This window comes from Microchirus variegatus (genome assembly GCF_963457635.1).
Source record: "Microchirus variegatus genome assembly, chromosome: 16".
Lineage (NCBI taxonomy): Eukaryota > Metazoa > Chordata > Actinopteri > Pleuronectiformes > Soleidae > Microchirus > Microchirus variegatus.
In genome coordinates, this window is record NC_139817.1 from 16,028,155 (window position 1) to 16,172,333 (window position 144,179).

A 144,179-nucleotide genomic window follows, 5' to 3' on the forward strand; every position below is an offset into this window, starting at 1 on the left:
TCGGTGACCGACAACGTCTCTTTGTTCTCGAGCTATTAATCCCTCGCCGTGCACCGGAGGCCACAGACTCACATTTTCCTCCTCACTTCATTTCTGAGCTGAAACAAAGCCAGAGCAAAAAAAAAAAAAAGTTGGCAGATGTGAAGAATGAGAGTGGGCAGCGGGAAGATGAAAAAAATAAAATAAGTGCTCATATTTCTTAACCCGGTGACAACAATTTGAGAATTGTTGTTACCGCAGAAGAATTGATGTTCATTATCTCAACGTGTTCATTACAGACGAGTATTTGTATTGAAGCTAAATGAATAAATGATGGATTGTTATTGTTGTTCCAGAGGTGGATAAGCATTTACACTTATTTGTGCCTTCAACACGGAATGATGTATTGACATTTTATAGTCACAGTGTAGTCATGACTCAGAGAAGGAGTGGGATTTTCTGACTCAAAGTCACCTTAGGCTGTTAACTTTTGTCTTGCATCTCTCCCTTCAACTTCCCTCAGTGTGTGGGCCTTACATCCATCCATCCATCCATCATCTGTCAGGTCACTGGAGCCGATCCCAGCTGACCCTGGACAGGGCGCTAGTCCATCATAGGGCAACCCACTGCATGTTTACCAACATTTTGGGAGTATGATAGAGCCCACAAAAAACTTCACGGCCTCCTCTGATCTCATACTGTCCACCTTTATTTCACAAAACACATCCAAAATGGACTCTTGTCTTTGCTGCAAGAACACCTGGTTGGAATAAGGGCCTTTCGGACATGAAGTTTGCATGTTCTCACTGTGTGTGTGTGTGGGGGGGGGGGGGTTTGGGGTGTTCTGTGGGTTCCCCGGTTTCCTCCCACAGTCCAAAGACATGCAGATTTGGGGATTAGGAAAATTGGACACTCTAAATTCACAGTAGGTGTATAAGTGTGAGAGTGGATGGTTGTTTGTCTCCATATGACTTGGATTTTCAGGTGAGATGACCCAGGATGGAGTTTCTGGAGTCAGAGATGAGTTAAAGTTGAAAAGCTTTATTGGAAACAAAGCTCAGATCTTAAGGAGAACTGAGAGAGACAATGCCAAACATGAACAAGGAGATGTGTTTACAGTTGGGCGTCCTCTGTCAGTCTGCCTGTGAATGCCTGAGTAATTTTGTTTAAAAGGTTGTCAGAGAAAAGGGGGGGGGGGGGGGAGAGATGTCAAGTTAAGATGTCTGGCACCTTCCTCTGCTGATACATAGAGTCGACCCTGGGGAGGACTGCATAGTTGAGATATTAGTCCTTTGTCCAAAGTTAGGTTATGTACAACACAGATATAATGAGGCGCACTCTGTAGACAAATGATGGGTGCCAGGGTTACTTTGTGATTGTTCAGTTACTGAGTTGTTAGGTTTGTGGTTAGGAATGTAAGTTGCTAATTTAAAGAACTCCAAATTATAAAAAAAAATGTATAGTACAGTCTGGACAAATATGGAATGTAAATGTGAACACAGTCGCTGCAAACCCAATTTCCCCATCAATCAACTGAGTCAACTCACTGGCTCAGTGGGATGAACAAACAGATTTCAGAGTTGCTGGTGGTTCAGCACCATGGAGAGCTCCACCATGTGAGAATGCCAGAGACGAGCTGTCGTCGTTCAGAGACGGTTTTGGAACTGGACTGAGACATATTGTCCCTGTGTGACTGCAGGGAGAGTCACTCTGGCTGTTTTCACACGTCTGTCTGTTGAACGCTGAAATGTTGTTATCCCTCGGTGACAGGGTTTAGTTGAGCAATATTATCTGCCAGGGGGACAATCTGTCAAAGTCAGGAGGAAAAGTTGGCAAAGGAAAAAACCTGTGAAACAATCCCAGATAACTGAGAGGCTCACTGCCAGGATATTAGTGAGGGAGAAAACCGGAGAGAGAGCGAGAGAGAGAGAGGGAGAGAAGCAAAAAGTGAGGTCAACTCTTTAGAGGCCAGGGGTGAAGGGGAAGAGATGTGAGGGCAATGAAGTGAGATACAGAGAAAATACAGTGAACATTTTACTCCATGTTTATTTGTATTCAAGCAATTCTATAATTTTTAACCCATTTGAAGTCGTCTCACTTTACTAGCACAATGTTGCTTTTGCCTGTCTTGACATAAAATGCATCACTTCCTGTGTGCAGCGTAGAAATCTAAACACTGCTTTACTGAGAAACACAGAGAACTGATCTGGTCTTAATCAGTCTTAATCTCATTTGACATTTGATTCAATTGAAAAGTTACAAACTACACTTTTCAATAATCCCTCTGTTAGTGCTGCAGTTAGGGTTCTACATTAAGATTTGTGAAGCCACATGTAGGGCTTTTTTAAAACACTGCATTAGGAGAACATGCTTTAGGGTCTGTTCAGGCTGTTAAACTAAATCCGGGGGAAGTGAAATTAACATATTTTTCTGGATTTCCTCATCATTTCTCTTCATTGTTTTTCACTACTAGATGAAGTGCGTTCTGCGGTAAAACTGAGCTTGACGTTCAATACAAAATGTTGTACTATTTCACACACTTAAAGAACAAAACTAATGTGATTTGATGTTCTTACAAAGCTATCATCACCTGAAAACCATCATATTTAATATTTGACTGTCATCATCCTGTTGTTAAGCCTCAAAGCTGCTACATAGCTGTTTGTACAGGATTTACACAATCTGAATACAAATAAAAAAAATAAAAATCACTACTGATAACAATAATGAATGAAAAATAATAATCAATAAGTAAGGTTGAATTAAACTTTCATCTATAATCATCTGCGTTTTCCCGGGGGCTTCACTTGCCTTTAGGTCCCAACATGACTGAGTGCAAACACTAATTTTATTCACTTTGCGTCCCACGGTGAAGAAAGATCCAAAACATTGATTTCACACTTTCTGAGGGCCAGTAAAAGTTTTCAGCTGAGTCATTTTCCCCGGTTCAACCTTGATTTGTCTTTGAACAACCTGCAGTTAAAGCTCCTTAGGGTAAGGAAATGCACATAACAAGTTCTCTCTCTCACACACACACACACGCACGCACGCTCTCTTAAAAGCTTTAAACCAATCCACGCATAACATTTGAGACAGTTGGAAAGTCATCACATTCTCAGATACCATTTCATGGTCCCATGATTTAATTTCTATTTTTATTCATAAGTGTAATTTACTCACCACTCGTTTGCACACACACTCTCACCTAAAAGTCCCTCAGTGCAGACTGCAGCACTTAAAAAACTATTTCGTGTCACTGTCTGTCAAAGCCGTGAACAGGAGAGCAGCTCCATAGCAGCCACTTTATTAGATACACCCTGTTCGAGCGCTCGCTAATGCAAATATGTGATTAGACGATCGCACGACAGCAACTCGGTGCATTTATGTCACGAGGCGTCAGTTATGTTAGTCTTTTTTGTTTGTTTAGTCTGTTTGTTAGTTGGTTTAGAGATATGTTAAGTTCATGTCACCTTTTTGGTGTTGGGTTTGATTTTCACTTCCCCTTTTATTTTGGTAATGTTCATGTCTTCCTGTTTCGTTGTCACCTTGTCCTCCTTGACACACCTACGCTAATTCCCTCATGCACTTCACCTGGTGATCCTTAAGCAATCACTCACACCTGCCCTTGATTCCCTCTTCCCCATATAGTGTTCCCAGTCCCTCAGTCATGTCACGTGTCAGTACGTTGTTCATGCCAACCGAACGCCTGTCTAAGTCAAGTCTGTCAATATCTTCTAGCCATAGTGTTACGCTTTTTGTTGTTTCTTTCTTTATCTAGCAATAGTGTTACGCTTTTTGTTGTTCCTTTTTTACCTAGCCATAGTGTTACGCTTTTTGTTGTTCCTTTTTTACCTAAGCCATATTGTTACGCTTTTTGTTGTTCCTTTTTTATCTAGCCATAGTGCTACGCCTTTTGTTATTCATCTAGCCATAGTGCTACGCCTTTTGTTATTCATCTAGCCATAGTGTTGCGCCTTTTGTTCCTTTTTTATCTAGCCATAGTGTTACGCTTTTTGTTCCTTTTTTACCTAGCCATAGTGTTACGCTTTTTGTTGTTCCTTTTTTACCTAAGCCATATTGTTACGCTTTTTGTTGTTCCTTTTTTTATCTAGCCATAGTGCTACGCTTTTTGTTATTTATCTAGCCATAGTGCTACGCTTTTGTTTTGAATTCTAGAGACTTTAATAAAGACTCTTAAAACCTTCCAGCATGCCTCCAGTCTCGAGCATTTGTGTCCAGCAGTGTTCTGCCTTCCTAACAATTTAGGCATCGAGACGTGGTCATGACGTCCTGCTATATGTATGTATGTGTGGACATGCTGAACGGTATCATCTTTAAAATTCTTAGTTGTAGTATTAAGTACTTTATAGCTAACGGAGAAATGTCAGCACTCTATTTGGAACTTTGGGAGGTGCAGCAAATTTTGAATGGCTTGTATTATAGTTAAATTGATCATATTTTGATAATAGGTTAATCATTTTGAAGCTTTTTTAATTAATTATGAAGTTTTAGCTTCTTAAATGTTTTTGGACAAATGAAGAACGCCATCCAGAATTTGACAACCACTAATCGACATTTGTTAACGTTTTCTGACATTTATGGACCAAACGATTAATCGAGAAAATAATCGATTAATCGTTAGTTGCAGCTCTATTAGTCAACGACTAATTGAAACGCAGAAGTGGCTGAAGTTATGCTAACATGAAACAAATGGTCCAGAGTTTGAGGACATTTCACACTCGACTCAACCAAGACTATTTGTTAGCTGAACCTCGTGCATCATAAACATTTGAATCACTTTGGAACAGTAGTCTCAGACACACGGACAATATTTTGTGGCCCCCCACTTGATATCAAAGTTTAATGTAAGTGCGGCCCGCACTGGCGATAAGGAAGAGCGGCGCAAGAGGGAGAGAAAAAAAGCTGCACACACACACACACATCTATATCAAAAAGTCTCAGCTGTTGTCAAGTTACTATTGCAGCCTATATGTTTTCGCTCAAACGTGCGTCCACACATCCTCAGTGGCTGCGCTGGTCCACCACACCTGTAGAACTGCAGTCTCTCCACCCGCAGGTGCCAGGGAGAAGATATCAGTCAACACTCGCTGCAACACTCTTCGAGGATAAGACTGTGACTGTGGGATTGTGGTAATGTGGCGAAGACAGGAGCCAAGCGCGCCCTAAAACGCCCTATTTTTCCTCCCGTTTCCCTGGTAACCACCTTTCGTGGTCATGTTGTGATGACGCACGCAAAAACTGCGGCCAGCACGCGCCTGTCTATACCCGCATAGAGTCTGTCCAAGATCAGTTTGGACACAAATAAAACCATTCCAACAAGATCTGAGTACACAGTGGAACAGCACCTATTAAATGCTGGAAAATCTCTTCGCGCAAAAAGCGAAACTTGGCTGCAGCGCAGAGCAGATTATGAACTCCCCGTGACAGAACTCTCTTTTCTCTCTTTGAGCAGTTAACTAAAGAGATCAGCTCATCTGATGCATCTGTTATTCCCTTAATTACAGCGTTAAAGCGTCTTCTAGATTGAGATCGGGGTGAAAACAATGAAAAGTGCGCTCTTGAGAATCTGTCAACACGTTTTACTAAGATCTACTCTGATCTCCTGTATTTCATTACTTGATCCTCGTCATAAAGATCATTATGTATGTGTCATATATGGATGTGTGGATAAAACTGAACAAAGAGAAATTATCTGCGTTGACACGAGAGCGCGCTTGGAGCTGCGCACAATGCAGGAGAGAGGAGCAGAGTCAGCAGGGGCGGTGCGGAGAAAAAAAAGGCCCGAACCAGATGAGGGGCACCCTCTATAATTGCAATGCCTTGACTTTAGTGATGTCAGTACACACAGTCCCAGCCATAACAACAAAATTAGATTAAAATACAATGTTACAGAATTGGCCTAACAATTCATTTGGTTTTTTTTAGTAGCTAGCCTGTAACTGTATGTGCGGATGGTGTTTAAACCAAGAACATAACATTGTTTTTTGTGCAATTCCTACTCTGACTAGTCGTTACAGTAGTCAGTGACTAATCAACTATCAAAATAGTCAGTTGTAGCCCAAGTTGATTCATAACTCTCTGTATGTGTGTGTTGTTGGCTTTGTGAGTTTGTTATTCAAACTGTACATACTGTATCCAAGAAATAGAACAGATAAGATTTATCTTATCTGACCAAGCATATCATATTTTTATGCTTCATTACAACTTCAAAATTACATAGTTGTTTTTTGTAAACACAGATTTTCAGACGCTTGGTTTTTCTCCTAGTTCCTTACCTTATGTAGCTACAGCACTTAGCCCATAACTCTCAACTTAACTTTCAAGATTTCAATCTGTGTACATCAGTCCAAATTTAAGCAAGATTGGATAAAAGCCTGAAAATGACTGCAGTGGAAGTCATTAGGAATGTCGCACTAATACTGACATACTGACTGCTCAGTGCGTATGTGTGTTTTTTTTCTTACTGTAAGTTTATATGTGTGTATATATATAGACAGAGAGAGAGAGTAAACAGCCAGGAGCTCTACTCCATTATCCTCAGTCAGTCCCTAACAAGCTCAGAGACCCTGTACAACCCAGAAGCTGCCATTTATTGTCATCTAAGCACACACACACACACTATCTAATGTACCGAAGCACACCCATACATCTCGCTGTGAACACATGCACCTTTTCCCACTGACATTCTCCGTCCTACAGACACACACACACGCATACACCTCTGCAGTCATCTCAGTTGACGGGCTCATCAATTTTTTAATCTGCATTGTTCTTAGGACAGCAATTACTGGCCGTCCCTCTTGTCACATTGCCCAATAAAAAATTGGTCACACAGGGTGAATAGCTTGTTATTGCGGTAATTATGCACAGCGGTTATAATTCTCCTGTCACCACTCGACCGCACTCCCCCCGTCTGTGCATCATCTTCCTCCTTCACACTCGCACTATATCTGTTCTCCTTTTTTTCTGGTTGTTATCAGCAGCTCGACCAGATCTGTACCCGGAAACCCGATTTTTTGCGTGTGAAAGTACAGCTACTTCCTGTTGACGCTGTTGTTTTTATGACATTTTTTTGCATAAAAGTAAAATAAAGACATGTTTTTTTGCCAGCTTCACTTTTAAAATAGGAAAGACATGTATTTGTTTGATAAGATAAAGTACTAAAAGAAAAAATAACATAAAAAATCTGAAAAATTTGATATAAAATCCCAGAAACTCCCGAAAATTTGTTATCACAGGAAGTTTCTGGTACAGATCAGGGAGTGATAGTAAAGTGGTATGCAAAAGTTTGGGCACCCCTGTAAATGTTCATGATTTTCCTTTATAAATCATTGGTTCTTTGGATAAGAGATTTCAGTTAAATATATCATATAGGAGACAAACACAGTGATATTTGAGAAGTGAAATGAAGTTTATATGATTTACAGAAAGTGTGCGAGAATTATTTCAACAAATGTAGGCACCCTTGTCATTTGTGTCCAGCCATGGCAAAAGCGGTCACAAGTCTACTTCGGGACTTTTGGAGTTGTTTACAGATTCTGAAAGTGTGATTTCTAAGCTTTCCAACAATGTCAATCACATGTAAATCTGATACTTTTTGAAGAAGATGTGGCCATTGGAATGTAGGCACTCCTCAAACTGCTTTAGGGAGAAATTCAGCCTGTAAGATTTCGACCTTCTTGAGGAGCCAGGCCAAATGTAGTTCATGTCAATGTAGTGTTATTTGCAGTTTAAAGTACTTCAGTGGACTGATAAGAATCAGAATTTACCTTACTGATCCCCAGAGGGAAATTCTTCTATTACAAAAAGCACTTGAATAAAAATGAGAAACAAGAAAGGTGAAAGATAGATACATACTTCAAATATCAAATAAAATATATCTAAGTGTGTGAAGGAGAGTTCAATATTTTCCAGACCATGGACTATATTATCATCTTCAATACCAGTTCCTCCCCCACAATGTGGCTGTACCCACTCTGTCCATCACACATCACAGTTGATATGCGGCTAAATGTACAGGATGGGAAGACTGTCAACAGGGGGAAGAACTCCTGGGTTGCGCAGTAGCTGAAACTCGATAGGCTCTGCATCACTGTGAGTTTGAGCAAGCACCACACCTGGGGCCTCATGTACAAAGACTTGCGTGGATTTCCTCCTAAATCTTGTCGTACGCCGAAACCCAGAAACTGTCGTACGCACAAATAAATTCAGATGTATCAAAGTGTGCGTACGCATGGATCCAAGCACGTTTCCTTTGTACATCCCAAATCAACGTGGAATTGAGCGCACCTGCAGTGGTGCCAAACTCCTCCCTGTCCACGCCCCTATTTAAATATGCAAATTTATTTAAATAGGCCCCGAGATTCACCTCTCCGATAAAATAACGCAATGAAAGGTAAGAAGAGGAATTTTACGGAGGCTGAGCTAGAGGTTCTAGTGAGTGAAGTGGAGACGCGCAGACACATTTTGTTTGGCACCCTGTCCACCGGGATCAATATGGCCAAAAAAAGGCGTGAGTGGGATCGTGTTTGTGAGGCTGTTAATGGAGTGGGCTCAGAGCAGCGCACACACACAGAAATAAAAAAAATGGTCTGATCTGAAGGTGGAGGTGAAGAGGAGGGCTTCTGCTCACCGCCGAAGCGTGACCGCAACAGGCGGGGGGCAGGAGTGGAGGAACTCTCCTCATTTGACAGGAGAGTAGCCTTCTTAATGGGTGACACAGCTCTCACCGGAGTGGTGGGAGCGCATGAAGGAGACACGGATCATCCTCAAGGTAAATATGCTGCACTCATGAATGTTGTAATTATACAGGTCATACAATTAGCTGCTCAATATACACATCGCTTGTGCGTAAAAGATGCCAGGATATTAAACACTTTGACTCATGTTTCTTTATTTTTATTATTTCTCAATAGATGATAAGCCAGGAGAGGGCACAGACTCCTCCGCTGTCCCCGGCGTCTCCACCGCCTCTGACGGCTCCGTTGTCCCCGGCGTCTCCACCGCCTCTGTCGGCTCCGCTGTCCCCGGAGTCTCCACCGCCTCTGTCGGCTCCGCTGTCCCCGGCGTCTCCACCGACTCCACGCCAGCTGCTGACGTCCGCCCGACTGGCCGTGTCCTCACTCGAGCTGTGCTGGAGTCGCAGGAGGACATCGTTAGAGCCATCGGTGGAATAAACGAGCGTCTTGATAGACTCATTAATGTTCTAAGTGACATTAGCAGTGCAATAAATACACTTGTTAACAAGTAAATTCTGTCCTTGCCTCTTTACATGTTTGAAATAACATTCTGCCGGGCCCGTATGGCTTCACGGGATGGGTTGAAGTTGACGGGTCCGGCATCCGGTTCCTCCGGCGGGGGGATGTTTTGCTCTGGCAGTGGTATGCCATGGCGGTGTGCCACGTTGTGGAGGACGCCACAGGCCATCACAATGTGGCACACCTTCTCAGGTCGGTACAGCAGCACTCCCCCCGACCTGTCCAGGCAGCGCCACCGTCCCTTCAGCAGCCCGATTGCCCTCTCCACGACTGCTCGAGTGCGGGAATGAAGGTCATTATACGACCTCTCTTGATCGGTGCTAGGGTTCGTAAGCGGGGTCATCAGCCACGTTCTTAGGGGGTAGCCACGGTCCCCTGGGGTCTTTAAGCACGCCTTTACTGACATGAATACTGAACACAGGGAGACAATCGGGGGCTTGTTAGAAAGCTCTGTAGCTCTAATTTCACCAGCAGAAAATTAAGAAAACCAAAATTGATATATGAATGCGCACATGCCCAAATGTGCATGTCGCTGGTTTACATACGAGACAATAAAAGAAACCATTTACTCACCCAGAAGCCACCCATCACGCACTGTTCCAGCCGCCAGCCTGTTTCCAACCATGCTGTTAGTCAGAATGAATGAGTCATGTGTTGAACCAGGCCACCTTGCCACGATGTTTGTTAGCTGCATTTGCGCATCACATATGATTTGAACATTTATGGAATGAAAGTGTTTCCTATTAACGTAAACAAATTCATCCTGTGATGGCGCTTTTATAGCAATGTGTGTACAGTCAATAGCTCCGATGACATTAGGGAAACCGGCTCGTGCTGCAAATTGCGCTTTAATGTTGGCCTGTTTAACAGCATTGTATGGGAATTTGATGTACCTGGGTGACATTCGGATGATTCCGTCCCACACAGCTGGCATGGCTCGGCTAAGGGTTGACTGGCACACTCCTGACCAGTTGGCCAGCTCCCGCTGGAATGCCCCTGTTGCCAGGAACCCCAGCATGGTCAGCACTTGTGTGGACACTGACAACCCCTGGCTCCTTGCCGTGTTGCGCTCTAGGGCCGGCCGAAGCTCTGCGCACAACTCCAGTAACACTGGCCTGGGTAAGCGAAATCGGCTTATGAGCCAATGATCTTCATTTGCAAGCAAATCCTCCCGTTCCTTAAACACTCGCTCACGTCGGATTGCACCGTTTGCAAGGTCCTCTAACAAGGCTAACGCTGCCATTGTTAATACCATTTTCATCACATTGAGCCTGCTTTTATATCCACACATAATTGCAAACACGTGGGTGTGTTAATTGTTCATAAGTGTGTGTCTGATGTGCGCATCACTCTGATGACAACTTGTTTTCACATTATTAACAGTTTCACAGCATCACCACTTAGTGTCGCCAAAGGAACAATAGCTGGAGAAACGGGCGTACGCCAGCCATGAAGTTGGCGTGAGCACCGCACATTTCCACGATCATTTCACGTTTCATACATCTGAACGTGAGCGTGAACGTGAGCGTGGAAAAGGACGTACGCCACGGTTTTGTGCGTACGCAACCTTCGTACATGAGGCCCCTCAAAGCTGTGACAGAATAGAAGCACACAACAGGATATTTAAAACATGGCTCACTATTCACATGGAACACTATTATGTCCATTCATGATTTTTTTATTTCTAAAAGGCAGAAGTTTGAATATAAATACCTAAAGTGCTGATAACTCTTGATCTGTGGGAGCTTTCGAAAGTAGGGACTCAGATGTGTCTGCCAGTCGATGGCCTTTACTATCACTCTGCCATCTGCCGTTCCAACAAGCTGCGGAATATTGAGGCGACTTTCAGGAGAGCTGTGTTCCACTACCTGTTGACAGCAAGAACCACAATGAAAATAATTATTTTACTTTTCCAAAAAAATCACATTTTACACATTACATATTGCAGTCTAATAAAATTAACTAACCTGAGCTATGTCTGCCAAAGTATTGACTCTGGTCCTCATGAATGCTTGCTTGATTAGTCCAAAGCGAGAGGGGCACATTTGGTGTGGCCAACAATCAGGAAGTGGATGTTCACCTAAAAAGACAAATATTATGTTTATGTTCATTCTAATGGCTGATAGTGTTACTGGTCAATATAAGCATTTGGCTATTGTATAGAAATCAATTTTTACACATACCAAGAGCCTTAGCCGACCTCATGTATAGACGCCACACTGAGGCCTTGGACACATGGGTTGGCAGCAACTTCACATGCCAATCCTTATGCCCAGGATTCTGGAAAAAAAAAAAAATACTTGTTTCAGATCATGGTTCATGTTAACAGGCACTTTATCACTGAATCAGTATAGATTGATCAGAAGTATTGCTTGAATGATGTGTGAATGCCACACCTTTATGTGCATGAATCACACGTGTAATTAACACGTTCATCACACATTGTGTTAATCACATGTGTGATTCATGCATGCAATGCAATGTAAGGTTTCGAACACAGGAGTTTCGTCTCAAAGTATATGAATTATCAAACTGAACCTGCGGGTGTACAAAATCTCAAAGAGGGCCGTGACATGCTCCCCTTACGACTTATAATACGCTCATCTGACCGAAAAGTTTCGAAGTGCATATTATTTTTAACATGCCAATAGTGAGCTAGCCAATCTCCAGTATAGCTAATAACCGTTATGGCAACATAACGTTCTGAAACGCACCAGAAGTGTGTTATCCACACGTTATTCTTGCACAGCAGAGGTCATATGCTCCCGTACATATCATCAGATGATGACCGAACACAAGTTTCATCATTCTCATTGTAATAATACAGTGCAGAGCCAGCGAGCTAGCAAGCATAGCTAATAACAATGTAGCCAAACCGCGTTATGAAACGCACAGTGGATTATTAAAAGACAGCGTCCCTATGTCCTGTATGTGACTTTGAATGAACACCAACATAACATAGATCAACAACGTTAATGAAAACTCACCCCATAAGAAACTGAAAGGTATTCCGGCAGACTTCAGAGCCTCCGATCAGATAAGAGTTCCGGGCGTGCTTCCTTTTAGTCGCAGTTTTACGTCTGTTCGCCTTCAAATGTCCAATTAGATAGGAGATAGCGCGGTGCTGGCGTCACGTCATCATCTCAGACAACTACTCTGTCTGTCCTGCTCTCTTTCAGCCGCTGAATAATCTATCTGTTTGTTGTTTTTGTGACGATAAAGTCTGCTAACACGTTAGCATAAAGATCGCTAGCTTAAAATGCTAACAGTCCACACACCAGCAGTCTCTGTGCTTTCTCTGTCCTTGTGAAGAAGCTCAGCCACACAGCTGACTTATTCTCCGGTTTTCTTTGCCTTCCTTTGTCAAACAAAGCTTTGATGATGACTGCTTTGATGATAATCACGCTCTGGGATCGTCAGCTGATTGGCTCAAAAAGCAACAAAGGCTCTGGAATGTGAGATCACCACACCCAAACTAGGAGCGATTCACAGCGATAAAACAACCTTAATTCAAACACAAAGTTTATGGTTTTAAGACCCACAATACTGTGATTTGAAGCATGTCGTGGCTTCTTCAAAACTTAAACTCGTGTAATTTTGAAAAAAACGGAAATCCCTAATTTTGGAAAAAAAACAACTTTTCCTGTTTTTTCTTGTTTTGCGCTTTGCCGACTTGTTCCCGCTTGGTCCGTGGCGGGTCACATTTTATTGATTTCAATACCTTTAGCTCTGATTATTGGAACTCAAAATTGGTTTGGTAACCTCAGTGACCCTTGACCTTCATACACAGGTGAATCCAATCATGAGAAAGGGTATTTAAGGAGGTCAATTGTAAGTGTTTCTCCTCTTTGCATCTTTTCTGAAGAGTGGCAACATGGGAGACTCAAAACAACTCTCAAATGACCTGAAAACAATGATTGTTCAACATCATGGTTAGGGGAAGGATACAGAAAGCTTTCTCAGAGATGTAAGCTCTCAGTTTCAACTGTGAGGAACATTGTGAGGAATTTGAAGACCACAGGCACAGTTCTAGTTAAGGCCCGAAGTGGCAGACCAAGAAAAATCTCAGATAAGCAGAGGTGAACGATGGTGAGAAGAGTCACAGTCAACCCACAGACCAGCCCCAAAGACCTACAACATCATCTTGCTGCAGATGGTGTCACTGTGCATCTTTCAACTATTCAGCGCACTTTACACAAGGAGATGCTGTATGGAAGAGTAATGCAGAAAAAGCTTTTTCTCTGCACCCGACACAAACAGTGTCGCTTGAGATATGCTAAAGCACATTTGCACAAGCCAGCTTCATTTTGGAATAAGGTGCTGTGGACTGATGAAACTATGTATAATATAGTTATTTGGGCAAAACAAGGGGCATTATGCATGGCGGAAAAAGAACACAGCATTCCATGAAAAACACTTGCTACCTACCGTAAAATTTGGTGGCGGTTCCATCATGCTGTGGGGCTGTGCGGCCAGTGCATGGACTGGGAATCTTGTTAAAGTTGAGGGTCGCATGGATCCCACTCAATATCAGCAGATTCTGGAGAACAATGTCCAGGAATCAGTGACATACTTGAAGTTGTGTCGGAGCTGGATCTTTCAACAAGACAACGACCCTAAACACTGCTCAAAATCTACTAAGGGGAGGAAGAGGAACAATTTCAATGTTCTGGAATGGCCATCTCAGTCCCCAGACCTGAATAAATGTGTGGTTTGATTTAAAGCGGACTGTCCATGCTGGCAAACCATCAAACCTGACTGATCTGGAGATGTTTTGTACAGAAGAATGGTCCAAAATACCTTCCGCCAGAATCCAGACTCTAATTGGAAGTTATAGGAAGCGTTTGGAGCAGGGGTTCTCAAAGTTTTGATACCTGAGGGCCAATTAAGGAACCCAACATTGGACTGAGGGCCGCCAAAGGAAAAAAAAACAGAAAGAAATCCCATTTGTAATAATTTTAATGACCAGATTGCAGTTCTACGGTTTACACTTATTGGTCTGTATCCAGTAATGTCCAGTAAACATTTAACAAGCTTAATAGCACCTGGATTAAAACTATCAACTGCAATTCATTGCGGGCCACCAGAAATGTTTCTGCGGGCCGCCATTGGATCGCAGGCCGCACTTTGAGAACCAATGGTTTAGAGGCTGTTATTTCTGCAAATGGAGGATGCACAAAATGTTTCCTAAACTTATGCGCATGCCTAATTTTGTTTAAATAATTGTTGCACACTTTCTGTCAATCATATAAACTTTATTCCACTTCTCAAATATCACTGTGTTTGTCTCCTTTATGATATATTTAACCTCTTCTTCACGGTTGCCCCTGGTACCGGGGCAGCATCACACGCAGCGACAAAAGCGTCATAAAACCATATCTAACTTTAACAAACACAGACATGCTGCATACCCACAGAAAGGTCAGAAACTCAGCTAAAAGCTCATATAAACCATTCTTATGTTCATGAAACACAGTTAAAACACAGACGGATCAAACCAGCAGGAGCGTCAGAGTGATTATGTAAACAAAAAAATCCACATATTCCAGCGGTACCATTTTTATTACTCTACGACCAAGATTCACGGATCCAGCCCCAAAATAAGTGCAAAACAACAACTGACTTTCAAGGAATACAAACAGAAATGTTGTCTTACCTTTGCTGTTTATCAAAACGAGTTATTTCCACAGGAACAAAACCACTTCTAATGAAGAACTACACTTTCCAGCATGCTTTTGGGACTATTCCCGGTCTGATTGATCATTCCAGGGCGACATTAGATCGTTCTGATTAGAGAAGGGCAAATGTCCGCACAAATGCGTCATATGCATTTATGTCCTTTTGACTCACTAATGAAGTGATTCACACGCATTTGGAGACCGGGGTCTGATTCTACCGGTTTAGAGGTTTAAAACGAGCTGTCAATCACCCAAATTGACCAAGGTAAGCCAGAGCTATGGCGCTGCGTAACTGAAGACGTGGCAGAGCCACAGAGTTGTTATTACGCACCGCACAGGAAGCATCGATTTACAGCGAGTTATCATACTTTTTTTTTTTTTTTAAAACAAGTTCTTTTTAGACCAATAGTGACATGTAAATGAAATTAAATTGGTTTTAATAATTTGGTACCTAAGAAATCTCAAATGGCACAGATGGTGCCAAACTGAGCCAAAAGAGAGAACGCCTAGGCAGCTCTTTACTAAAACCTCTGTCACCTCCTTTGCTTCACTTCAGCAGCATCAGACTGCAGACTTTGCAGGTGATATTTGCTTTAAAATGCAATATTTTTTTAGGCGAGAGAAAAAAATCCTTCATTTATGCTGTGTTCCATGTGCATTTACTCTGACACAGTGGCATCTACAGTGAAACTTACACCTCTGGTGGAATCTCACAAGTGTTATCTTTATTTTGATGCCAAGATAATCCACATAGAGCTTGTAACTGCAGAGATTTACTCTATTTAGTTTTGTCATGTAATTTTCGAGCAGGGACTCCAGAAAGAGGGTCAGGGAAGAAGAGGTTAACTGAAATTTTTTATCCAAATAACCAATGAATTATAAAGGAAAATCATGAATATTTACAGGGGTGTCCAAACTTTTGCATACCACTGTATGTTTTTAGCAGCTCTGTAAACAGTTTGCTTTAATTTATTTGTATTTGTAATTTTTTTCTTAAATTATCCAGTTTTAGCATAGAATTCTTGATTTGTCTTCCATTATTTTTCAATCATTGGTCTCTTATTTTGCAGTTTTTTCCCTTTTATACATTTTCACACGTTGACCTTCTGTATTACAATGGAATATTTTTACGTATACCATGAAATAATCAACTGCAAATTTAAGTCTCTAGTGTAACATGCATATAAATTGTTAATGATTTATTAAAAATATGTTATATGTCACTGTAAGAAGGCTTTCCCATACCAATATGCAATATTAAGTATTAATGCAATGGGAAAACCCATATGTAAAAAAGTCAAAGTCATATGTATATAGTTTTAGGTTTGTGTGTTTTTTGATGAACTTTTCTTTTTGAGCACTAAAGAAAACTGCATTATTTGATCAAATTTTAACCTTTCCATGTGTTGGATCCTGCATTCAGTCCACCTTTTACTTCATGATACAGGTATCACACAAACCTCTGTGGCTAAGAGGTCAGGAAAACGAGTTTACGAGTATTTGCTGCAGTCTAGCAGCTGCTGTAATGGAAAAAAACAGGATTTAATAGCTGGAGACTCATAAAAATGCAACTCTTATTTGTTTCCAATCTTGTTTGTTCATTTGTTGGAAAATACAAAACCCAATGGTTCAAACTGAAGCCACATCACCATGAAGCTTCAGCTTCAAAAACGTAGAAACTGAAAAACCGAGTATTTACTTCTGGCTTTGCTCAATAACATCTGTCTTCTTGACTTTAACCAGCCCAAACAAGTTAGCCTCCCCTGTTATTATTGCTGAGATGTTCGCTCTAACTGCTGAGGTGCCCTAAGTGCTCACTTTATCAGAGCTGTCACTTGCGATTGAATTTTTTTGTCAAAAAAAGAAGAAAAATCAGACCCTTGAATGCAGTACATGGAGAGAGAGCTACAGTATATCAGCGCTGTGGACAGGTAAGTGTTTCTCCATCTTGTTCTCCAATCGCATGTCAGTCGTTGTAGCGAGAGGAGGAAAATTACCAGTGAGATTGGAAAGTGTGTTTGAGATCGTGGACATTTTTCCCCTTGCTGAGTTGGATTGTTATTACATCACATGGGATCCAGAGGTTTGTGCAGTAAGCACAGTGTGACACTGTCAGCTGTCCAAAACAAGCAAAGAATAGTCACAAATAGGGTTTTTAGTCATTCTTTTTCAGATTTATCAGAGCTTTTTCAAGCACTTTTCAAATCACACAAATTTTGTAAAGGGTTCAAATTTGCAAATATAAAAATGTATGTATGAAGGAATGTATGCATTAAAGCTCACTTTATGGATTCATTTTGAATCCACTCAAGCTGATGGATAATTTACTTGTCATACTTATATAGCGTCATATTTATTTGGACAGTTACAGCCTTGGTCCATAATTTTTAAGCATTAGTATAAAGTATTAAGACTATTTTATCTTTGGAGTTTTCATGGTACAACATCAGTCCTGTCAAGATGAGCCCAATGAGGAAAAAAGTCAGTTGTGTGAGGTTGAATGAAACCACAATTTGAAAAAAAAAAAAAAAAAAAAGCTTTTATTGATTTACCAAAGAAACTTTTTTAATTTAACTGCTTCTCTGTGATTCAGGCCGCAGTTTGATAATAGTATTACTTTAAAAATTTCAATTCCACAACTGCATTCATTATTTCAGCAGCCTGCTAAATGTTTTGGATCAGTGGTGCCAAACTTTCGGCCCTAACTTGAGTTTGAGACCCTTGTTTCATATCATACCTCTACTATAAGAACAGTTTTGGACAAAGCCCATGAAGACCCATTTTCTCATGGTTGTCTGGGCAAACACGCCATAAATCAAAGGCGCCCTGGCTGCTGCAGTGACCCGGGCTTTCTTCACCTTACACTCAGTCAGGTCGTCCTTGTGAACCGTGGCATGGGTGCTTCCCCGTCGGGCTGACAGATTGGTAGAGACCTGATAGGGCCGTGGGCTGGCTGTGCAGGCTGCTGCTAACCGGCTGCACTCTGACTGTGTGGTGTCGGTAACCTACAGCTGTCAGGCTGTTGGATGTAGCCCAGCTGCTGATTCACTGATTGGCTTGTTCTCACCTTGAGAGAATTAATGGCTGCTCGGGAGATGAAAACGAAGCATGTGACCCTGAAAAACTTTACAAGTGACCTCTATTGGCAGGGGAGCATATGGATATATGTGCTATATATATATATATAGCACATGATACATGATGCATAAAAAAAAGTGGGTTTTTCGTATTTTCAGCATTTATTAGAGGGATTAGAGCGAAATTCTTCACTTTCATGCTAATCATTTTTAGTTATTTGCATTTATCTGGTAACAGTCTGGTGGTTTTTTCACCTTTTCCTGTATAGTTATCACAAAATCTTTGTATTGTGATATTATTGGTATCATAGACCATGTATCGTATTGTGAGGTACCCTGTGATTCCCATCACCAGTGTCCAGTGGATTGATCACTAATCAAGTTCTAGATTAAAGTAATAAACACAGCGCAACAGCAGTGACAACAGGAAGTAACACTATATGTTGTTGGAGCATGTTAGCTCATGTTTGGCCACCGTTACAGTGTCCTTCGTTTATATTTAAACTGAATATTTATTTGAGTTTGAGACCCTTGTTTTACATCATAGCTCTGCTATAAGAAAACAATTTGGAAGATCCATGTTCTCTGAATGTTGTTTTCGTTGTTATCGCAACAGCCTCACGTCACGTACCTGAAAAACTTTAATTTCTTCCACTCTCCCACTTGTCTTTTTGTTTGCTCATGCTTTGAACTTGTATATGCAGAGCCATTGCTTATCGTTTACTTGTTCAGGTTCCTCTTGAATCACGCGTCTATTCGGGCTGGTGGAAAAATGGCGAACAAGACGCCTAATCATACAACAATTATAAACAAACATACTCAGGGTCAAGTATATTCACTTCCTGCCATTAAACACCCTGCAGAAAATGATGATTAATGTAAAATTCAGATTCAGAATGATTTTTCAACCCAAAGGCAAAAATATTAGAGAAATGCTGGTTTGCATGACTGAATCTATCCACCAAACTATTTGGAAAATTTACATAATCACAGTTAGTGATCCCCTGAATGTTCTGACTGACCTGTCTACAAATTACAGCTTCTGTTCACAGGTACTAGAATTAAATTGTCCAGCCTTGTAGCAGTGTTTGAATATGTAATGAAGCTACTTCTCGGTGCAGCTCAACTCTTCTTTATAAAATACATTTTCCAATTAAAACAAGTACATTTGTCTTTCAAACTGTGTGTTTTCTACTCATGGTGATCCAAGCAGTACTGCTAGAGCACGCCATGCTACATAAAGCTTGATGCTGCGTAGGTTTGCGGGTTAAATCGCAGTAAACAATGTTAGAGGAGGCACTTTGAAGTTAGGGCTGGATGAAGGACCGATTGGGGTCAATGTGAACAAATTAGTGGCTGTAATTAAAGTTGGAGCAGCAGTTTGGGCCAGCAGAGTGTGATTAATACTCTGCTTGTGCCGTTATCTTCACTGGAGCCAACTGGAAAGAATATACAGTCTCATTCTAGCTACTGTGTGCAAACTTATGATCACACTGGGACACAATCTCCCAAGCCTACGGCTCCCGGGCCTGTGCTAATCACAAATGTCCTGTCACTGTCTTTGTTACTGCAGTTGGCTTCCTCCGCCCTGTCTGGTTTATGGTTGACTTTTCCGCTTGTCTGCCCATATTCTCTGTCCTCCTCCTGCTCTGTTCTCCTATTTAGCTCAGCCATGTAAAAACCATAAGAAATCAGCCTTGTCCGTCTTTTATTATCCCGTTGCATGGGTCCTCCTGTCTTGACTTCCCTATAATAATGAGGGTCAACACAACATTTAATTAATATTACAGTATGTGCTTCTTTGTACTTGCAGAACCATCGTGGTTAGAGGCCATCAAAGAGTCTTCTCGTTTCCTTGGTGAAGTCAATCAGGAAGCAAGAATATATTGCACAGCCACTAGAGGGCAACTCTTCAAATCACAATTCTGGACTTCAGATTATGGGTAACATCACAACCACAACTTGATTGCATAAGTTATTTCAACATGTTATACAGTTATACAAATAACTTTCTAATTAGATTAGATTAGATTAGACATTATTTATCCCACACTGGGGAAATGCACCTGTTATAGCTGTAAAGGGGTCAGAGGTCAGAGGAGTGACAAATACAAAAAAAAGTAAATGTATAAAGAAAACTACAACATAGGTAAAGAATTAGCCATAACATAAGATACAATTAAGGTACAAAAGTAGAATAGAATTGGCAACAAAATAATACATAAAACATCAAAATACAACATAATTAAAATGTTCGCACTGTATGACTGTATGGGATAATAATCCAGCGGAATAGTATCTGCTATAATATCTGTTTTGGTTTACACATAAAATTATTTGCATTAGGCCTGAGAACGCATTTCGAGTGAAACTGCTAGGGACTGTTAGGTTTGTGAATTAAAATATCGATATTTGCTGGTGTATCGATTATCATATCATATAGCCCGGGGAAGGACGATTATGTATCACCAAATCAATAGAGTACACAGAGAGTAGTGATATAATGATCAGGTTTTTCTAAAACCAAAATTTGACCTTTGTCATGCATCATCCCATCTCTATATCTTCATATTTCCCACTGCCTTTAAATATATATTTATATCAAAAACAACTAAATGTCATAAGAATAATCATATTTGTGTCTGATCTATGATGAATTTCTCTACAGCTTTACCCGTTTTGGAACGTTGGCGCAAAAACAACATCCGCTCAGACAGAAGTCGCTCTCATTTGCGTTTATAAGCCACTGACATTTGCAGCCGCTGCCGGAGGAAGTGGAAACATGTCCTCGCTATCGGAATCAATCACGGCTAACTGGAGACGTAATGTCATACGGTTTGCACCCGCTCGTTTCCCTGCGGTTGAATGTGGAAAGTATCACCAGTAAATTACAGCGTTGAATAAAAAATAAAAAATAAAAAAAAAAGGTATGTATCCTCTTGACTGTCGACCTAGAGATCGGAGTCTTTTACATAATTTACAGCTTCATGAGGAGTAATGGCTGGAGGTCACCTGTCGCACAGGTGTGGTTGTGTCTCAGCACCGATGCAGACGGAAGGAAACAGACTCAGACTGTGCGAGTGTGAAATGCATTTACAGTGGCAGAGGTATAAATAGAGCGCGACGGCCAGAGAAGGAGAATGTGTTTCCCACGCGGCTGTTTTTTTCCTCTTTTGTTGCTGTGTTCGGATCGATAAGCGGTTTACATCGCTGCACATTCCTCACTTTGTTAATTACAGCAGCAACAACAACAAGGAACATTTACATTTATTCTTGTTTAAAAGGATTTTGGCAGATTTATGTGTGGGGGGGGAGACAACTTTTCCTAATGACTTTTAAGCCTTTAGCACTGAGAAGAACACTTTGTTGGTGACATACTTTGGCTTCATCAAGACATTTTGTTTTGTGAACTTAAAGACTCCACCTGAAGTCTTTGTTAATACACGGTTAAAAACGTAAACTTTGAAACTATCAAACTATCATCAATGGAAGCAAAAACAGGACTGACATTTGCCAACAAATCAAGGGAAATTTTGGGGAAAAAATATTGTGTGCATCACAGATTGTCATTGATGTTCCAATCAAACGCTCCAGCTCCGGAGTAATTAAAGACACATTATGGTTACAAAACTGTGCACGTTCCACAATTTCCCAAACTTTCTTTATTTGAAGTTAGTTTGGGGAGGTGAGTATTACTGTTTGATCAAAAGCTCATTTTTAATGACTTCTTTTCAGCTTGAAGTTGGTGAGTTCTAATCTAAATCGTGACTTCAGACTTGTCGCTAAACATTTTATTTGACTTCACTAACGCTGTTTTTTCTTTAAATCTCCTTCCTGGTAAAAGAATGTTGCATTATTGACAAACTGTGTTTTAAACACAACAATTGTAATGATCATGGATAGAACCACAAATACTGTTACGAAATATTCTCATGAACATTTTTTAACTGTGATTAATACTGAACATTAGGGTTCCCATGGGTCCTTGGAATCCTTGAAGGTTTGTGAAGTAGAAGAAAGAAGTTGATATTTAGGTAAATCTCCCTTGTTTGCTACAACGCCCCCTACTGTTTCATGCCTTGCATTGCTCTCTCTGAGATTCCATGGAGAGCAATGAGCGAGTAAAGTTAAAAGCAAGATAGAGAGCAAATGACGATGTGATGCCTGGGAAATTAAGACAAATTCCAACATCTCTGTTTCACTGAAAGACAAATTTACAAAGACTGACTTTGAACCAAGAGCCCAAGGACGCTCACTTTGTCCAGATGCAGTGAGCGTGCTGCAAATCAATAAAAGTGGACGCCATCATGGGCGAAGTCGCCCTCCCATTTTAAGGACACATTCCCTGTCTTGAATTTGATGGGAAATGGTCCTTGAAAAGTCCTTATATCTTTTATATCTGATACCTAATTTGACAAAAACTTTCTAAATAGAAGTGATGACCATTTCTGCTTTATATTGCATGGCCCTTTCAGCTGTCTTTTAAAGCCTTAAATCAGGGACAGAAGGATAGGTTGTTGTTGAATTAGTGTCATTGATTTCAAAATATCTGATGGAGGAAAGAGACAAAAATAATAAGACCTCTCATCTCTCAAGATCTTAACGTTTCTCTGGATGAGACCAGAGGGACATATTTAGGGACATATATATGCATGTTTATGTTGTTCTAGTATTATATAAATATTATAATAAGGCAGCCATTTCTACAGTTTTTATGAGGTGGAGTTGGGGGAGTCATCTGTGCTGATCCACGGCAGCAGCTAAAATCCATCTGCTCACAAATTCTCGTGGTGGCTGTGAAGCCTCTACATCACGGCCCTGTGGGGCTATTGATTATATCTGTGCAACAACTATTAGATAGATATATCGATATAACAGCTGCTGAGTGAGCACAAGGAGGAAGGAGGAATTCATGTTTCATTAATTGATTAATTGGTTTGTGGGTGGGTTTGTTCAAGGTATTTGTCTTGCCTTTTTTGGACAGGACAGTGGAGCATGAAAGACGCTCAGTAATGAACCACAGCTGGACCTGAACCTGGATCAGTTTTAAGAGTTTCTCTCTGATTCTTCCGCCTCTTAAATGTGAGTATTTTCTAATTTCTCTTCTCCAAATAACAAAGAAATCATTCAAACTGTCTAATTTTCACCTGTCAACAACAACAATGCTGCTAATGAAGTTTTATCAGATTCCTTGTCCTCAAAGTCCTCAGTGCTGCGTTGTCCACCACTGTTCTTGCATTTATAAGTCTCTTACTGCCCTCTGTTGTCTGTGTGTGACTCGAGCAGGTCCACACCCTTTTTTTTTTTTTACACAGTTTAAGTGATAACACTGCCTCTGGGGGTGTGTCTTGTTTTCAAAGTGTTTTTTATTCTTTTCTTTGTCGCACCAGAGAAGTCGGCCCATGCCATGAAAACAGTCGTTTCTCTTTGTTCGTTCTCATTACAAAAGCGACTCCAGGACCCAACTGTGAAAGTTTTTCAGGCTTGTTTTTGAAGTCTGCTGCTGGTCTGATTTAAAAAAAAAAATAAAGAAATACAGAAATACAGGGCTTCAAGGCAGAAGCAGAGTCATGGTTGTTGTGAGGGGAAAACTCTGTCAGAAGAGAGTGATGCATGCTCCAAAGTTTGAATTTTAACAGTTAATCTAGATCAACAGACAGCTGTTACACCCTCTGTTTTCTCTGCGGTTTTTAGAAAGTTTGTGCGACAGCAGAACAAGTGCAGTGGCGATGTTTTAAACATGTTTTGGTCACATTTATTTTCTCTTTCTTTCTTTTCTTGAAGCTCGCTCGAGAGCCTCCCCGTGGCAAGAGGAGAGGGGTCCACCCTGTTTACTGCCATTATTCCAGCACTGCGTGGTTGTGGAGGCTAACTGTGAAACTGTTTGTTTGAAGCAACACATTGGGTTTGAGAGGTTTTTTTTCCAAATAAAAACATAGACAAGTGAATCAGGGAAAGATTTAATTTCAAGTTTGTTTTTTTTAAGGGAAAAATATACACATTTTGCCAGTTTGAAAGTTGAATCTTGATGTATGTGTTTGCTAATTTAACAGCAATTGATAATGCAGTCGAGTTGTGGTGGAATTACACTGTAATTTAATCCCGAGACCTGAGATAAACAGCCTCACACAAAACACTAACATTTTGTTTTGTATTGTTGGGTTTCCAGCATATTATCTATGATCAGTTACCCAAAAAAGTCTCTTTTCAAAAACGTGATACAAGACAGCTGGAGATGATGGATTCATTGAGGAATCATTTGGAATCATATCATTTTATAAGGTCGCATTTCATGTTTGTTGCCACAATTCTACTGTTTTTCATCTTTTAAAGTGAAAGGAGGATTTAGAATGGTTGGGGTTGCATGTTGTGACCCAAGGCTCAGGTTCCTTCACCCCTGCTGGTTTTTATAACATAATGTGGCACAAAAATTCTAAAGAAGTGGTGTCCTCACTTCCTTCTTTGTACCAGACGTCATGTTGTGTTATTCCTGTTTCAGTTCACGTCCATCATGTTCATTTTAGTATGTACAGCAGCTGGTGAGACAGATTAGCGACGGAAAAGCTCACTCACGCCTCCGTTTAATTGGAGTCTACTGAGCTGTTTGCTGTGTCTGCATTTATATCACATTCACTGGTCGAAGGAGAGGTGAAGAAACAGAAGAGTGATAGATTAAAATTGCTGTTGGCATGATGTGTCAGTGCCTCAGAGAACCAATCAAATCTTTATATAACTTAAATACAGATGTTCAAAAGGTCAGTGATGTGTTTGTCTTCCAGGGTTTTTCTAACTGGGTTGGCTTGATGGGAAAATCCTTTGCTACTTTCTGTGGCTGGTCCATTTAAGGTATGACTTTTTGGTCAAATTTTGGACGACATACTATAGTAAAACTTTTTGGTCAAATTTTGGAGGACATACTAATGTATGACTTTTTGGTCAAATTTGGGATGACATACAAATGTATGACTTTTTGTCAAATTTTGGATAACAATCTATTGTATGACTTTTTTGTAAAATTTTGGACAAGATACTAATGTACGACTTTTTGGTCAAATTTTGGGCAACATACTAATGTATGACTTTTTGGTCAAATTTTGGGCAACATACTAATGTATGACTTTTTGGTCAAATTTTGGACGAAATACTAATGTATGACTTTTTCGGTCAAGTTATGGACAACATACTTTTGGGTCAAATTTTGGACGACAATAATGACTTTTTGGTCAAATTTTGGATAACATAGTATAGTATGACTTCTTGGTCAAAATTTGGATAACATAGTATAGTATGAATTCTTGGTCAAATTTTGGACAGCATACTAATGTATGACTTTTTGGTAACATTTTGGACGACATAGTATAGTATGACTTTTTGGTAAAATTTTGGACAACAGTATAGTATGACTTTTTGGTCAAATTTTGGACGACATACTATAGTATGACTTTTTGGTCAAATTTTGGACGACATAGTATAGTATGACTTTTTGGTAGAATTTTGGACGACATACTATAGTAAGACTTTTTGGTCAAATTTTGGACGACACTAATTTATGACTTTTTGGTCAAATTTTGGGCAACATAGTATAGTATGACTTTTTGGTCAAATTTTGGGCAACATAGTATAGTATGACTTTTTGGTCAAATTTTGGACGACATGGTATAGTATGACTTTTTCGTAAAATTTTGGACGACATAGTATAGTAAAACTTTTTGGTCAAATTTTGGAGGACATACTAATGTATGACTTTTTGGTCAAATTTTGGATGACATACTAAAGTATGACTTTTTGGTCAAATTTTGGACGACATACTTTAGTATGACTTTTTTGTCAAATTTTGGACAAGATACTAATTTATGACTTTTTGGTCAAATTTTGGACGACAAAGTATAGTAAAACTTTTTGGTCAAATTTTGGACGACATACTATAGTAAAACTTTTTGGTCAAATTTTGGAGGACATACTATAGTATGACTTTTTGGTCAAATTTTGGACGACATACTTTAGTATGACTTTTTTGTCAAATTTTGGACAAGATACTAATTTATGACTTTTTGGTCAAATTTTGGACGACAAAGTATAGTAAAACTTTTTGGTCAAATTTTGGACGACATACTATAGTAAAACTTTTTGGTCAAATTTTGGAGGACATACTATAGTATGACTTTTTGGTCAAATTTTGGATGACATACTAAAGTATGACTTTTTGGTCAAATTTTGGACGACATACTTTAGTATGACTTTTTTGTCAAATTTTGGACAAGATACTAATTTATGACTTTTTGGTCAAATTTTGGACGACAAAGTATAGTATGACTCTTTGGTCAAATTTTGGATGACATACTATAGTATGACTTTTTGGTCAAATTTTGGATGACATACAAATGTATGACTTTTTTGTCAAATTTTGGACGACATAGTATAGTATGACTTTTTGGTAGAATTTTGGATGACATAGTATACTATGACTTTTTGGTCCAATTTTGGACAACATAGTAATGTCTGACTTTTTGGTCAAATTTTGGACAGCATACTAATGTATGACTTTTTGGTCAAATTTTGGAAGACAGTATAGTATGACTTTTTGGTCAAATTTTGGACGACAAAGTATAGTATGACTTTTTGGTAGAATTTTGGACGACATCGTATAGTATGACTTTTTGGTAAAATTTTGGACGACAGTATAGTATGACTTTTTGGTAAAAATTTTGGACGACATAGTATAGTATAGTATGACCTTTTGGTCAAATTTTGGACAGCATACTAATGTATGACTTTTTGGTCAAATTTTGGACGAAATACTTATGTATGACTTTTTGGCAAAAATTTTGGATGACAGTATAGTATGACTTTTTGGTCAAATTTTGGACGACATAGTATAGTATGACTTTTTGGTAGAATTTTGGACGACATACTATAGTAAGACTTTTTGGTCAAATTTTGGACGACATACTAATTTATGACTTTTTGGTCAAATTTGGGACGACATACAAATGTATGACTTTTTGTCAAATTTTGGACAACAATCTATTGTATGACTTTTTTGTCAAATTTTGGACAAGATACTAATGTATGACTTTTTGGTCAAATTTTGGGCAACATAGTATAGTATGACTTTTTGGTCAAATTTTGGACAACATAGTATAGTCTGACTTTTTGGTCAAATTTTGGACAGCATACTAATGTATGACTTTTTGGTCAAATTTTGGAAGACAGTATAGTATGACTTTTTGGTCAAATTTTGGACGACAAAGTATAGTATGACTTTTTGGTAGAATTTTGGACGACATCGTATAGTATGACTTTTTGGTAAAATTTTGGACGACAGTATATTATGACTTTTTGGTAAAAAATTTGGACGACATAGTATAGTATAGTATGACTTTTTGGTCAAATTTTGGACAGCATACTAATGTATGACTTTTTGGTAAAAATTTTGGACGACATACTTTAGTATGACTTTTTTGTCAAATTTTGGACAAGATACTAATTTATGACTTTTTGGTCAAATTTTGGACGACAAAGTATAGTATGACTCTTTGGTCAAATTTTGGATGACATACTATAGTATGACTTTTTGGTCAAATTTTGGATGACATACAAATGTATGACTTTTTTGTCAAATTTTGGACGATAATCTATAGTATGACTTTTTGGTAGAATTTTGGATGACATAGTATACTATGACTTTTTGGTCCAATTTTGGACAACATAGTAATGTCTGACTTTTTGGTCAAATTTTGGACAGCATACTAATGTATGACTTTTTGGTCAAATTTTGGAAGACAGTATAGTATGACTTTTTGGTCAAATTTTGGACGACAAAGTATAGTATGACTTTTTGGTAGAATTTTGGACGACATCGTATAGTATGACTTTTTGGTAAAATTTTGGACGACAGTATAGTATGACTTTTTGGTAAAAATTTTGGACGACATAGTATAGTATAGTATGACCTTTTGGTCAAATTTTGGACAGCATACTAATGTATGACTTTTTGGTCAAATTTTGGACGAAATACTTATGTATGACTTTTTGGCAAAAATTTTGGATGACAGTATAGTATGACTTTTTGGTCAAATTTTGGACGACATAGTATAGTATGACTTTTTGGTAGAATTTTGGACGACATACTATAGTAAGACTTTTTGGTCAAATTTTGGACGACATACTAATTTATGACTTTTTGGTCAAATTTGGGACGACATACAAATGTATGACTTTTTGTCAAATTTTGGACAACAATCTATTGTATGACTTTTTTGTCAAATTTTGGACAAGATACTAATGTATGACTTTTTGGTCAAATTTTGGGCAACATAGTATAGTATGACTTTTTGGTCAAATTTTGGACAACATAGTATAGTCTGACTTTTTGGTCAAATTTTGGACAGCATACTAATGTATGACTTTTTGGTCAAATTTTGGAAGACAGTATAGTATGACTTTTTGGTCAAATTTTGGACGACAAAGTATAGTATGACTTTTTGGTAGAATTTTGGACGACATCGTATAGTATGACTTTTTGGTAAAATTTTGGACGACAGTATAGTATGACTTTTTGGTAAAAAATTTGGACGACAGTATAGTATAGTATGACTTTTTGGTCAAATTTTGGACAGCATACTAATGTATGACTTTTTGGTAAAAATTTTGGACGACAGTATAGTATGACTTTTTGGTCAAATTTTGGATGACATACTATAGTATGACTTTTTGGTCAAATTTTGGACGACATAGTATAGTATGACTTTTTGGTAGAATTTTGGACGACATACTATAGTAAGACTTTTTGGTCAAATTTTGGACGACATACTAATTTATGACTTTTTGGTCAAATTTGGGACGACATACAAATGTATGACTTTTGTCAAATTTTGGACAACAATCTATTGTATGACTTTTTTGTCAAATTTTGGACAAGATACTAAAGTATGACTTTTTGGTCAAATTTTGGGCAACATAGTATAGTATGACTTTTTGGTCAAATTTTGGGCAACATAGTATAGTATGACTTTTTGGTCAAATTTTGGACGACATGGTATAGTATGACTTTTTCGTATAATTTTGGACGACATAGTATAGTATGACTTTTTGGTCAAATTTTGGATGACATACTATAGTATGACTTTTTGGTCAAATTTTGGACGACATACTTTAGTATGACTTTTTTTGTCAAATTTTGGACAAGATATACTAATTTATGACTTTTTGGTCAAATTTTGGACAACAAAGTATAGTATGACTTTTTGGTCAAATTTTGGACGACATAGTATAGTATGACTCTTTGGTCAAATTTTGGATGACATACTATAGTATGACTTTTTGGTCAAATTTTGGATGACATACAAATGTATGACTTTTTTGTCAAATTTTGGACGACAGTATAGTTTGACTTTTTGGTCAAATTTTGGACAACATACTAATGTATGACTTTTTGGTCAAATTTTGGAAGACAGTATAGTATGACTTTTTGGTCAAATTTTGGACGACAAAGTATAGTATGACTTTTTGGTAGAATTTTGGACGACAGTATAGTATGACTTTTTGGTAAAATTTTGGACGACAGTATAGTATGACTTTTTGGTAAAAATTTTGGACGACATAGTATAGTATAGTATGACTTTTTGGTCAAATTTTGGACAGCATACTAATGTATGACTTTTTGGTCAAATTTTGGACGAAATACTTATGTATGACTTTTTGGTAAAAATTTTGGACGACATAGTATAGTATGACTTTTCGGTAAAATTTTGGACGACATAGTATAATTTGACTTTTTGGTCAAATTTTGGATGACATACTATAGTATGACTTTTTGGTCAAATTTTGGACGACATACTTTAGTATGACTTTTTTGTCAAATTTTGGACAATAATCTATAGTATGACTTTTTGGTCAAATTTTGGACAACATACTAATGTATTACTTGTGGGTCGAATTTTGGACGACATACAAATGTATGACTTTTTGGTCAAATTTTGGACGACACAAATGTATGACTTTTTTTGTCAAATTTTGGACAACAAATCTATTGTATGACTTTTTTGTCAAATTTTGGACAAGAATCTATTGTATGACTTTTTTTATCAAATTTTTGGCGACATAGTATAGTATGAATTTTTTATCAAATTTTGTGTGACATAGTATAGTATGACTTTTTGGTCAAATTTTGGACGACATACTAATGTATGACTTTTGGGTCAAATTTTGGACGACAGTATAGTTTGACTTTTTGGTCCAATTTTGGACAACATAGTATAGTCTGACTTTTTGGTCAAATTTTGGACAGCATACTAATGTATGACTACTTGGTCAAATTTTGGAAGACAGTTTAGTATGACTTTTTGGTCAAATTTTGGACATCAAAGTATAGTATGACTTTTTGGTAGAATTTTGGACGACAGTATAGTATGACTTTTTGGTAAAATTTTGGACGACAGTATAGTATGACTTTTTGGTAAAAATTTTGGACGACATAGTATAGTATAGTATGACTTTTTGGTCAAATTTTGGACAGCATACTAATGTATGACTTTTTGGTCAAATTTTGGACGAAATACTTATGTATGACTTTTTGGTAAAAATTTTGGACGACATAGTATAGTATGACTTTTCGGTAAAATTTTGGACGACATGGTATAGTATGACTTTTTGGTAAAATTTTGGATGACATAGTATGGTATGACTCTTTGGTCAAATTTTGGACGACATAGTATAATATGACTTTTTGGTCAAATTTTGGATGACATACTATAGTATGACTTTTTGGTCAAATTTTGGACGACATACTTTAGTATGACTTTTTTGTCAAATTTTGGACAATAATCTATTGTATGACTTTTTGGTCAAATTTTGGACAGCATACTAATGTATGACTTTTTGGTCAAATTTTGGATGACATACTATAGTATGACTTTTTGGTCAAATTTTGGACGACATACTAATGTATTACTTTTGGGTCGAATTTTGGACGACATACAAATGTATGACTTTTTGGTCAAATTTTGGACGACATACAAATGTATGACTTTTTTGTCAAATTTTGGACAACAAATCTATTGTATGACTTTTTTGTCAAATTTTGGACAAGATACTATTGTATGACTTTTTTTATCAAATTTTTGGCGACATAGTATAGTATGAATTTTTTATCAAATTTTGTGTGACATAGTATAGTATGACTTTTTGGTCAAATTTTGGACGACATACTAATGTATGACTTTTGGGTCAAATTTTGGACGACAATAATGACTTTTTGGTCAAATTTTGGATGACATAGTATACTATGACTTTTTGGTCAAATTTTGGACGACATAGTACACTATGACTTTTTGGTCAAATTTTGGACGACATAGTATAGTATGACTTTTTGGTAGAATTTTGGACGACATAGTATAGTATCACTTTTTGGTAGAATTTTGGACGACAGTATAGTATGACTTTTTGGTAAAATTTTGGACGACATACTATAGTATGACTTTTTGGTCAAATTTTGGACGACATACTATAGTATGACTTTTTGGTCAAATTTTGAACAACATACTAATGTATGACTTTTTGGTCAAATTTTGGGCAACATACTAATGTATGACTTTTTGGTCAAATTTTGGGCAACATACTAATGTATGACTTTTTGGTCAAATTTTGGACGACATAGTATAGTATGACTCTTTGGTCAAATTTTGGATGACATACTATAGTATGACTTTTTGGTCAAATTTTGGATGACATACAAATGTATGACTTTTTTGTCAAATTTTGGACGACAGTATAGTTTGACTTTTTGGTCCAATTTTGGACAACATAGTATAGTCTGACTTTTTGGTCAAATTTTGGACAGCATACTAATGTATGACTACTTGGTCAAATTTTGGAAGACAGTTTAGTATGACTTTTTGGTCAAATTTTGGACATCAAAGTATAGTATGACTTTTTGGTAGAATTTTGGACGACAGTATAGTATGACTTTTTGGTAAAATTTTGGACGACAGTATAGTATGACTTTTTGGTAAAAATTTTGGACGACATAGTATAGTATAGTATGACTTTTTGGTCAAATTTTGGACAGCATACTAATGTATGACTTTTTGGTCAAATTTTGGACGAAATACTTATGTATGACTTTTTGGTAAAAATTTTGGACGACATAGTATAGTATGACTTTTCGGTAAAATTTTGGACGACATGGTATAGTATGACTTTTTGGTAAAATTTTGGATGACATAGTATGGTATGACTCTTTGGTCAAATTTTGGACGACATAGTATAATATGACTTTTTGGTCAAATTTTGGATGACATACTATAGTATGACTTTTTGGTCAAATTTTGGACAATAATCTATAGGATGACTTTTTGGTCAAATTTTGGACGACATACTAATGTATTACTTGTGGGTCGAATTTTGGACGACATACAAATGTATGACTTTTTGGTCAAATTTTGGACGACACAAATGTATGACTTTTTTGTCAAATTTTGGACAACAAATCTATTGTATGACTTTTTTGTCAAATTTTGGACAAGAATCTATTGTATGACTTTTTTTATCAAATTTTTGGCGACATAGTATAGTATGAATTTTTTATCAAATTTTGTGTGACATAGTATAGTATGACTTTTTGGTCAAATTTTGGACGACATACTAATGTATGACTTTTGGGTCAAATTTTGGACGACAGTATAGTTTGACTTTTTGGTCCAATTTTGGACAACATAGTATAGTCTGACTTTTTGGTCAAATTTTGGACAGCATACTAATGTATGACTTTTTGGTCAAATTTTGGAAGACAGTTTAGTATGACTTTTTGGTCAAATTTTGGACATCAAAGTATAGTATGACTTTTTGGTAGAATTTTGGACGACAGTATAGTATGACTTTTTGGTAAAATTTTGGACGACAGTATAGTATGACTTTTTGGTAAAAATTTTGGACGACATAGTATAGTATAGTATGACTTTTTGGTCAAATTTTGGACAGCATACTAATGTATGACTTTTTGGTCAAATTTTGGACGAAATACTTATGTATGACTTTTTGGTAAAAATTTTGGACGACAGTATAGTATGACTTTTCGGTAAAATTTTGGACGACATGGTATAGTATGACTTTTTGGTAAAATTTTGGATGACATAGTATGGTATGACTCTTTGGTCAAATTTTGGACGACATAGTATAATATGACTTTTTGGTAAAATTTTGGATGACATACTATAGTATGACTTTTTGGTCAAATTTTGGACGACATACTTTAGTATGACTTTTTTGTCAAATTTTGGACAATAATCTATTGTATGACTTTTTGGTCAAATTTTGGACAGCATACTAATGTATGACTTTTTGGTCAAATTTTGGATGACATACTATAGTATGACTTTTTGGTCAAATTTTGGACGACATACTAATGTATTACTTTTGGGTCGAATTTTGGACGACATACAAATGTATGACTTTTTGGTCAAATTTTGGACGACATACAAATGTATGACTTTTTTGTCAAATTTTGGACAACAAATCTATTGTATGACTTTTTTGTCAAATTTTGGACAAGATACTATTGTATGACTTTTTTTATCAAATTTTTGGCGACATAGTATAGTATGAATTTTTTATCAAATTTTGTGTGACATAGTATAGTATGACTTTTTGGTCAAATTTTGGACGACATACTAATGTATGACTTTTGGGTCAAATTTTGGGCGACAATAATGACTTTTTGGTCAAATTTTGGATGACATAGTATACTATGACTTTTTGGTCAAATTTTGGACGACATAGTACACTATGACTTTTTGGTCAAATTTTGGACGACATAGTATAGTATGACTTTTTGGTAGAATTTTGGACGACATAGTATAGTATCACTTTTTGGTAGAATTTTGGACGACAGTATAGTATGACTTTTTGGTAAAATTTTGGACGACATACTATAGTATGACTTTTTGGTCAAATTTTGGACGACATACTATAGTATGACTTTTTGGTCAAATTTTGAACAACATACTAATGTATGACTTTTTGGTCAAATTTTGGGCAACATACTAATGTATGACTTTTTGGTCAAATTTTGGACGAAATACTTATGTATGACTTTTTGGTAAAAATTTTGAACAAGATAGCATATTATGATTTTTTGGTCAAATGTTGGACAGCATACTAATCTATGACTTTTTGGTCAAATTTTGGAGGAAATACTAATGTATGACTTTTTGGTCAAATTTTGGACGACATTCTTATGTATGACTTTTTGGTCAAATTTTGGACGACATACTTATGTATGACTTTTTGGTCAAATTTTGGCCAACATACTTATGTATGACTTTTTGGTCAAATTTTGGACGACAATAATTACTTTTTGCTAAAATTTTGGACAACATAGTATAGTATGACTTTTTGGTCAAATTTTTTGACCGCATACTAATGTATGACTTTAGTCAAATTTTGGATAACATACTAATGTATGACTTTTTGGTACAAATTTTGGAAGACAAGGTATAGTACGACTTTTTGGTCAAACTTTTTGACCACATACTAATGTATGACTTTTGGGTCAAATTTTGGACGACAATAATGACTTTTTGGTCAAATTTTGGATGACATAGTATACTATGACTTTTGGTCAAATTTTGGACAACATAGTATAGTATGACTTTTTGGTATAATTTTGGACGACATAGTATAGTATGACTTTTTGGTAGAATTTTGGACGACATAGTATAGTATGACTTTTTGGTCAAATTTTGGGCAACATACTAATGTATGACTTTTTGGTCAAATTTTGGACGACAAAGTATAGTATGACTTTTTGGTCAAACTTTTTGACCACATACAAATGTATGTCTTTTTTGTCAAATTTTGGACGACATAGTATAGTATGACTTTTTGGTCAAATTTTGGATGACATACTAATGTATGACTTTTTTGTCAAATTTTGGACAACAATCTATTGTATGACTTCTTTGTCAAATTTTGGACAACATCGTATAGAATGACTTTTTGGTCAAATTTTGGACGACATAGTTTAGTATGACTTTTTGGTCAAATTTCGGACGGCATAGTATAGTATGACTTTTTTGATCAAATTTTGGAAGACATACTAATGTATGACTTTTTGGACAAATTATGGACAACATACTATAGTGTGATTTTTTTTTGTCAAATTTTGGACCACATACTAATGTGTGACTTTTCGGTCAATTTTTGCACCGAAAGTATGGAATTTGGAGTAATATCCAGGTCTGGAAAAGTATGGAAAAGGGGAAAAAAGTATGGAAAAATGTTTGTGTTGTTTCCAGACTATTATCTCACTTTCTAAAATTAAATACATTACAAATCAAAACAAGTTACTAACCCAACATCGCCTACCTGTAGATGATATCAAACTAATCAAGCTGGCTGTAGAATGGTGTCGAGTTACCATGGTTACTGTTACTGACTGCGATACTAATTTATTTATTATTTTCCATACACGGCGTCGAGCCAGACTCCTATTGTCGGCCGTGACAGTGTCATAGATCAATGCAAGTTTTCCGAAGGCTGGCTTCATGAAAAATGAGTGAAGGATTTTAAAACCATTAATTTACATAATAAGCATCGAACAATTGTTATTCAGATGTTTAATATTGACCGAAAAATTCTCAGAGAATCCTGGAAATTTGAGTCTGGATTAGTATGGAATTTTGAAATGAAAAATGTGTAGGAACCCTGACTATAAACAAAAAGTCATATTACACTGACAACACACCAGTACCTGGTTAGAAGGTGATTGTGTGTTTACTGTGGAGCAGTGACGTCACATTAGCAGCAGGTGTCATCACCTGTGTTTGGATCACTCAGGTCGGATGTTAACAGCAGTTGTGAACAAAGCAACAGAACAGAAATGCTTCACTGATGCACACATTTCTGTCCTCGCTCCTCCTCTTCTTGCTTCCGTCTCCTCCATGGCCTTCAAATCAGTGTAGCTTTGTGCAGGAGCACCTGCAATTAGTGTCCTCATTGAACAAATCCAAAATGTCAACTGAAATTGTTGTCAGAATTTGTCTTCAAAATGTAGGAGATGGTTACAAAATAATGCACAGAAGAATAAGGCAATAACAATAATCAAGAGAACAGGAAAACCCTCAGTCAGTCGACCATTGTACAGTTATATGATTAACAGACAGACACAACTTCTGTACAGACTGAAAACAATCTTCAAATTTAGTTGTTTTTATATTCATTTAGTGGTTTACATATTTTGCAAACTGTAGTAAAACAATAGAATCCAACATATGGTGCACTGTGGACATACAGATTTTCACTTCTATTTTTTCTTTTTACAGCACTTTTGGCGTCATAAGCTGCACTGGAACAACAATCCTCTACCACAACAGAGCTGGAAAAGACAAGCGGCAAGAATTTGGCCTGAGCAAAGCTCTGTCTGCTGCCAGTGAGCAGACACAAGGGGACAATTCACAAACACACATTCCTTCGCTGTCTCTGTGGAGATGGAAATATACTTTATATCTTGAACACACACAACACACACAAAGGAGTGATGAAATAGATGAGAAGAGGAGCCACAGTGAGAGGAGAGGACGACTGGGTAAACAGTGACCTGAATGCATGAGGTCTGTCACAGTATATAGAAAAGGACACAGAGAGAGAGTGAGCTCATACTCTGGAAACTTTACCAACACATGGATGTTTAACCACACATGAGAACTAACATGTACATACTGAAAGGCCCAGTCCCATTTCTCATTCCACCAACACCTCCATCTTGGAACTGATGCCGTGTTCCCTACCATTGCTTGTGTTGTTGTTACCTGCTTCTTGGATAAAACCAAAGGGACACAATAAAGGAAATACTTACCTTTCGGGATGGTTCTTATCGTACTCTCCGCCATCTTTCAGGTCATCTCCATTCGGGAACTCAAAATGATCTCATAAGTTTCCACTGGAAATCACATTGGGAACTCATATTTACCATAATTCCGATGGCACTTCCTGTGTGGCTACTTCCTGTTACTTGCTACTGTTTATGACTGTTGTGGTTGCCACCCTCCATAAAACAAAAGAAACAACCCTGACCTCTAACTTGCATTTACTTTGTAAAAGAAACTACAAACAAAATATAAAGTTTTATTACTGACAGGAAGTGGTCTGCATCAACAGGAAGTAGACTATAGTTTCAATAGAGTTGGTTACTCTGGACACTGAAGCGTGTCCCTGAAAAATCATTATTCGTAAAGTTAATTATCCCTTTGACTTCACCCTAGGCCTGAGTATTAAAAGCAAGCGGTGAAATGGTAAAAAAAAAAGTGAATAAACTTGCTCTTCTTGTAGACTCTGACGTCTGATTTCCTCGCTCTGGGAGATGTGTTCACTCAAAGAGAAAAGAGTTTTAGTTGAGGTTAAATTCTGAGCTCTCCCAAACTTTTTAAGCAACACTACCATCTGCTGTTTTTGTCGTGAGTAATCATATCAAGAGTTACCATGGCATTTGTAGGAAGTAAAATTTAGAGGATATTTCGAAAGTCTTAACGGTGTGTTTTTTCTTACCTTGTAAAATGAGGTTGTCTCTGATGATGAACTGTTTTTGCAATTTAAGTTGTAGTAATAAATGGAAAAAAAATTACAATCAAGTTGAATTTTATATTTATTTTTTTATGTTTTAATCATTTCAAACCCTGACAAATGTGTTTTTCATGTTCAAAAAAACCCTCAGCATGAATAGAAATGTTAATTCTTTCAAGATATTAAACTTTACACAATCCCCCTGTCTGTGCAGCGGGTCGTTAATAATTCAAGACTTCTTTGTATTCAAAACATTTAGAGGGAACAAAGGCTTACGTTTGAATCACAAATGTGTAAAAAAGCTTTTTGTGGTTGAAGGCTCTGCCAAAGTAGGAGCAAGGGAGAAAGGGAAAAAAAAAGAAAAATCCTTTGCTCATTATCAAACCATAACATGGAGGAGAGGATCAATTTCATAATTAGTGCGAGGAGCCCAGTATCAGCTTTGTGCACACAGAGAAGAAACAATGGGCTGAGATTCACTTGAGTGGAAAAAAATAAGTGTGAATACGTTTCAGGCCTTTGTTGGCAAAAATATCTGTGCAAGACAAAAGAGAATCATGAATCATTACACACCCTGACGTCACACTGATGATTAAAAGTGATCATTTGAGTTTCTCATTCTTTACCAATTCACTTCATTCCTTCTTCTTCTCCTCCTTTTTCCTGCTTCTCTCTGGTTTTGTAATGCTCGTCAGGCAAGTTTCTAAGCTTCTCCGCGGCCTAAAAAAAACAAACATATACACACACAAACATGGCAACCTTGAGCTTTCATACAGCTCTGAAGACAAACACGGTGACAAAGAGAGGATTCATTGCAATCGCAGATTTGCATTATAATTAGTGAGCAGGGAAAGGTCAACTTTGTCTGTCATTTTGAGGAAACTTGTGCACGAGAAGTGAATCTCCACTCTTGTAATGTTTGTTCATTCTTTTATTTTAAGTCCCATTATATTATCTATTAAAGGTGAAGGAAGTAGTTTATAGTGACATCTAGAGGAGAGGCTGACATTTACAACAACAACATCCTCGTCGTCTTTCTCCTTGTCAGCAGATGAGGTTCGTGAGGCGAGGGAGAGGGAGAGCTACCGCGGCCGTAGCAGACGAAACGGAGAGAGTGGAGGCAGGACTTCCACTACAAGTAAAGCGACGCTCGATTTGTTCTCTCGTGTTTGTCCTACAGGCTCCCGTAGAAACATGGCGTCTCGCTGCTAACAGTGGCTATGCAACAGCGGCCCGCGACCATGTTATTTTACATGACTTTTTGAAACACTACGAAAATAAAAGAAAAACTATTATACAGCGACTAGACAATGCAGGAGCACATAATATGTATAAAAAAGTGGATTTTGGGTCATATAAACCCATAAATACTACACAGTGTCCCTTTAAAGTGTTTTATTATCATTCTACAGGGTTTTTTCCCCATTTGTGAAGAACTTTCAGTTTTCTACAACTTCACAAATAATGCCTTTACCTTGATCATCTCTGAGTAAAAAAACACTTCTTTACAACACAACAGTGGGGGTTGAAATACTCATGTTGTATGTCTGCTACATGACTGGAAATACGCGCGTGACCTCATGTTTAAATGACTCCCGATTGTTAAAACGAGTCTCTAAAGTAACACAGTTTTTCGTGCTGCACCGGAGTCCAGGCACCGTTTACTAGTTAGCTGCGTTAGCTCCAATAGCACCGTTAGAGTGCCTACGGTCGAACTGGAGCGGTCTGATTATTAACCGAAAAGAGCAGCGCTACAAATAACCAGCGTACCTGTGTACTGCATGTGTGCATCTGTTTTTAAAGTTTAGCGTTACTTTAGAGACTCATTTTAACAATCGGAAGTCACGTAAACATGACGTCACACGTGTCTTTCGTCATGGGAACGCGTCATACATTAAAGCTCACATAGAGTGGTCCTGTTGCACATATATGTTAGTTATGGAGGTCTACTTACATGCATTAACTTGTTTTTATGGACAAAAACCTCCTAGTTGCTGTAAACGAGCTTTTCTGACGGTGTTTCCCAGCCGCGAGACGTGAGACTCAAATCTCTCAACCCGGAAGTGACATAATCAGTACACCTGCTCTCAGAAGCACAGCTCCCCCCTCTGGAACGGTGGATGCACTGCTACTCATTATCAAAACATTGTTTGAACAGTGTTTAAAAATAGCTTCTTCACAACTCCCCGCCGCAGTCCCTTTTATGACTTTGACCCGGAGTCTGACCCAGAGTCAGAAGACACTGTCGCTCGTGAAACACCTCCACAACGGACTCCTCTTCTTCTGCGGTTCAATGTACGCAACCAGATGTGCCCGGACTAGTGCCCGGAGTAGGACGATCGGCTGTTCCGGAGAACCAGTGTTTACGCAACTATAACGGGATTTTCAGAGATCTCGCTGAGCCCGAGATTACAATAAAACACAGCGTTCTCAGCAGTGACTGAACTGTTTGTTTAGAACCTTCAGGGCTTCATAGACAAGGTAATGACGCAGATACACACTAAAAGGTCCGCTTTAACGCCGTTAATGGCCCAGCACTGGTTATGTGTGATGTTACTCACCTGTTCAGGAGTGAGGTCTCTCTGCTCCTGGGCGAGCATCTCGTACCCGACCATGAACTTCTTCACCGAGGCCGAGCGCAGCAGAGGAGGGTGGTAGTGAGCGTGCAGCTGCCAGTGGGAGTTCTCTTCCTGTAAGTGGGGGCCAGTGGGGGCTCCTGATAAAGACGGCAAAGACATGAGAGTTCAGTTGAGGATTGGAGCGAGTGGAGAGGAGAGAAAAACTCTGTATGTTCACGTGCTGAAATTCACAGATGTAGTAAACTTTAAATTACTGATCATGTTTACAGCGAGAAATACACTTTTACCTGAAAGTCTGCAGATGATGTTTATGCTGTGATCAAATGAGGAAGATCATAGTGCACAGAACTCTTTAAATCAAATATGTATTTAGGGAAGTGGTGTGAAACTGTGGAATTCTACGGTGGCCCTGAGGTGCAAAACACAAACGCAAATCAAAAACACAAACACAAATCAAAAACACAAACGCAAATCAAAAAACGGAAACACAAATCACACAACACAAACACAAAAGCAGAAAACACGAAAACATTAACTCATAACACAAACACAAAAGCAGAAAACACAAAAACATTAACTCACAACGCGAATTCAAAAGCAGAAAACACGAAAACATTAACTCACAACGCGAACACAAAAGCAGAAAACACGAAAACATTAACTGACAACGCAAACACAAAAGCAGATCGACCTATTTACCTGGTGTTTAACTGACCTTTATTTCTTTTTGTCTTGTCTTATTTCAACCTATATTCCGTCTGCTTAAAATAGAATTTGATCTTTTTAACAGTATTCCTGTATTAGTTTTACCACTGATGTGATTCCTTATTTTTACCCAATTACAATTTTCTTCTATTGCTTTACATCATTGGTTCTCAAAGTGCGGCCCGGGGGCCAATGGCGGCCTGCAGAATCATTACTGGCGGCCCGCAATGAATTACAGTTGATAGTTTTAATCCAGGAGCTACTAAGCTTGTTAAATGTTTATTGGACATTACTGGATACAGACCAATAAGTGTAAACCAGGTAAATACTGGGTATTTACCTGGTTTGTATATGGTGAATTTTAGTGTATTATTGGGTTATAAGCTGGTAATAAGCAGGTAGCTACAGCCCCCAATTACTAGCTATTTACCCAGTAAAAAAATGGAAATGTGTTACTTGGTATTAACCTGTAATTAGAAGGTAAGAACAATGGCCAAAATACTGGGTAACTACCCAGTAAATTATAAAGCGTTATTATATTAACGCTTATATTACTTAACGCTAAACTGTAGAAGTGCAATCTGGTCATTAAAATTAGTACAAATGGGATTTCTTTCTGGGTTTTTTTCCTTTGGCGGTCCTCAGTCCAATGTTGGGTTCCTAAATTGGCTGTCAGGTATCTTACTTTAACTCTAACTTTGAGAACCCCTATTTTACATGAACAATTTGCTTTGATTACACAAATCTCTTACTTAATATAGTTATTAAAATGCCTTTTTTTTGCTTCCTGACCTTAAATGAAGGTAAATAGCTGACCCCCTGCTATGAGACATCTGTCTTAAAACCAAATAAATGAATTAAAGGAAAGAAAATTACTGCATTTACAGTGAAATATCATCTTTAGAGATGGTTTCCAGAGGCTGATTAGACACAGACGGAGCTGACGGGGAGTTCGACACAAAGGAAACTAATGAATAAGAAGAGAGAGAAGAAAAGAAGAGGACGAACAAAGACGAGACTAATGACTCGAAACAAGGATGGAAGCTCCTATTAGGAGACAATTATGTCCTTCTAAATTGTCTTTGGGTCTATTTGTTCGCACTGCACACACGTGGTCACATGAGTGTGCACCTAATTTCCGTGAATTTGCATAAAAAGGTACAGAGAGCTGTTGCAGGTGTAAAAACGCTCAGGGATGAATCATGACAAGCATTAAAGCAGGTATAGCTTTCCTCTAATCCCTGATTTCCCAGGTGACTCCAACACCATCCAACCACGTCTCACTCTCCTCTCCAACATTAATAAGCCTGGACCTAAAAAAAAAAAGATGGCTGCTTCTAAATGTGCCAAAATAAGGCAGCAACACAGATGGGGAGATAAAGATACTCATTATGTGAGCCAGGTCTGTCTGTGTGTGTGTATGTGTGTGTGTTAGCACTCTATTTTCCCTAAATCCCAAAAGCTAAAGTTCAAAAACCACTTTTAATCTTTAGCAGATCCCTTTAGGAGTTGGAGAAGCTTTGCATTAGAATATTTGACTGTTGCCTTAATGATCATATAGCATATTATGTTACAGGAACACGTTACACACACACACACACACACACACACACACACACACACACACACACACACACACACACACACACACACACACACACACACACACACACACACACACACACACACACACGTTGTTCCAATCGCTCCAACACAAATGCCAAAGATCACAGAACATAAAAAACAACAACAAAGCTGCAGAAACGTTTGCACCATACTGTATACTCTAACTCCACGTCGTCAGAGAATTGTCAAACAGCTTTGGTTCGTCAATATTTGGACACATTTCCCACAGTGGTGAGAAGTGATTCCATTCTAATTAGAATTTTTAACACTGCAGATGGCATATTAAAATAATTGATCCATTGAAGGAGCAGTTTATTTCTGAAGCCTCTCTCCTCTTCCTTCCTCCTACTTCCCTCTCATAAGTCTGCCTGGTTAAAAAAAGAGAACTGGACATGAACAAATATACGAGCAGGTCTTGGATTTTAATGTTTACGACATTAATCAGACAACAACTTTATAGATTTAAATGTAAGATGATCACAATAAAGGTTTTGCCAGTTTCCACACCAGAGATTTGCCATGCGATGGAATAAAAAGCTCAAGGTTAACCAGTGACCGTCTCCTCTCATGCACTTTTGTCCTTTACAGTTTGGGAGGGAGTGAATCATCGCTGCTTTTTACAGAATCTATCTTTCATGCTGTCTGGCTGCTGAGTGTCAGAAGACTGACGCTGCAACAAGTCACTGACCCGGGCAGTGAGCTCAAAAGAGGATATAAATGTGGTTCTGAGATATCGGACAATAGATCTGTAGACGAATTGTTGGACCACACAACTATTTGATCACTTACCAACTCATAATCAGGACTGTTACAACGATTTAACCCTCAAAAGAATCCTTACTTACTCTCTTCTCCGATGCCTGTTCCCTGGTACATTTGTTTATTATACATTTTAACTGTGTGTTGTCAGTAATTCTGCGATTTTTATTATAATGAGTCCATTTCTCTTGAGTTAATTGTGTGTGATGTCTCGACTAATTGTTTGTTTCGCGTTACCTGCCTTAGGACGACGGATGTAATGAAGCAACTGCTCTAATTCCAACATATTTACGTTGATGCTTTGTGCCGATTTGTTGATTAACGTGCACTTGTTCTAATGCAGTAAAACTTAATAAATATGTCAGAAAATTCCACTTCCATTATCACATTTCCATATTTTACTTCTCAGTCTTCCCCAGGCTGGTGTGCAGTCAGCGAGCAGAGAGGTTTCCTCTCTGCAGGATAGAGCTCCTGCTGCTGCCTCCACCGTCGTCTCGCATCACCTCTTTCCCCAGTGTTGTGTCAGGGGCTTAACTTGCAAACTTTTAGCTTCTACAAGGATCACTCTGACCACTCAGCCATAGTGACACTGCCCTCTATGCTGTCACACACCACATCACTGCACTCTTCTAACCTTTATTCCACTACCAGGTGTTTCTCTGACACTGTGCACAAAATCTTGGCGTCTCAGTGCAGAGATACAACACGAGGAAGTGCATCTGTGATGCCTCAGTTTAACAAGATGGATGTGGAGTTACAGTCCAGTTCTGTGTGTTTTGATGCATGCTGCGTCTCCGCAGCTGCCAATTTAAGTTTGCCTCGCTCACACACAGAAACAATTGCGTTACTGTTATTATTTTTTGATGAATACGTTTATACGTTTTAGATCTGTTCATTAGCTGGGATACTGCAGATGTTGAATATTTTAAGATGTTTATTTGCCATTTTGTGCACAAACAGTGAGTTAAGATTTTATATATGAATTTATATCAGAATTTATATATGTACGTATATATATGTACATACATATATATATATATATATACACACACACATATATATATATATATATATATACACACATACATATATATATATATATATATATATATATATATATATATATATATATATATACACACATACATATATATATATATATATATATAAATAAATGAGTCTCTAAAGCAGGGGTCACCAAACTTTTTCAATTACATACACATTAGTTGCTGGTTATTTGTAGCGCTGCTCTTTTCCTTTAATAAACTGACAGCTCCAGTTCGACTGTAGGCGCGCTAACTGACACTAAATGAGCTAACGCAGCTAACTGGTAAATGGTGCCCGGACTCCGGTGCCGTGGCACAAAAAAGCTGCGTTACTTTAGAGACTCATTTTAACAATCAGGAGTCACATAAACATGACGTCACGCCGCATATTTTCCCGGTCAGTTGTCATGGAAACGCATCATGCGTTAACATTAATGGCATTAGCGGCGTTAACGGCCCAGCATAAATATATTTATAATAAAACAACAACATGATATCTAAATATCATGTTGTTGTTTTTTTTAAATCCTGACATGAAACTGATATAGTTTCGACAGGAAGCAAAACAAATCAGTTTACAATGAGTTAATGTGAATTCATATAACAATATGACGGTGAACCAAGCAAGCTAAATGGAACTCAGCCGTCATTATGGACACCTGTGATGTTCCTACTGTGACCTGTCAACATGGCTGCTGTGCAAAAAAGGTCCCATTCATAACTGCCACATCCTCCCTGTTGTGAGTCAACTTGCTCGAGCACAGATTACGTGGATGTTGTTGTCTGATTTCTATGTAAATGCGTCTGTCTCTCTGCATGTTCTGTCACAATGAAATGGTAAATTTGGCCTCTGATAGCAAAGGTGATAAGCGCCTCGTCTTCTGCGACATTGTTTTCACGCTCGCTGCTCATTCACGTTACTGCTCGTTTTCCTCTGACCTGCGCTGTTTTTCTGTGATGTCAGTGGAAGACGAGCGACACAGAAAAACAGCCACAGGATCAAGAAACGCGAGACACTAAATCTGAAATTAGTTAATATTGAGGATTAGAGAAACTGTGGAAAACTTTGAAAGTAGCAAACCCTAATAAAATGCATGTTAATGCATCAACATAGTAAAAGGCCTGTTGTAAAAGTGTCTTCTCTCACTGTGTTAAATCACTATAATACAATCTTGCCCTTTAAGATCATAACTCCTCTGCAAAAAATGCTGTGGTTTCAAAAGAAAAAAACGCTGACAAAGGAAATGTTCACATCCATATGAACCGCTCTGATATAAAGGATCTCATTACAATCACTATTTTACATATTTCTTTTAACCTATTTATGTCATTGTAGCAGTAAAAACGTGTGTATATAACAGTTGTGAGAGTGAGAGTGATGACAGCTCATTGGTCACTTGCTAAGATACAAGAAGAGTAAGCAATATGAGGTTGGAAAGTTAATATAACATCTAAAATGTACAGTAAATTCAGATTTTTCTTTGCTACGGTAAAGGTTCAGGGTGTAAAACTCAGTGACATCTAATGGTGAGTCGGCAGATATGCAGACGTTCACTCACCCCTCCATTTGACAAATCAAATCATTGGCTTATAGCTTTTATTCTGAAAATAGCGCTGTTAATGTTGTAAAAGGTGTCTGACTTCCGTCAACACGCATCGTGAGTAAAAATATACACAATTATTTATAGTTGTTTATAGTTGTAAATTCAAAAAGTTCATTCAAAATTTCATGTTTCAAGTGCAATACATTCTATTTGTTTCCAGTTCAAGTGAATGAGTCATCGTTTTAAATAATCATGATTTCAATTGCGACCCAAATTATCGTGATTATTAGTCCATTGTTTTCCATAATCAAGCAACCCTACAAGAAAGAACGTCATTTGTTTGTGTAGAAAACGTATGCTTTAAAACAAATGGTGGCATTTTACTAAAAGGCGTATTCTGAAGCCATGAAAACCTTTTATTTTAAGAATGGGACAATTTCTTCCAATACATCCTCCTAAATTTTACACCGGCCCTTTAAATGACAGTATAAAAGTCTGTCATTATAAAATAAGCACTCTCTACCTGTGTAAACTCTCAGTATACGCTGATGTGAGTAAGTGACATCAAAGCTGAGTTTCTCCTTTGTCATTTTAGAGCAGAATCTATTGTGGAGGACAGAGATGCTGTAGAGTCCACACAGCAACCAAAGCTCACAGCTTTTTTATTCTCTTACTGTGACATTAGATTATCACCACTCATGAATTAATGCCATGTTGCAGCATGATGTCGACTCATGTTAAATTGGATCAGAGGGAGGGAAAAAGACTGAGAGCTCACAGACTGCAGAGACAAGAGGCTGCTGGTGTGAGATGTGAGGAGAAGCACACGCTGCATGTGAAATGATATTGATCTTGTGTTGCAGAGAGCGTAATGCAGAGTGAAAATTGTCTTGAAGGAGAAAGAAGGGGGACGACGACGTAAAGGACAGAGGGACGGGGACACGAGGAGAAGAAGGTGTGGGGAGAATAGAGGTCGAGTTGTTCTGTAGATGATGATTAATGCTGATTTTGTTTTTTTACAAAATATGGTAACAAATAATACAGAAACTTGATTAACTTGCAGTAACCAGATGAAAAAAAAAATGTTTTAGTGGGTTTGCAACATTTCTAAGAAAGTCTGAGAACAAAAATGCATAATTTGTAATAATTTGCCAAAGAATAAATCGTATTTGGAAGATGCTGATTATTAAAAAATGTCAGATATTTGCTAATTGTGAAGACTTGAACTAGAGAGGAAGAAGAGTCAGAATGTTGGACAGAGAGAAGCTGGAGGTGGTATTTTACTTGTTGCTTAGGGACATACTGTAAGTAGAAGATATTTTGTGTATTAAATTTTACAAGCCATCATAAAAAATCTTTCCTCTTTATACACTCGACTTTTCCCGTCGAGGTGGAGGATTTTAAATGGAAAATCATGACTGATCTTTGCAGATTACACAGTCACATTCGAGGACACTGCCTTCAGATTCCTGTCAGCACAGCTCACTCACATAGTTCACTGACCATCTTGGCACTTTTTATGCTACTTGGTCTGGACACGCTCTCTTGGATTTATTATTCACACAACGTCAAAGTCGGCACTGCACACACTGGTGCCCTTAGTAAGTCACCTGTCAAGCCAGTCATTATTATTAGCTCTTGTTTTTGTTGGCTTTTTACTTAGAACAGAGCATTTAGGCTGCTTTTTTTTCATTACTACATTATGTTTAAATGTACAGTATATACAGAGGCTATAAAAATATGCAATATATATATATGTTTTATATCCTTTTTTTTTAGCACAACTGAATTTAAAATAAAAATCATTTTCTCCAACTATATAAACAAAAATAAAATTAAAACGCACAATTATTGCTACATTATACCACTACCAAAAAATTAATCATAACTTTGACTCAACAACACATAAGAAGACGGGAAAAAAACACATTTTGTAGTCAGACAGTAGTCACACTTCTTTTAAAGTGTCTTATATACATATATATATATATATATACATATGTATAGTACCTCTCCCGTATGTTATCCTCCATTTTCAAATCTCCCCACTATAAATTCACACTGTACACACACACATACCACCACACAGTTAGTTAGTTTTGTCCAGCCTGCCTTGTTAGTACTGCCGTATATTTTCCTTCACTTTATCATTATCTTGTCTTGATGCACGATTTCCTTTTTAAAAAAAGGATTCATATCCAGTTTTACTGTATATGTGAATGTTTGTCAGTTTGTATAGCAGCACAAAGATTTTTCCTTCCTTACTCTGTCACTCTACAGAAATTAAGATATGTTTTGTCCTTTATTGGACAGGACAGTGAAATATGGAAGAGGGAAGTCACACAGGAAAGCACCACGGGTGGAATTCAACCTGGGTCACTGTAAACGGGCTCTTTGCCCAGGAATGACTTTGAATACGTTATCACCTTAACTTTCCTTTCAACCCTCTCGCCCTCCCACTGCGAGACTTACCGTGCCAGCCCATGGAGTAAGGGAAAGAGACTTCAAAGAGATTGTCGTATTTGGTCAGCAGTCGCTTCATGATGTCAGCCAGACCTGGCAAACAGAGACAGGGACGCAGATGAAGTGAGGCCAAATAATTGATGAATAAGATAAATCGAACATGCAGACGAGGCCTGGAGGAAGAGAGACGATGTTTGTGGTTCATAATGAATGTCGTGAGGAAGAGGAGCTGCAAGTAAGAGGGGAAAAAGTGAAATAACTAAAAGTGGAAAAATATCTGATATGAAACTTTTATTCTTCTTTAGGGGGAAATTAAATATGAAGGAAACATCTGAATACACGATGAACAAGTCAGGAAAAACCTGTGCTGTAGTGGTTACATCAAAGTTTAAGTATACACAAAATATTAGTCATCAATAAATCATCCACCTCATGCTATTGAATCTTTAATTCTACAAGTCATGTGATATATACTGCACGAGCAAATTGGTCCAATGTCATTTTATAGATGAGATCATATATTATTATATTATACATTATATTATATTATATATTTGAATAATTCACACAATAAACAGTGTAATAAGTCTGGTATGACAACATGAGTCATGTGACAAGAGGAAAATGGCTATAATTATATATTATTTGCTATAATTTATAGAAATGCGGTGAAACAAATAATTTCATGACATATTTTTGTCATCACTGGGGAATTTGCATAAAGGAATCATCAGCAAATGTGAGCGTGACAGAGAAGGACAAAAACAAGGAGCCATTTTCAGTCACATTAATAATAGTTAGGTATGTTAATAATAATAATAATAATAATAATAATAATAATAATAAAAAAACAAGGATTATCAGATGTAATTTACAGATATTTATGTCTATTTTGGGATAATAACAGCTCTAGTTACTAGGTAATTTCTGAACTGAAAAAAATAGTGTTGTCAACTATGTTTTACAGTAATTACCAGCAAAAGTACTTTATTTTTTACCTTCCTTGCAACTCATTTGCCAGATATTTGCTAATATCAGGGGTGTGATTGGCAAAACACAAAAAAAATGTAAATGCTCTTTCACTCACAGGGACTTTCATCTTGGCAGAGATGGCCTCAGTGCCACAATTTCCATCTCGAAGTGAAAGTGGTTGTCAAAGAAACACTGCTAGAGATGTCTTTTCAGTGTTTAATGAAATATACTGTGTAGTTTTAGAATCAATCTGTCAATTATTTTCTCGATTAATCAAATATCTTTTTGTCCATAAAATAAAGTTAAAATGTTGATCAGTGTTTATCAAAACTGGAACCTAGTTTAAATTATTTTTTTTGTCAAATGGAGCAAAGAAACCAGACAATATTCACATTTTAGAAAAATCACAAGGCTTGTATTAATTGTAAAAAAAAAAAAAACCTCTCTAAAATCGATTAATTAATTGTTGCAGCCCTACTGGTTACCTAAATGTTTCACGGATATTACATGATAATAAAAAAAATCATAAAACATGATTTATAATATATAGTGCTGGGAACTATACGGCGTTAACGTTAACGCATGACACGTTTCCATGGCAACTGCCTGGAAAAAGACGCATGTGATGTCATGTTTACGTAACTCCTGATTGTTAAAATGATTCTCTAAAGCAGGGGTCACCAACGTGGTGCCCGCGGGCACCTGGTAGCCCGCAGGCAGCCAATACGGTGCCCGCGGGCTCACTTCACTTCACCTCACTTGCATGTATCCGTATGATCGCTCAGTAAAATATCTTTGATATTGTTTATAAAAACTGGTAATCGTTAGCAGTAAGCACTGGAATGAATGTGTATGCAGTTGAATGCATAATATTAATCATTTAAATGGTCAACAAAAAAAAATGTTAACGTGGAAGCCCTCCATATTATTTTTTACCCTTAAGGTAGCTCTCATCTCAAAAAGGTTGGTGACCCCTGCTCTAAAGTAACAGTAACGCTAAACCTTAAAAACAGAGGCACACATACGCAATACACAGGTACGCTGGTTATTTGTAGCGCTGCTCTTTTCCTTTAATAAACAGACCGCTGTAGGCGCGCTAAATGACGCAAGGAGCTAATGCAGCTAACGTAGCTAAATGGTAAACGGTACCTGGACTCCAGTGCCGCGGCACTACAAACTCATTTTAACAATCGGGAGGCATGTAAACATGACGTTACACGCATTTCGTCATGGAAACTCGTCATGAGTTATAACGTGCCCAGCACGGAAACGGAAAAATTGCACCCCTGTAATATGCTAAAAGCAACACATTGATATAATTGGAATACAACAAGAACTGTTAAAATAGAAATCAACATAAATCGTTCTTCCTTTTTAATTCCCTGGTGTTTTGTAAAATCCTACTGACAAATTGTGACAGTGTAACTGGATACAAAAGTCCTGATATAGAGAAGAAGAAAAACATCTTTTTTGGAGAGGGACCAACTTCTGTTAATAGTAATTAACTGATTACTCTGACTCAGACTCAGTGTGAATACATTAATCTGTTATTCTAGCACCTGCAGGAAAACGACAGGTATAAATTGTGGATTCACAGTTTGATACGGTGTCAAGTATTGAATGAGAGACGACAGACATCATCCTCTCTGGGCTTCACTGATGGCGGGAGCTGATTTCAATTTCTTATTTAATTATGTTGCCTCTCTCCTGTTCAGTGTGGAAATAGCAAACTACTAAATTAAGATTTATTTACATTTAATATTAGTATTACAATTTCACAAAGTGACAAGACTAATGTTATATCTTTTAGCCAACACTTTGATTCATAGACATTTGTATTTCTACTTGTGTTTCTTTTTCTTACGTCATCCTATTCACCCATCAAACTGCCTATGAAAGGAAGGATAGACTGGGTACTAATAGTTAGAGTGTATTGTCTTTACTTTTTTGGTTTTATTTGCGTACTTTGTCACAAAAAATCATTACATGCTCATTCTGCAGCCAAACCTCTCCCCAACTCCCATGATCCCACACTGCTCCTTAACGTCATCAAACTAAGTCTTTTCTAAAGTCCTTGGTTCATTTGCAGATATATAGTATTTGCCCTTGAGGGGAAAATGGTGAGTTATCTTAACCAGAACACACTGATCCCATGAGAATCAATTTTCCGCAATGTCAAAATCAAACATCATCCATTAAGAACACACACATCGATTCACTTCAACTTGCATGAGAAGGTGACGGTGGAAAGAAGGGGATTAAGCTGAGCAAACCTCATATTAGACATTAATTTACTGGATAAATTTAAACTTTCTCGCTCACAGAGGGTTTAAAATAAACGTTTCCCTCGTCTGGGAAACTTGACTGAACACAGAGGGTGACGCACACATACGTACACACATAGCTGGGGATCAAACCTGCAGGCTCCCAACTGAGCTGCTGACTTGCCGTAGACGTCTCGTAAATTGTCTCATTGTTCTCTCAGTCACTCTCTCTGTCAAAACACACACACACACACACACACTCACCCTCCTTCTCATCTGCTGTCAGGTCACTGATTCTGAGGATGTGTCGTCTTGGTAACAGCAGTGTCTGGTAGGGCCACGTTGCCCAATATGGAACCACTGCCAGCCAATCAGAGCTCTCCACCACCACACGCTCCTAAGAGGAGAGACAAAATTCTGAATGCATTTTAATGTTTTGAGGTGGAAGGCACTGTCTGTATATATACAGAACAAGCCTTAACAACAACAAGAGTTATGATCTCTAGTTGCTTCAGTTTGGTCACATAGTGCTTTTACAGAGGCAAGAACAGGTTCCTCCCTCCAGGCTCGAGTTCTGTCTGGAACCCCGGCGCTCGCAGGGAAAGCTGGGTCTGTTTTCACACCAGTCGAGCAGTGCCAGAGTTCAAATCACATAAATATACGACCATGAATGGAAGAAAACACAACGTGGCAGATCACAGTGAGCTTCTGTGAGGGTTTGCTTCCCCTGGAATTTAAGGTTGTTGCCCATGACGTCACTAATCACTTTCTCTCTTACGACAGAGACAACTGCATGTTCTCTGTTTATGTTTAATAGCTCTGTTTTTCTGGGGTGCTCTTTCATGCCTGTATTTCGTTCCGATTCAGTGATTAATATGTTACTGCTGTTGCACTTTAACCTTAGGCCGATTAATTTTCAGACAATTTTGTGATTCAGAAATATGTGGGGGAAAAAAAAGCCCATTAGAATCGATCTCAGGGAGAAACATTCCCAGTTTGGAACAAGAAGCTCAGTATGAAAGCACCCATAATGAAGTGAACTCAGAACACAGGATTCGAGGAAATGAGCAGGGAAAAAGAGGGACTTGAATTAATATTAATATTTAACAACAACACACACACAAAAAAAGCCTTTGATAAGATTAATACTTGAAAACCAGGATGGAGAGACTAGTTTGAAGTGGAGGATGTCCATGAAACACACACAGCTCACAGAAATTCTGGAGAGGTTTTATTCAATTAGTTGAGAAAGTTTTGGTTTCAAAGTCAAGTGCGTCACCTGGGAGCTGAACTCCAATTCAAACTCCTCCAGACACCTCTGTGTGCCAATTTACGGTTCTAACCTTAGGTCAGACCGACAGAGGCGAAAAGAGATGAGCATGTACGCACACCAGAACAGGAACTAAAGTTGGTAAAGTCGCTCCTGCAACCCACACACACACACACGCACGCAAGCACACACGCACTTCTGCTTCCACTTTGATTTTATAAAATCCCCACAAGCAGCTGTCGAGGAGACTGTAAGTGTCAACTCTGCTCTTCTCAGAACCTTAATGCCATTCTCTCTGTCTCACACGCACGCACACACACACACACACACACACACACACACACACACAGGTGATACAAACAGGTATCGGCTTCTTCCCTGAATGAATCTGTTGTAGTATTTTTTTGGCCTGTCTCCACTTGTCTTCCTCCCTCTTCTCCTCTGCTTCTGTCCTACTTTGTACTCACAAACCCTCTTTGGTTAATTTTATATTGTCTCATCAAGCTAATTCTCCCTTTCCAGCTCTCCCCAAAGAGGAGTGAAACACTTTTTTTTCTTTCAGTCGCACAAAAGAACGGGCTTTGATTCAGAAGAAAGGGAGCAGGCTTCCTCTTCAGATCAATGTGACGTGTGTGAAGTGGCTAATTAAAAAAAATGTGTCTGTTATTTCTCGTGGCAAAAAGAGAACAAAAAAAAGTTTTGGTTAAAAAAAAAAAAGGCCAAATGATGTGGAAGATTGTTATGTTACTTTATGCTGTAGGTAGGGGACGTCTATCACCCCCTTGTGCAATTTCGAGTAATTACCAAATCCTGCCAGCATTTCTACATGACATATGCCTTGGTCCATGTTGTGTATTATTGCCATGCTGTACCGTATGTTGCGATGCGTGCAGCTCAATACACCAGTAGAGCAGGGGGTATTTTTGTTAGTTTATTTGTTCTTTTTTACTCTTTTTTAATGAGCACTGTTGTGAGGAAACACAGAGGAGGCTCGTGCTGCTACTTCAGGCTAAAACTCTGACATTCTGACTTTGACAAACAGGTATAAAACACAAAATGCACTCAGCTTTGGTCTTATTTTTGTCCAACAGCTCACAACACTTTCACATTAATGATTTATTGTCACTGCTAACTTTGCTGCTGTCAACAAACACACAGCACAATTCTCTCCGTGTGTCGCACGCACGCACGCACACACGCACGCATGTGCACAGCTATTCTTCTTAAGAATCACTGTATTGACTTCCATTCATTTGGACAGTCTAAACCAGGGGTCACCAACGTGGTGCACGCGGGCACCTGGTAGCCCGCAGGCAGCCAATACGGTGCCCGCGGGCTCACTTCACTTCACCTCACTTGCATGTATCCGTATGATCGCTCAGTAAAATATCTTTGATATTGTTTATAAAAACTGGTTATCGTTAGGAGTAAGCACTGGAATGAATGTGTATGCAGTTGAATGCATAATATTAATCATTTAAATGGTAAACAAAAAAAAAATGTTAATGTGGTAGCCCTCCATATTATTCTTTACCCTTAAGGTAGCTCTCTGTCTCAAAAAGGTTGGTGACCCCTGGTCTAAACAATGCATTAGCCTAAACTTAAAGCTCCCATAGAGTGGTCCTATCGCACATAATGTGAGTGATGGAGGTCTACTTACATTGTTTTTACTTGTTTTTATGGTCAAAAACCTCCTAGTTGCTGGAAATGAGCCAATAGAAATCTCTATATATAAATATATATATATATAAATAAGTCTCACTGTTCTTTCAGCAACAGAGACAAAAACAAGTTCTGGCTCTGTCAAGTTTAATAGAAAGTTCATCCATCTGCTCAATAATAATAAGACTTCTTCCAGCGTACTAATCATGCTCAGACCCTGTCTGCATTACTGCGCGCACACGCACACACACACAAACACACACACAGGTTGAAGATGCACGCCGCAGCGTTATGCTAATAAGCATCACTGCTGTCCAATCACACGGTTCACTGACCAAGAAACAGGCAGAGGATGCTGATGAAGGGAGAACAACATGAAGGGAGGAAAGAAAGTAGGAAAGAAAGAAAGAAAGATTAAAGATTATATTATTCATTCATCCACTGTCTACTGCTTTATCCTCCACATGAGGGTTGTGAGGAGCTGGAGCTGGAGCTGATCCCAGCAGACATAAGGCTCAAGGCGGAGTTCACCCTGGACACATTCACTCTCACATTCACGTGTCCAAATAACCTCTGTGTGTTTTTGGACTGTGGGAGGAAACTGGAGAACCCAGAGAACACACAGGAAGAACATGTGAACTCCAAACAGACAGGAAACTAAACTGTTAGCCTTACCAGTGATGACTCATGTTCCTTAAGTCAAAATAGTATTTTGTAACATAAACTGGGTTCACATGGTGGTGTAGTGGCTACCACTGTTGCCTCACAGGAAAATTACTAGATTTCGAAACCTGCTCCGACTAAGGCTGTGTAGGCAGGTGTTTTGGGAAATGTAGAAACCAACTTACGGAGACTGAATTACAACTTTCTAGGTGTGAAATCGACTTTAATCATAATTTTGGTTATATGATGTGTATTTACGTGTGTGTGTTTGCTTCAACCTTGCTCTCAGCCTCTTGTTTGGCGTACTGCAGCAGCATCGGCTCTCCGTGTTTCTGATAGTACACTCTCTGACAGCGATCCGCCAGAGCTGGCTCATTGGGCAGGAAGCTGCTGGCCCACACCTATGACATCACAGAAAACAGGACAAAAAAATAGGTTGGTTTAAACTTCAATTGACACAAGTTTGTTTTGCCATGGAAGGAATGTGGAGCAGCTTCTGAGAACAATGGAAGGGGAACTAAACAAACTGAAGAAGTGGTTTGATGTAAATAAATTATCTTTAAATTTAAGTAAAACCAAATTTATAATATTAAAGTCTCAGTAAAGATTGATGGTGTGAAGATTCAAAGAGTGTTTGAATATAAGTTTTTTGGAGTTTTAATTGACCACAAATTAACCTGGAAATTCACATTGATCATGTCAAAAAGAAAATGTCCAAAACAATCGCTATAGTTTGTAGATCCAAAGAACTTTTAAATAAAAAATCACAGTACCTGTTATATTGTTCCCTTATAATTCCATACATGACATATTGTGTGGAAGTGTGGGGAAACACTTATAAAACCAATCTCAAGCCCATTTTCCTACTACAAAAAAGAATAATACGTATAATTATGGGAGCAGAGTATCTGGAGCCAACCAATGCTTTATTTATACATTTAAATACATTACAATTCTGGGATATAGTCAATCTTCAAACTTTAGTGATTATATACAAAGCACATCATAATCTCCTCCCAAGATGTTCTCAGAGGCTGTTCGAAATTCATGAGAGTAAATATGAACTAAGAAACACAGGTATGTTTAAAAAGACATGGGGAAGAACTAAAAGTAAAGAAAACTGTGTTTCTGTGAAAGGTGTCAAACTGTGGAATTGCTGTGATAAGGATTTAAGAATGTGTAGCTCAATCTATGTTTTCAAAAAAATGTTTAAATATAAAACGATAAACAGTTATAAAGATATTTAGTAATTATGTTGGTAGCCTATATTAACATTAAAATAGCACCACAATAGACCCCATATTACTATATAATTAAGTATTATTATTGTTGTATAATATAGTGCAATACATTTATCTTTGTTTCCTTTTTTATATATTTATTTTCTTATTTGTGTATTATCATTCACCGGATGTGATATTTTTTGAATAAAATTCAGGATACAGCAAAGGATAGGCTATAATAAGCCCTCGGCTTCAGTCTACTCCTTTTTCTGACATTTTTATTTACCATTATTTGTGAAATGAACATGTAAATGTCTCAATGTATATTAGTCCGAAATAAACCATTCATTCATTCAATTCCAAATGTCTGTACCTTTAATCATATTATAGATAAATGTTAGACACATTCCAAATTTCAAAACTTTAATTTTTTGGGGGGATTTAGTCATTTCAGATGGATGAGTCAGTTTTTCCGCTGGCAGTCACCATTTTCAATTATTTCACGACAGTGTGAAAACCCAACTCACAGACAGTAAAACTTAATTGCGATAGGTAATTCATCACAGTAAACAACATCAGCTGCAGTATCATGCGCAAGCAATAAAAACGCTCCTGCCCGCGATGTGTTCTGCAGGACATCACCACAGCATTTATCTGTCAAAAGTGGAAATCATATATCATATGATAAATTGTCTGTTTTCTCCTTTAATAAGGTCAATGTGCTTCTGTGTTGAATACAAACATTATTTTGGTCTTACTGGGACATTTTTTTTAGTCATGTTGACGTTTATGCTTTTCATAAAAGTAAAAAAAGATGCCTATCATTGTTATTATTATTATTATTATTATTATTATTATTGAACTCTGGGAAACAGGACATTCTGTCTCCATTTTCTGTTCTTCACTCACAAAACCACTCTGTTCCCTAAGCAACTGCATTTTCCAAAGTTTCCAGACTCTCATTGACCTGATTTAAAGTCTAATCTGATTTGGAATAATATAATAATACATATTGTTATTAAAAAACATGTTCCAATGATTGTGACAGTGTGGTTTCTTGAATGTCTACTGGTATAAAAAAGGTTCAAAACCAGCACAATGCACTCACATCCTGGTTACTATTAGCAAATTAAAGGTTGGGATAAGAACCTTATATCCCATGGATATGATGTTTGCATGCACAACAGATAATTGAAATCACTTCAAAGACCAGATTATGACAATAAAAATAAGTCAAAAAACATTCAATCCATCAGGCGCCCTTGGAGTTTCCAGTCGTTTACTCAGTAAACAGCAGAATGTGCAGTCAAGCAGCCGTTTTCCTCCCTTCAGCCAGATTGTCTACATCACTTTGTAAACGCACACACAAATGCACAGCGTGATTAATAACTCCACTGCAAAAAGATTTACACATTTAAAACAGCTGTTTCTCGAAATCCAACTGAGACAAACACATTGTTCGCTCTTCGCTCTCATCAACCACCAGCTGCTAGTTTGTACCAGACAGAAGTCACACACACAAACGCGAGGAAAGATGGTTTAAAACTGTGATTGAGGAGGTAAACATCTCCGGAAATCATAAATAAATCTCTGGCGCCCTAAAAACAGATGATGTAGAATAATGCTTTTCAGAGTTAAGGCTGCAAAATTAGCTTTGCTAATGTTCTTCTGCGCTGTTTTAGAAAGCTTTTTATGGATCACAGTAAATGTCACGACAGACATTAAAATAATTAGACTTCATTGTATTTTAAATAAGAAAAGAACTCACTCTGGCTTTGACTACGAGGTCCAACATAATGCACGCTGTATATTCGTGGTCTGAGAGAGAGACTTTCAACTGTTGATTACGGAGGACTAAATCTGCACAGAAGTGTTAATAAAAAGAGCTCTTTACTTTGCTCCACACATCCACAGTATAGTTTCACAGAGAGTAAATTATTTATGCCTGGCGAGAGAACTTTTCTTTTAATAATCAGAGGTGTTTTCTGCTGCTTTTAGCTGCACTGCTTCGGGCTGCATGGTAAATTGCCGTTTGATTAAATACCCAGAATTCAGTGCAAGAATCACACTGTCAATGACTGTTATAAATGACTATATTTTTCGCGTTGCAAGGGGAAGGGTAAAAGAAAATGAAAAAAAGGTTGACGAGGGTCATCTTAAAGATCAGTAACTTTGGCTTTTTTCATATTTTCATTATTTCGCAGCAGGTTCTTTAATTCTAATAATATTATTAAGGCTGCAAAAATGAATCATTAAATTGATGAATCAATTACTAAATTAATCACCAACTATCCCGAAAATAAATGAATGGAAGAGTAGTTTAAATAATTAAACCAAGTTTCAGCTTCTTAAATGTGAATATTTTAAAAACCAAAATGAAACAGTCTCAATGATTTCTTTGTTATATGGGGCAAAGAAACCAAAACATTTCAAAAACAAAACAGTCAAAAAGAAGCGACAAAACAGTCAAAGCGAATTATCAACTATCAAGATAGTTCAGTGATGGATTAATAATTGATGGCTAATTATGTGTTCTCCAACACACTTGGAAGAGAAGACTTTAACACAATGAACCTTTAAGAAACACTTTCTGTGCACTTCTCAGTATTAACAGCTGGGTTACTTGCATTAAAATATGATATTTCAACTTACACCAAAAAAACACAAGTGGTTCAAGTGAGATCACAGTTGACAGAAGCAGCGCTGCCTCCAGAACAGGATTAACATTTTCTGTTTGTTGTTCCTCAAACTTTTTTAGATCTATTTGCATTGCATGATTTGGCCTGAAGGGTTTTTTTTTTCTGGCCGCACTCTCACACACTCACTCTCTCTCACGCACGCACACGAAATTTGAGGTCTTCAGAAAGTAGAAAGTATAAAAGCAGCTCCAAAGCTTGGATACAGGATCAAGTGTGACTTCTGTGAAACCATGAAAATAACAACAAAACAAAACTTGTAAAAGGAACAGTGCCTGGTTGTATGTGTACATTTTAAAACAAAATAAAGGGATTTCAAAACATAAAGCTGATGTGTTTGACTTCACAGAAGCTGTATGTTCCTTTACATTGAATCAACAGATTAAAAGCAGCTTTGAAAAGTGAAACAGGAAACAGGTTTGTCACATATTCTGTGATTATGAAGCCTCACACTGCCCTCTGCTGCTTATATATATAGTACTGTATAATCCATGTGGAGAGTCCCACTTTCTTTTATTTCCAGTTAAGCAATGTGTTCTTAAAAGGAATAGTTCAACAGTTTATGAATAAGATATAGCCTGTGATAAGTGAGCTTTGTTTGTTTGTTCAAAAAGGTTTTGTTTTTTTGTTTTTTGTGCTGCCTTCAGAATGAATGAGACTATTTTCTGATTCCCTCTAAAGCCAATAGTGGTTTTCATCAGTCTGACATGTTTGTGTATTACATTAGTGGATTGTCACACAGTAATGTCCTCATCTCAGTCTAGTATCTCCATAAAAAGTGCTAGGAGTGAACGACTTCTATAACTGAGCATAAAAGCCAGTCTTATTGTGTTTCTTCTTTGCTGCATGGACAGTTGAATTATTATTTTGATATTCAGCATATCACATTGGTCTGTCTGCCACTGCTTTTCTCTCTCTTCTGTTACGCTCTTTCTCAACATCTCACAGTGAGAAGAGAGTCTGACAGGAAACGTCTCCGTCTATCTGAGTTGTTAGTTTTGCTTGAATTACCTCGACGAATAGACTGAAAATGAAAAGACATGAAAGCAGCGAGGCAGCAATCCAGGTGTGACAATGTATGAAAAAGCAATAAAGGAGGGAAATAACAGACACACACAGAACACGCACTGACACAAACTGTGACACAGTCGCTCAACTTCATCGTCTTAGTGAATCAGAAAAGCTTTCTCTTGAGGTGCAAAACTGTGGATATGTGATAAAAGCATTTGTTGTTGTTGTTGTTTTTTGTCTTTATGCTGCATCTTAAAAGCAGCAGCACCGAGTGAAGGACATTTCTTTTATCCTTGTAGCAGGAAAAAGAATGAGAGAGTTTACACATTTAGCCAAGAGCTTGCATGTGAGGAGTTAGTTAGTTAGTCTGAGTTTGTCACCTGGCAGTGAGGATGTGGATTGGAGCAACCCATCATGGCTCCTTTATTCTCAAAGATCTACAGAAACAGAAAATAAGAGGGTTGGTTAGTTTTCTCTGGCTCAAGCAACATTTAAATAAAATATGAATAATAATTTTAAATCAAAACCCATATGCTATAGGGCTGCAGCATTAAACAAGTATTTCATTCTAAATACAATAACCAGGGTTCCCTTGGGTGTTTGAAAGATTGTACATTTGAGAAAAAAGAATTCCAAGGCCCTTGAAAGTTTTTGAAAATTTGCCCTTAATAAACATGGAAACATTGAAAGTGCTTGAATTTTGTGCAAGGAAGAAGTTACGTTGATACTTAATGTACGTAGACTAGGCCTACGCATAACTAACTTAGAACCCTGAATAACTTTTCTGAACTTGTTATCATCAGCTTTCATGGACAATAAAGATGATTAAAGCACCAACATCTATCGCCCCTGTATATAAACTACAAGATATGTCTGAATGTCCCCATATTGTGTTGACCTATAAACAGATAAATATTTAGACACAATACAATGTTTACAGGTGGGATTCCTGCACATATTATGGGTAATCTACAGTACACAGCACAGGTTGGTTAATGTGATCATGTCAAAAACTAACAAAATAAAATATGAATTTTGGATCAGTTGCGCAGCCATAGTGCAATGATTTATTCATTATTGCTCAGACTGTTTCTTGGCTCCTCACATGAACATGTACTTTACATCAGCTTCTAACCTCAGAATCCATAAAAAAAAACCCATCTTAAGATCCTCGGCACACGAAGGAGAGGAAGTGATCAATATTCGATGGAGAGGTAATATTTAAATGCGGCTCGTATTAATGTTGACATCTTACTTATACTTTCCTCGCTGCTGCTACAGTTTGGCTTTGTGAGTTTGCCCCTGAGCGATCATTAAAATTTCATCTAATGCAATACAAGACACGTTAAAGTGAAAAATCGGAAAGAGCAGAAAACCACATCATCAGTCCGAGGTGAAGAGTTTATTTTTTATTCCTGATGCAATGTTACAAGCATCCACCGCTGAGAAAAATCAAATCAGTAATACAGTGTGTTACCTGAACCCAGGGGTACGTTGAGCCAAGTTCCTCAACAAGCTCTGTCCACTTGTCGATCACCTTGACAACCTCGTCTTTTTTCATGAGAGGGAGGGTGACATCAGACCAGGGATGGAAACACATGACCTTACTGTAAAAGAGGAGTAGGAGAAACAGAAGGCAGCATGAGAAAGGTTAGATATGGGCAGGTATCCTGAAACCTAAGGTTTATATTAGTTTAGGTTACCAACATAGCAAAAGCATACTATGTAAGGCTTTCCATGCTTAATGACAAAAGACAGAAATAGTCTTTTATCATGGAATTGAATCTATCAAACACATGCGATTAACACTCCAGAGTTCGATGCACATATGCTGCATAATGAGTCTATTCAATCCATTATTCAGTTGTTTTCTGGTGGTTTGTTCAGGAATATCTTTAAAAATTAAACAGCTTCACTTCAGGCAAAAGACTCTGGGGGCTGTCATATTTATTATTAGTATACACTCCTGTGTGTTGTGCATGAAAGTGAACATGTAAGGCTTATTCAAGCAGCTATGACTTGGATGCCAAAGTCAATATCTTAAAATCACTTTTTACACAGGTAAAGCTCCCTTACTCCCTGCTCAGCACAAGTACTGAGATAAATTTGATTATACTGGATTTTAGTGTTTGAAATCACATCATATTTCCAGCATCTGAGGATGTTCTTACTGAATAGTGTGGAGACATCCCCCTCTGCTGGTGGCACATGAGAAACACATCTACTGTACAATAATATATAATACATGACTGAGGTTCAGCGGGCTGATTAACAAAATGAGTGGATTATGATGGTGATGATTATCACAATTAAATGAGATCTGAATGAACCCAAGCAAGGTAATTGCACTAATCTGTTAATTTATAATTAATCGTAAAATTTGAATGCATTTTGTTGTATCACTCGATAAATTCTAACTTTCTAAACATGTATTCATTTATAATAATGTGTTTGCACAGTAAATGTGCTGATTCAAAGAGACAGCTGACTTCACATGAACCTAATTTTCTGTTTGTCGTCAAGCTTTACGCTTACCAAACACCCCTGGCAGCTTTAGACTGGAATAAAGGATGTTGACATGAACCTGTAGAACACAACAGACCAGAACATACAAGGAGTTTAAAATATGATGATGATGATGATGATGATGACGATGATGATAATGATGTGTAAATGTACAGTCTCATTATGCGCCACAATGTAATAACACTCACCTGGATCCGGAGCGTGAGGCTGGAGAGCAGGGAAGTCGTTTTCAAAAACAAAAGTGCTGTCATACTCTGGATTTACCTGGAGGGACATAACATGCATTAACAGAAAAACAAGTGTAGCTGTCAAAACATGAATAGAATACCTGTCATTCTCTTTATCATGTAGGCTCAAAGATCTATCTGGTCTTACCTCTCCATTTGCGCGTGTGTTTCCAGGACAGAGCGGGTTGTGGGGGTCAAATCTGGGAATGTGCTCCTCCTGGGTTTTTTCAACCTGACCCGCCCAGGGTCTCTTCATGCGGTGGGCCGACACCAGGACCCAGCTGTCCCGCAGAGGGTTGTAACGCAAGTGCTGGTGTTCTGTGGTTTACATAGAAAAAGATAAGACAAGATAGTAAAACATAAAACATGGATGTTTTTATAAAGTGCCTCCTGTTGTTGAAGGGGATCGTTCATGCAAAGTTTCTTAAGTAATGAACCGTTATTAACCACACACAAAGCACTGAAACTTGAACAAATGAGTGAAGCACAGGATGAATGTTTGCTGTTGCTGCACAAGCAGAAATTCAAAACAGTGAAGGCAACAGGAACTACAGTCACAAGGTTGCACAGCTGTGTGTGTACAGTGAACACATCACTATCAGTGCAGTCTGCCAAATCATCATTACATGATATCACTGAGCAAAAACAACCCGACATCAAAAATATACTTATACCAGCACACCTATAAAAACAAATAATGCAGTCCTAAACAAAACTCAATTGAAAAGAGTGCCAATTAGACACCGACTCTCGTATTAAACAACGCTGCTTCACGGTAGAATATAGCCACGGACATTTTATGAATTGCTTTGACCTACCAGTAAAGTCGGCAGGCAAACGATTCACGAAGCATCGCTGTGATTCGCAACATTACTCACTGTAATCATTTGCTCGCAAGTGCGATACATTTTGATATGACCTAATGGAACAGTAATTCTAGAAGCTGTCAATATCGAAGGAATGAGCCCCGGAGAAGTTCAACAGTAATGGGTCTCACTTATTAGTCTGCTCGTGTGTAGTTCAGCAAAGTGAAGTTAAACTGTTAGGTTTTAAATGGGGTCTGGATTTCTGCTGTTACTCTTATTGAAATAAATTAAGCTCTTTACGTTTGCTATATCGACAGCATGCCTACCTTTAGGGTCGAAACGGGCTTCTTCGGTGCCGCTCATATTAATTGTGAGAGTTGTCACCTTTACGTTAAATCACTGAACTCGCTGTAAGTCTTTGTAAACTTCAGGGAGCAACTTCATTATTGCCCATTGGTTTTGTCAACAGTAGCCTACTTCCGGTTGTTAGACACGCGGGGGGGGAACGTGCTGTTTGGGACAAATATACGTGCGGATAAAATCCTACAAATGCCCAAAACACTTCGCGCAAACTCCACCACAAGTCAAGACGCCACAGCAATCAATAAATACCCCATTATACTAAAAAAATATCCGAAGTGACGTATTTTAATGTATAATTAAAAGCTATTTCAAAAAAGCACCAAACGGGGTTTTACAGTATGCTGGCAACCCGAGAGTTACTCTGCTCTCGCACAGAACTCGGCTGCTGATTGGTGCAGCGGAGACGCCCCGCCCAGAGCCGAGCAGGAAGAGCCTGTCAGGCGGAATCCACGCCTCCTGAGCTGATAGTGTGTTTGAATCTTGTCCTCTTGTGTATGTAGTGAAACCTGCTGCGTCTGTTACACTGTCTGTACGCGCCGTCTCAGTCATGTCGGTGTTAAAATGCATTTTTAAACTGTTCGTGTTCGCCTCAGTCGCCGCCGTGGCCACGCTGCTACTGCAGCAATGGATGTCCACCAAGCAGTACGTTTTCAACAAAGACGACGTCGCGAAGTTGGCCAAACAGTACGCAGGTGAGGCTGGTTGTTGTATGTGTATAAACGTCACTCACATGTTTAAGATCTATTCCCCTCCCTGACCTCTTCAGTGACTGTAAACATGTGCTCCACAGGACAGGGCCATGAGCAGGCCTTCTCCAAAGTGGTGGTGGAGCTCAGGAGGAGGTGACTATTTATATCTCCTTTCACTCATAACCTTTATCTTAAGCGCCTTATCACGCATCAACTGATTTGTGTACTTCAACTTCAGCTTCAGAAAAGATATGCAAAATAAAGGCTGTACAGAGGTCAAAAGATAACTCTTCATTAATCTTCTACCACTTCATCCTCCACGAGGGTCCCAGCTGACATTGGGCAAAAGGTGGGGTACACCCTGGACCAAATACATCCACTCTCACACCAATGGTCAATTTAGTGTAATCAAATCTGCATGTTTTTGGACTTTGAGAGAAAACCCACTCACACACCGGTAGAACATAGTTCCGTAGTTTTGTTTTGTTTTTCCGTTATAGTTACTGAACCCGTCTTTCAGCCCGTGTCTTTAATCATGTTCTGTCATGTTCAGACATTTGAAACCACTGGCAGATTTGCAGCAGGGCCTTGTTTTGAGTCGAAATCAAAATGGCAAATTATAAAGATGGCCATTTAATGTTCCAGGTAAATCAAGAAGAGTAATGTCACCTTTAGGTTCTCATTCTTAAAGTGAATATTTTGATGGTAACTCATGGTAACACCCAAGCTTGACTTAAATAGTGAAATTAAATCAGTCAACACGTCTGTTAGAAATTGTTTCTTAATCATTTCTATTCTATCACAGGGATTAGGAGAGGAGGATTAAAATCAAAAGAGGTGGCGTTTCTCTGTTAATCTAACAGATCCAGGGTGAACTTTGTTATTATTCAAAGTTAAGTACAACAACAAAAGTTTTCAAACTGGTGCTGCAACTTTAATCCCTTATTTGGAAATGGAAATTACAAACAAGCCAATAAAATCTGTAGTCAGGGAGTGGAGATAATTATTCCTCATTCTCCCTGAGGCAGTAAATTTTTTTTTAGTAGATGATATGACTGTTTGAAGATGATGTTGTGTGTTTTTTTTTTTTAAAAGATGGGATAATTGAGTGTAAATGACACAGGTATCCAGGCCATATCCTGCCTGACGAGGACCTGCAGTGGGTGTTTGTGAATGCTGGAGGCTGGATGGGCTCCATGTGTCTGCTCCACGCTTCGCTCACAGAGTACGTGCTGCTATTTGGTACTGCAGTGGACACAGGAGGACACTCGGGTGAGGAGGGAGGGGGTTAAAGTCTGGGGGTTTTATAAATAATTTTTATGGCAAAAATGGACAAAAACTTGTTTAAATTTTGTAAAACAAGAATGTTTGCATACTTAACTTGGACATATTTTCACACAATGTCCATAAAACAAAACATTTTATTCACTGTGCGCTCCTTGTTTCTCGCAGGTCGTTACTGGGCTGAGATTTCTGACACCATCATCTCCGGCACCTTCAGACAGTGGAAGGAGGGCACGACAAAGAGTGAAATATACTATCCTGGTAATATGCTAGCACATTTTATTCTTAAATATCATATATTGTATCTGAATATTGGTCTATTAATTAATAAATATCAAGATAAATGCATCTTAATGACAGAAACAAGAAATGCGGGGTACTGAATAAACATGTTTGATGCAATAACATATACAAACTCCTTTAAAATCACAAAAGTTCAGTACCTAGCCCAACATTCAGACGATACCACAAAAGTAGCCTTAATTGCAGTTAATACAACAATATTGGAGCGTGATATCCAGTCCCACAAACATGGAGTGTATTCCTTTCTTTTCCCTTAATGGCAAGGCAAGGCAAGTTTATTTGTATAGCACCATTCTTACACAAGGCAATTCATAGTGCTTTACAGGCAGGAAATACATTTGAAATTAAAACACAATCAATTAAAAAATCAAGTAAAGAAATTAAAAACATTTAAAACATCAAACAATTTAAAATCAAGCAGAAATGAGTGTAATATAAAATCATTTGAAATTTAAGCACAATAAATTCAAAAATCAATTATGAAATTAAAACAATTTAAAACATTAAACAATTTAAGATCAACAATTTAAAACATTTAACAACTTAAAATCATGCACAAAAAAATGCAATTTAAAATCATTATTTTAAAATAATTAAAATCATTAAAAAGGAAAGTTAAAGTGGTTAAAATTGGTAATATTAGAAAGCTGCAGTAAACAATAATGTTTTTAACCCTGATTTAAACAAGCTGACAGTTTGTGCACGCCTCAGGTGTTCAGGGAGCTTGTTCCACAGGTGAGGACCATAGAAGCTAAATGCAGCTTCACCCTGCTTGGTTCTGACCCTGGGGACGCTGAGTAAACCTGTCCCTGATGACCTGAGGGGTCTGGACGCTTCATAATCAATGAGCAGCTCTGACATGTATTTAGGCCCAAGACCATTCAGCGACTTGTAGACTAGTAGCAGGATTTTAAACTCGATCCTTTGACTCAGCCAGTGCAATGATTTAAGGACAGGTGTGATATGGTCCATTTTCTTACTGTTGGTCAGGACTCTGGCAGCAGCATTCTGGATAAGCTGCAGCTGCTTGGTTGATTTTTTACTAAGACCTGTGAAGACACCATTACAATAATCTAACATACTAAGAATAAATGCATGAACAAGTTTTTCCATGTCTTGTTGAGACAGAAATCCTTTGATTCGTGCAATGTTTTTGAGATGATAATAGGCTGATTTAGTGATGGTCTTTATGTGGCTGTTAAAGTTCAGGTCTGAGTCCATAACTAAACCAAGATTTCTGGCTTTGTCAGTGGTTTTTAGTGTCATTGAGTCAAGTTGGTCACTGACCTCAAGCCTCGCATTTTTGGGACCAAAAACAATAACTTCTGTCTTTTCTGCATTGAGCTGGAGAAAATTCTGGCCCATCCACTGATTGACTTGTTGGATACACTCACTCAGCAACTGTAATGGACCGTAATCATGTGGTGACACTGTAATATAGAGTTGTGTGTCATCAGCATATGAATGGTATGAGATGTTATGATATTCCATGATCTGGGCCAGTGGGAGCATGTAGATGTTGAACAAGAGTGGCCCAAGAATGGAGCCTTGAGGGACCCCACATGTCATCTTTGTTCGCTCAGATTCACAATTTCCCAGTGAGACAAAGAAGTCACGATCTTCTAAGTAAGATTTGAGCCAATTTAGCGACGTACCAGAAATTCCGACCCACTTCTCCAGTCTTTGGAGCAGCATGTTGTGATCAACAGTGTCGAATGCAGCACTGAGATCCAGTAACACCAACACTGAAGTTTTTGATGCATCATTATTAAGACGTATGTCATTTAAGACCTTAATAAGTGCAGTTTCAGTGCTGTGGTGTGGTCGAAAACCTGACTGGAAAGCATTAAAGAGATTGTTTTGGGTCATGAAAGAGTGAATTTTTGATAAACAACTCGCTCAATGATCTTGGACAAAAATGCAAGGTTTGATATGGGTCTGTAGTTACTTATTAAAGAGGCATCCAGATTAGGCTTTTTCAAAAGAGGTTTGATCACTGCAGTTTTCAGGGCCTTGGGAAATTGTCCTGATAGAACCTGGGGCAACACAATTAAAGACATCTTTCAGCAAGCTTGTAGGCAGCACATCAAGACAGCAGGTCGTGGATTTTAGATTCTGAACCGTTTCTGTCAGAGATGTGTGGTCTACGAGCTGAAATGTTTCTAGGTTTCTAGAAGGCTGAGGAGGAACCAGTGACATAACCAAGTTGCCTGCGAAAGAGCCACATGCTGTTTGTCTTATCCCCTGAATTTTATCTGTAAAAAAAGCTGCAAAGTCATTGCATGACTTGTTGGACAGCAGTTCTGGAGGGACAGATACTGTAGGGTTTGTCAGTCTGTCGACTACAGTGAATAAAGTGCGGGCATTGGTGTTATTTCTGATAATCTCAGAGAAAAAAGACTGCCTTGCCCTTTTCAATTATTGGTTATAGATGTGAAGGCTATCTTTATAGATGTCATAATGAACCTGGAGTTTGGTTTTCCGCCATCTGCGTTCAGCCTGCCTACACTCTCTTTTTTGAGCTTTCACCTGAGTGGCGTTCCTCCATGGTGACTTTTTTCTACCAGAGATAGCTTTGGTCTTAATCGGAGCAATGGCATCCATAACAGTTACAACATTGGAGCTGAAACTATTCACAAGGTCATCAACAGAGGCTGAGGGCAGAGCTGGTGATGATATAAAAGCCTGAGTGAATAATGTACAGGTGTTATTGTTAACAGACCGCTTTCTTATCACCTCCGCTTCTCCTTTGCTAACACTAGCAGGGATGGTCATTTTACAATGAACACTGTAATGATCAGAAAGAGCAATATCAGTCACCACAACATCAGAAATGTTTAGACCCTTGGAAATAATTAGATCCAATGTATGGCCCTTGTTATGTGTTGGATATGTTACATGCTGTGAGAGTCCAATCAAGAATATTTAAGAGTTCTTTTGCACATCCATCATTCACATTATCAACATGAATGTTAAAATCACCCACTAGAACCACACGGTCAAACACAATGCAGATAATAGACAGTAGTTTGGAAAAATCAAAAAACATTGCATTATATTTTGGAGGCCTGTAAATGGTTAGAAATATTACACGACATGAGTTTCTCGACTGAACAGCAACATATTCAAAGGAGTTGAAATCTCCATACAGCATTTTCTTGCATTGGAAAGTTTCATTAAACAAATTCTTATCCACCCTAGCTTCACTAATGAAACTGAAGTTAGGAGGCGTTGATTCAATAAGGACTGCTGCACTATTTTCTTGGCCTAACCAAGTTTCAGTTAGGAACATAAAATCTAGGTGGTGCTGTATAATGTAATCATTAATTAAAAACTATTTGTTAAATACGATACGATAATGTTAAATCTTGTGTCCCACAGGTGACACTATTGTTCACAGCCCAGGCGAGGCCACGTCAGTGCAGTGGACCGCAGGGACGTGGATGGTTGAATATGGCAGAGGTTTCATCCCGTCCACGCTAGGATTTGCTCTGGCTGACACTCTGTTCAGCACCCAGGACTTTGTCACAATGTTTTACACTGTACGAGTCTACGTGAAGGGAATGCTGCTGGAGGCTGGTACACTACTTACAGAAGCTGGAGTTTTCTGAGGCACCTTTTTTGCACATGGACAGTAACATGGAAGGTTTACTTTGGGATGCTATTCTATCCAGGACGATGCACACATATGTGCTGGATACTTACAAGTTTAGTTTTTTAAAAAATTACCACCATTTCTAGACAATCCAAATTGGCTATAACACCATTGATACCACCATCATCATCATCAAAGTGCTTCCCCCTCATTTACGCCTTTACATCACATTAATGTACTTACTCACCAGAGGAGTCAGCATTCCTCTGATAGCACAAACTGCCTAAATATTCTGTGAGGTCTTCAGAACCTCCCAAAATGATCCATATTGATATAAGAACTGAGACTTAAAAGAAACCTTGCAACCACTTGCCCAAATGCACAGTAGACAAGCCACTATTTTCTTAGTAAATATCTGTTTCCCTTTTATGTACTTGTCAATTCTCTCTCTCAATGTTTGTATCAAGCTTCCCGAAGACCATTTCCTGATCATCACTAACCTGTTTGTACTATATGTAGTATATGTACCAAATATACTGCATAACTGATCATAAATGGGAATTCGCTGCTGAATCTCCACCTGATACAGCGGTTCATTTTCTCTTACCCCAAAAATCCAATTTGATGACCACAGCGACAGCTCAGTGTGTTCTCAGATGGACTGTGGACAAAAACAAAAAGTGCCGGACGTAAAAACCTCAGTGTTCCTTAATTAAAGCTGACGAGCAGATGTGCAATTTACTGTAAGGTAATGATGGAAACTGCAGGAAGAAATAAATATTTCTGATGGAAAATTATACAATTCTGTTGTCGTTTTATTCAGGATCAGTATAAAAGAGCTGGCCGACACTGACCACTGTACTTCAGTACAACATTCACATATCTGTTCTTCACTTGATGTATTTCAAGCTATTTTTACATTTACTCCACTACATTTCCTAAATAAATTGTGTAATTTCCTCGAACTATCTTTGCTACTTGTTACTCCCAAATAAATGGCACCTGCTTTATTTTCACAGACACAAATACTACTCTGCATGCAACGACAACCACATTCTTACTTTCCAGCAAACAAATCCCAGCATGACGTTCATTATTACTCTTGCTCTGCTAAACAAACGACAACGCATGTGGGTAATTTTTATAAGGTAAACCAAAGGTCAGTAAACTCACAGAATTGAATCCTGCATCCTGTGGAGGCTTTGTGTAAAGTATGGATGAGGTGTGAGTCAGTGAGGAGGTTATTCAATGAAAGGGACAGTAAATGTCAACATGGATGCAAACAATGTGTATTATGTAAAGGTCTGGGTGATAAGAGAAATGTTTGTATTTTATAATCATGCATATACAAACCACTGCTTGTGCAGTACACACACACACTTACACACATGGTGATGTCCCTGCCCGTCTATCCATCTGTGTATGTGTTGTGTTGCCACATTATCCCAGGTATAGATTTAATGTCAGTCTAACAAAGTGGCCTGACCTCACTGCTCCCCTTCTCTTTAAGCCCTTTAAAGGAGATGTATTCAGAATCGAAGGCGTGTGACCGGTGCTGAAATACCAACCTTTCCCGTGCGGCGGACGCACCTTAATGGGACAGACGATGGCCTCATTGACTAATCTACTCACTTCTTCCAGGGTGAAAATGGCCTCCCGCCACATGTTGGGACTGTATAATTGAACACACACAAAGAGAGACACACAAACAATAAAGGATGTAACTAGAAAATATAACACAGAACAGAAAAACAAACATGATTCATGTCTAAAAAGTCACATAACATAAGAAAACTCCCAGCAAAGGTAGTTACTGCTCTCTGGTGTTAAGATTTAGTATCATAAACTGAACAATTCAGTTGAAATCAGCTGAAAAACTTTGGGCTATAATGACTAAAAACAAACAAACAAATAAGCAAATGAAACAAAAACAGAAGAAACAGGAAAACACTGACTCAGGATCCTCAACTATCCCTGTTATCCTCCAGCCCAGTAAGTGGCAGTATACACCTCATTAGAAGAAGAAGAAAAACGGCATATCTGTTTACTAAGTGTAACCATGGCAACTAGAGGACCCGGACCCGAACCACGGAGACCTGTTTGACTTTGAAGTCATGGCATGACTTTAAAGAGAAGAAGGAGGCAACGAGGCAACAATGCAACACTGTGCAAGCAAACCACCGTAAAACAAAAAGTCAAAAGAAGAAGAATAAGGAGACTGAGGAGAAGAAGAAGTGGAGGACTCGCTGCCTCTCGAACCTTCTCGCATCATGATGGAGTTGTCATATCAGTCCATGAAAATCGCTAATCAAGTCCGGGAGGCGGTGAGTGTGTTATATTTACAAAGATGTGTTGCACACAGATCATACAATGTCACCTAAGCCATGACGTCGCTGTGTTTTAGATATCATACTGTGTAGCAAACGACCGCTAAATCACTGCAACGCAGTTAGCATTTAAGCTAACCGGGCTGAGGATACGGAAAGTCATCGGCGTCTAGCTGGTTGCCTAGATACCAAGATATTTGCGGAAATGTGTCGCCCTCTAGTGGCTAAAAACTTAAACTATATTTAAGTTAAACTCCTATTACTTTAATTACATTTTATTGAAATAGAAGTAAAAAAGTATTCAAACTTGCTCAAGTTAAAGTGTTGTTACTTTGATTATATTTTAGTAGAAGTAAGAAAAAACAGGTTTTGAAGTGAAGTATAGTAAAAGCTTCCTGATCGTGTTCTCCACTGTCAACAGGATGACGTGAAGACCGAGATGAGGAAGAAAAGCCTCCTCATCCTCATCCACCACCACCTGCTGGGACAAGGGTCAGTATGTATGTTGGCTTTGTTGATTTTAAATATATTCTCTTCAATAACTCTGTTGTATAATTTCATTACGGTGAGCTACAGAGTTTTCTCTGCCTTCTATCCTGGTAAAATAAAAGCTCAAATAAAAATAACGTGTGTGTGTCTACTTTTTGATGAGTGAGGTAGAAATGTTGTGGTGTTTCACAGTAAATACTTCAGTGACAGGTTAAATAACATTTATGGATGGATACGCCCAGTTTGCAGATGTAACAAAAACGTAAAATCACGTTGACTGGCATCATAAGACAGAGTAGAAATATTTAGTTGTGTAACTGTTTGATCTTTGAAATTGGGTGCATGTCTGTGTGTGTGTGTGTGTGTGTGTGTGTGTGTGTGTGTGTGTGTGTGTGTGTGTGTGTGTGTGTGTGTGTGTGTGGAGCAGCTACATGGACACAGCAGCAGCCTTGGACCAGGAGACGAGTGGGAGTCTCAGGAAGTTTGACGTTTGCGACAACATCGACCTGGAGATGGTGCTGATGGAGTTTGAGAGCTATCAGTATGTCAAATTCCAGAAATATCCCAAGCTCATCAGAAAAACACTGGAACTAGGTATGTGACCACCACTCAGACTCTGAGCAACATACAGTTTAGTTTAGTTTATTAGGATCCACTATTAGCTTCCGGATGTTACATTGTTATAATTAATGTCAGTTAAATTAGGTTAAAAAAATACTGTTATTAAATGTTTTTAATTTTACTTTTTTTTAATGGTCAAGGTGAAAACAGATCCAAAAGTGGTGGAGTGAAGCGGTAAGATTGTGATTTCATGTCCAACATATTAAAGTCATACACAGTCTCACAGTGTCTACAATTACATTTTCAACACACACACAACAATACAAGTTGTGACGAAGTGCAATAATTTCCAATATTCACTCACCTGGTTTCATCTACTGATCTCTTTGTCCCTCAGGAGTCCCTGTTCAGCCTTGAGGCGTCTTCCCAAAATCAATGCACCCCAAAGCTCGCAGTCTGGAAGTGGAACCAAAAAGACAGCCATCAGTGTATTTACAACTTATACAGCTTTAAACACATCATAAAGCTAACATATTTAAGTTCATTACATTACATTAATTTAATTGAACTGCTTTTCATTTTGCAGGAAAACTTCTCATCTGCTCCTCCAGAAATGTCAGACTTTGGTCTCAACGTTACCGCCATCAAAACTGGACCAACAGGGGAGGTCACCATACACAACACGGTATTATTTCTTTTTTTAAAATACATACATATATTTTAAGACTTAAATAATATTTTTTCTTTTCTTTTGGGCTTCAAATCACTCATGGATGAAAACTACACATTTATTCTGAACGACAAACTGAAACTGTGTTCACTTTGTTGTTATGTCGACAGTATATTCACTTAAAAATGACAAAAATAGCAAACTTTCTTAAATATGACTATTTTTCTAAATGCATTAACATACTTGTATTTATTTTAGCTTCAGGAACGTCTGCTGAAGCCCCTCAGTGGCTTATCCGACATGGACGGCGAGATGGCGGAACTGGCTGCAATCATCAGCAGGGTACGACACACCATGCACACACACACATTTAAAGTCTCCATTGTACACAAAAGAAGGACAGAAAACACATGCATGATCAAACACAAACACATACACATTTGTCAGACCACCTGTCATAAATCAAGTTATTGTATTGTTATTTATTTGGCAAATAAACTGAATTCACCATTTTATAACGAAATTTGAGCTGGCAAAATTATTTTTTTCTGTTCAGGAATGCAAGTAAATAACTATAATTGTACATCTTGAATCAAGGAATAATTAATTCTGTTTCTTGTTTGTAAAACAGTAAATTATAAAACTCATGTATAACAATAATACTTGTATTTTAGCATTAAAAATATTATTTCAGATGAAAAAGCTTCTACACACTGATGTGTTACCCATTACAGAAACCTAAAAAAATATTTTGATCATTAGCAATGCTGTTGAGTAGATTTTCTCATAGATGCCAATATTTCAGAAAACATCCTTTAAATGATATCTGTGATACCTAATATGGCCACTAGAGAGCAGTAAAAGCTTTGTTGTGAATGAATTGATCTGTTGTATTAATGAAGGCCCATCTAGGCTCTATCTATTTCCCTTATCTGATGTTTCATTCTAAAGGACACCTATTTAAGCCTAAATGCACAAGGAGAGAGTGTGTGTGTCTGATGTCTCCCACATACATCCCTCACTCTGTGTGTGTGTGTCCTTACCCCTAAAGGACATATATTCGCACAGCCCCAATGTGCGCTGGAAAGACATCATCGGCCTGGAGGATGCCAAGCGATTAGTCAAAGAGGCCGTCGTCTATCCCATTAAGGTGTGGCCGCTGCCCGAGCACGTTGGTATTTCAGCACCGGTCACCCATCTTCGATTCTGAATACATCTCCTTTAAAGGGCTTAAAGAGAAGGAGGGCGACGGGGTCAGGCCAGTTTGTTAGGCTGACATTAAATCTATATCTGGGATAATGTGGCAACGCACATATACACAGATGGATAGACGGTTGAGGAGGTGGAAGCGCACGTGAAATGCCATGAAAAATTCATATTATAGTTCACTAACCGGGCGTTTAAAGCACTTCTGCATAATATACAGATGATTCACGTGCAATTAAAAGGGAAACACATGAGCAACACGCGGGTAAAACACATACATACACATCTATTATCGTCATCGTTATCCCTCAGACGACAGCAAATCAGGACGTCTGCATCCTGTTGACATTTACACACAGAGATGAGGACTGATGCGTCTATCTCCTATTCTGCTGCAGCCCTTTATTGAATAACACCGTCCCCTTCACCTCCTGTCTCCATTATTATTCATTCCCTGCGATATAAGGTCAGTTTGGCCTTTTTGAGTCGGGGCCCTCCTAAAAAAAAAATTCACTCTGATTTGTGGCATGTGGTATTTGCAGCACTGACTCAGCGAGCTCTACATTAGGTAAATCAGGCTGTTTTGCACACAGCTCAGCAAGAACACAGAAATGTATGTTACTGCTGCCAAAAAGGTGACAATGAGTTCAATAAATTCCTTTCATTCTGACATTAGTTTAGCTTTTATTTCCCTTTTTATATGTCTTATTTGCACGTTTTTGCCTTCTCTTTCTGACACTTTTTTCCTCCACTGTCTTGACAGTATCCTCAGCTGTTCACAGGCATCCGCTCTCCATGGAAGGGCCTGCTGCTCTACGGGCCCCCAGGTGAGACCTCCAGTGCGGTATGGCTTTGTCAGGGTCTCTGATAGAGAGAAAACATGTTATTGTTGTTGTCTGCAGCAGCATTTTAAACAGATACTGCAATCATAACTAAGGAGCTTCAAATGTGGTGCGTTCCATTTACAATGGAAGTCAGATCTGGAAGAGGTATAACCTCCGAATTGACTCAAAAAACATGGATCCAAACGTTAGTTTTGATATGGAACAATAAATAGTTCACAATACAAGCATATTTATGATGCAAAATAAATGTATTAATTGATAAATATAAACAGAAATAACTGAAAAAAAATGAACAGTACTTTGTACAATTCACTTAATGTGAAACAAGACAGACATGCAATTAACAGTTAAAGTAGCAGAATCAGCTATTTTTTTTAAACTCAATATTTGAGACCTTTTTGAGAGGAACCATTGTTTGTGAAGCCAGTATATCAATTGAATATGTTTTCTGTATCTCTGATGAAGCACCATGTCTTAATACACTACATTTCTTTCATAATGTACCTTTAATTAGTGGTTAAAATGTAGAATTGTGAGCATGTGGTTCATATACACACACACAGGTACAGGTAAGACCCTGCTGGCCAAGGCTGTGGCTACAGAGTGCAAGACGACTTTTTTCAACATCTCAGCCTCAAGCATCGTCAGCAAGTGGAGGGGAGATTCTGAGAAACTGGTCAGGGTACGTGAGACATACATATTAATAAAAAAAAAATAATAATAATGCAATGTCATGAAACATACTTTGTGTGTATGTTTCTGTGCAGGTATTGTTTCTGCTGGCCAGATACCACGCCCCATCCACCATCTTCCTAGACGAGCTGGAGTCAGTGATAGGACAGAGAGGAGCCGGCATGGGGTGAGCTTTGACCACAAAGTGCGCTAAATGTAGCTGTGGCTGAAGGTTTGGGCGTCTTCAACACTACTAAAAAGTGTTTCTGACCCCATCGTTAACTCTGCGCTCATGTCGCTGTAAAGAGCTTTGAATTATTCATGTGCAGTCGATGCAAGAGTGGACTGATTCTTGTTTCTTTCAGAAAAGAACACGAGAGCAGTTACAGGATGAAGACTGAGCTACTGATACAGATGGACGGACTGGTGAAATCAGAGGACGTGGTGTTTGTCCTGGCTGCCTCCAACCGGCCGTGGTAAATACTGGCATCGACACATGACACTATTATAATTTTGTAAATAAAATCAACTAAAGACTTTTCCAATAAAATATCTTTAAACTCATCCTTGAATTAGAGTATAGTGGGCATTATTTTGATGATAAGGCTCCATCTTGTCCTAAATCTATAACACAATAAACAGAGCTCATGTTTGACTTAATAAAATCATACTCGGATAAACCGCATAGATTTTTTTTGCCTTAATTGTTCTGCTCTTTAATATATCTGTGTTGTCAACACATTAGTGAAGAAATAACTTGTTTTTAAACTTCCTACTGATTTATGTCCCTTTCTTTTCAGTGAAACAGTAATAGATGTCATTATCATCTTAAACATCCAATTTGAAGCCACTGAGAATCAACATTAAAAATAAATTGCGTGAAGAAGCAAGTTGGTGATAATAATGACACTTCTTGCATCCTAGAACAGGAACTTAGATTTTTTTTTTAATAATTGACGGTAGTTTGTTAAAAATAAAGTGGAATAATTGCATTTTAGGGAAAATGGTTTGTCAGGTTTGTGCTCCTCCTCCAGGGAACTGGACCACGCCATGCTGCGGAGGTTAGAGAAGAGGATTCTCGTGGGTCTTCCCACCACAGGAGCTCGACAGGCCATGATCTCTCACTGGCTGCCTCCACTGAACTCCACACAAGGAGTGGAGCTACAGACAGAGCTGGACTATGAAACCCTGGCAAAGGTAAGATCTTTAGAAATGATGCTTGTTTTCTTGAACTAGTTTACCTTGAAAAGAGAAAATCATGATACAGTGTTTTTTTTCTTTGTTTCAGAATACGGACGGTTACTCTGGCTCTGACATCCAACTCGTGTGTAAAGAAGCTGCCATGAGACCAGTGCGCAAGATCTTCGATCTCCTGGAGTCACATCAGCACGGTGAGAAGACAACAACATACGCAAACGCCAACAGCTCACAGCTAAACGATCAGCGAACCTAAAAAAAATCCAAAACATTACCTCGCTGTCACTGTCTGTCCACAGAGACCACTGCCCTGCCCGCCGTCAAGCTGGACACTGTGACCACGGCAGACTTCTTCGACGTCATCGCACACACCAAACCTTCAGCCCGGAACCTGATGAACAAATACATAGCGTGGGAGAGCGAGTACGAGTCTGTCTGACACAGGAATGAAACACTCAAGAGAGGGCAAACCTTTGCCAAGGCTCCCAGGAAATGTCCTAAAAATCCAGTGTTTACTTTTTGAGTTTTATTGCTCATGAACAGACAAACATGGACAAAAAACATCAAGACTGTCACACGTGTTCTATGAACCACTGATGAAGGAGAAGATGAGGTGTTTAGGATGATGAGGATCCTTTTAAAGCTCCTGTGTGTGGTTAGAGTGTGGTCTTTTTTCCTGTGCAAATAAGTGCATGTTTAAAAGAAAATGGAATGCTCTGCTGTTACTTGTAGCTCATAGCAACTTTTGCAGGATGTGTTCAACAGCAGCTGGGAAGCTATCACAGGTCAGGTGAGGAGGAGGGTTGATTTTACTTTCATCGCCTTCTCTGTATTTACCTGGAAAAATTATGAGAGAAAAACGGAATGACGTTAGTCACATGACAGTGAGATGATTTGTTTCATTTGAGACAGAGAGACAAAATGAAAAGAGTGAAAGGAAGAAAATAAGCTGAAGAAATTAAACTCTTACCAGTTCTGACAAGAATACCCAGCATCCCTGCATCCTGAGCTCCACCGACATCATCTCTTGCATCCTGTAGGAAAACAAAATGTAACACTGCTACTACACCTATAGTCAGATCAACAGTATATGCTGTTTAAACCACTGGTTTGTCCATTAGGAGTCTCACGGCTTCATGTAGAGCTGTAGAACAAACTATTATTTTCATAATTGTTTTGATTCAAAATCGAGTAATTGGTCCGTAAAATGTCAGAAAATGTTGAAAAATGTGAATCTGTGTTTACCAAACCTGGAAATTGTGATGTTCTCAAACTTCTTGTTTTTCCACAAATACAAATAATTCAAGTTTTAATGATTTCTTTCAGCTGAGAAATCAGAAAACTTTCCAACCAATGGATCAGCAAAAATAGTTGATTTATTTACAAATCGATTAATCAAACAATCATTGCAGCCCTACTTCAAATGTCAAGTGTGATAAAATAATAATACACACAGGGGCGGTCCTGGCTAGATTTACTCCCTGGGCGAACCATCCCTTGCCCCCCCCCAAAAAAAATGTACCCCCAAACCCCGCCACCAACACAACAATATATTAATATTTTTTGTATTATTTTATTATATATAATCTTAAATACAACTAGGTAACAAGGACAGAGAAAAAATACAAGATAAATAAATTAAATACAGTATATAAACACCAAAGTAAATTTTTCATCACAGGATCTAATAACAATGCTTAAAATTCCCAGAAGAAAGCTAAAATAAAATAAATAAAATAAAAAAAGATTCCTGCAGTAAACTAGTTCGCATTTTACATGCAAGTTTTGTTTTGCATCATCCTAATACCAACTGAACAGTTCCAGTTATGATAACACACCAGTTTTGTACATAGATAATTAACATAATCTGAATTCAGTGCTCAGACTGTAGCAGATTTTTCCACCTGGGTTTTTCACCCCGTTTACAACAGCATCTACATCATTAACTTTATTACCTTTTGCCAACACCGTCCATTTGCCTGTCAATCAGTCACGTGAGTCACGTAGATGGATGCACAGATTTTTTGTTTTGTTTTAATTTTTCACATAACCCCATTAATTACATGTAGGTTTATGGGTCTATGGTAATTTTAGGAATGAAATACAATTTATTTGGAAGCCGTTTGTGTTGTGTGGCCTGGGATCAGTCTATCCCTCGCCCCCCTCCTCCATGCCAACCTCTGCAGTCGCAAGATGGATTGTTTTTCATTGCCCCAGATTTTGGACTGTCATCTTTTAGGTTTTGATGCTACACCGGCTCGCCAACACACTTGGTAGCTATTCAGCTGTAACTTCACTAACACATGCTGCTACATTTTACACACTGTACCTTAACTCACTGTTAATAAATCATAATTGAAAAAAGAAAGAAAAAAGACTTACATCTCCTATCATGACAGCTTCATCTGGACTACAGCCTAAATCTGACAAAGCCTGTTTGAAGGAAACAACCAGAGAAGAAGTTTTTAATTTAGTAGTTAATAGTTCATTAATATACAGAACAACTTTATAGTTGGTTTAGCAAATATTACACATCATTTGTATAAATAAATCTCTTTTTTCAGGAAGGGAGAAGGTGATAAAAGTATCATTTAGAATTTCTGACCTGTGTGAAAAAGGTCTTCTCCGGTTTTCCCACCACAGTAGCTTTACAGTCTGCAGCATACTCCAGTCCCGTCACAAAGGGCCCAGGACCGAGGGCCAAACCGTCTTTACGTTTGTAGTAACGAGCCTTATGAATGGCAATGAGAGGAGCGCCGTCTAAAATCATTCTGTTAGACATATACAGATGTTGAACACAGACTGTGGTGACTGATATTTAGAAGTAAACAAAGACATGGATGACATTCACACAACAAGACTGAATGATCTTAGACTTAACCTGCTTAAAAATGATTACAAATTGTTATAAGTGACATTTTCACATCTTAACGGGAGACTAAAAATGTGATTCACCTGAAAGCCTTGTTGAGAGTTTGGTAGTTGAAGTGATCAGGAGCGAGGCCAAAGACAACGGCGTTAGGTTCTGACGTGTCAATACCTGTAGATAGAGAGTGACTGATGATCTAATTATCAGTTAATCACTTTAACTTGACTTCAATCATCAAGTCATAGCTAAAGAAACATGAATAGCATGAATGTAAAAGTAATTTACAGTAAAATGTAAGTATTTATGAAAGTAAAACAACCTGCAGTTAAACAAAACATTGTTTTGTCTTGTCAAAACAAACTAGTTTAGGCTGTGATTTCATTTATTTGGTAATAACTGACTTTCAAAAGGAGAACATTTGAGAAAAATTAAGACAATTTAACCATTAACTGATGCACTGTTTCTCTTTCTCAAACACATATACTTCACTTTGAACCCAGTACCTGTGAAGTCCTCCAGTGCGCCATCATCCACCAGCAGCAGAGGTCTGTGTTGTTTCTGTTCTAACAGACTCCTCGCTGCACTCAGAGATGTGAAGATCTCCTTTTCCTGCAAAGAAAAGTTAATTTGACAGAACACACAAAGACAAATAAACAAGTTAACAGACCTCCACCAGGGTGTAAACACATTTTTACATTAAAGGTGAAGTAAGTAGTTTATAGTGACATCTAGAGGAGAGGCTGAAATTTACAACAACGAACTGCTCCTCTGCTCACCCCCTCCCTTCCCTGAGCGCTACAGTATCCTCAGCCGGTCAAATGTCGTCCTCGTCGTCTTCCTCCGTGTCAGCAGATGAGGTTCTAGTATTTATTCAGATGTATAAATGTGTCTTTTGTATATCGCTGTAAAATACGTGTGGTCCTCTATTCTAAACGCGTAAAAACATCAGCTCTCAGCCTCGTCTCGGCGCTCTCTCCAGCTGACCAGTACTTTTCCACTCTGTTTATACCTCAGACTTCCTGCTCCGTCAGTGGAGGCGGGACTTCCACTACAAGTAAAGCGACGCTTGATTTGTTCTCTCGGGTTTGTGTATACAGGCTCCAGTAGAAACATGGCGTCTCGCTGCTAACAGTGGCAATGCAACAGCGGCCCGTGACCATGTTATTTTACATGACTTTTTGAAACACTATGAAAATGAAACAAAAACTATTACACAGCGTCTAGACAATGCAGGAGCACATAATATGTATAAAAAAGTGGATTTTGGGTCATATAAACCCATAAATACTACGCAGTGTCCCTTTAAGTTCCACTGGATTCAGAAGACTTTCTCAGGTGTTTTACCTGAACATCAAAGTTGAGCTGTCGCAGTCGTTCCAATAAGTGCCTCTTACTCTCTTTGGTCGTGTTTGTGACAAACTTCACAGCAACAGGCGCCTGTCGTAGCCTGAAGAGCATAAGACAAGACAAATTATACACCTGAAGTTATCAAGACTTTGTAGGTTCCTGTCCCTGGTTTGGGGACACATGTTTCTCACCTGTTCAGTGCGTCCTGTGCTCCAGGAACTGCCGTGTCCTCGATGTGCAGAGTTCCACTCAGGTCAATGAGAACGGCCTTCAGAGCTCGTCTTCCTGCCATCCTGCGGCAGTGTAGATGACCCCAGCCTGTGAAACAACAGTAGCACATGAGCATGTTAGCATTGGCCTCAGATTGACTCTCGACACACGGTTGGATTAGAGCTGCCTGTACTTCAGTCTCTGATTATGATTTTCTAAACCTCTAAATAGAGCATCACAAAGGTTCACTTTAAATGGAGCTTTGATCAGTTTTAAAACGCTTATGTTTTTTTCTTTCTTTTTTTAAATAATCCATTATTTTAGAGATTACACATTCATAATCATAATTCACATCAGTGATGGCAGAACTGATCAGATTACTGCTTTATTCAAACCTACATTGGGACAAACTGACAGGATTATTGACTGGTTTGTCTCAAGTATTTATGGTACGCTGCCTAGAACACAGATTTTTGTATCTTATTAGAAAATGATTTAGATTGTGATCTCCCTTTATTTAGACATGCTTGGATTTCTGTCATGTAGTTATCAATGTGAGGGCACAATTAATGCTCTTATTCCCCCGACAGACACACACACATTTTGCCAATACTGGAGAAAGTGTGTGGCTTTCCAGCTTTGTTGCGTATTACAGTCGTATAACATTATATACATATATATATATATAACAATATACAGTTCATTATATATAGAAAAGAACACATTCAGTGCTTAGTGTTGTTTTCATTTTAATATTCAATTGATTTTGTCTTGGTTGTGGCAAGTTCTCATTTATTGTTTAAAATTACCGTTTGATTTCTGTGAACTTACTAAAAACAGCTTCATTGCGTAACAATCAGCAGTGGCGTGTTTGCACCTGACATTATTTTAATTAATAGTTTATTTTCAGGTGTGTTATGACTTTTGTTGCTCCCGTTTCTACGAGAAATGCAACGTTTTCGAACTTTGCATGAATGTTAGCTTACGTTTAAACATTTTTCAACCGCTGTTACGAGTAAAATCTGTAGCTAGCTAAAAACGACAAACTGTATTAAAAAGCTTCCTCTTCAGCTGTTACGCCGGCAGCTATTCATTTTCACTCGTTGGCGATAAAAATGAAACCTTACCGACGCGAATTCGCTGTTATTACAAACACACTGCTGGTTTCGTTCTATGAAAACGACATGACAACACATTCATTTCAAAATAATTGAGATTTAAACATGAGGCTAACCTTTAGCAACAGCCGCCCCTTGCTTGATTTCTTCTTCATCGGCTAAATCTATATGTATATGTCTGGTGTATTTGTGGGTGGTGCTGCCACCTGCAGGTCAAAACGTACAACTGTGCCACCCTCCTTACTGCAGGATTGTGCTAAAAGTGTTGTTTTCTTACATTATTTGGGGGCAAATAACACTTTTAATGTCACTTTTATTTTAATATTTTTGATACAAATCTTATTTTATTCTCTGTTATTACAATTTCATTACAGTTTCTGTGTTATAATCAGATGTTTATTATTCGTAACAACTTAATCAAACATTCAAATAAATAAATGAATGCATAGAAACATATGTGTCCAATCCCACTAACAAACTAACCACCAGCAGATGCATCACATTAGTGCATGTCTCACTCTGGTCAGATAGATTTAATATGGAGGGGGGTATTATTATTAAAACATTAAACCTTCTCTCTGCGTGACGCCAAAAAAAGAACACTAAACAAATCCTCTTTTCATGTTTCAAAACCGCATAGTGATTAACACTGATGCTACTCCTTATGAATGTGTGCCCATATTATGTAGCTCAGATATAAAGAAAAAAAAAGAAAGAAAAAAACACACAAAAAACATTTTTTTCTTAAGGATGGATTAAAGGATAAAAAGCGTCAGCCCTTCAAACCATTATGTCACTGTGTTTTAGTTTTAGGCTGTTTAAGATCTCCTTCTTATATTTTGTTGACCTCTATTTACTGCTGTGTTATGTGTGGTTGGTGTTGTGCAGGATACTTACATTTATCCAAAGGAATGAATCAAAATGTCAGATTGTTCCTGACAAAAACCCACATCCTGACCTGTGAGGAGCAGACACTCATCACTCTCGTCCGTTGGCCTGTGATCGACAGATTTCCCGGAGAATCCACAGCTCAACTCGGGACTAATCACAGATCAAAGTGGCTTTCCCGTGCAAATCTCTCTGATCAACATATGCTGCTAATTCCAGCTGATCCGATGCATCACAAATCAAATCAAATGTTCATAGAAAATATTTGTGGAGATTAAAGCAGGGCAGGGAAAGTGATAATTCACAACATATGTGGATTATTAATGAGGATGTGCAGAGCTAAACGGACAGACATGGTGTTTGTCGTTGTACAGAGTGGTGAGGAGGAAAAAAAAAAGAGAATATCAAGAGAAACTGACACAGTTCAGAACTGAAGCACATTGTTATTGCAATTATTTCTAGATCTGCTCCTAATTAAAAATCTAATATTATTTAAGTTCAGAAACAATAGAAGTTGTTATTCATGAGTTTTTTTAATCTTAAACCTAGATTAAGACAATAAAAACAACTTTTTTTCAAATGTTTTTATTTAAAAGACAGTTTTGGCTTTGAGAAGGGGTAAACATGAGTGTAAACATACAGGGTTTTGAGTTGTGTTTGGCCATATTGCCTAGTTTTACATTAAGTTTGAACAAACGTTAAAAGGAGAAAAAATAAAACGTAATTGTTCTACTCTTCAATGAGAGTGAAGCAGCTTAGGAGAAAAAGAAACTTCAGATTAAAAGTGTTTTTGACAAATCCTGACCATCTACCTCTGTCTTTGCTGATAATGTGGCAGAAATACATACATTATAACATTTCTAAACATTTAGGTACAGAAGACTAAAAACAACCTGTCTATTGGATGAGGCTAAACTCTTTTCGGAAGTAAAAAACAGGAAATAATGTCCAGCTTTTCTGCTGATGACACCATTTTGTAGTATTTATAAAAAAAAAAAAGTAACAAGGCTCTCACTTGCAAGACTAAAATAAAACATGACACAAATCATCATGAAATCAATGAAACCGATTCCCTTCAATGTGTCTGACGATAGAAAGGTTGAAGACAAACACTGTGTATTATTTTGATGTTTTGACCTTTTGTTGTCACAGCCAAGACAAGCCATTTTTTATGACCGTGTACTAGCCACTAAAATGTCTTAAATGTTTCAGTTCTGAATATTGTTGTTTGGTGTCCATCTCTTGTTTTAAAAAACCTTTTTCCACATGGCCATAAACTGGCAAAGGTAAGCACCCTGTGTGTTTCCATGTGTCGGTCTCTGGTAGTTGTTCCTTGGCATGCGTCTCATGTCTTCTGTCTGGTCCTCAGGCATAGAATTAACCAAACAGCAGCAATAGGACGATGCAGCCGGAATTCACTATAATTAAAGGCACTGTGAAGACAAAAAGAGAGAGAAAGACATTAATAAATAAAACAAATTCAACATACTATCAGTTATTAGGTTTGTTGTTATGCCTGATGGAATCCATTTAATTTCCCTTATACCTCAAATAAAATGTTCTGCATATATAAAGTATAACTCTGTGAGTCAGACTTCGAAACTTGGGAAACCTTGATTGACTGAATTTTCCAGTGGCTTTGAGTCTGTAAAGGTGAAGTAAGTAGTTTATAGTGACATCTAGAGGAGAGGCTGAAATTTACAACAACAAACTGCTCCTCTGCCCACCCCCTCCCTTCCCTGAGCGCTACGGTATCCTAAGCCGGTCAAATGTCGTCCTCATCGTCTTTCTCCGTGGTGCCGGCGTACGGTCAGGTACTGGTGTTCCTGTATCTGCTGTAAAATATGTGTGGTCCTCCATTCTAAACATGTAAAAAGATCCGCTCTCAGCCTCGTCTTGGCACTCGTTTTGTTCTCTCGGGTTTGTCTATACAGGCTCCCGTAGAAACATGGCGTCTTGACAATGCAGGAGCACATAATATGTATACAAAAGTGGATTTTGGGTAATATAAACCCATAAATACTACACAGTGTCCCTTTAAATCCCTTTTATTTTCCCAGGCAAAGTTCATGAACAGCTACATATGAGTTTGAAATCATGTGCATTGTAGTGAAATCAAACATATCCCATAATCTCAGATGAGTAATCACGTGTCGTTTTCTTTCCACAAACCTCTCATGACAGTCCGGACTGAGCGGATGAGGTTGAGGATCTGGGCTTTGACTCCCGGATCGTCCCCAAAACCTCCAACTCCCTGCTCAACGCCCCAGCCGACTGAAGGAGGCAAGACAAACAGAGAATAACAAGAGTTAACACAGAGGAGAAAACAGCAGGGAGTAAATGGTTAAATGAGTTAACATTGAATCAGTCCACAGGATATTGTGCAACATCATTCCTACTAGTCAAAACTACAGTTACTACATTTCAGTTGTGGATACTTGTTATTAGCCATAATTCAAGTTCCAGATATCTTAAGTAAATGGAATTTGAGATATCTAGATATCTATGGAGGACAAACAAACATACACACATACACATGAATGGCAAAAGTGACGTCTTTCTCACTAGTAAAAAAAGGAATTGTAGAATGAAACTGTAGTTTTGGAAACTAGTCTCAATAAAATAACGACAAGTCAAAAATTACGTCACAGATACCTGCAATAGTAATGCAAGATCTGTATGAAATAGTCAAACTTCGCGATTGAATGTTTTTTTTTTTTAAAGGCTTACCATAGCTAACGCTCTGATACTTATCTCTTTAAGTAACTTCAAGGCTTGAAAAAAAAAAACTTATAATGACATTTGTTCCTCTTAAAACCACAACAGAAGCTGAGTCTCGTACACAGAAGCCGCTAGTGATGATGATGTACTATAATTCCACTCATTGCTAGCTGCTATTAGCGCGTTAAATCCTTAATTGTGTCACGAAAAAACACGCGACATCGTCTTTTGTGGAAAACGCGGCGGAAATACTTACTCTTGCTGAGAAACCTCTCCTCGTGCAGCACAGCGATGGCATTAGTGCATAAAATAGCGGTCTGGATGAGAGTGTAGAGAGTAAACGCCATGCTGGCAAAAACAACTCTCCTCCTCCTCGTCTTCTTCTACTACCACTCCCAGAGAAACTGCAGCTGCCGTAAAGCAGCAGCGGAAGTCGTAGTACACCGTCGTTTACTTTGAAGTAGTTCTGTAGACACAAACATATACGCTTTTTTTGGGGATTATAGATCATAGTTTTAGGTAATATTTACCACTTTTTCTTTAAAAAAAAAATAATAATAAAAAAAAAAAAAATATTTGAAAATATACGTATAAATATTGATAATTGAGCGTTGTTTTCACGTTTTGTCCACTGTCACGTTTCTTTACACTAAATTGCATTATCTTCTACCATGTATTTATGTTTTTTTTGTATTTTACTTAATTAATAATAAAAAAATGCAACTTCCAAACGTGCAGCTCCATTGAAGTTTTAACCAAAGAACCACCATACATCATACAAACAACCACCTGGTTATTGTATAGACTTTTAATTTACACATACATAAATAAAAGAGAAAATTACAAGAACATATTTAAATACATCTTCATTAACAGTTCATAATGGTAACACTTGTTGTTGTTTTTTCCTCATTAGATGACACATTATATCCATTCAGTCATTTCATTTTTATAAAGAACTTGAATTTTCATTTTTATTCTCTCTCTCTCATCATCATCATCATGTCCTTTAACAATGCCATAAATAATATTCTCATAAACAGGGTCTGATACTTGAATAAATAAACAAACAAACACGTAGACAGACATGATAAGACAACAACACGTTCTTTTAAAGAGCAAATAAATACTTCTTTGTTGGAGTTGGACTGTAATGTCCTGCCTTACAGTTTAGAGGCAAATCCAGCAGCTGAGTGGGTGGGTGGTGCAAATTTAATTTGTCACATTTTAAGTTGATGAGTTAAATAAATAACTAAATACATGTGATATGATGTTTTATTTTAAAAGTAAAACAGCAGCATTGACTCTAACACTGTAAATTCAAAAATAAAACACAACTATGGGTTTTGAATCGTCCTTTGTGCTCCGATCGCTCCCGTTTTTGTTCTTCATGTGGCATCTTCCAGTTAGGGGACAACTAAAAGTCTGTGTGTATCAAGTCTCCACTGACTTATCCTCAGTGTTTATTGATCAGTGTAATAATGATTTTTTTTGTTCTCAGCAAAGTCTTTTTTTGTTTGTTTTTGGTCGGTAAACACAAATAAGACACAATGAGCAGAATCCCTTTGGGACTTAATACTGACCATAATAGATAAAAGGTTGGTGTGTTTTGTTCCTTTCGACAGCAGTGAACAACAGTGGAAAAATTCTCATGTGACGTCCTCGTCCTCGTGGTGATCTGGTGTATGAACTGTACAACAGCAAAGGTCATAGTCAGAGTTGAATCTATGATCTTTTTTAAGAGTTTGGAAAAATGTTTACAGGGTCTTTTTCTGAACATCCAAAGCCCGAGTGAAAAGGTCACGGTCACTTTGGTCCTGTTTGGGTAAAGCTTTGAGTTTTTTTGACTGTGCAGTTCAGTCGGTCCGGAAACTTAAAACATCGCAAAGGTCCAAATGAGTTCTGACCAGGGTCGTTTACCAGGGTTCAAGTCCTTGACCTTTTACAGAGCGAGGGAATAAATAATCAATAATGTACAAATTCTTAGACCAGTTTCAAATCGTCAGGGGATTTGGAAAGAGTGACTGGTCCCCACTGGTATATATTTATATTTACAGTACGTATGTACAGTATTTGCAAGTTTTTGTGCAAGCAGTTTTTTTCTTTTTTTAAATGGTTCTTGGAACATTCACAGAAATCCAAGCAGCTTCTCCCTCGTAGATAACGTTTCCTTGACTCCGACTAAAGACGAAAAAATAGCAGAATCAAACATTAGTATCATAATTGTTTGCAACACAAGGTAGATAAAGGTTAATGTTCTGCTGTTATACAGCAAAAAAGGTGCTTGAATTTCATATTTTAAATCGGCAGAATCATAAAATAATTGTATGTTCCCCCTGCTCTGATTGTAAATTGTCAAAATCTATATTTAATTAAATTTTTAATATGTGAATTTAATTCACATATCTCTTTGAGAACTTAGAAAAGCGCTTCAAATAAAATTTATTATTATTATTATTATTATTATTAATAATAATATTATTAAAAAAAAATTAAAATAACTCTCACCTTTCTTTCTGCTACTTGTTGAGATGTGAGCTGATCTTTTCTTTTCTGATGATGTTTGCGTAGGGAATCTGAAAGAAACAACAGCACGAGGTAAACGTTAGTTCAATCATGGATGGACAAGACTTAATTTACGTTCACTAAACCTTATCAGTATTTAAAGGATTTTCTGGTCCAGTAACAACATGAGTTTTGAAAACCACATGAGAAATAAGACGGAAACAAAACAGAACTTTGATTTCTAACGACATAAAATGAATAAAGTTGGGGTTCATTTTAACTTTGTCTTTGTGAAAATTAAAGTCACTTTTACTCTCAGACGCTTCCATCTGCTCCGTGTAGATGCATATTATGTGTCCGTAAATGAGTTTGAATGCATGTTCAGCTGCGTAACTTTGTGGTTACAAGAATGCAGCTCCCTCTCTTTGTGTGTGTGTGTGTGTGTGTTCTCTGCGATTGTGTGCACACAAGCGTGTACTGTAGCGCGTGTGTGTCAGAAACAGCCAAAGACAAACACCGTCTGTCAGTGCGACTGCCAGCTGCTCGCGTGATTGATGTGGACGGAAACGCTCGGCAGAGGAACTCGTCACCCGTGAAAGACAAACTACATGATTGTTTCTGTCTTTTGATGGACAAATAAGCAACAACACAAGTGTCCTGCTCAGTCCTTTTGACTTTAGTTTGTCTTCAATTCTAATATGACTGCAGTTTTGACACATGGCTTAGAATTCACAGTCAATAACATCTTTATTTTTTGTTAGAAGACTAAAACCATCATTTATTGAGATGTAATTCATGAAATTAGATTTTTTTTCTCTAAATGAATACCAATATATTGTGGATAAAAATAAGATTGAATGATTAGCAGTCTCACCATCTGTAGCTGTTGGACCATCTCCTCTCTGTAGGCGAGCTCCCGCTTCATCTGGTCTTGGAAATTATCTGAAATGAGCGTAAAGATCTACGATGAGCGACTGAATACAGGAGAAGACAGGAGAACTAGTGATAAGAAGAAAATAATGGGACTGTTCCAGAATGATCCAAACGTGACTTACGGAAGACGGGAAATGGCGTGGTGCCTTTGAGAGCGTGAAACTCCTGCTCCAGTCTCCTCCTGAAGTCGATCTGCTCCAGCAAAACCTTCTGAAGCTCCTCTGAAGAAGAAAAGAAAGAGAGACGGGATATTTCTGTTAGAGATACGTTCTGAGGGAGCTGAGAAAGAAGCGAGCAGCTCAAATTAACATCTTTACCTTTCTCCATGTTCTCCACGTCCTTCTTTAGTGGAACAGGAGAGGCAGCTCTTTGGCTCTGATCACCTGAAAACACAAAGACATTTAAACCGTCACCATTTGATTTTTAAATCATGTCTGAGACACAAGACCATCCCAACTTTCTTCTTCCGACTGTATTTACGCATTAACTGTGTGAAAACAGCTCAATTTCTTCAAACTCTTTAAGTTTATTTATAGATAAGGATTGTAATTCCCACCTTGGCCTCTGGGTGTCAGTGTTAGTATATACTACACTATATTCTATATACTACATGTTCAGGGTCCTTCTGCTACAACAACACTTTGATGATGTTTGTGAGATTAAAAGACAGCAAAGACCTTTAAAGGTCTGTCAGATAAACTATATAATGACATAAAAATAGACATAATCATTTATTAGCACCACAACGGGGGAAATCTGAATAAATATTGTTAAAAAAAATAAAGGTAATAAACAGTATAAACACACAGAAAATAAAAAAAAAGAATATAAAAATGGAATAAGGACGAAAAAAAAAATGGTAATAAAAATAGAAAAACATGTATATGATATAGCCAAAATATAAATAATATGGGCATGAAATTTGTAGGTGAGTGTACTCTGTTGCTTTAAATGTCAATTGTACTTATTGTGCATCTTTTTATGCTTGAATGCAGCCACCACTGCTGCAGGAGCCGTAAACGAGAGTCTACAAGTGTAATACATCCATATAGAGCTGAAACGATTAATCGATGAATCGATTATTAATTGATTACTAAATTAACGGCCAAATATTTTGATAATCGCTAATCGGTTTTAAGCTTTTTTCATGATTAAAACAAGATTTCTGATTGTTTTAGCTTATTAAATGTGAATATTTTATTTGCTTCTTTGCTCCACATAACAAAGAAATCATTAAAACTGAATAATTTTGGTTTGTGGACAAAACAAGATGTTTGAGAACATCATCATTTCCAGGTTTGACAAACATTGATCAACGTTTTTTAACATTTTCTGACATTTTCTGAACTAAACGATTCATCGAGAAAATAATCAGATTACAGATTAATCGATTACCAAAATAATCGCTAGTTGCAGCTCTACATCCATACACTACCTTCATAATCATTTTTATTTTTGCTGTTTAACGTTCGACGAGATCACTTGTTGATTCAGTCTGAAAAGTGTGTGTTTGTGCAAACATTTTGAATCTTAAATGAAGCAATCCAGCCCCGTCGATATAAATATATATATTCTCCCCCAGTTGTTTCATGTATCGGCTCCTTAAGACTCTCTCTCTCTCTCTGCTTCTCTCCCTCTCTCGTTTAGAGCAGAGAGATCTCTCCTCTCCTCCTCTCTCTGTCTCATTTGACAAGCAAATTTGCAGACAGTGCCCGAGGATAACAACCTCGTTTGACAGTCAATTAACCGTGAATAGTCAAAGCCAAGGCGGTTTGCATTACATAAATGGAAAATTAGATTATTTTTTCTCCCTAGAAACAGAGGGAGAGTTTAAAGACAGTAGAGGGGGGGTTATGTGGGGGGGGGGGGGGACTCGTAGGAATCAGGTCTTCTAATCACGTAGAGCTTCCCACCGCCCAGGGAGACGTTTGGCAATCAGGGGAAAGGTGGTCTCATTTAATTTGTTTCGTGTAATTTTTCGAAATACATTATACATTATGCGCGGGGATCATTACGCTGTGTGTGTGTAGGGGGAGTGTACAAGGGTGTGTGTGTGTGTGTGTGTGGGTGGGGAGGGGGGTGTAGATATAAATGTTGGCACAGATGTCATAAAGCACTTTTAATGTCTTCCTGACAGATATAAAAAGGCAATAAGCTGTGATCTTTTTCAAACAGGAAAGGGTTTTTTTTGCGCTGAGGAAGGGGGAAGAAAAAAAAAAAAGGCAATTACGTGTCGACGGCAATATGGTGCCCGGGATGAAGATTGCTAACGCGGCTGCTTATCTCTGAGCTGATGTTTTCTTGTTGAACTATAACGGCCCCCCAAAGAGTAACAGCCGTGGAGGCGACAACGACGGTGACGACGACACTGCTGCTGCCACTGCTGCTGCTAAAGAGAGTGACTGTAGCAGGAGACGCTGTCTGGTTCATCTCTGTGTGAATATGTGTCTGATACAAGAGGAGGTGCAGGAGATTTTACACACTCACACTCTTTTGTGCAAGAAAAGTCACTTTTTTAATAAAGTTGTACTTTTGTTTGTTTATTTTTTTACAGTGTTCTTGCATCTATAAATATGGTGTTTTATTGATATGTTACATTATTTATTTATCATTGTACTTATTTTGTGTGTTTTCATTTTTAGGCTTTATATACAGTATGTGATCTACTTCTATTGTATTCTGTGTAGGGGGAAATTAATTGGAGATGTTGCTGCTTTTTGCTGATTTAATAAATTAGTGTTGGTTTGTATGTTTAACTTTCATGATTAATTTTTTCTGGAATTGTATTTTTTAATATGCCAACTTCTGTTTCAGGACTAAAGTCACTTTTACATGAAGAAAAAGATTATCTTTAATTATCTAATATAAATTGTGTAAATTTGCTGCTCTGGGATACGAGATTCAAAATCACAGAGAAACCTTCTTTTGCTTTTCTTCAGCAGCCACAATGCAGATAAATAAACAGAAACATAAGCGAGCATAGTACAGTGATGTACCTGAGCTCTCCCTCCAGTAGTCCGGCGCTGTCGTCTCGCTCTCTGGTGCAAAGAAACTACTCTGCTCTTTGTTATCGTCTGAGAGAAAACGAGAGACACAGACAGACACAGGATAAGGAGAAATTCACTAAGGCCCATTGGTTGAGCTGCTGCTTCTTCCAGACATGTGGAGATAACTAAGTGTGGGTACCACCGCGTGCGTGTCCTTTTCCCCCGTGTGCATGCACATGTGGGCCAACGCGATGGGCCATGCGTGTGTGTGTTTGTGGGTGCAATGTCACAAAACACAGAAAATAAAAAGGGTCAGAGTGAGAGATGAGAGGAGCAAATGAAACGTCACCAGGAATACGAGCCTCGCGGGGATGCGGCCAAACACTATAAAAGCACTCACTCAGACAATAAATGAAACAAAAGACGCCATAATACACCTGACTCGGGCGTCTGATCAGACGCACAGTGTAATAGTTTGCTGAGATAGATTCTGTAACGCCGCTTTGATCAAATGCTGTAAAAAAATCTGATCGAAACAAAACACACTAAAACAACTGCAGGCTGGAAGATGTAGTGTATCTGTCTATCTATATATGTATATATCTATATATATATACGTGTGTGTTTTAAGTGTTTCACATAGGCTTTTAAAAGCGCTAGCCAATAAGTCAATATCAATTTATAACAATATAAGTTTCTTCACTATCAATATAACAAAGGTTATATGAATAAAATGTTTTTAACACAATTTGAATGTGAATTTAAAAGTGAAATGTTTGTCTTATTTACACAAGGAGAAACAAATATAATGTAAAAAATGTCTGTACTCACCAGAGATGCTGGAGCTGTCTTTGGTTGTTGCATACGCAGGTAGACCTTCGTCTCTGTTTTTGTGACTCTGAAAAATCATTTAAACAGTCAATTAGCATTTTTGTTTTAATAACTGTTATAAAGTGTTTAATGTACTACAACAACACAGCAGAATATTATAACTGTCTTATAAAGTCAGAGTAGCACCTGTATGGTTTTATTTCTGTGTAAAAATGTCACTGATTTAACGTTTTAAACTCATTTCCCTGTGAATCAGTGAGCTGTATTGGCTCTGTGTCTCCCTCCTCCTCCTCCTCCTCCTCCTCCCCCTGGTTAATGTGGGAGTCGACAGGTTAAAGATTAGAGTTGCCCTAACAGGCTGAGGTGACAGAGGGAGAACAAACACACCGTGGCTATTAAACAATCTACGCCCGGGCCTATTAGACGGGATCAGAGTGGGGTGACTGTTTCAATTTCTGCAGGAGAGGAAAAAGCAGCCTATCAATCTGCTTATGCAGATCACATCACTGCCTGACTGCAGCACCATTTAAATAATAATTAGCTAAAGTGGCCTGGGGGGATATTTACATTTTTGTAAGCCGGGTCCTCTCGGTGAGGCGGGTTGGAGCTGGAGAGCGGCAGGCTGGCTGGAGGGGAGGCGGGCAGGCTGGGGGACTCCTGCTGTATGGGGTCCGAGGAGGAGGAGGAGGAGGGAGGGGGGGAGGCGCTGGGGTATGCGGCGCCGCTCCCTCGCTCCTTCCCCCGCTCCTCTCCAGTGCTGTCGCTCAGCACGGGGAGGTACAAGGTGGTTTGAGTCTGTGGTGGCCTGCTCGTGAAACTCCCTTCCTCCTCCTCGTCCTGCTTGGACGACTCCACGTCCACCTCTCCCTCCTCCTCGCTGTCCACTCCCTCTGCTTCTCCCCCGCTCTCGCTTCCGTAACTGCAGCTGCTGGTGGGCGAGAGCCGGTGATGTCGGTCTGACCCGGCGACAACAAAGTCCTCGTCCGTCGCCACGGCGACTCCTCCACTGTTGCCGTGCAGTTTGGCGATGCTCTCCGAGTCCTTGACGACGGGACGGAAGGCGGAGCCGTAGCTCGGCTTCCTGGTTTGGAGAGTCGGGGCGTCCAGGAGTTTGAGCCAACCCTCTGATGTCACCGGGCGGAGGTCAGGGGTCACCGCTGAGCAGTCGGGGTCAAACAGCCCAGGTCTTGGCGTTGTGGCTCCGCTGCCTGAGGCGATGGTTGCGCCGACTCCAGTTCCACTCCCAGCTACAGCTCCAGCCTCGCTGGGGTCTGACAGATCCAGGAAGGCCTGACGGAGAGAAGGGTTTTCAGCCAGGGAGGAGAGGGCGCTGGGCTGAGGCTGGAGATACGTGGGGACGGGGATTCCTCCTGCTGCTCTCGGTGGCCAGAACATACAGAAAGGAGGATAAAAAGTGTCTTTGCGGCCGGGCCACAGCAGACCAGAGAGCCCTGCTCCTTTCTGCCCTGCAGAAATATCACTGTCCTCTTTCTTCTGCTGGCAGAGGCCGAACGCTGGGAACGGGTACGGTGAGGGGAAGAGCGACGTGGGAGGGAACTTCTGCAGCATGCCAAAGCCTTTGCTCGGGACGGGGATGACTGGGTAGCTGCGCGGCGCTTTACGGGGCGATATGCTGCCTCCATCCAGATCGTCGTCGTCTTCAAAGCGGGCTCTTTTCTGAGCGCCCAGGTCGGGGCCCATCATGTGAGGACCCACTGACCCCGACAGGCTCTTCATCGATCCCAGTGAGGAACAGTGTGACGACGAGGGCAGCGCTCTCTTTCTGCTTCCTCCATTAAACATGGCTTTGACGTCCTCCCACGCATAAACTAATTCATCTGCCGGGATTTTGTCACTGAGTTTGAGATGTCGCCGCCACGAGTTGAAGTTGGCGGCGTCGGGCTGCGTGTATTTGGCGTCTGGCGTGCGATGGGAGTGAAAGATGAACTTGTTCGGGGAGAAGTACATGTTGCAGAAGGAGCACTTGATGCACTTGGCTCTGGAGCTGTTGTAGCGTGCCGGGATGAAATTGCCACGGCAACCCCAGGCGCACTCGTGCGTCACATCGAAGGCGAAGTTGTCGGGCAGTTTGGGCGGCGCGTTCTCGCCCAGGAAAGACTTGCACAGGCGCTCGGCTTCGCGCTTGGTGATCATGCCGCATCGGCGAGAGGAGATGGGCATGGCACCGGCGCGGCGCAGGATCTCCAGCTGCACCGGAGTGCACTGGACGCACGTGATGCCCAGCGCCACGCGCCGGTTATGGATCTCATTGTAGCTGTAGTTCTTCAGGAGCGTGTTGGAAATCTGCGCCAGGCAAAGTCTCTCGATGTTGTCGATGACCAGGGAGACGATGGGGATGCCGTACAGGGTGACCTGGCCCACCTGATTGGGCTTGAGGGGCGAGGAGGAGGAGGAGGGCGAGGAGGAAGATGAGGAGTGGTGGTGGGCGGCTCTGGGCGGAGTCAGAGGTTCCTGCTGGTAGGAGCCTGTTGAACCTGTCATGATGATGTCATTGGAGGCAGAAAGGTGGGATTTGTCCATGCTTGGAGGAAAACTGGGGAGCGGCCTGGAGAAAGAGAATAAAGAAAAGAAAGACAAGAAAGAAAGAGAAGAAAGAAAATCAACATGTGTTGCTGTAAAAACGTATAGGAATTAAAACAATAATAAATGATGATTACATTATGATTACATGTAATTAAAGTGCATTAATTTAATTTCCAAATAAACAGCCAACCAATTTTTCACTAAATCAAACCATATATTTAATAAATAATTGAACGTCAATTGAAATCTTTAATATTAGTTGGAATAATTATTATAAATTGCAAAATTACATTCAGTGAGGAGCTTTGATGTTTATAGTACATAAAATGCATACGTGTTAAAATGTTACTGTTGGTATTTGAAGTTCAGTGATTTGCTTTTCCTAAAATCACACTCTGTGTTGTATTTTATTTATAAAGTTGATTTCCATTCACATTCACAGCAAAGTAATGTTATTATTATTATTTTATGAAGTAAATCATGAAAGATGATAAACACTTAGATGAAAATACATTTAAGTGTAAAGTTTATGTGTAAAGTTAAAACTCACACATCATTTGACTAAAGGTCCAAATCTCACTGATAAAACACAGAGCATAATCTAATCGCTGATATTAATTCCTATATTTATATATATATATATATATATACATATAAAAATAAAAGAAGCTGGGTTTAACAATAATAGTGCATCACAATAAAATAATGTGCTTTCGTTTTTTTTATCCTTTCTTTATAAGAGGTTCTGCTGTAATTGACATTATTTTGTTATTAATATATATATATATATATATATATATATATATATATATATATATATATATATATATATATATTAAATTTAAACAAATGACACTGTATTTTTATGAGTGTACAAAAATAAAAAACATTTCAAAGTTTACAATAATTTTGGAAAATTGTTTTCATAAAGACTCAGAAATGGGAATTATCATTTTACCTGTAGTTCATCTAATTTCCGACATTTCGAGCTTCATATTTGTATTTTGGTTTTTAAAAAAAACACCAAAATACTTTTTGCAGGGTAAAAAAATGGAGTAACTAAACAGAGTCGTTTATTTCCATCAATTAATATGGCATTTTTTTTTAGTTATTATTAATATTATTATTATATATTGAAGTAGGGTAATAACAAGATGGGATAACAAGGCGTTGATTATAATATCGTACGATACGATAGATACGAAACGAAACGAAACGAAGAACAGCGTCAACTTGTGACTTCATATTACGCCGCAATGTTATGGACTATAATAACGTCGTCAGCTCACGTCATTAAAATACGTGAGCTGACGACAACACAACTTCAGCAAACAATTCAATGATTTACAGAGTTATAGAGTTTAGCTCCGAACTCAGTGAGTTAAAGGAAATGATGTGTTATAATAAAGATATACAGTTTCATAAATAATTCAAGGAGAACAGGCCTTTAATAAAGTGCTGCACAAATACCATAGAACTTAGAGACAATATCAGACAAGTAGGCCGAGACACAAATAATAATAATAATAATAATATTAATGTCACTGCTGCACGCGCATGATCAATTATTTCCTTTCTTTTTTACATTTCACACAACTTCATATCTGTAAATTGAGAGCCCTTCTTACCTTTGACTCCACGAATAATCCCAACTGCGTCAGAAATATTAATAAACAAAAATAAAAACAGACAAACAAACCAAAACCACGTCACGGGAGAACTCGATGTTTCCTGGACAGTTTTAAAACACGCATTTTTATCACGTGAACGACAAAAAAAAAGAGATCTCGGTTAATTGTATCCGCTAGATAAAAAGAAAAACGCAACCAGCTCGTGACGGACGCGTGCGCTGCTGCTGCTCGTGCGAGATGTGAGTAAACTGCGCCGCTCGCGCCGCCTTTATTCGCCTTTCAGAGACTCCACGCGCCCTCCTAATCTCTCTCTCTCTCTCTCTCTCTCTCCCTGCCTCTCTCTCTCTCGCGCGCGCTCTCTCCACCTGCCTTGAGTTTGATTGGCGTGCAGCGCGAGCTCAGCCCACCATTCACCACACCCCCCCCACACACACACACACACCCCACACACACACACACATACCACACTCACACGCGCTGCCACTCAGAGAAGTCAAACTAACGCCACCGACAAAAAAAACCCACGAGCCGTGGAGGTGCACGATCGTGCACATTTGCGCGTGCACGAAACGACCCCACACACCAACACACACGCATATAAAACCCATTTTATGATTTAATAAAATGTTTTCGCAAATGTAATAATCACTATATGAGTGAATTAATGGATATTAATTTTAAATTAATTTGACACCAGGAGAAAGTGACTACACACATGCACGCGCATACACGCACACACACAGCAGAGAGCAGATGATGTTGGTATTAGAAACAGACACAGTGTGGAGCAACATTATGAGTGAGTAAATTCTAGTTATTCACAGTCTATACTGCAAGTTCTTTATTATCATAATACTTTTTCTATATATATATATATATATATATATATATATATATATATATATACAATATATTCATAAGGGACATCACTTTTTTTGCATCTGATACTGAAACCGATATCACAACCTTTGAGTTTGCACCGATATCAGTCTGATATCAGTCAATGTTATAACTTTTTTAAAGCTGTTTACAAAACAAACAATTCTCTGACTGTGTAAAACAAACATGACTCAGCTAAATTGCTGATATTTTTTTATGATCATTATTATTATTATCATTATATTTACATTATTAGTCTGTCCGGTGTGACATTTTTCTCTATATAGGCGACGATGAGTGGTATCTGTATCGGCTCAACCCTAATACTCACTCATACATGTTAAAATGCATGGTTTATTATATTGACTATCGTTACTATACTTTTGGTCATGTCTTTGCTGCCGTTCCACTGTAAATCCAAGGATCTTATATCGTCAGAGAGACAGTGAGACAGACAGACAGAGAGACAGTCTGCACAGGGATCAGAGTAAAGTCTGTCAGTGGAGCTGATACCAGGCACATTCAACGCTGAGGAGGCTTTTTTCGAAACACGACTCTCCTGATACATGTGCAGGTTGCTCCCCGGAGATGAGCAGCAGCAGCAGGAAGCACACACACAAACACACACACACACACACACACACACACACACACACACACACACACACACACACACACACACACACACACACTGTGTTCAGCCCTATATTATCTGTTGTAATTGAGGGTCAGGAGAGAGAAGCTCCCAGCTCTAACAACCTGTGCTATAAATGGCAGTGACAAGTCACCTGAAGACGGCCTCCAAAAACACACACACATACAGTGTGTGGGATTATTTAATGTGCCAGAAAAAAAAGTGAGCAGGGGGAGTGATTTCCTCTTGCTCGCTCACCTCTGCTGCTAAAAATATGCATATGCAATGTGTACATGTAAGTAATGCAGGCAAATATGTCTGCAATAAGAGAAAATAAAGTAAATATAGAAGGGATCTGTTTAAAGTCTGAATAATGAATAGAAGATTTCTTCTGTGAAGTGCTTTGCCCTCGTTAATTAAAACAACTTAATTAAATTCTTTTCAGGACAGATTATTTTTGGACCATGTTTCATGTCTGGGACAGGAAAGTGAAATGTGACTTTTTTTTCACTGTTCAAGACTAGAAAAAAATCTATTTATATTTATAGAATAGAGCAAAAATAAAAGTACTTTTAAGGAATAGTAGAGGTGAGAGGGTTTTTATGATGACAAAATAAAGGTGCAATAACTTCCTTTACTGTTGTGTTGTGCATTCATTTAGAATAATAAAGGTTTTTTGGGGGGATAAATAAGGCATTTCATTACTGTTGCTGCAATCTGTAAACCCTACCTCCCCCTGGATTGTTACCTTATAATTAAAAATAAAAACAAAAGATTTAATTTCTATACTTTTACTCCAAAGTTATAAATCAATGTATAAACATTCAGCTTATAACTTCTCTTTAATATGAACTAATTAAAGCCAATAAAACACTTCTATTGAGTGTTATATTCTGATTTAAAGTGTAAATGTGGTTAAAATGTTGACTATCATTTATTTTTCTGACAATCTTTCTCTCTCTCTCTCCTTTTATAAATCAGTACACGTGCGCGATGTCAGTGGGCACGAGCCCCATCTGCTCCGTCTCAAACCAATTTAAAAAAAAAAAAAGGAAGGGGTTGTCACCGCGGCGCGTGCTTTTGTCTCGCGGACGAACGCCACGGGAGCACACGCTGGGATAAAGGGAGAGAGTGTGTGCGTGTGTGATGTCACAATGGAGCGATGAGAGCAAATAAAACAGGTAGTTATACATATATATATATATATGTAAAATACGACATGTTAAATGTTTTATATAAAATTTACTACAGTTGTTTTTTCCCTGCCACAATATTAAGCCTTATGTTCATAATCAAATAACATAACAACAATAATTGGCTGATGAACTCCCTGTTTTTAAAGACAATAATGACATTTTATTTATTTAATGACACATAATTGACTGTGTGAAAATGTGGTTTATAGTGAAAAACAATAGAGATAATGGCAATAATATTAGACCCACTGGAATACATTTCACTGTTTTTTTCTAGTCCTACTGAGAATTTAATCATGCGTTTAAGAAAAGAATTGCTCATGTGACCTCCGTGGGTCAACGTGGGTGTGTGCGCGCGCGTGCGCGCAAAACAGAACAAATTAAGAGCTACAACACTAAGTGAGCTCGAGACATTTCACATCAAATGTGTCAATAAATGGAACGTGGCCCCGGGTGAGTAATTAGCATACACTGAAATGCACGTGAAATCACGTCCACGTCCACGCCCACGCAGCATCTACAGTTTATTTTTTAACATGATAATAATACACGTCTAAAGGTTTAATCTGTGAAACAAAGCCACCTGCCACGCAGCAGACTCGAGTGGACATATTTGTGGATTTAAAGGCAGATGTAGGCTACAATATGGTGCAGCACTGTCTGTCCCACAGTTAATCCTGACTTAATGCTGCGCAAACACACACACACACACACACTGAAGATTTACTTTGCACTACAATTAACACACATCTTCAATAAAGAAAATATACATCATCATAATCATAATTATTATTATTTTTTAGTTTAATCCGCTCATGCCTGTACTTCTTCAGATGATTTTTGGGGAGAGGGGGAGTCTGGGTCATGCACGCGGGTCATCAGCCTCTAAATAAACGTGCACAAAATATAAACATATTATTATTGCTGTATTACGATTGCATTGCTCAGGATGTCACCCCCCCCCCCCCCCACACACACACACACACAAACACACACACACCTCTACTCCTTATTTGTTTTGTTCCTGATTTATTTACACTTTTTGTTTAAATTGCATGTTTTCTGTGACAAATTAACTCAATAGAACTGAATGAATGAATCGATTATTAATTGATTCGTAAATTGATGGCTAATTGTTTTTGATAATTTACTAATTAATCTAAGTACATATGTATGTATTTAATTGATTGATTTTTGTCATGTTTCCTCGTGCCAGAGGAGAGAGAGACAGCTCTGATGTGACTGAGATGTGAGTTTTGCCTGAGGACACTTGTACCAATTAGCACTGTGGACAAACCACTAAAGATTCCCATAGTTCATCAAATATCTGGAGCATTAGTCAAAATGAATTATTAAGAGATAAATCCATGAATCACAACAGCAGTTTTTTTTATCAGCTATATATGCATATTTATGCCTTAAATCCTTCATAAATGAATGCAAAGGATTAATCTGTTTCTTAAAATCAGATTTTTATCATTATTCATTTAAGAAGCAAAAATTGGTATTTCCCCCCACTCCTCAGACCTGTACATAATTATTAATTTGACCATAATGTAATGAAGACAGTGTAAAGGACTATTATTATTATGACTATTATTAGTTTAAATGAAAATAATTACTTTAAATCGATACAGGAGACACAAATAGGCCGAGACACAAATAATATTCATTTTTGAATATGAAATGTTTATTTTAAGTTTATGTAGGCGGAGCTCAAGTGCACAAGTTTGAACTACTCATAAATTTGATAAGAGGTTTAAATTTAAATCACATCACGCTAGTGTCCTGTCTGAAACTACGACTTAAGAGACAATATATCTGGTCCTGTCACTTTTTTTTCTCTACCTCACATCCCTCTTTCACTTTCTGTCCCCCATTTGTCCTTTCACCACAACCCGTCTAGGCAGACGCTGCACATCTTCGAGTCTGGTTCTTTCAGAGTTTTCTCTCCACTGATTGGATCATTTCAACATAAAAAAAGTATGTCAGTTTGTACAAGTTGATTTTTATTCTCCTTGAGAATTGTGACCTTTATATCTTGAACCGCACGTTTGTACTGAGAGCTGCACACTCCAGGAGCAGTTGTTCCAGGGGACGGACTGAGGATGCAGCACAGTCAGACCAGCAGGGAGATGCAACTTTACTTACTGAATGATCCCGGTTTGTAATTAAAGGCTTGCTTGACTTTTAACGACCCCTGAACACAAGCAAAGTTGTGGAAGTTATTATGATTATAAGTGGAATGAGTAATGAGACAGTTAACAGTGAACGCTGGGCCGAAGACAATTAGCTGCAGAGCAGACAGACTGCTGGGCGCTACAGTGCTCTTTAAAGGCAAGCTGAGAGACGGCAGGGTCAGAGGGGGCAGGGCACTCTCACTCCCTCTCACTCTGTGTGTGCGTACTTGTATTGGTTACCTCTTTAGGACCTTATCTGACATAAACACTGACCTTGTCAGGACCGGTAGTCATCCTCATTTAGATCAAAACATGAAGATTAAGACGCAAAATGGAACTGGTTAAAGGGACACAGCGTAGTATTTATGGGTTTGGATGACCCAAAATCCACTTTTGTACACATATTATGTGCTCCTGCATTGTCTAGTCACTGTATAATATTTTTTGTTTCATTTTCGTAGTGTTTCAAAAAGTCATGTAAAATAACATGGTCGCGGGCCGCTGTTGCATTGCCACGACGCCATTTTTCTACGGGAGCACACGTATTTTAGAGCGGATAAAGGAACACCAGTACGTGACCGTACGCCCGTACCACGAAGAAAGACGACAAGGACGACATTTGACCGGCTGAGGATACCGTAGCGCTCAGGGAAGGGAGGGGGTGAGCAGAGGAGCAGTTCGTTGTTGTAAATTTCAGCCTCTCCTCTAGATGTCACTATAAACTACTTACTTCACCTTTAAGTTTAGGGCTAAGATTTCAATACTGTTAAGGTTAAGGTTAGGGATAACACTTTGGTGACAATGTGCCCATTAATGGATACATTAAAAGTATTTGTGGCTTGGTAAGGACCATTAATCGTATAAGCTATAGGGAGTGAGGACATTTTGACTGGTCCTCACTTCTTTAACCCTTCTGTCGTCGTCTACAGGATTTGGCATGTGAACTTCACACTACCATAACTCTGACACCGTTTGTGATAGCGAGAAAAAAAAGAAAACATGGACTGGCGATCTGTCAGATATGGAAATTGAAAGTTATCTTGCACAGCTAGCACATTTTTTTTAACAATTCTACATTCATTTAATCAAAATAAATCCAGGCAGATTTATTTTGATTAAATAAATCCGCCTTTAATGATTATCATGATAGACATAATAGAGTTAACCGGCTTATTAGACCTGGTTTTAAGCTTAGGGTTAGGGTTAGGCCTTTAGTTCGATGATGTGATGGTTAAGGTTAGGGTTATGGTAAGGGGCTATGGAATGCATTATGTCTATAAGGGTCCTCACTATGAATGAAGCACAAACGTATGTGTGTGAGTGCCTCAGGAAATTACCATGAGTCCATTCATAGATTTTCTGTTGTTGCCGTCTGACGTCTGTTCTGAATATAAGACAGTAAAGCAAACAATACAAGATAATAGGAAGAGGGATTGCACAACTAGCCTTGGCTAGAAAATCCAATATGCAGGACATTTGTTATATGTTAGTGATAATATTATGATGATTTTTGCACTGTTCCTAAAAAATCAACATAATAATAAATAAATATTAAATAAATACATAAACATTTGTAGTTGTGTAGCATCTTTGCAAACCTCTAATCTCAGCAGGGTACACAGCAGTAAAGTTAAAACAGCATGGTCAAAAAACTAGATAATGACAATGGAGTCATCTCATTCTCTGGCTCCAACACCATTTTAAGTTGATAAATTACCTGCTATTATGAGGTTATTTTAAGGCAGATGGCCAATCATTGTCTATGACTTTCTTTTCAAGAAAAATATATCAAACATCCATTGTCCAGCTTGTGTTTTGTGGTGAATCTCTCCCTCTGTGCCGCTCATATTGTTTAATTTTTTATTATTTTATTATATACACATTAATCCTCGATCCACCAGTGTTTTGTGCATTTATGACGTTCGGAGTGCTTTAAACAGGTAAAAAAACTTTCCTATCTACAATGAGCACAAGGTTAATAACATTGGCAAAGTGCAGTTTTCACACACATGCACACGGAGAGAAACTCCTGAGCACAGGCCTTATGGGACGACATTTGTGGTAATTCATTCAGAATCCATTTCAACGCATTGTGCCGGCCTAAGTGCCAATCTTCCTTTTTGGTGAGTTTCCATGATTTTATGTCCCATATAAAATGATGCAGTTTGCTCCACAATGGCCTATTTAAGTTACATTACCGCCGAATATTCCCCAGTAAAGAAAATTAAGCCGCGATACTGCGAGATCATCTCGGTTAGTTATCTTCTCCCCGCCGAGATGTGTCGCTTTGACACCCCGCGGAGAACTGAATGATTCTCATGGACGAGAGATAATAGTCCCCATACAGTGTGATGCTTGCCTACGATCTCTCTTTTTTCTCTCCTTTGTGCCGTTTCCCTCTCTTTTCAAATCTGATCCAGAGTTTTATATGTTTGTGTTGTTGTGGAGATAATTAGGTTTAACATGGCTTGAAACAACGAACAATGAAAAATAACAGTAAATATGAGCAGGAACAGTAACTTTTACCAACACTTTGGCTAACAACATGAGGAAAAATGTAAATATGACTCAGGTAAAACTCTGCAAAATCCTCAAGTTTATAAACAAGAAAAGCTAGAGTTACACAATTAAATCTTTAACCCATTAACCCTAAAATTGTTTTGAGGAACCACAGCCTAACTGGGGTTTATAATACATTTCCTGGCGTAGATTGATAGTAGAGATTACTCATCATTACTTAAACAAACAATAGACACAAGTGTTGTCTATACAGCCCACAGAGTAAAATCAATTCATTAGATTTTTATATATTTAGTTATACATAATATAATAGAATATGATAGTAAATTAGTAATAACTCAAAATTATTTGTGTAAGTGTGAGTATAAGTTTCAGTGTATGTAAGTTTAAATATAAATATAACTGATTATAAGTGCAAGTAAGTATCACTATAAGTATGTATACCCTGAAGCTGTGTTTCTATCAAGGCAAAGTTCAGTTTAGTACGGTACTGTACGATTTGGAACGCTAAAGCTCTTAGTCAGGCTTGCATTTCGACTGGGAACAGTACCTTTACCTGGCTGTGTCAAAGAGATACATAGCATGACGTAGTACCGGTGTAAAATGAAAACACAACCCAACACAATGGACAACATTGGAGGACATCCAGCAGCTCTTCTTTTTGTTCGTGCTCGGTTTGAGGTCCAGATTTTTATGAGAATATACTGTGGGCGTTGAGGAAACACCGGTAGCAAGGGAGTTAAAGTTTTTCTGTCACTCAATCGGCTGGCTACCATTACTCTGGTACCCCAGGAGAAGTATAGTGAAAAACGGAACAGTCGGGCCAGTTGTTTTGGTACTATTCGGAAACAGAGCTTAAGTACAGGTATGCATAACTAAGTACATATTACTTACATAAGTATTAGTAAGTAGAGTTACAAGTTAGTATAAGTATGCTTAAGTAAGTACAAGTAATGATACTTACTAATAAAAAAACTTGTCTTGATCTCAACCCTACCTTTAGCAGCTTTACGTCCCAGCCACGTGAGTTCATATGTAGATGATTGATGCATTTATGTGTCACATTGTTCCACTTTTTTTTTCCATCCCATTCCAAGTAAACAAGAGCTACGTTAATGTGAGCGTTAAGGGCTCTATTAGTGCTGCAGACAGGAAGCGGACGAACCAGGGCTTTTTCTATTCGTCTATTATTAATGAGGACTGGAGGTTAATCTAGTGCTTAATCACCAGGCAAACATAGAGAGTGATACCGATGATGAGAACAGAGGAGGTGAGTAAAAAGGGGGCGAGTGGAAAGAGTCGATTTCCCACAGAAATTAAACAGAGGAAGTGAGAGAGCGATAAGAGGATAGTGATGACCTCATCAACCATGATATCAATCTGTGGACGTGTTATAAAAACACAACAACTCTGTAACTGTCCATGAGACAATTAGTAAAAACATGAGATCATCCCATTAGTGCACTGTGGAGTAAATGTTGTCCCACTTAGGTGAAAACAAGCTGGATTCACAAAATGGCAAACCTCAGAACCTCAGAAAATATTGTAAGGTGCAGATCTCAACGTTGCTGCAATTACACACAAATGTGATGATAATGCATCTTCTATTTGTAGTCCATTATTAGTGTAGCTTTTTTTACACTGATACAGGAAAACATTTCTTCCCCAAACACTCATGAATATAAGTAAGTCAAAGTTAGTATCATGAATGTTTTCCGTATCTTTTAGCAGTTATGATAGAGCACATTTAAGAAGCTGATTTATTTTGGTATCACTATATTTTTATTTAAATAAAAATTTGGTTCAATTCAGGTGAGCTTTTTTGATATGTGAATTGCTGAAATTACCCCAGGAAATGTGCAAGGAGATAAAGACCAAAAACATGAAATAGAAAATCCATCCCGACTCATAATGACGCAAAACAGCTGTGAAAATATATGGAATTTGAACCAGTATAAGATATAGCTTTCAAAGCTGAGTGTTGGGTTCTAGAAATAACTTGTGTGATAACATCTTGCATTTGTTACCTCTCTAGGACAATTTCTGGTGTAAACACTTGCGTTAAAAGTCCAATTTTAGTCAGACTAAGACAATAATTCAGTTTTCTTAATGCCATGTAAACACGTTAGTCTGACTTAAATCGAGCTAGTCTTAATCGGACTAATATACCTGGAGATAATGTGATTAATAGTCTGATTACTCTTGCATGTGTACACTTAGTCGGACTGGAATCAGACTTGCCGTTCTTGGCGCCGGTTGCCTGTCTTCGTCAGACTACAGCTCAATTATGCATGTAAATGTACTGACTGTAGCCCTAATGGAGACCAAAACCTGGTCCTAATGAGGCCGAACTTCACTTGCCAGTTTAGGGCTGAGATTTGAATTGTGGTTAGATATTAACTGTTTAAAGTTAAGGTTAGGGATAACACTGTCCAAATGACTAGAAGTCATTGCAGTGTCCCAAGAAGAATAACTGAGCAATACTGTGTGTGTGTACTCTGTGTTTATGTGATCACAGTGTCACTGCAGTGTGGCCTCCCTCACCCTGGACAGGCTGTAATTGTATAATCCTGTGTTACAGCTTGTAATCCCCTCAAACATCCATACAGTGCCGTCAAGATCACTGACAGATTATACTGTGAGGATTTGATCTATGTTTGTTGTTCATATTTTGTTTTAAAAAAGAGGAAAAAAATATTTTTTCATATACTTACAAACTGCACATTTTTGAGGACGAACAAACAACTGCATTTAAATATATTGTATAGTCATTTTTTGTAGACTTTCTTCACTCTATGTCATTGTAAAGTCAGATCCAGTTCACGTGTTTAACTAGCAATTAATGTTCAAACACAGGCAAAAAAAAAAGCTTTTGTTTCTCAATTATTTGATATTTGTGTTAAACGCATTTCTGCTCAAGGGCTCGCCATTATAGATAGAGACTCAGGTTTAAAGAGAAGCCACCAGGCAAAATGGTAAACAACAGAATTAAATGCTAATAATTATTGTCCCAGGAAATAATTATTGTTCAGCTGTCTATCTGCTCTGGTGTTTAAATAACAACAAATATAAGCAGCCTTTTTTCTGTGCAAATGTGTGTCTGTGGCTGCTTAGGCTGAATCACAAATGCACAGAGCATACGATAACACATATATACATTTAACTGCAATCAGCAGGTTATAAAGGTAAATATTACATTTTATGTATGTTATTTTAATTTTTTTTTTTACTTAACTTAATCAAATATTGTATCGTTTTTGTAGAAAATTGCTCAGTTAATGCATTTTTTAATACTTCAGGCATTAGAATAATGATACAAGGCATGGCAAAATTTGGGCATTTCATATGTTTTACAGTTATAAGAGCACAATAGTAATGCTCACGTTAACATTTCATTTCTTTTCACTTGAGTAATTTCCCCATTTCCCAGCTATTTCCTATTTATCTGTCATGACTTTTCATTAACAAACCATTTTCTCCAGTATTATTGTTTTTGATATGCTAACCTCTAACATTAGTTGATCAAAACAAGCCTTAATCCTTATTATTGTTATCATTATTATTATGCTTGATTTGCCACTGAATTACTACTGATCCACTGACACATAAATACCCTTCTACAACAGTGGGAACTAAGGGATTAGCATCGGGACTGAAAGAGACACTGACAGCGTTAAACATCACAGAAATGTGAGCCCTTGTTGTTTTTCCGTGACATCACATGACCGAATGTATAAACGCACAAAAACAATGCGTGCCGGCTGACGCAAGCACATTTGAGCTTTTGACACGGTAAGATGTTTTTCACATCTGTTTTTGGGTTAGGATTAAGATTCTCCCTGTATAATCTATTTTTCACAACCTAATGACAGATGTTATGAATAAAAGACAGAATAAAAAAAACATGTTTAATACTAAGCACAGTGTAAAGTCACGGAGGTTCATTCATACAACAACAATATCCTTATTTAACCATCAGACTTAGTTGGAATGATAATCAGGGCAGATGTAAATAAACAGTCACTCAGATTGAAGGAAACCTGTTGTTGGGCATTGATACTAAATCTTAAGTTTGAGTTTAAGTAACTTTAAGTGAGCTGCACTTATAGCACCCTCTGTTGAAAAGCTTGGTTATTACTTCAAACAGTAAGAGGTACTTCTAGGCTGTAAATTTAACCTTAAAAATCAGTTTTTTAGTGTTTGAGTTTGAACTTTCTCGCCAAAGATTAAAGCAGACCTAGACCGGAAGTTCCAATTAACGCTTTTGGTGTGTATCTGCGTCATTACCTTGTTTATTAAGCCCTGAAGTTTCAAAACAAACAGTTCAGCCACTGCTGAGAACGTTGTGTTGTATTGTAATCTCGGGCTCAGTGAGATCTCTGAAAAAACCTGGTCTGGTTACGTAAACAACGGTTCTCTGGAACAGCAGATCCTCCTGCGCCGGGCACTAGTCCGGGCACATCCGGTTGCGTACATTGAACCGCAGAAGAAGAATAACGTCCGTTGTGGAGGTGTTTCACGAGCGTCAGTGTCTTCTGACTCTGGGTCTGACTCTGGGTCAAAGTCATAAAAGGGACTGCGGCGGGTTGGGAAGCCTCTACGCTGGCTGGCCAATCACAACACAGTCTGTCTTCTGGGTGAAAGAGTTGAGTCTGAAACATCACGGCTGGGGAACAGCGTCAGAAAGGAGGATTTCTAACGGCTCGTTTACAGCAACTAGGAGGTTTTTGACCATAAAAACAAGTTAATGTATGTAAGTAGACCTCCATAACTAACATATGTGCAACAGGACCACTCTATGTGAGCTTTAAATGGATTTCTGAATTTGGGATTAAATTAGTCCTATCATATACCCATTCACACATACTAACCATGTGACCAACTGTCAAGTCAGTCATTGTTTGAAATGATCTAGACGTTTTGAATCTCTGTTTTTTAAGGTCATTAAGTCACTCTCATAAGGAGTAATATATTTGGATTAAAACTAAAAAAAAAAAAAAAAACTGATACGGAAGTGTGGTCTAGTTAGTTTGTTTTCTCACTTATTCTTAGTATGATCAGGGTATTTCTGTGCAAACATTGAGAAAACTGTAACATGCCAGTTCAGTTGTGTCGGCCTGAATTGGCCTCACTGCCCTGCCTCTTGACATACTCGTCCTGTAACAGCTTTCACTAAATCATGGATTTAAAAAGCGTCGCTCAGAGAATAAATATGTTTGCGTCTTTATCGTGTGTCTACTGTATTTGGGTTTTTATGAAAATCCCCACAGCATATTACACTTACAGGGGCTCTGCGCGCTAAGTAAGAATCACTGAGTGTAAAATTGACAGATGGGGCTATTTGGGTTTTCTTAAGTGCTCAGGGACACTCGCAGAGTTTGGGTGGGTCTCTTGTCATCAATGGTACTTTGGTTAATAATGACAGCTGCACTCAGTTGTGACTTATTTTTAAAAGAGAGAGAGTTATCTCTTCGGTTCCACCCACCCTCTTTCCCTCCATCAAATGAAATTAAGATCATGCTGACTTCTAAATCTAAATATAAAAAAAAAACAAAAAATAAAAAAAAACACATCAGATCACAGATGTTACAGTGGTGTAATCTTCAGCATTCTGCCATTCTGATTGGCCCACAATTTTAATCAAGCGATTGTTGAAGTAGAGCTCGGGAAACAATGAAAGTGTTCTGTAGGGATGTGAATCTTTGGGTGTCTTACGATTCGATTCGATTCCGATTCTAGCCCTGGATTTCCACTGGACGCGGAACGGCCGCGGAACGGCAGCGGCGCGGTTCTGCTTCGTCCTCTCCCCAGCACCAATCCCCACCGGGCGCGTAACGGCAGCGGTGCGGAGCCTTGGGAGCCAGCGGTATTCACGGAAGATCGCGCGATAATCTCGAACGGACATTATGACTCTCAGAGACGCTCTGATTAATTAACTGTTTACCTGGCAGCAGCGGTGACAATGTAATGTTGATGTGAAGTTGTGACAGGCTATATGACCTGCGTATTGTGTTTTATTTTGAAAGGGGGGCGGAAATGTTTTACTTTGATTCTGTGTCGCTTTTCCTGTGTGGTGCGATCTGCTTCGTTGAAATTTACGAGGTTCAGCAGCGGCAACGGAAAAAATAGAACTGATTCCTATCGATAGCGATGGGGCGCGGCGAGACGCTTCTGGGCCGCTGCTGAGATGCTCTGCATCGCGTCTGGTGGAAATGCTCTCATTAATTAGAATGGAAGCGATTTGCAACGGCAACCGCGCCGCGACCGTTCCGCGGCCGTTCCGCATCCAGTGGAAATCCAGGGTTAGGGTCAAGTTTCGATTCAAAATCGATTCGTGATTCAACCGATTCGATTCATACGATTCTCGATTCAAACAATTCTCGATTCAAAAACTGATACAATGCATAGTGTGTTTATGGGCAAATTATGGCATCAAAACAATACAGTTTGTATAAGATAATGTGATAATGTGATCACACAAAGGCAAACTCAAAGACAAAAGTTAGCATTTATTCATTCAAAACAAATAAAAACTTAATTACTGTACCAAAAAAATAACACATAAATAAAAGCTTAGACTAGCTGCCTTTTTCTCCCAGAAGTTACAAAAATAAACTGTACACAAATAACACAAACTGGTGTTTGGTGTGGTTTTTCAAAATAGAATACATATATATATATATGTATTTTTTATCGATTTTTGAAGTTTATGAATCGATTCAGAATTGTGGATGATTAGAACCGCGATTCCTATGTGAATCGATTTTTACCCCCACCCCTAGCGTTCCGTGTGGCAGGAGTGGGCAGTGACACGCAGAGGTGATTTTCTTTTTTAAAGCAGATTATTATGAGAAAAGTAAAGTGTCACACATACAGTGATCGGATATGATATGTGGCCAATGGCAGAGGATTCGGAGGTCATGCAGTTTCACTTGCCCTTTACAATACTTAAGAGTGTGAGGTTAACTTTGGTTGATTTGTGTTGTGGTGTTCCCCAGAGTTCTGACACTTTATACTATGTACCTAATATCACCTAATATCACCTCATATATATGCACACACACACATATATAGATATGTGTGTATGTATATGTATATATATATACATATATACTGTATATATACACACACATATATTTATATATATACACATATATATACACACACATATATATGTATATATATATATATATATTTATACATGTATATGCCGCCTATCTCGCAAGCTGTTGACTCACAGAAACTTGTCTTCTGATTCTGTTCTGCTTTGGGTCTGCCAGACCAATTCCTGTCAGAGTTTCTTCCAGTGCCTTTTGATGGTGAAGGAAACTGTACTCACTGACACCTTGAATTTCTTCTTTTTGTTTTTGGGTAACCTTACCTTTTTTTTTTTTTTTACCATTTCAAGCTATTCATTGGACTTGAATGGCTTGAATTTCAATTAAAAAAATTGAAAAATTGGGGTGTTCTAAAACCTTTGACCGGTAGTGTATAATACAAGTCAAAACATAGAATGATTTTCTTATCATTCACATGGTGCTACAGTGGCTAGAATTGTTGGACCTGTGATTGACTGCCTAAATCAGTTGGGATTGGCTCAAGACCCAACACAACTCTCATGCAGAGTATAAAGCAGAAGAAAATGAATGAATGATCATCTTAAACAACTGCTTGAACTGTCTTTTACCCTTAATTCAGTTCCATCTGCTCTCGACAGGTGACAGAAAGTCAGTGGAAATGAAAATGTGTGCTTCTGAAAAGTAGGCGGCACCATTTCCCAAAGACTGTGTCTTTACCACTATGTAAAGGATCTTTACTTTATGCTATAAGATGCACATTGTGAAACTCTATGCTATATTCCATACTATACACAACGGTACTATTCTAACCCTTCTAACCACTCCTCTTGCTGTAGAATTGCACTCCCTGGATTATTCACTTTTCAGGGGGGAGGGGGCTGTTATACTGCCCACTGCTGAGGACTGAGATGTACTGAGCACAAGTTCAGCGAGGAAATGTGAGGTCGTGCGGTACAGTGCAAAAAAAAAAAAAAAATCTTAAGGCGATTTAACATGCAACATTTTTTTTTAAAGTTGATCCCTTTGAGTGTCTGATCTCTAAATGAACGTTACAGATTTAAATATCTCTCTTCTTTCACTCTCTCTGATCCCAACTTTATGATAAACCTCTGAGTTGTACTTTAAACCCAGAGGCCACAAAAAAGATATTTAAGCGACAGCAGATCTTTAAATATCCCGTGTTTGGTTGACAACTCCTAACAGATGTCATGCAAATGGAATCAGACAACCTCAATAACCAAATAAAAATGTAAAACATTGTTTTCTCTCACTAGAATATAAGGACACCCACATGTACCCGTTTTCTGGAAACCAGACCAAAATACAACTCAGTCTGATCATGCCAGGACATTTGCGCCTGTACATTTTAAACAGAACTAATGGAAAGTAGTAATCTTATTACCAGTCACACTTAAGTGACACAAACAGACCGCCAGAGTGTGAATCCTACATTTCAGAGAAGACGGATTATTTTGATGCAGATCACAGTTTTATAAGCCCTCCAGATGTACTTGAATCACATAAAGTTCACCTTCGGTCACAAGGCAAACACACTCCACAATAGCTGCAGCATGCGTATGTATATGTAACCTATACATCATGCCTTGTATACTGTATGCATGATATGTAAAGGGTAGGACTGGAACTAATTACAAATCCCTGTCCATAAACAAATGCATGCAAACAAATGCTTGTCTGTAACTAGGACTGAAATCATGAATCATATATTTGATCAATGGAAACATCAGTCCTGAACAATTGCCATTTACCTATTTAATCATTAATTTGTACATTTGTGCTTTAATGGTCACCATAAGGAAATTCTTCCACTGTATTTAACCTATCTTCTACAAAGGTTCTACTAAAACCTTACAAGAACGAGGAGCATTGGGCACTGGGCAGCCACTGAGTAATGCCCTGGGGGTTGGGTACCTTTACCTGTCAGGATTTGAACCAGCAACCCTTCGGTTACAAGCCAAATTCCCTTTCCACTTAGACAAAATCACAGACAAACTCTCAACACTTGTTTAAATCAAGTTAAAGTACTGAATTTGTTGGATTTACTAGGACACAACAGCATATATACCGAGTAAAAAGGCATTTGACAGTAATGTGGTTCATATAGGTCAAATAGGCATCCAGTCACTTAGCTGCCGTTCTAGGTAATCTGCAGTCACTGCTTACTGTATTTATGAGGGCTCTCTTCCTGTCTCTGTACATTAAGACTCTATGGTATTTACAGCAGCTTTAACTTATGGCATGACATCTGTACATGAAAGTAATTGAGAGCCGTAACAGGATAAAGGGGCCAAGACCAAGAGTGGATTTCCACGCCAAAGGATTAGAGTCAAGGTTAAATGTTTCTTGACCTTAGGAAGGTGTAAATAATGTAAGATATTCTGTTTTTTTGTTTGTTTATTTTTACTTGAGAATTCTGTAATCTATCTCAAATCTAGCTCTAAATTGAGGAGATAAAAAAGGAAAGAAATAGGGTACAAGGGGCATAGAAAGTGATTTGCTAATACTAATGTAGTCACAGCTTAGTGATACTCCAAACTCACTCCAAATGTAAGTAAAAAGAGATGGGAATTATTGCTCCTAGATGTTTCGATTATGTATTACGTGACATAGGTTTCTTAGGATTAAGATGAAAAACATATGCAGCCCATATATATAACAGTTGCATATTCCCTTAAAATACAATTGCCTAAGAAAATCAATGTTCTGCTTGTTCAGGACAAGTACTGTTATTACCATGACTATGTCAACATATGGTAATGGCATAATGTGGATGACAGCAGGCCAGGGTTAGCAAAGCAGCTCTGTCGCCTTGTTGTTCACTCCTGACTCTGTCTGTAAAGTTGAGGGCAGCCACTGTGCAATAGAAAGTCACTGCTCACTTGAGAAAGCAAATTTAATCAGGTGTTGACAGCTGAAATCCCATGAACCATATCCTGTCTGGTCTCAGACTTAGAGAGCCAACTTTTATTCCCAACGTTTACCCTTGGCAACAAACCATCCCGACACATACTGAAGAGTGTTGTGCAGTGATGTCGGCAGAACAAACTCTATTCACTATTCACTTTCTTGTTGGGTCCATATAAAAGAAAAATGTGAATGTTAATATTAATATGATTCCCATTATAAGTGGTTGTTTTTAGTTTTGTATCTTTTACTTTGGTACATTGTTCTCGGCTTTGCTACTGGCTGGTAAATGAATGCATGTCTTAGCTTTGCACTGGAGATGACACCAGAATTCGAGGCAGACAAAGAAGAAATTGCCATGTTCACCTGGTTCTATTCCTGACTCATTTGACCTGAGAGCGGATACTGATAAAATAGATTAAATCCACAGTTTAAACATGTTTTTGAGCAAGTTTTTATTCCTTTTATTCAAAGAAATCTCAACACTAAATAAAACTAGCTTGATGTCATTTCGCTTGCTTACAGGGTGAAGCTAAATTTACTTAATTTTTAGTGTTTGGCCCAAATGTGGCTGTAAAGGAATAAAACAGAAGGTGGTATACTTAGTTTAGAAGCATAGGCTTTGTTTATTAAACTTTTAAATGACCAGGCAATGTGGAGAGTGAATAAAACCTTTCTCTGTGGGGTATGATGTCACTATAAAAAAAAACTACTACTTACTGTATGTCACAGAGGACGGAGGTCCATGACCCAGTTTGTATCTCGTTGCAAAGAGATTATAACTGGAGTTAAAAGGAATAATGATTTTTCAAGTCTGGATAATTTTAACAATTCCTGTGACGCCTTTAAAATTCCACATATTTATATACTTACTTTTATGGAATCCAGCAATCCAAGCCTTAAAATATCCTTGAGGGACGCTTTGGTTTCTAGTCCTTGCATCTGTGTCACTGGGCGTTCCTCTTGAACCTTCGCAGAAGACTTGACTGACGTTCACATAGCCCTCTTCCTCTCTTTGCTGTCCTCCTCGTCTCTGTCTTTCCTCCGTCACGTCACACACAGCGAGTCCTGCGGGATCCGGGAAATGATTAAGGAAGACAGTTTCAAATACCTTTCAAGTCTCTCCCTGATGGCACCACAAAGTAGGTGGGCACAAAGAAGATGGGAGCTGGTAAGAGTATGCCAGGCTGCCCAGTAGAGACGATGCGAGAGAAGGTGATTTTATTTATGTGCTAACGTGCGTGTGTATGCGTTTAAGTGAAAGGGATAATTTTTTTGTGGCAAATTGGAAGGAAAAAAGAGAAATTTACAAATTTGACCTTTTGACTTGTAGCACACTTCACACAGGGAATGCTTTCATCAGTGACATACATACAGAATCCCCTCAGAGTGACACCCCGCTTGCTGGCGTGAGTGCATGAGCAAGTGCACGCCTTGAGCGTGCATGTGCTCGTGAATGGGTGCGTGTGGGTCTTTGTGAGCGAGAGATAATGAGATCTTGTTCAGCTGAGGCCTGGTCTTGATCCCCAGAAGCCCTGGACTCATTTCAGTGAGAAACCTCTGAACAGAGTGAATACGAAACTGAGCACCTCTGGCAGAAACACAAACCTGGTCTCAAGTACTGCGATACAAGCACGTGATAAGCCCCGCCGTGCACTGTGAAGCTGGATGGTCTTTGTTCTTTTTGTTGGATAAACCAAGACAGTTCAAGTACTTTGGGTTTTTATTTGTCTTCACTGAAAAACCTGCACTTCTGCCTTTCAGCCACTATGGCAGAAAGAAAAGGGTGCAGATACAATTTCATTAGAAGTGTTTAGCAACAAGAGAAGCATCTAGTTGGTCAACTGACCAACTGTACAGTATTGGAAAGCACCGTGATTGTATCTGTATTAGTCAAGACAGCACAGCAAGAATAATGTCTTGTTGAGACAATCAGCCACAAACTCTTGTGTTGCGTTTGATGTCTTCACACCAGTACAACATCCTGCTACATATCTCGCTGCTGCGGCCATCGGGCACAGCCCACGTCCCGCCTATACTGTTCTTAGTCGAAAAAGCCTAACCCAGGGCTTTACTGCTCCAAAACATACCATACTGTACCAAACCCAACCGTGCCATGATGGAAACACATCATCTAGAAAACAGCCTTATCTTTGCAACCTACTTACAAGTTAGCATTAGCTACTCCTAACCAACTAGACACATACAGTTAGTTGCCTGTCATTAGCAAAACAAATGGAGTTCTCAGATCACATTACAAGAGCAGCTGTGGATCAGTGGTAGAGAGGGTAATCTTCCAACTGGAAAGTCAGGGTTTGATTTCAGGCTCTAGTGATCTACCGAAGTGTCCCTGGCAAAGACACTTAACCCCCAAGTTAACAACTCTGTCCTTTAAGAACACAAGTAGAGACAAAAAAAGGCAAACTGCTGGTGAATAGTTGCCATTAATAAAATAGAATGGGAGCTTGACTACACATGCCAGGGATCCTTGAATGACATAGACCCTCTTTTAAGTAGGAAAGGAACTGTGGGGATGTACCCAGAATGCAGAAAAGTGAAGCAGTGCACAAAACCTGGCACTAAAGCGCTTTGAGTGATCATTGAGACAAGAAAATCACAATATTTATGTCAAAATTTTCTATAATAGTTAAGTGGAACATCTGTGAAGTCGATCATCTATAGATACTAAACACCTTTTGTGATGCAATAACTTTACAAAACAACACAACTAATATCTCCAGCCCAGTCTGCAGTGACTCAGTTATGTAACCAAAAGTTTACGCAAGACTTCTTCCATATTATTATTATTATTATGGAACATCTACAGCAGACTCTGTGGTATACGCTGCAACATAAAGGCCATTTTGCTGTCGCTCCCTATATTATTGCTATAATTATTTACAATACAATACTTAACCCACACTGGTAACATTAACGCTGCTGCATTAAAAACATTTCACAGCTGGTCGGGCTTATCCTAAAGAATTCAAACCGATTTTATTAATCTCACTTTTCCCTTTCTTCCGTCCTCTCTTTCACTCATCCCTCCCTCACTGTCATCCTTATTCCCGTTAGCCAGCAGCACCACGTGAGTTCGCTAAAGCTATCACTGTTCCCTGCTCTTTTTTGGCATTGTTCAAACTAAATGGAAACAAGGTAATTAGCTTGTTACAATTAAAGCGAGACGAGCGGATGAATTGTAATCACCCGCAATGGAGTTCCTGCTTTCTCCCCTGCAGCCTCCAACAGGCCAGCTGAGCTATTCTCATTTGCATAATTAAAATATACAAATGATAATGGATTTTGTAGTCAATGTCCAGAGGCTGCAGAGGCAGCCATGAGAAGGAAATATGAAATCACAATAACAAACCACGTCGGCTCTGCCTGAAGGCGACGGGATGGTAAAGATGGCAAAGGGGAGAAAAAAGGGGAAGACGATGGAAAGAAAAGAATGCAGTGCCGCACTGGAAAAGACGGAATGAGAGAAAGAAAGATGTAAAGATAAATAAAGGGAAGAAAGAGAATACGCGGCATGAACATCAGGTGGAGCTGAATAAAGGTGGACCAATTACATTTGGAAATAGCACACGTTTGGCCCTGGCCTGCGTTGCCCTCCCTCAAGGGAAGTCTTTTGCCTGATTACATGAAATTGAGATAGAATTAAACATCTATGAGTTGTCCTAAGACAAACCAAAATGAAATTAGAACCCGACTTCCTTTTTACCTCGGAGCGCCGCAGAGCCGCACGACAGGGAGCGAAGGAGAGATGGAGGGATTTTTGCAATTAGTAGAGGGACAATGTCGGTGAAATTAGGCCTTAGAGCTGAGTTCTCACTCCTCCTGCCTTTATTTTTTTTTATATGAATCCCCTCTCCTGGATTTCACTGTCGTTTCCTTGTCTTGGTGAAAGTTTGGGGGCGAAACATCTGTGATCTTGTGGTGCCAGTGTCTGCGAACACATACGACTGCCAAAACACATTTACACACACACAGTTGAGCCCTGTGCTTTGGCCTGTACGGCAGCTCAGTGCACAAAGAGTGTGACATGAGAGTGGTGTGTGTGTGTGTGTGTGTGTGTGCCGTGGGCACTGGGCATGGGCCCCAGAACATCAGTACAATGAATGGCTCTCCAGTCATTGAACAAACAAGATTGTTTGTTTTCTGCAGCAAAGGTTTGAGGGGGAAGGAGTTCTTGTGTGGTGAGGGGCCTCTTCAGAAACACAAGTGTTGAAAATGTGTATGAAATGTTTGCTTTGGGGTTGAACTTGTTTCTCTGCCTCTTGGAATTTACAATTAAATTTCATTTTATTCGTGTGCGCTCCACCTGGTAGAAATATCAAATAAGAGGAGTAATTCCAGAAAACATCAAATGATAAAGAGCTTGGTTGTAATTATGATAATGACACAAACGCAAGTGCTGTCCCGATTCTCAGAAAAATTAAGTTGAGGGGCAAGTTTAAGGGCTGTATCGCCCTCAATATTGAGATTTTCCGAGACCACCCTTGGGAGCAAGAGATATAAAAATGATGAAAACCATTGTATTATCTTAGTTTAGGCATATATATTATGGATTACTGATGTCAATGTTGAGTAACATTTTTTTTTTTTTTTACCATCTTTTGTCAATAGCCGGCCGGAGCGGACAAGCGATCGTTTGCTATCGTTTACTTTTCAATAAGCCGTGGTGTGTGGTAACTGTCAGCTGAATATGTCCGTGGTTGTGGTATTTGTATGAGTATCATCTTATAACTAACTGACAACCTAATAACTTGACTGACAAACGGATCGTAATAAATAATCCTGACGTAAATGTGTTCTTCCTCTTTTTTGGAGTTGACAGACGTATCTGCATTTAAGGGGTGTCCCATCTCTAAGTGACAAAATAACCCTCAACACTTGGTTTTGAGGGCCAGTTAAGATTAAGGGTTGAGCTTGAGGGTTAAGATAGGAATTGGAATTGGCCCTAACAGAGGTGCACGTGATCTCATATAATCTGATAAATTAAGAATGCACTGTATGAGGGCAATAGACTGTATATCAAAATCTGATGTAGTTTTCCAGTTCTTCCAAGGATACCAATGTAGAAGTACAAATATAATGACTATTTTTGTGGCTCCAAAAAGAAGTCCAGTTGAATTAAAGTCTGTAGTGAAAACGGTCTAACTTCTCTCTTGATTTAAAATGTCAATAATCCTTTTTTTTTAAAGGTCACATAGAGTGGTCCTGTTGCACATAAATGTTAGGTATGGAGGTCTACTTACATACATTAACTTTTATGGTCAAAAATCTCGTAGTTGCTGTAACCGAGCCGATTGAAATCGTCTTTTCTGACGCTGTTCGTCAGCCGCGATGTTTCAGAGTGAACTCTGACCCCCAGAAGTCTTGTGATTGGCCAGTACTATTCAGCACACCAGCTCTCAGAAGCACAGCTCCCCCCTCTGGAACGGTGGATGCACTGCTACTCATTATCGAAACATTGTTTTAACAGTGTTTAAAAATAGCTTCTTCACGACTCCCCGCCGCAGTCCCTTTTATGACTTTGACCCGGACTCAGACCCAGAGTCAGAAGACACTGTCACTCGTGAAACACCTCCACAACGGATGTTATTCTTCTTCTGCGGTTCAATGTACGCAACCGGATGTGCCTGGACTAGTGCCCGGAGCAGGACGATCGGCTGTTCAGGAGAACTGCTGTTTACGTAACTATTACGGGATTTCCAGAGATCTCGCTCAGCCCCGAGATTACAATAAACACAGCGTTCTCAGCAAAGGCTGAACTGTTTGTTTCGAAACTTCAGGGCTTCATAAACAAAGTAATGACGGAGATACACACCAAAAAAACAGCATTAATAGGAACTTCCGGTCTAGGTCCGCTTTAAGGAGTTCATAGTCTCAACTGTCAGTGTCAGGTCTTCTTCATTAAAACATGATGCCAATTTTGTAACTTATGTTCCCATTTAGAGACAAGTAATATTTCTGAACTTCTGTTTGAGTTTAGATTCTTTTGGGTGACGTTATGACCAGTTGCCAATTGTTCAGTGCTTTTCAACGCACAATTTTTCTGATTCAGTGACTGAAAACAAGCTGTTATCACAACATTGACATATCGCTAAATACTCCACTAAATGCACATAACGTAATTAATTCCAGATACAGCATGTATGGATAAATGGCTTGCTAAAACGACTTGATAATGGGAAACTTTCAGCTTTTTTGTCACTTCATTTGAAGGACTGAGAAAAATTACCAAAATAAACCAGTAAGTGGAAAGGGCTTATTGCAAACAGACGATTTACTAATAATTTTTAACAATCTCAGACTTTCTGAAGAGGTCTTGGGGCACCACAACTATGTTCTACAGGAAACATGCCGTCACTTTCAGATAGTTGTGCATTTATCAGTTAATTTTACTTCCTAACCATCTAAACAACCATCTCATTGTTTACTGCTCTATCCTTCTTGAGGGTCGCTCATAGCTGATATTATGGCCAACATAGAGAAACAAACAACCGTTCACTCTCACTCTCACACTCACACGTACACTCAATTTAAAGTGTACGTGTGAGATTTAAATTTTCTGCTGGCCACTACCTCTACACATCTTTTTCATTTATTGTACTCCATCTGTTCTCTCCATGTGTTTGTGTGCATTTCACCCTTCTTCTTCCACTTTGGTTCTCTCCGCTCTACCACGACACAAACTATCTGCTTTTGTTTGATGAAAACTCCCTGTAAAACTATCTAACCAGCATGGTGTGCAATGAAATGAAATGTTCATGGTGGTGTTTTCGACAGGTCCTTCAGACCTGAAATGACTGTTTAAACAGTCATTTCCTCTGTTCTCCTGCATTTCATTTTCTCCGTGTGTTGGAAATGACACACTTCTCTTTAATCTCTCCCTTTCTTTCCTCTGAGCTTCATCACACTTTATTCTTTTGTTAAGTCTTAATATGCGTGTGCTTGTATATACGTATAACTCTGTTTGTGTTTCCCTGTTAGCATCGGGATCCCACCTCTCTCTTTTTCCGCCCGCATGTGTGTGTATGTGTGTGAGTGAAAGCAATAACAGTGGCAGAGCTGTAAGTAAATAATGAGGAGTAATCAAAGTTAATGGAACCCAATGGGAGCCACAGCTTCTGTGTGTGGCAATAATCTCATTTAGAGAGAGAGGCAGATTTAGTGGATAATTGGGGCCTAAGTACTCACTGATTCCCCTGCTAACTAACTAACTAACGGAGCTGCCGATGCTCGTTTTGTTTGCAATCACGCCGACACAGGTGGAGCACAAACAAAGAGGAGATGCTCGACACATTCCCTCATCTTTGCTGGCCTTCTTATGCTCTTCCTCTCCTTTTTTCACCCCACTTTTAACCACTTACGTTTTATTTTTATTCTCCCATTTCCTTTCCTCCTCTCCTACCATGTCACACCACCTTCATTTCCTCTTCTCTAAAGCTTTATCTTCCTTCCTTCTTTTCCCCTCCATCTGTTTTCTTTTCATCTTCTCCCTTTAGGGGTGCCCACGCCGGATCATCTGCCCCCATCATGTCCTCTCTCCCTTGTGTCCTCTTCTGTATCATTAACTGTCCTCATGTCCATCTTCACAACATCCATGAACCTTCTCTGTGGTCTTTTAATTCCTTCTCCCTTGCTGTTCTTGGCTCTCCTTTTTCCTCTGTTCCCTCCATCCTCATATCATCACCTCTTCCTCTCACCTGTTTGTTTGTGTGTGTATGTGTGTATGTCATTGAGATAGACAGACATGTACATGTACTTATGTGTGTGATGGGGGTTAATGGAGGATGTTGTCAGTGGCACAGCGGGGGTTCCACTCCTTCCGCTCTTGGGGAAGACCAGCCATGGTTTGGTGCAGGTGTGTGTAAATTTCGATGGCACATTTGAAAACAATCAGTAGGTTCGTTTAAAAAAGTACTTTAAAAAGGATAAAAGGTACAACAATGGACATAAAAAGTAAGTAAGTAAGTAAAGTAAAAAAGTGGTAAAAATCAGGAAAGATCTGTCCGGATCAGAGATTGAGTCTGTTTGTCGCTTCTTTACCTTCCTCTAATTGACTCTTTTTTTCACTCTGATCGAGTTCTTTTCCTCTCAACTTTTCCTTCCCTTCTCACTCAGATGTTTATGAATCTCAGATGAACCCCACACAACAAAATTAACATGTGAAATAATTAACAAACAGATAAAAATGTACGGCGCCATCTGATTTCCCTCCTGTCTCTTTTGTTTGTTTACACACATTTTTTTCTATTCTTCAAATCTCGTATTAGTTTTCTTGCCTTCTTTCCCTCTTTTTTCCCTCACTTTCACTCTCATCGCCGTCTTATTCATGCGCAACGTTGTGATTAAAGTATGATGAAGTATTCCTGATCAGTCCCATCTTCATCACAAAACACAGTGGACAACAGCAGCGAATGGACACAGACCTGCTGCATTATCAGATCTACACTGTATGGAAGAGTCTAACTCCAGGTCCCAGTGGCAATTAAATCTGCAACTGTGGCAGCATTAGCGCCTTGCTCTTGCTCTAATCTGCAGAGAGTCATTACTCTAACAGGTTTTTCTCTCTCTCGCTCTCTCTCTGTTCGACTGCAGTGCAGAATTCGATCATTCCACGTTGTTAAACACTCATCAGGCAGAGTAATATTTCCGGGGCGTGAAAAGAAAGCCTTGCAGGTCAGGTCACCTATTTTAAAAGTGCAATTTTAAAAAGCCTTCTAGCGACGTTTAATATTTTTAAGTACGGTTGTGCCACTGTGATTATAAATATGTGTTTACAGTGAACAAAAGGAGGCATCTAACAAAGATTGTGTGTGCTTGTATTTGTTGCCTCTGGAGGACATTTTCAGGCAAACAAACCTTACCATGTCAGGACCATTGGTCCTCATAGAAACCAATACCTGGTCCTGATGAGGCAGAACCTCATATCTGAGGAACTAGTTAAGTTTAGAACTAAGATTTGTTATGGATAAGATTAAGAACACTTTGTTTAGCCTGTCCAAATGAATGGAAGTCAATGCAATGTCCTAAGAAGACTAGCTGTACACGCCTGAGTGTGTGTTTGTGTGTGTGGTGGTGGGGGGGACGGGGACAGGGGACCCACCAGCTTAAAGCAGCACAGCAGGGTAAAGCCAGACTGTAAAAGATGTATTTAATCAGAAGATATTCAACTCAGGTTATTTTTACTTACCATCACTTGGTATTAAAAAAACAGCACAGGGGGCTAGAGTTATGATTATTGGAGGGGACCTTAATCTTGGAGCATGCCCTCTTACATACACACATGCATTTAAGGCCTCTAAAGGCTTATGCACACACAGTGTCTCAGTAAAGTCCCCCCATTACATAAATGAGCAGGATAAGACGCTTAAACATTATTTAAACATGGGCAAAGAGGGGATTAAGATGGAGCCTAGTTCACTCTGATCCTCACCTCTTTTTATTGATTCTATATATTTTCTTAATTTCTGTCAAAATTTACTTTTATTTAAACAAGTTTTACAGCTTCACCTCCTACATTTCCAGTGGTGTTTTTAACCCTATCAAAACAGCTGAGATTCATAGTTATTGTGTGGGGGTTAAAACAAACCCTGAAATGTTATTTAATCTGTAAATGTGGAAAAGTAAAGTTTTATTTTCATACTGAGGCAACAGATAAACTTTTACTAGTCTTACAAACAGCAAACGGAAAGTCCTGCACACTATCCAACTTGCATTAATACATGTATTACAATATTTTCTGGTATCACTAAAGGGTTGGTGACAACAACAGCAAAAAATGTCGCAATAAGCTTATAAATCCAAGTAAAACAGTGTGTGGGAAAAGTTCTGTTTACTGTTTGAATCTTATTGTTACAGTCCTAGGCACCTATCTCTTGAAATAAATGTGCAAAATATTAGTTTTAACATAACACAATGTTGTAATGTTACATAATACAATTTCAGTGAATTTGGAGAGAACATTCTGCATTTAAAAAAATGAAAATTCCTAAATAAGTTGTTATAAATCATGAAAAAGAGGGAAGTTGCAGACTCGCCCTTGTGATACTTAAAACTCAGTCACTCGAACTGTATGTTGGCGAGCTAGAGAGAGTTTTTAAAGATGTTATTCAACTCCCAATGATGGAAATTCACCTGAATCTACTTTTATATCAGTATAATGTCTAAATACTGTTTATCAATAAATGATAAGAATATAACAGAGAAGAACCTGGTGAAATAATAAAAAAGTAAGGTTGCATGGACTTGTCGTGCAAGCAGTCCAAAGTCCCAGAGTGAGTCAGGGAGTAAATCGACCTCTGTGTACGAGAGCTAAGTGGAGCGACCAGTCATTCTGTCAGAAGTCCTGATTGGCTCATTTAAATAACGCTCAGGTGTAATTGGCTGGCAAATTAAACTGTCATTATTGGACAGGTGAGGAGCGAGGGAGGAAAAAAAAAGTGCACGGAGAAGTGACAGTACAAAATAGCCGATTTTCTCCCAGGGGAAAACTCGGGGGAAATAAGAGGAGACAGACCTACACACACACATGCACGCACGCACACGCAGATGCACGCGCACACGCACACACACACGCGCGCACGCACGCACGCACGCACGCACGCACGCACGCACGCACGCACGCACGCACACACACACACACACACACACACACACACACACACACACACACACACACACACACACACACACACACACACACACACACAGAGGCCTCATTGTAAAGTACATGCATGAACTCACTCAGACATGCGGGACACTCACAAGTATTTTCTAAGACAGAAACTATACATAGGAAGTGCTTTTACTCGAGATGAGCTGATACGATACTGGACATAAATCCCCGAATTGGACATCGGAAAAAGAAAAATAGTCAAATTCGACATGATCCGAACTACTTTAACCGTCACGGACGGGACTTGGCATGTGTACATCTCATGATCATAACTCCCAGAATATTTGTGATATCTAAAAGAAACTCAAAAACTACCGGAGAGCAGAGAAATAGAGCTTTGCGCCCATACATGTGTCATTATGGTAGCTCTTAGCACAAAGGTGTCTCAAATGAACTGGGGGCCAATGAGTGTCTAGTCTGGGCAAGAGGGAGTCAAAAAAGTGGGAAAAACAATAGTTCAATAGCAGGTGGTATTGAACCACAGCTTCTCAGTACCGTAAATTCCTAAATGGTTTAAATAACTGCCAGATATTGAAAGTGAACGTTATCTTGGAAGAAAGGAAAACAATTCTACAGCCATGAAATCTAAATAAATCCAAATGGCCTGATGAGGGTGAGCCTGAGGGTTAAAGAGAGACATCCACCACAACTGTCACGTCACAACGATGTGAGTGAGGGCAGCAAATGTCGACCAATATGGGTTTTTCTATGGCCAATACAGAATTTGAGACATTGGTGGTAATTAACAGAAATGTTTGCAGAAACATTTATTGGGCAAGTGGTAATCTGTCCCTTAAATCTGCTTTTTATGTCTGTACTGCAGTGATCTTTCATTTTCTGAATAAATAAACATGTTTTACATAAAAAGAACCAAAAAAATTAGCCTAGCATTAGTTGCAGTATTATGTTTTAGTATTGTATCGGACACAAAATAAGTGATATTAAGTCAAACCTAGCATTTACTTAACTTGGACTTCATTGCTTTAATTTCTATTTTTTATTAATTTCCACAAGGAGTCTCCATTTCAAATTCACTCCACTCCGTCTTGCGTCCCTCATCCAGTCTGTGTTTTGACACGAGTCAGTAATAAAACTGATGGATGGATGGTGGCCAGAGCTTCTCCAGGTGAACCCTGACCTCCCAGAGTGTGTGTGCTACTATGACCCATCTGTGTGGGCCGTTAAGAGCCTCTCTTTCTTTGCCCTCTTTTTCTGACCCACATCCTCAGCGGTCAACACTGAGAGCACTCAGACCCCGGGGAGTGTGTGTGTGTTGCTGTGTGTGTGTGTATTTATTAGTGTCAGTACACGTAGGGGTGAGTCTTGGGAGGGCAAACACAAAAAGGCACACACACGCTCAACAAAGAGTTTTTCATGATCTCATCAATGGATTGTGAATACAGTATTAACGATGGCTGGGCGGCCCCTGGCCACTACTTACTGAATCAGATATGTGACATCTGATATGGCTTCAATTCAAAATCCATTTGTAATGCAATATTGCTGTGTGCTTCATCTGAAGGTCAGGACCCAAAGTTGGATCATTGAAAGACCATAATTATTTAAAAAGCCATTGAACTGCCCTCAAAACCCAAAACCATTTTGCCCTTATTCAGAGGTTTTGGAAGCGCATGGCTGCTCAATGTCCTTTGGAATCACTAAAAAATGCTATTATTGATGGAAAATCAAGGATATAATAATTTTTAAAACATTATTTATATCTCTAAGTGTTAGTTTATTATATTTATCTACCAACAGTTCTCTCCATTAATCATTTAAAGGAACATTTAGGAGGTTTTATTGACACAAATTGAACGTAGTACTTATGTATAGTAGTACTTTGTATGTTATGGCCTTAAAATACCAAATTGGTTCACGTCTATAGCCTAAAGGCCACATTATACTTCTCCGACTGCGTAATGCGTTCTCCGACTGCGTAATGCGTTATCCGACAGCGTAATGCGTTATCCGACTGCGTCAGAGCAGACACCTGCTCGAGACACCTCGCACCTTCATACTTCTGCGTCGTGGTGACGGATACGCGCTGCAATTTCCCTGCTCAAGGTTGTTGTGCTTCTGGCTACAGTGAGCAATGGCGTCCGAGAGAGAAAGAGAGAGAAAGACCTTTCTTGTTGAAACAGTGGCCGTTTCTCACTTTTCTGTGTCACGGAACGCAGTTTTAAGATAATTTGAGGCGCGAAATTGGCCATTTAGAGTCTAAACATGTGCTCTGTGTGTTAAGATATGACGTATTTATAGTTTGGCAGCGACGTTGTCAGGGGTGATCAGCTCCGCCTCTGTGGACGCTCGTTGCGCAGAGCAGCTTCGCTCGGCCTGTCCTGAGGACCAATCGCAGCCCTTGCCGAGTGAAGGACACTTAAAAAATATTTTGTGCAGACGGAGAGTCGCGCAGAGGCTCTCCGATAGGCTCTCCGTCGACGCAGAGAACTCTGCGTAACTTACGCAGAGCACTTTACGCAGGAGTATAAATTGGGCTTTAGAATTAACCTTTTATATATAAACTTTAGAACAAACTAGCCATAGAGTGTGTTTCATATGTATGGTATGTGAAGGCCACCGTAGTTCCCTGATGAGTGAGCGGAGGAGTTGTCCGTTGGTTGCAATCTGCATTCTCACCCTTAGAGGTCACTTATTCTTACAGACTGGACCTTTAATAATTTAAAATGATCACTACAGGATAGTTGTAGATTAACTTGTTTTTGACTACTGGTGAATTAAAAGTCTGATTTAAACAATCTAGTTTTGCGCATATGGATATGTTTACATCCTTTAGTTAATGTGGCTCCAGCTCTTTCTGCTCATTGCTCATGGACACAAGGAAATGGACACAATTTCCTTATTCCAAGTTACCCCAAAAGAGATTTTCCTGGTCACAGACTGATGGCGCTCTGGGCTACCCTTACAGTGCTATGGCTTATGCAAACATCGCAAAATTAAACCTGTGAGGTTTAATCGGAGGACATTAAAATGTTTGTGTCCGACTGCTGGCGCAGTAATTACATGACTTTAACGGCTGTGACGGGACCTACCTCAACTAACCGTGGATTCAGAGGGAACAGAATGTGTTTTTTTTTCTTTTTCTGCCTTGTGCTATTGTGTGCTATTAATACGCGGTATTGAATATGACATTATAATGGCCGACTGTATTCTGCTAATGACACGGTCCAGTGAACCATCTGTCTGGGGAGCGAGAGGACAGCAGACATTTAGATCGGCTGTCAGAGGTGACACACTCACACACGCTCATACACACACACACACACACACACTCTAGTGTTTAGAATGAAAAGCCTTGGTGTGTGTCTTTATGCACAGAACTCCAACAAATGGTGTGTGTGTGTGTGTGTGTGTGTGTGTGTGTGTGTGTGTGTGTGTGTGTGTGTGTGTGTGTGTGCTTGTATTTGTTCCCTCTTTAGAACCCTTTTCTGAAACACTGACCTTGTCAGGACCAGCAGTCCTCAGACCTGATCCAAAATAGGCAGAACCTCTTTTCTGAGGAAGTGGTTAAGGTTAGGGCTAATACTTATATTACCCTTTAACACTGAGCATATCGCAGGCGACATGTTTGATAATTATGTGACGGTTTGTGCTATTGGAAAAAAAACCCACGTTTTCTGAAAGCTAAGAAGTTGCACGTCAAAGCCAATGTGTGGTTATTATGGCAATTTCACTTTACACTGTTGCAGGAAGCCGATGAATCAGTGTCTGTCGACCATAAGGGGGAAAAAGTGGGACAAATGCCTTTGAATTTTGGCCAGTTTTTAGCACACTGAGACAAAAACTAAAGCTATTTTTAGCTGATTTTTGTCATTTTATATTGTTAATACACTATTTTAACATGCTGTACATTCTAAATAACTGCCAGATATTGAAAGTTAAATGGGCAAAAGCACTTAGTAACAGGACATTTTCTGGTCTTTTTATGGTTAAAATAAGCAAAAAAGTACAGAGGAACATTTTGAGGCTTAGGTGTTAAAGGGTTAAGTGAAAAAAATGTTTATGTTTATTATGTTATGTAGTATAATGTATTATATGGGCTGTCCAAAATGAATGGAAGTTAATACGACAGCTGCACAAACCTGTGTTTGTGTGTGTGTGTGTGTGTGTGTGTCTCAAAGGTCTGTGCCCCTGTTGTGACATCATCTATGAATGTCATAATTGAGGGTCTGTAAATTGCCGCTTTTCTCCCGCTCAGCGTCGCCCCATGTGTCAATACCGAGGTTCAAGGTGACGGTGCGGATCAATACGCAGAGACAGGAGCCATCCGCTGAATTTACAGCCCAGTAACAAGAGAGCCATGAAATGACGCCGATGTAGCCTTCAGCGAGCTGCTGGACGAGACTGCAGCGCCTGCTGGCCAGCATTTGTCAGACAGCAGTGACTCTCTGAGGAGTTTCACTGGTGTTGTTTTGGGGGATAATTATTGCTTGAGTTTTGCATCAGTTACAACTGTGTGTGTGTGAGTGAACCAAAGGCCACTATTAAACTAAATATATTAACTGCGCTCCATTTACTTGTCCCAGTGAGCCATCATGTCAGAAGATATATCAGATATAATGACAAATCTATTTAATTGATGTAGATAGCAACATACTATATTTGCATAAAATAACTGCATAACTCGATTAACTACCCAAATCTTTTGAGTAAGGGGTTATTTAAGGCTTCTTTTTCACCAAACTATTTGCTTTTCTTCATAATATTTAACTATCTTAGATTAAAAGAGTTAAAGTTACTGTATTATCAAAGAAATTACAATAAGCTGGTTTAATAATGTATGTATAATGTATCATAATGACGACCTGAAGTGCGCTCCGTATGTTTATGTGAAAATACTAAAGTAAAAACATAAATACAAGGCACAGCAGTCTGTGTGTGTGCTTAAAAGACAGACTATAACAAATCGAAATGCAATATTCAAATATAAATTGGAAATGGAAAAATGTCTACAGTCAAACAAATAAAACAAATAAAGTGAGTATTGTTATTCAGTCAGTCACAGACTGGTTTACTGGTTTTGTTTTGTCTCTTAAATAACAGTATGTATATATTCACAGTGGAGGGAGGACTTTGTATTTTACGCATCTCTTATTCTCGAATATATTTGAGGTGCACATTGGGACGTTTTATTGAAACAAACTGAAAATGAAATCAAATACATTTACAGACGAGAAGTGAACACACACAAATTGGGCGAAGGAGCATGGTACCAACAGTTGCGGAATATCACTTCAGCAACTGTTGAAAAGCCACAGGGCTCCGTATCAATATAGAGATTATATTTCTAATTGTTTGCCTATGCTTATTCAAAATTAGGTCAGTATCAATATTACTAATACTGAGCAGTGTATGATTACTGTAAACAGACATTAAAATTATTATTTGACATATATCTGATGGCAGAACAGCTCTGCTTTAAGACGTTGTACATTGTTCTTTTGTTTAGTTTGTAGTAAACATTATTATTTATGAGTACATTTACATGTGTCTGTGTTATAGCACTGACATCAAAACTGATGGAAATAAAGTCTGAAATCAATGTGCATGTGCAAATGCTATGAAAAAATAAGTCAATTGTTTCATGTATGCATGCGTGTGTGGGTGTTCACACCACACACTCATGCATGTATGTGTGTGTGTTCATTTATGAATTCATCGTAGCAGCTACAGCAGGCGTGGATGTCCAGCAGGCATGGATGTCACAATGATAGTAGGTGAGCTGTGAAGGTGACGATGCCTGCCGTGTGTGTGTGTGTGTGTGTTCCAGGTGATGGATTAGCTTCATTTCCAGTGTAAGCCGTCTGTTGTAAATGAGCGAGAGAGTGTGGGTGTGTGTGTGCTTGAACCCAAGCAGCAGGAAGGAGTGCTGGACCATGTGTGTGTGTGGGAATGTGTGTCCATCACTTACTTATATGTGTGTGTGTGTGTGTGTGTGTGTGTGTGTGTGTGTGTGTCTGTAAGTGTGTGACAGTGGCTGAGTGATGGCTCCAGTATAGCGTGTAGTATAGCGGACAGACGCTGGGTTTCTATATGGCCAGGGGGCGATGGTGAGGTGTGTGTACAATCAAACGTGTGTTGACAGGCGCGATGGACATCACACGGTTATGATGACCCAAAACCTGCTGCAGGTGACAACCCCCACCTCACACACAGACAGGCACACACTAAATGACTACCTCTTTAACTTTTTAACTTATTATAGATAATTCCACACAACTACTACCATTTATGCTGTCTATTTTTTACTTATTTTACTTTTCTGAATTATTTAAGTCATAATTAGGATTAACACGACATATTGGATTGTACTTTTTTTTGGACCAGTATTAGACCGATATTGGTCTCAATCATATTTACAAGTGCAATAAAACTTGTAAAAGTGTCGGTATGTCGTCGACAGAATCATATTTGAGTGAGAGTGACAACTGGATCACTATAAGAAAGTCTAATATGTTGGTTTAAAACGTTGACGTGTGTCTTAAATGAGAGTTTGACCAACCTGGGGCTTGGTTTTATAACTTGGTTTTGTACGTTTACCTTGCTTATGGGTTTTCAGTTGAATATATCGATAATGTGGTTTAGAGGGGTTTTTTTTGCCTGTGTAAATTCAGGGGCACATATGCAGACATATGGGTATGTGATTTGTATGTACACTTTCTTTCTTAGTCCTTCCTGTGAGTCCACAACAAGTTAAACGTACAATAATAACATCTTCAGAATGCATCTCCCCATCTTTCTCCCTTGAGCAAAACAACCCACACAACACAACATACCTCCTTTCCTCACCTCCTCCTCCCCTGCCTCCTCCCTTACGGCGGTGCGATAAGCGTCCGGGTGTGAAATGTAAAAGGGAGAACGCTGTCGTTCAAACTGTCCTGACCACCAGCGTCTCCCTCCATCTTCTCTCCTTCCTCTCCTCTCTCCCTCCCTCGCTCAGGTGGGCCCGGCTGCTGCAGGTTGCAGGTGCGCAGGACCCCTCAGCCAATGAAAAATGAGGGCCGTCGCACGCTGTGACTTTGATGAACCTCACCGTACGTCGGCCTATCACTCTTCTCCATTTGGCTTCCCCTGGAAAAAAAGAAAAAGTGGCCAGTTTTACACACACACACAAACACACAGGTGGCGAGCACCACGGACCACGTATTTGTCTTGTTGAAGGAAGAGGCTGCGCTTGGGTAAATACGCAGTCAGGAGTGCCTGTTTGTCTGTGTTTGTGTGTGTGTGTGTGTGTGTGTGTGTGTGTGTGTGTGTGTGTGTGTGTGTGTGTGCGGGTAGTGTGTGCTCACATGAAATGTGGACAGTGTTCGGGATCATTTCCAGAAGCATCTTTTTAAAAAGTGATTCCACTCTGAAGTTACAAAAGTTTACTTCACATAAATAAGGTATTATAATATGACCAAAGAATGTTCTGTTCAGTGATGCAGCAAACAAACACCTTTATAATGACATTTAAATCTTAATTTCTTTCACTTTTATGATGATTATAGATCACATGGTCTTTTAATGTCCCTTACATTGTCTTATATTAGACTCCACTCACTCCACACTCACAGAGGTGCAACACTTACTGAGGAGATGACACTAGAAGACTGAAGAGAGTCCAGAGGTCACGGCATGAGTGTGTAACTCTTCACATATGGCCGTCTATGTGTGTGTGTCAGACATGACATTGTGAGTCTAGTATCTGCTACGTAAGCAGCAGCAGCAGCAGCCATAAGAGTCGGGGTGCTAATCCCTCCCAGTTGGTCCCTAATCCTGTTCTAATCCCTTTAAAACTCTCTATCAGCCTCTCAGGACCTTAGTGGGGTTAACACTTGTCAAGTGGTGCGCCATGCACACGCACACACACGTGCTTGCACACACACACTATCAGGGACATTTTATGCCAGCACATTATACTAAAAGCGCGTGTACATCTATGTGATGACATCAAACCTATAATGTGCGCATGTAAATTCCATTCACTTTTTACGTGACGGGTGTCACGTATGTGTCACGCAGACACTGCACACGCGTTGCTGCACATACGCCTATGTGACGGGTGAACTACGCCTCAAATACGTGACGTGAGGACCACGGGTGACTGTTAAGTACAATGCTACATGAGCGTACAGACACACACTGTGTGTTGTTTGTGGAAATCAAATAGCGAGGGGTCATTCATGCCGTGCCAGCAGAGGACTGTGTGCACACTCGTCTTTGAGTTTAACAGCTGCAAGTATTACCAAGAGAGACAGATGTGACAGTTGTGCACATGTTAAGGCGTCTGAAGCTTTGGCTTCAGTACAATAGTGACACATGCGTTAAAGCCTATAGCGTGTGCACACCTACAGTATAACTCATAACTAGAACATTTCATCAAAAAAGGTATGTGAGTGATAACACACACGCGCAAACGCACACACACACAGGTTTACACAACTGTCCTTTTAAGGACTTTGCATCGACTTCCATTCATTTGGACAGACTAACCAAAGTGTTAACTCACAATTCACATCTTGGTCCTAACCTCAACCAGTTCCTCAGAAGGTCCTAAAGAGGTAACAAATACATGTACACAAACACACTCACTGCTGGCTAAGTGTTAGCAAGTCATTAACTACTTAAACTTGGATTCTTTCTTACTCTTTCAGTGAAAAAGCATGAATGATAACTTGATAAGATGGAGGTTAAATATGATTCTGTGAGGTTTTTTTGCATTGAGGCATCTTGCAGTGCATTATGGTGATAACATACTATTAATTTAGACATAAAAATGTGCTTCCAATAACTTTTTGCTTATTTTAACCATAAAAGGGACAGAAAATGTCCTGTGGGTAAGTGCTTTTGCTAATTTTTCCAGCAGTTATTTACAATTTGCGTTTCAGTAGTGTAAATTTGAAATGTGAACAGTATAAAACATATTTAAAGGGGCCATAAATAGTGCCATCTAGAGGAGAGGCTGAAATTTACAACAAAGACCTGCTGCTCTGCTCACCCCCTCCCTTCCCTGAGCGCTACCGTATGCGCAGCTGGTCAAATGTCGTCCTCGTTGTCTTTCTCCGTGTCAGCAGATGAGGTTCGTGAGGCGAGGGAGAGGGCGAGCTACCGCGGCCGTAGCAGACGAAGCGGAGAGAGTGGAGGCGGGACTTCCGCTACAAGTAAAGAGACGCTTGTTTTGTTCTCTCGCGTTTGTCCTTACAGGTTCCGGTAGAAACATGGCGTCTCGCTGCTAACAGTGGCTATGCAACTGCGGTCCGCGGTCATGTTATTTTACATGACTTTTTGAAACACTATGAAATGAAACAAAAACTATTATACAGCGACTAGACAATGCAGGAGCACATAATATGTATAAAAAAGTGGATTTTGGGTTATATAAACCCATAAATACTACATATTGTACCTTTAAAATAATATTTATTTGAGTTTTTGTCCAAAAACAGGCCGAAAAAAACACCCACGTTTTCCCCTTTCCGGTGATGAAGATGCTGATTTGCCAGCTTCCTGCAACAGCACGAGGGAAATTACTGTAATAAACATGCAACTTTCAGAAACATCAGTTTTGAGAAACTGTCGGAAATTTTCTGATAGCACTAATGTTGCATACTTACGGTTATGCAAAGTGCACTTGTGTGTTGTCCGTGATACGCACAGTGTTAAAGGGTTAAAAGTAAAACAAGAGTTTTTGTTGCTCGTACTGAAAGCGCTTCAACCTTTAACCCCTGAACAAATCTATAATACATCTAAATTTGATGTTCAGATTTTTTAGTAAGACACACTAAATGTTTGTTTTGTTTGTCTGTAAAATGTAATAAACCCCACTTTCATTACACACTCACACGCACGCACTCACGCACACTTTAATCCTCTGGTTCACCCCCACCCTTCCCAACCGCCATTACTTCCCAAACAGACAAATGCATTACACAAATGAAAAACAAGTGAGCGGCTTGGAGGAGAGGCAGGGAGGAAGAGGGAGGGTGAGTGAGATTTTATTTAAGTGTTCTTGTAAACCATCTAAGATATTAATGTTGCAAAGCTACTTATCAATATTTAAGAACATAAAAGGAGTGTGAGGGCAGAGGGTGGTTGTACGTAAGGGAGGGCAAACCATGAGGGACCTGCACTCTCAAAGTTGTGTGCGTGTGCTTGTATTTGTTGCCTCTTTAGGACCTTTTTTCTGGCATAAACACTGACCTTGACAGGACCAGTAGTTATCATCATAGAGACGAAAAACGTGGTCCTAATGAGGCAGAAACTCATTTCTGAGGAACTGGAACACAGGGGTAAGATTTAAATTGTGGTTAGGCATTCACTGGTTATTGTTGAAGTTTGGGATAATGAATGAATGGAAGTCAATGAATGGAATGAATGGAAGTCAATGCAGTGTCCTGAGAAGAATAGTTGTGCAAACCTGTGTGTGTGTGTGTGTGTGTGTGTTTGCCAGAAGCACAGCATAGCCATCAGAGACTAGATGAGGTCTCTCTGACAGTTAGAGAAGAGGAATTGCTCGGTCTCTGTACCCTTAAAAGCTTTTACACACCTACAAACAAATGTGCATACACTGAACACAACACAACACACACACACACAGAGAGTAACTGCTGTTAAATGAGGCCCAGGATAGTAAATACAACTGTTAATGCCTCATAACAACATACACATTTTATGTTGTGGTTAAAAATCACTGATTTATGTGTATTTATGCATTAAGTCTGTATGCAACACATGTACAGTATATGTGTATGTCGTCAATGCACATGCATAAGGACAAGCATGTTTTATAAAGTCTGTATGCACTGTTTAAATTCTTATCATGTGCTGACCTCACATGACCTCACACTGAAGGGTTCATTCTGGAGATGGACGTTCAAAGTCAATCAACAATCAAAGTCTCAGCCCGAGCAGTGATTTTGACCTTATTTAAATAGTATTTGAATAATCTAAGAATAAATATACCTGTAATGTTTGGAGGTGTAATAATATCAGGAGATAAATTAACATTTATTAATTAATTAATCTGACATTACATGTAATTCAGGGCTGTCAATATCAAATGAGCAAATTTAGACTTTGATCTCCAAATTCAGACTTTAATCTCAGAATTGAGAATTCAGATTTATTTTCTAAGAATTCAGCCTTTAATCTCAGAATTCTCTCCAAATGCTGACTTTAATCTCAGAATATTCTCAGAATTCAGACTTTAATCTCCAAATTCAGACTTTAATCTCCAAATTCTCTCAAAATTCAGACTATAATCTCCAAATTCAGACTAGTATCAGAATTCTCTCAGAACAGACTATAATCTCAGAAATCAGACTTTAATATCAGAATTCTCTCAGAATTCAGACTATAATCTCAGAATTCAGACTTTAATCTTAGAATTCTCTCAGAATTCAGACTTTTTTCCCCAGATTTCAGACTTTTTTTTCAGAATTCTGACCTTAATATCAGAAATCTCTCCAAATTCTGACTTTAATCTTAGAATTTTCTCCCGTATTCAGATTTTTATCTCCAAATTCAGACTTTAATATCAGAATTCTCTCAAAATTCAGACTATAATCTCAGAATTCAGACTTTAATAACAGAATTCTCTCAGAATTCAGAATATAATCTCAGAAACCAGACTTTAATCTCAGAATTCTGTCAGAATTCAGACTTTTTTCCCCAGGTTTCAGACTTTTTTCTCAGAATTCTGACTTTAATATCAGAAATCTCTCCAAATTCTGACTTTAATCTTAGAATTTTCTCCCGTATTCAGATTTTTATCTCCAAATTCAGACTTTAATATCAGAATTCTCTCAAAATTCAGACTATAATCTCAGAATTCAGACTTTAATAACAGAATTCTCTCAGAATTCAGAATATAATCTCAGAAACCAGACTTTAATCTCAGAATTCTGTCAGAATTCAGACTTTTTTCCCCAGGTTTCAGACTTTTTTCTCAGAATTCTGACTTTAATCTCAGAAATCTCTCTTAATTCTGACTATAATCTCAGAGATTGTCTCCAAATTCTCACTTTAATCTGAGAATTTTCTCAGAATTCTGACTTAAATCTCAGAATTTATGCTTTGTTTTTTCTTTCTTTCAAAAAATCTCTCCAAATTCTGACTTTAATCTTAGAATTTTCTCCCGTATTCAGATTTTTATCTCCAAATTCAGACTTTAATCTCAAAATTCTCTCAGAATTCAGACTTTAATATCAGAATTCTCTCAAAATTCAGACTATAATCTCAGAATTCAGACTTTAATATCAGAATTCTCTCAGAATTCAGACTATAATCTCAGAATTCAGACTTTAATCTCAGAATTCTGTCAGAATTCAGACTTTTTTCCCCAGGTTTCAGACTTTTTTCTCAGAATTCTGACTTTAATCTCAGAAATCTCTCTTAATTCTGACTATAATCTCAGAGATTATCTCCAAATTCTCACTTTAATCTGCAGAATTTTCTCAGAATTCTGACTTAATCTCAGAATTTATGCTTTGTCTTTTCTTTCTTTCAAAAAACATTTAAGTGGTGGGCCACATGAAAACTGTGGGCCGCGAGTTGAAGACCTCTACATTATTAAGTGATTATTAGTGAGAGTTGTTTCCAGTTCTTATCCAATTACTGAGACACATAGAGATGTTTTCCCCAAGCAGAGCTACCACCACGGTTGGTGCAGCCTGTATCACCTCCTTGTAAACTTTGGGTTCTCCTATTGAATTTTAAATGAGTTTTGGGAGGGAGGGGAGGATGATGAGTGGACCGGCTGCAGAAAGAGACACAAGATACTGCTGAGGGAGAGAAAGAGAGAGAGCAAGATTTTTTTAACTCTGCTGCCATAAAATAATAATAAATAAATAATAAATAAATAAAAACTGAAATAATCTTTGTCTAAAATATACAAACTAGCATTTAGTGTGTGTGTGTTGGTGCACAGAAGAGGAGGACAGTGAGGGGAGAAGGGCATGAACAACACTCCGCAGGTGTTTGTCACCTCTATAGTTGGAAACCATTACAGTGACACACACACACATACACACGCACACACACACACCTCTGGACAGTGTTTTGTCTTCCTTTGTCTTCCAGTGTCATCTCTAGTGTTACACATCCAAAACACTTTCTGAACACAAACCACTAAATGATGGCTGCAGGGCACACACATAGTCTGTGTGTGTGTGTGTTTTGAAGGAAGAGAGAGGAAGCACAAAAAAAGAAAGAATGATTTTTGTGTGAGTATGAACGAGGTGTGTGTGTGTGTATGTGTTTGTGTGTGTGTGTGTGATGACCCTAGGCTGTGATAGATGAATGGGTGTTCTGACCTCCCTACAGGGGTGCAGGCATGCTTATTTACACAAAGCACCCTTAGGTGTGTGTGTGTGTGTGTGTGTGTGTGTGTGTGTGTGTGTGTGTGTGTGTGTGTGTGTGTACGTGAGGGTGTGTGTTTCAACTCCGCAAACTTCTTCTTACATGTCTTTTTTTTCTTTTTTTAAACTATAACAACTTCACAGACACTTTTTATTCAACTTTAACTCCATTTATGATGACAATGTTTGGCCCATTGTTGCTTTAATATTGTAAAACAAAGCCAAGGTTCAAGTTTCAAGTTCATACGGTTGGGAATGCAGAAATTTGAAGTTCAATAATATATACATATATATATATACGTATACATATGTATACGTATATATATATACGTATACATATATACACACAAAATTAGATGGAATTGTAGTCATTAATACTTTAAAAGCCTCAGCGTAACCTGTGAAAAACGTACAGAACATTACGATTCTCTCCTAACACAGTTAAGAGATGCTGTTAATGATCTCTGTTTGGGTTTACTGTAGGTTTTCTTGTTAAATATTAATTTCAGGAGAACTTTTAAAGTAAATAAAGTCTGTACAATCATAGCATCATTAGTTATTTAAGGTTAATTTAATTTAAATTAAATTTAACATGTTTGACTTACAGTGGTAAAATTAAAGAAATTCAGTGCACATAAAAAATATGTTTTTTTCTAATAAATAATTTTTTAAGACTTTCAAGCAGCATATAAAAACTTTATTTACTCTTTATTTACTTAGTGAGTCCTACTCAGGGTGCTTTTAATTATTTTACATAATTAAAGACTACATTAATACTCAAAGTGCACTTGTTTTCACGTTGAAATAAACTTTCACAGTTGGACAACATGGTTTTTAAAATATGCTTGAATAACAACCTTCTCCGTTTTTTATAGTGGATGAGAGAGAAATTTGTTCTGCCGTCGTAGAATTGCATTGATTCACCCCTGAAAGGTGAATAAATTGCATATGTTGTTTTATGGAAACAGGAAAATCCATGGCACTGTTTACAATGCCTGCCGCCTCTGTAAATCAAAGAGGTGATCAATGAGTATCAACGGGTCCATGCAGTGTCCTATACTGTGTGTGTTTATGTGAAGGTTTGAGGGATTGGGCATGCAAACAAAGTCCTTTTGTTGTAGGGCTGCAAGTAATGAACTATCTTACTAACTAACTAATTATTTGTAAATTACTTTCTAGATTAATCGCTTGGTCCACAAAATGTCATAAAATGTTGAACAATGTTTCTCAAATCGAGAAATTATGATGTTCTCAAATGTCTTGTTCTGTCCAATAACCAATTATTCAGTTTTAATTATTTGTTTGTGAAATGGAGCAAAGAAACCAAAAAATATTCAAATTTATGAAACAGAAAAAGCAGAAATTGTATTTGAATTCTTTAAAACACAAACCAATTTACCAATTATCATATTAGTTGACAATTAATTTAGTAGTTGATTATAGAGTAATTATTTCAGTCCTACCATCAGCTATTTTTTCAATTGATCTGTGACTTGTTTGGTCAGTAAAATGTCAGAAAATGTAGAAAAATGCTTTTCAAACCTAGAAATAAATATGTTCTCAAATGTCTCGTTTTGTCCTCAAACCAAACTCATTCATTTTTAATGATTTCTCTGTTAAAGGGAGAAAAGAAACCAGAAAATATTCACAGCTGAAAACTGAAAACTTCTTTAAAATCTTTATAAAACACTCAAACCGATTACTCGATTGTTAAAATAGTTGACATTTAATATTGTAAGTGATTAATAGTTGATTCATAGAGTAATTGTTTCAGCCCTGCCATCAATTATTTTCCCAATTAATCGATGATTTGTTTGGTTTGTAAAAAGATTGAGGAACACCATTGTTTTCCAAACTCAAATGATTTGTTTTGTCCACAAACAAAAATGATTCAGTTTTAATGATTTTTTTTGACACAGGGAGCAAAGAAAACAGCACATATTCATATTAAAGAAGCTGAGAACACTTACATGGTTGAAGATTAATTAAGTAACCCATTAATAATCGTTTGAAGGGGGGAAAAAAAGTAGATTTTCCTGCTTTTGAGTGAGTGTGTGTTTGCGTCTATGTTTCTATATCAGATAGTGAATGTGTACATGTGTTTGTGTGTGTTGAGCCCTGCAGCAGGGTCATTTCTGTATTGACAACCTGCTTGTCTCTGTCATACAGAGAACATGAGTAGAAAGGCCATTCTCATTTAGCCTGATAAAGCGCCTGTAGCATCATAACGACCTCTAGCCATTTATAAATCATACTTTCAACACGAGGGAGCCCGTCCTCTAACTGCTGACTGATTGCACAATTGATCAAAATTACTTATTCATGAATCGGACAAGCTTTTTTTTTTTTCTTTCTTTTATTTCGCAGCTTGCTGAGCAGAATCACACGGGATTATAAAAGTTGATACTTTCATGTCGGTAATAAAACACAATCTGTTATGGTACGATAAATAAAGTTATATTTTATGTTGTGATGACTTTATTCCTGTGTATAAATCTGTAACTTATAAGACCTTTTAGTCATTCCCTTGTTTCCTCTCCTCTTTTCCTAAATCCATCTCCTTTCATCCATCCTCCTCTCCTCCCCATCATATTAATCTGCATAGGAACAATCAGTGGCTCATGTTTACTGATTCACCCAATCAGGTATCAGCTCTCCCTCGAGGTTTTAAGTCCCCATCGACACGTGTGTGCCCGTCTGTGTTTCAGTGTCTGTGTGTGTATAAGACAAAGGAGGAAAATCCCTGTGAGAGGAGCACACACCGTGTTGATCGATCCTCTGCAATTACCAGCCAATCGAAACGTGATTTATTTCCCAGGGAATCATTTCAATATCAAGAGAGCGAGTGAGTGAATTGTATGTGAGTGAGCGTGTGTGTGTGTGTGTGTGTGTGAAAGAGAGAGAGTGAGACACTTGTCAATAAACTACCACTTACTCCTCCATTCTCCTCTTCCTCCGTCCGTCCATCTGCTCTCTCGTCCTCATCAGGGCTGCAACGATAGTCGATGAATCGATTAGTAAATGAATCATCGACTATTCATGATCGATTAATCAGTGTAATTCTGTTAGAATTTTGATTTTGTGGACAAAACCAGACATTTGAAAAGATTATTATTTCCATGGTTTGGGAAACACAGAATAACATTTTTCAACATTGCAAAAATCCTCATCTGTTTCACTTTCTCTCTTCCCTTCCCTAACTTCTTCTATTGTCCGTCCCTCCATCTCCACACACATCATTCCTCTCCTCTTTCACCCTCTCCGGCTCTGTCCCCCCATCTCTCCCTGACTGCTCCCCTGTGAGGCTATCATTCTGAGGCCTTGTCAATATGACCAGTCAACCAAACAAAAAGACCAACTGACCAATTGAGGTATTTTGGCTCTTAATCCCCCGCCCCCCCAAGCCCTCCTTCATCCTCCTTTCCCACCTTTTCATCATCGCCCCCTCTCCTGTTTTTTTTGCACTTAATTAAGTCGCCAAGTGGCTGTCAGGAATAATTTTTTCGCTGTGGCGCGAGGCCGAGGGCCGCCGTGGACTTGACATTTGATAATATTGCGTCTCCACGTTGATTGAAATTGATTTTTGGGGGGAGAGGGGGGGGGGGTGGCGTGCTTGCTGCCGCCGTGATCGTTTGACAACTCTCAGCCAATCAGCCCCAAGGACAGCCCATGGAACCCCCCACCCCCCAATCCTTCGCGTGGCAACACATATTCCTACGAGTGATGGCTGCACTCCTGCGTGTGTGTGTGTGCATGCGTGTGCGTGTCCGTGTCCGGGTATCAAGGGTCGGACATGGAGTACCGTCGCAGGGTCATGGAACTGGCAGTCACATTTCCCATAAATCAGCTGGTCAGTGCAGAGGGAAATGTACAAGTCTGTGTGTATGTGAGGTACTTCTGGTTTAGGACCTTATCAGGACCAGTATAAGGGTGAATTACAATTCCTTGCTTAACCCTCAATCTCAAAAATGCGCACTCACGCTAGTGCAAGTGCTGTCCCGATTCTCAGAAAAATTAAGTCGAGGGGCAAGTTCAAGGGCTGTATTGCCCTCAATATTCAGATTTCCCGAGACCACCCTTGGGAGCAAGGGCTACCCAGAATGCGTCGAAAGCAGGGAAGCGAGTGAGCTACAAATTAAGTATTTTCTTTGTTAATAGAGATATAAAAATTCTGAAAACCATTGTATTATCTTAGTTTAGGCCCATATTATGGATTACTGACATCATTGTTGCGTAACATTTATTTTTATTTTACGCTTTTGTCAATAGCCGGCCGGTGCGGGACAAGTGATCGTTTGCTATGGTTTACTTTTCAATAAGCC

At 38.7% G+C, this 144,179-nt stretch overlaps 6 protein-coding genes across 7 annotated transcripts; 2 read left to right on the top strand and 4 right to left on the bottom strand.

The window, feature by feature from the left end:
- Positions 1 to 37,833: 37,833 nt before the first annotated feature.
- Positions 37,834 to 64,075, bottom strand: galt (galactose-1-phosphate uridylyltransferase). Its single transcript, XM_083902746.1, has 12 exons — positions 63,938 to 64,075; positions 62,954 to 63,123; positions 62,767 to 62,842; positions 62,588 to 62,636; positions 61,530 to 61,659; positions 60,433 to 60,489; positions 55,401 to 55,523; positions 51,792 to 51,924; positions 48,301 to 48,384; positions 40,131 to 40,285; positions 38,196 to 38,289; positions 37,834 to 38,104 (listed from the first exon to the last, which is right to left on the bottom strand). Exons 1-11 carry the CDS (start codon positions 63,972 to 63,974, stop codon positions 38,200 to 38,202), a joined length of 1,104 nt encoding a protein of 367 aa, XP_083758872.1. The 5' UTR covers positions 63,975 to 64,075; the 3' UTR covers positions 37,834 to 38,104; positions 38,196 to 38,199.
- Positions 64,076 to 64,402: 327 nt separating this feature from the next.
- sigmar1 (sigma non-opioid intracellular receptor 1) lies at positions 64,403 to 70,636 on the top strand. Its single transcript, XM_083902751.1, has 5 exons — positions 64,403 to 64,666; positions 64,765 to 64,816; positions 65,787 to 65,935; positions 66,116 to 66,208; positions 69,632 to 70,636. The coding sequence occupies exons 1-5, from the start codon at positions 64,522 to 64,524 to the stop codon at positions 69,859 to 69,861; spliced, it is 669 nt and encodes a 222-aa protein (XP_083758877.1). The 5' UTR covers positions 64,403 to 64,521; the 3' UTR covers positions 69,862 to 70,636.
- A 1,457-nt stretch (positions 70,637 to 72,093) lies between these two features.
- Positions 72,094 to 78,251, top strand: katnal2 (katanin p60 subunit A-like 2; the record flags this gene model as incomplete). The annotated part of the gene is made up of 15 exons (XM_083902357.1): positions 72,094 to 72,169; positions 72,594 to 72,664; positions 73,089 to 73,255; positions 73,423 to 73,456; positions 73,620 to 73,710; positions 73,809 to 73,907; positions 74,151 to 74,234; positions 74,944 to 75,042; positions 75,862 to 75,925; positions 76,507 to 76,625; positions 76,711 to 76,802; positions 76,981 to 77,091; positions 77,650 to 77,812; positions 77,904 to 78,006; positions 78,112 to 78,251. Exons 1-15 carry the CDS (start codon positions 72,116 to 72,118, stop codon positions 78,249 to 78,251), a joined length of 1,491 nt encoding a protein of 496 aa, XP_083758483.1. The 5' UTR covers positions 72,094 to 72,115.
- Positions 78,154 to 83,499, bottom strand: hdhd2 (haloacid dehalogenase-like hydrolase domain containing 2). 2 transcript variants are annotated; one of them, XM_083902682.1, is made up of 10 exons: positions 83,473 to 83,499; positions 82,220 to 82,346; positions 82,026 to 82,128; positions 81,185 to 81,290; positions 80,768 to 80,852; positions 80,418 to 80,583; positions 80,195 to 80,245; positions 78,783 to 78,846; positions 78,539 to 78,649; positions 78,154 to 78,203 (listed from the first exon to the last, which is right to left on the bottom strand). In XM_083902682.1, exons 2-9 carry the CDS (start codon positions 82,318 to 82,320, stop codon positions 78,546 to 78,548), a joined length of 780 nt encoding a protein of 259 aa, XP_083758808.1. In that variant the 5' UTR covers positions 82,321 to 82,346; positions 83,473 to 83,499; the 3' UTR covers positions 78,154 to 78,203; positions 78,539 to 78,545. The 2 variants fall into 2 exon arrangements, with proteins under 2 accessions (XP_083758808.1, XP_083758807.1); XM_083902681.1 differs by lacking the exon at positions 78,154 to 78,203 and having other exon boundaries at positions 78,434 to 78,649.
- Positions 83,500 to 84,879: 1,380 nt separating this feature from the next.
- Positions 84,880 to 87,347, bottom strand: ier3ip1 (immediate early response 3 interacting protein 1). The gene is made up of 3 exons (XM_083902679.1): positions 87,222 to 87,347; positions 86,417 to 86,518; positions 84,880 to 85,677 (listed from the first exon to the last, which is right to left on the bottom strand). The coding sequence occupies exons 1-3, from the start codon at positions 87,310 to 87,312 to the stop codon at positions 85,622 to 85,624; spliced, it is 249 nt and encodes an 82-aa protein (XP_083758805.1). The 5' UTR covers positions 87,313 to 87,347; the 3' UTR covers positions 84,880 to 85,621.
- Positions 87,348 to 89,484: 2,137 nt separating this feature from the next.
- On the bottom strand, positions 89,485 to 96,762 carry skor2 (SKI family transcriptional corepressor 2; the record flags this gene model as incomplete). Its single annotated transcript, XM_083902484.1, has 7 exons — positions 89,485 to 89,541; positions 90,345 to 90,412; positions 90,526 to 90,624; positions 90,721 to 90,786; positions 93,400 to 93,477; positions 94,222 to 94,288; positions 94,789 to 96,762. 7 exons carry the CDS (start codon positions 96,760 to 96,762, stop codon positions 89,485 to 89,487), a joined length of 2,409 nt encoding a protein of 802 aa, XP_083758610.1.
- Positions 96,763 to 144,179: the final 47,417 nt, after the last annotated feature.

Coding starts and splice junctions, on each gene's coding strand:
- galt (XM_083902746.1), bottom strand. CDS start 63,974: ATGAGCGGCACCGAAGAAGCCCGTTTCGACCCTAAAG. Junction 55,524..60,432: donor ATCCACATCCTCACTGCCAG/GTGACAAACTCA, acceptor GTGATGTCATAG/GTGTGGGCCAGCAGCTTCCT. Junction 40,286..48,300: donor TTACTCCATGGGCTGGCACG/GTAAGTCTCGCA, acceptor CGTCTTTATCAG/GAGCCCCCACTGGCCCCCAC.
- sigmar1 (XM_083902751.1), top strand. CDS start 64,522: ATGTCGGTGTTAAAATGCATTTTTAAACTGTTCGTGTTCGCCTCAGTC. Junction 64,817..65,786: donor GTGGTGGAGCTCAGGAGGAG/GTGACTATTTAT, acceptor TAAATGACACAG/GTATCCAGGCCATATCCTGC. Junction 65,936..66,115: donor GGACACAGGAGGACACTCGG/GTGAGGAGGGAG, acceptor TGTTTCTCGCAG/GTCGTTACTGGGCTGAGATT.
- hdhd2 (XM_083902682.1), bottom strand. CDS start 82,320: ATGGCAGGAAGACGAGCTCTGAAGGCCGTTCTCATTGACCTGAGTGGA. Junction 80,584..80,767: donor ACTCTCAACAAGGCTTTCAG/GTGAATCACATT, acceptor TATGTCTAACAG/AATGATTTTAGACGGCGCTC. Junction 80,246..80,417: donor AGAAGACCTTTTTCACACAG/GTCAGAAATTCT, acceptor TCCTTCAAACAG/GCTTTGTCAGATTTAGGCTG.
- ier3ip1 (XM_083902679.1), bottom strand. CDS start 87,312: ATGGCGTTTACTCTCTACACTCTCATCCAGACCGCTATTTTATGCACT. Junction 86,519..87,221: donor GGAGAGGTTTCTCAGCAAGA/GTAAGTATTTCC, acceptor TGCCTCCTTCAG/TCGGCTGGGGCGTTGAGCAG. Junction 85,678..86,416: donor AGTCCGGACTGTCATGAGAG/GTTTGTGGAAAG, acceptor TTGTCTTCACAG/TGCCTTTAATTATAGTGAAT.